A 130000-nucleotide genomic window follows, 5' to 3' on the forward strand; every position below is an offset into this window, starting at 1 on the left:
GAGAGAGAGAGAGAGAGAGAGAGAGAGAGAGAGAGAGAAAGAGAGAGAGAGAGAGAGAGAGAGAGAGAGAGAGAAGTGGCAACTGTATGGAGCACGCTTGAACGATCACCAAGAAGCATTGCCAACGGCTACAGACCACAATTCTCAAATGCAAGACAGCGAAGAGCAATCAGTGAATATTAGAGCAAAATGCTTAAGAAATTATATATAAAGTAGTACAGGAAAATCAGCAGCCATAAATATATACACGCACAAATACCAGTTGAGTAAAAGGTTCAGAAAAAAGTTAGAGCAACGGTGCTTGGCCTCATAAAGTTGCCTGACATGTGCTTGCAAGTGCCCTGCCAGTTGAAGAAGAGAACATTCCCATTAACATCGACCAAGAAATCGATTCTTACGTCCGTATGTCTGACAGCGGCTGGGGAATGCATTTGCTCGAAAATAAACTGTGAGTGAACCGTCGGATGCTTAATTTAAGGTAAATTTTAATAGCTTTACGTCTAATATGAAGCACGCTTTATTCGAGCTGAAAATTGACCTTACAAATTGTAACCCCGTGAATATTTTTGGTTAGTGTTTGAAAAATACAATAGCAATGACGCAATGAATTGCCGTTTAGCAAGACAATTTGTTATGGTGATAATATTGAACGATTGGCAACGTACATAGGACCTATCAACCAGAAGGCTTACCATTAAAAACATCTCGTAGAAGCAGAAATTTTGTGACTTAAATATTGAATTCTGTATCTACGTAGACGAACATTATCTCTGCGAGACCGAAGGAATACCGAGTGATGTCGAGAAGAATGACACTTCATTTACTCGTTGAATAAGCTCTAAGACAAAGAATGTCATTAACTTACAGGAAGTAATTCTTTCTTTGAGAGAATTCGCACGTCCTTTCATGCCATTCATAAGCGGTTAAGAATTGAAAGTCATTGAGTCATGCTGGACTGCAAACGTACGCAGAAGTTGCGGAGAACAATCTCAAAGAGAAAATAGGAGACAAAGAAAAAAAAAAATGTAATATATATATATATATATATATATATATATATATATATATATATATATATATATATTGTTACGTGGGTCATTCGGCAGATGAGTTTAATTATTAATTACTGTGATTTATACAGCCTTGCTTTACCAAAGACCCACTTAACCCTATCAATAAAGGCTAAAAGTTACCCCAAAAGACAGATAACTTAATTAGATTCAGTCACCAGTTGGAACTAGGTTACTGAATATTTTGTTTTATTCTGGAACCAATGAATTAAATAACTCCCATTGATCAACGCCCTAGTCCAACAAAGTAAATTGTTTAAGGTGAGGAAATCTACAGAAGCCAATAACAGCTCCCCAATTCGTCCCCCTTCAGACGCAGCTTCTTGACTCCGCTGCGTTTATTTCACAATAAAAGCACAAAACACTCGAATTCCTCTTACAAAACGAATGAGGCTAATGTGGGAATACAAGTTTTAACTTAATATACCAACAATTCAAGTTACTTTATGTTATGAAGATGGAAAACGAATTTCTTTAATGCTCGTTTTTTCTCCTTTTCTTGCACTGAATTAAACGCTACGAGCATCTGCCATGCTTACTACTGGGCCATTTGGGACACAAAGGAATGGACCCGTTACGTCCTTACTGGCCTGAATTTACGTTAATTGAAAATGCAGGTTATGAAATTAACACCATTATCGTTGCTTTGCAATATTAATGGCAAGGAAGTGCGTGATATGATTCCTCACTGTGGAAAGTAATTTCTTTCGTCACACTCAGTCGGTGGCCGTCTGTGTAGAGATGAATGATTGCTGTTTTGCAAGAAATCCTATGGACTTGTGTAAGTGTGTCCGTCCTGTCCTACGAGAGAAACCCTTGGCACACGTCCTCCCAGTACTGTCATGCAACAGCTAACTAGTTCAGAGATTAATATCATGCATTAATCATTGGCCGGTGACTAGCAGATATTAATTCGACTTGGTAACTTACACTTCCCTACCTATGCTCATTTTTTTTCTATAAAAATGGTATTCTTACTGCTACTTACCTTGGCCTGTATCCTTGTTTGGAAGAATTTAGCATGAAATTAATATGATCTGACTTTTTATCTCTGAAATTAATTGTTGCTAATTTGATTCCCAGTTCTTTATCTCTGTGCATTAATCAGAGATCCTGGCAGGGTCGACCACTGTTACGTGGGTCATTCAGCAGATGAGTTCAATTATTAATTACTGTCATTTATACAGCCTTGCTTTACCTAAGACCCACATAATCCCATCAATTAAGGCTGAAAGTTACCCCCAAAGACAGATAATTAACTTACTCAGATTCGGTCACCAGTTGGAACTAGGTTACTGAATAGTTTGCTTTATTCTGGAACTACTGAATTGAATAACCCCATTGATCACCCACCTAGTCCAACAAAATGAATTCGTTTAAAGTGAGGAAATCTACAGAAGCCAATAACAGCTCCCCAATTCATCCCCCTTCGGGCACAATAATATTTTCCCCACTCTAGGTTATGACACAGCAGCTGATTGCTCTCATAATGCTTTGAGAAGTGATTCCTTAGTACTTTGCAGCTATTCCTCCTCCAAACAAAGGGATGACCAGGTTCCAAGGTGTGCTTGACTGTTATTTAGACGTCCTCTCACTAATTCTTAATTACTCCAAGGGGTGTATCTTAAATCGAGAATATTATATTAACACCATGGAGGATACCTTATGCAATCTCAGTAGGCAACGCCAATTGTATTTCATATACTCGACTTCATAAAGGGGATATGATTTCACCAGGATTCTTTAGTCAGTGACTGAGAAGAGAGAAATTAAACCAGAAATACAGTGGGAGAGATAACAAAAGAATGGCGAATAATTGTCATCCTCAGACTTACCTTTCGCAGCTTGCTTGTGTGCGCTTGCATCTGACGCAAGGGGTCTGAAGATGCGTTTTCGTCGATTCCACTAAGTTAGAAAAAGACAAAGGAAAGGCATCAGGAGCACTAACGCTTGTGCTCTTTTCAGACTGCCTGCAAGCTATGAACGGGTGGTTGTTTACAACAAGCAAAGCCCCTTATGCATATTCGGCCCAGGTCAGAGAGAGCCGAGCAGTTGTTGGAAGCAGCCCCATAGAAAGGAGATTCGTATTTATTTTTTATCTTTAATCTTCTGTAAAAAAAAATTCACAACGAGAATACTAATGTTGCCAGTGATATTCGAGACAGGCTGTTCGCCTACTAGTTACTGATTTTAATTAAATTTACGCAAATTAAATATTGACTGAAGATTTTTCGTATAGAGAGAAAATGAACGAAACTAAGTATAGGAGAATGTGAAAAGATATGGTACAATAATATCAAGAACGCTATTGAAAAATCAAAATGGAAGAGGACGATAGGAATGAATTGTCATCATTTGTAGGATTCATGTTATAAAATTTTCAAACTTGGACTATGTAAAATTTTCCCCTGGAAAATCAGAACTTGAAAATGAGAATCACAACCAGTTATTGGTTTTATGCCTTTCTGTGAACTGTAGAAAAAGATTAAAACACATCGAAACAAAAATCCAGCGAATGGTCTTTATTCTCTGATTCATAAATCATGTTCAGAATTATAACGGAAATTTGTTTAACATTTTCATACTTATCGTTTCGAGCATATACTAGGTAAATAAAAAATGAAGAACTCATCGCTATGGGATGTTTCGATAAAATGTTCTCATTAGAATGAAAGAGTTGTGCAAGCAAAACAGAGCTCGATTAAATGTCAACAGCAATCTACTGGAGTAGGAAAATTTCATGTTCATGTTTTACTCTCTCCAACAAAGCGAATTTGAGAGGCTCATCAGTAAACATTTCACGCGTAGAATTTTCCAAACGTTTTATTCTTTCAACAAAAGATCTTTCGTGTCCAGATAGACCCTAGAAAAAAATTATATTGGGAGAAGTGGGCATCCCCTTCTGTAGTCTTTTGGCATTATTTGGAAACTTAGGAAGCTGAAGGTAAGTTTTTAATTGTAATCGAAGTAACTTGAAGCTGTGGTTTCTATGTAAAGAAATTGGTACTCTTCTTATCTGTTTATTGACGCAGTAGAAATGATGGACAGACCAAGCAATTTAATGTGAATATCTGTCTCCCAGAGCAAATTTTTATTGTTGCAGTACCTGTCAAAGATTTCCTAAAATGAAATGTTCTCCGAATAGCTATTCTCTGAGGACGAATTTAATTTTTAGCTCGCAGAGCCAGAGATCTAATAGGCCAGAAATTGATATGTGCAAGCAAAAAATTCGTTACCGCAGCCTGGCTGTCTTGATGGCAAAATGTATGTAGTCTGCCGCAGACATATAAGATGGTGGAGAAACCCTCGTCTTTCCGGGAACCCCATTTAGGGCACCACCTAAATTGACGCATTTTAGACGAGGTTTGAGTGAACGAAACAGAGAGCAAAATTCCAATGCTCTTGGTACGAATGAGTTGGAATTTTTCACAACGTTTCGTTCGCTCAACTCGCTGTTTCTTCAAGTTTTTTCAGTATTTTTGTTATGTGGAAAGTTTTCTTGTTTGGCTGCTCAGAGGATGGGATGTAATTATTGCTGCTGCTGGATGTGGTGGTCGAGTGACAAATGTGAAAAATGAGTAGAGAGATGAGGAGAAGTGAATGGGGACGGAGAATGCAAATAAAGAATAGGAAGGAGATATGGAGAGACATAATGCACCTTTTTGCATCACTGAAAATTTGTGCCATTTAAATGCATGTTTCAGTATATGGAGAGAGATGAGAAACTTTACTGCAACAATTGTCAAATGAGAGAGAGAGAGAGAGAGAGAGAGAGAGAGAGAGAGAGAGAGAGAGAGAGAGAGAGAGAGAGATGTGTTTGTGGCAAAGGAATGAAACAAAACTGAGATAGAATGAATTGGTTTGCGACAGCACACGTGTGGGAGGAGAAAAAACAACAACATATCCTGTTATGAAATGAGAATGCTAAACAGTATTTTCTGTCGCATGTTGTCTACTGAACTCTGCATTTACATGCTATTTACAGTAGCACTCAAATTGTGTGACTAACTTACGACAGAATATGGTTCATGGTCCTTTCGTAAGCCACGTTATATCAAATTACGTAAACCTGAAGATTCATAAAAGGATTATTTTAAGCCCTTTTGTTTACAGGTATTTAAACTGTGGAAATAATCTTCTCCCAGACCTAAATATATGTATTGTTCCTTCTTGACACCACACACTACTGTAGATTCCATAGAAATATCTTTTGAAACGTTTAAAATGGTCAGATGTACTGTACATTATTTTAACTTTAATCTCAACCCAATTTTGTTCAGATGGTCACCTCAGAAATTGCGGAGGCAGTTCAAACTAATATTTAGGCCACAAAACTAGGAAAGTTTTCATATGACGTGAGACTTGAATCATCAGAATCCCCGTTGGTGGATTTTTCCTCCAAATAATTTGATCCTGTATTAAGAGCCACTTGGCTTTGCCATCTCATCGTTTGTTTTTGATGTTCACCTTTCCTGAATTTTCAGGGGTTGATCATGATGTTATGAAAAAGATCAGATATAGTAAAACTATAATTTACATATCAAATGACTTGATACATGTACATGTTTTGACCTTAATTTATATAATTAATAAAAAGTCAATATTGCTGTGTATACTTTGTTTTTCAGATTATAATATACTAACCAAACTAACGTCTGTAATATTTATTTTTTCACGTGTCCTCGCATGCATTCAGTAATATTTGTACTCGTTAAAATTCATGGCCAGAAAAGGCTGATATTCACCAATATCGTTTTTGTAAAAGTAATATTTCTCTCTTCGTTAATACGTGAAATCTAACGAAAAATGCCGGTTCCTTTTTTTTTTTTTTTTACAGATATGAGTCAACCGATAGAGGAGAGCTGTAAAGATAGCTTGACAGTGTTTGAAGGAAGCAAACAGCTGTTGAACCGCTGCGGAGAAATCAATCAGCCCCTGACCATTGTATCGGAGGGATCTTCACTAAACATTACATTAAATGCCAGTACGAAACTCTTCCCCAAGCGGGGCTATTTGGCACATTTCCAAGGTAAGAGAGAGAGAGATTATATGTGTATATATATATATATATATATATATATATATATATATATATATATATACATACATATATATATATATATATATATATATATATATATATATATATATATATATATATATATATATATATATATATAATGTGTGTGTGTAAGATGAAGGAGCAAGGAATGGATAATGTTTGTAGTGTCAGGAAAACCAAGGATATGTGGAGGAAAGCAGAATTGTTTGTTTGAGAAACTTAAGGGTAAAATTATGTGTGGGCGATGTGAGGGAGAATGTTTATGATACAGTCAAATTTTGCACCAGGTTATGATCTATGTTTCCAATGCAGTGGTGGGTGGCAGAGAAAGTTATGGGATCCTTGGTAGGTACGGAGTTTCTAGACTGAATGACAATGGCTAGTGTCATGCGCAAATGTGTTTGGTTTCAAAAGAAAGTCCAACGTTGGAAATGCATGGCCTACGAAAAAGAATATTTGTGAGTATTCTTGGGAAAGAGGGAGTGATGAGGAAAAGTGGCTCTTAGGTTTGCGTTAATACAGATTGGATGCAAGAGCAAACTGACAGTTGTAATGGTGAGAAGAGGCAGGTGGTGTTTCATGTCCTTGTGTGATTGAATGAAAAGTTAGAGTAGTTAGAAGGGTAAGATGGATAGGAAGGGATAAAGAATTTGCTGTAAATGTGATTAAGACGGGAAGTTTGACAAGAAATTAGAAAAATAGTTAAAAATGGGCTAGGTTTAAAGACGTGGAAGTAGTAGGAATATGTGAGGTTTACGGAAAGCTAGGATGGGGTCACAAATCAGCAGTGGCTGCTTGTGGGTATCGTAGGATAGGATGATGGATAAAAGCTATAATTGGTGGTATAAGGAGAGATTTAGTGAAGAAAAAGAATGGGAGATTATTTGATGTGTTGATTCATGACAAAAGGTAAGATCATATGTTATTATTAAAAAATTGGAGAGGACAGTTAGAAGAAAGAAAAAAATTTGGATCGATCTAGGAAGAACAGTGTGCTTGTAGACAAGAGGGTGCATAGATTAAGTATGTTATGAAGCATTTATGTAAGAAATTTGGGAGTAAAGGGAAAAGGTATTTCACGGCATACAAGGGCCTAGAAAAAGTTGATGTAATGCCAAGTCTTATTTTTGGGGAGCTATTTATGTCTTTTGCTTAATCTTGACTTCATCCTCATCCTTTCAATCATACCATGCAGATGTGATGTGCGAGGCTCATTAACAGTTATGTTTAACATGAATGATAAGTTTATGTCTATACTGGAAATCTACTATTTCGAAGCCCTTGTGAAATTTTCACTCTGAGTACTCCTTGAACGTACATTTCTTTAGAAACAACCTAGATTTCAATTCAGGCTAATTATGACTGACGAGATTGTATAACACAAAACTAGTTTTTTTTATAAAAAGATGTAAATCAGTGTGATTTCCCTGTCATTCTCATAACTGCTTTGCATGTAGGTTACACGATTCACGAACTATGAAAAGGGTGGTTGATTTATACCTGAGGTTTCAGGTGGTGCTCGAACTTTATTTTTGTTTTCAGCTCTTGGATGTGAATCTCCAGAAATGCCACAAGATGGATACCGAGCTTTTAGAAATGCCACATATGCTGAATACTGGTGCTGCATTCATCATGTGTTTCCTGACACCCTGTTACGACGACGAGTTTTAAAATGTAATCGAGCACATTCGTGGAACGACACTCTTCCTGACTGTGTTGGTATGTTTCTGTTCTCTATGAGTACCGTCAGTTTCGTTTCTGTATTGACTCAAGTTCTGTCATTATGTCAGATGGCTGAAAAACTCAACAGTAGTACTGTAATTTGTTCGAATGTGTCTAGTCTGTTATTTAGTGGATCATAATACTTTGAAAATGTATTTTATTTGAAATACTTGTAAGTGACACAAAAATATTTTATTCCTCATTTTGTAGATCTTGAAGAATTGCTCAACACTGGCAACATAACAGAGACTCAGTATCTCAGTCTCTCAAATGGAACTACTAGCACAGCTCATGCGGAGATGTTTCAGCAAGCCCACTTTGTCTATGGTATGTAATCTGTAAAGAGTATATATTATATAAAGTGTATATGTATTTGGAGACCTTACAGTGATTGTTTGTTGGTATATTTAATCTAACATCTCTCCTGTATTAGAAAATTTTCATTTTTCACAATGACCCCAAGTCAACAAACGTTCTGTATCCCTGCTGTTATAAATAGCTGCCAAGTAGACATCAGTCAGAGCTTTTGAAAAAACATTACAAAATTTTTCCATTATTAATATTATCTAAAATATAATCAGTTAATGGTAACAGTTATGATAGTGTTGTAAGTTAAGTACAGTGCCACATCTATTGTTGTGACTACAGCAGTGTAAAATATAGTATTATATAAAAATTATTATACCAGTGAGTATATACAAATAAAGGGATGAATCATGGTTACAGATAACCAAGTTCTCCTTCAGTGTCAGGTAAAGATGTAAGATAATACTCTGCAAAGAAAACTGCCATGTGCTTAGTGGCCAAACTGACAGCTGTGCACACTTGCCATGGCTCAACAGTTTTCTTAAATAATAAGACATTTTGCATAGGGGCAAGTTTGCTCAAATGAAGACTTTATTGCCTCTACAGATCTGATCGTGCCAACCGTAATTATGACTGTACTTGTTCTTGGTAACGTAGCCATTGTAATTCTGATCATCTACTGCCGCAGGTACATTTATGCCTTTTATGTTTTTTGTGAAATATACTATATAAAGAAATATCTCCTCCAAATTTAGGAAGAGAAGCATTTTACATATCATTGCATACAAAAATGCATTAGAAATGAAATGAAGCCTGTAGTAATACTAATTCAGAATTCAATATGATGTACTGTACAGTATTAAGATCTTTTTCTGTGTTTCAGAGGAATTATCGAGGACAATGCCCACAGTGAAGAACTTGAGTCTATTAAAGCCAATCCTGAACCAACTGATGTCTTGGATACTGCTCCTTGCAGTGTATAAAGAACACTCTTAATAGGCTAGAGCAGCTTTTATAAATTTGTGGCCTTGTACCAAGGCTAATCGAGAGAAGAATGACTCATAAGGCATTCAGCTGAAAGGAAAGAAAAAGAAAGCATTGAAAATTTCTTCCACGAGTCAGATGGAAATTGTGCTTGTATGTGGAAATGTCTTACTTCAGGTTGCTTTAGTTCTTGATGTTATAAAAGTTATTTATTCTTTGCTGTGCAAACTGCCAGTGCTTGTCAAATGACTATGAGTTTACATAAAAAGATGTACATGATAGCCTTTGTTGCATTAAGAAGTACTGAAATATTCTTCAAAGGGATAAAACATTTGATTTCAGAAAATAATCATAAGCAATGACCTATTGTACATTTTCCAACTGGAAATCACTCATGAATGCAGTAAATGCAATAGATATTGTTTTTTAATCAGAAAAACAGTGAATTTTTCAAATACTCAGGCTACCATCTCACCAAAAACTGGAATCTAATCAGTATTTGCATATCAGGAACTCCATGCAAGACTCTTAAAAAATGTCTTAGAGAAAACTTGAAACAGCTAACGTCACCTCACTCTCAGCCTACAGTGTCCCCCAAGCTCTTGTGTTAGTAAAATTTTAACCAGCGATCATAGTAGGAGTTTCATGGACAGTGACACCATGTGGTACTAAAATTTTGAATTACCAGATGTATGCTAGGGTCAAAATTACTTTTCATAGAATTTTTAGTTTACAATCAGTAAATTCTTACAGAATAGGCTATGCAAAACATATAACATAATCAGACCAGCAATATATTTCCAGTTTCTTCTATCCATACTGAAGCAGACTTCATTCCCTTTGGTTCTAGAATGGATTATATTGTTCACTACCCAATATGAATACATCAGGCTGGATGAAACCCATCCCACAACCACCCTGTTTATATTCTGTGAATGCAGTCTGGAAGCTTTTAACGAAGGAATTGTATGTCTTGCAGACTTTCTGAGTTGGACAGCATCATATGAGTATAAAAAAACAAAAAACAAAATGACAACAACAGATTCAGTACGTACCCTTGTTGTCTACCTGGAAGAAACAGTAACACCAAAATGTTACTACAAATATTTGCATTTGTAAAAGAAAAAATATATGAAAAATATATATATATATATATATATATATATATATATATATATATATATATATATATATATATATATATATAAGTTGTCCAAAGTTTTTTAAGTACTTAATATGAATTCTTTCTACTTACACTTGCATGCATAAATAGATGTATTTATGAAAAAAAACAAGCTTCAGTATTTATACAACATTCAATTCACCATGTTCAACTCTATTCCCTGAAGTCTTTAGCATACACTGAGAACTCCATTTCTTAAATCTAACACAACAAAACTTATCTGCAGTCACCCTTTCATGCTGACCTTCTTTAAAATTAGACTTGACAAATGTGTAACCCAATACAGGATCACACTTCTGACACCCAGAACCAGACCCACCTGTGTTAAAGCATATAGGTATTCAAGACAAACTATTGATTTGCCTAAATCCCTTCAGAACTTACCACTATGATAAGGAAATCTCAGTACCCTGGCCTCCGTGTAGATCATACATTACAAAAACCCTGCGTCCTCCTCCAACATACTCAGCCAGTCTATGTGTTCTCTTGTTGTTATTGGGCATAGAAAAGACTACATAAAGTCAGACCTTATTTCCAGAATTCTAGATTAAGTCTTTTTCTGTTAGCAGTAGGTGTAATAACCAGCAGAAATCATTGAATACTTTATGGAAAATTATCCAGGATTTTACAAGGCAAGAACATTCCAGAACCATCAGCTTCAGTACTTAGGCACATCAAACCACAACCTAAATGGAGCTTTGCCTCTGAAAATATGCATAGTTATTGTAAAATCATGTGGTTTTTGTGTTCCTGACTAAGAGGATAGGGCTTAAGCTTCATATACTTTATTGATGACTGAGATACAGGGAAGACTGTGTATAGGATAAATTGTCACTTGTGACAAAAGAATATATCAATAAAACACGGGGCTTTGCATTTCCCACCCAGTATTAGGTAGCTAATTTAAGTGTTAGACAACGGAAAAAAGTTAGTTTTTCCTTGATTTATTAAACTTTAATTGGAAAGTTAATGCATTCCCAATAAGACCTACAGTTTTTGGAATGAATGGAGTCTCTTGTTCTGTCTTTTGTTTTTGACCTAGTCACTTGAGCCTTTCAAGAATATATTATCAGAGACTTCAGTGTAAAATATTGTATAGTATCTCTATATAAATGATAAGTGCTGTGTCAAGTTATGAAGATTAATAGTGCCTACTACCTGTATATTGTACAACACAGTTTCTCAAAGTTTTATTTTATGATATGTACAGTGCATTAATTAAAAGCATCTTCTATAACTGTAGGTCTACAGTTTGAGAGACTTAGACATTTTATACTTGATATACTTTCGTGTCATTTTGGTATGATATGGTACTGTGCTTCTTTGTAAAATACATGTCTTTAAGTTTCTGGTAGACAGTGAAATACATACCAGTAATTTTCTTTATAGCATTACTATATTCTTCTGTCTATTCAAATTATGTATGAGAGGTGTACATAGAAATGAAAGGTATGTTCATAAAAAATAAATCACAGTTTTACATGTCTATCTGGTACTAACTAAGAATGAGGCTGACAGTGAAGCACTGTCATTCAAAGAAGAGTGCAGTAGCTAGCTGGAGGTGTAGCTTTCATCAGGTAAAGAGCACGTAAGAATTGAGCAGGAAAATGTGCAACTTGTTATTAGTTAGCTGGACACTGCCCAAAGGTTGCTTGTTTATCTTTATCACCAGTGTTTCACAATTTTGATGACAAGAGACAGAATATAATTGGCTTGCTTCACTTCATCATTTTCCAGTTTTCACTCTTTTCCATTTGTCATTATACATATTTAAAATCATTGTTTGCACTTTTACATGTCAAATCTTCTTCTTCTTCGTTTAACGTGCTTTTACCCATTTTTTATTTGGGGTAAGCACGATGCCTTCTTTTGAAGGACTTTGATTTGGCGTTGGGGTAGACCGTAGCCTCGATCGGCTGCCCTGCCTGACATCGTTTAGACCCCGGTAGCGTATGTGTACATGTATCATACCAAATCCCCAGCTCCTTTCCTCCCAGCGGTGAGGAGAGCTGAGCGGTTAAGTCGACAGTTCGAGACGTGTGAGGTGTCTGTTATGTTTTTAGAAGATGTTGGAGTGGCTTTGTTTGTGTGTGTATTAGTCTGTAACACCCATTTGCTTTCAGCAAACCTATCCGTTGATTACATACATAATCCCGGGGTGTCTACACGGATAGCAAAGTGTCCGCCTCTCTGACTGGTCGGCTGCGGATTTGAACCCGCGCCACAGACCTCTATGAAGTCCGAGGCTGCTGCTCTACCGACCTAGCCATCGAGGCTGTACTTTTACATGTCAGATAATATACAATTAAAAAAAATGTAGTTTGACAGCAGAATGCTCATCTCCCCATTACTTAATTACCTCTGAAACAGGTTTTCACAAAGCTAGCCTCATTATCTTTTAGTATCAGGAATAGGCATCAAATACTGTACAACTGTGGTTTACATACCTTATTGTATTGTTTTAAATAGTTATATTTTCTTTTATGTTTAGATAAAATTAAGTTATATGATAAATTTATAAGTTTGTAAATTGTATTTATTTAATTTTAATATCTTTTGAATAATCTCAAATAAAATGTAAATGCTAGATATCCATTAGATATCCCCATACTCAGATTTTGATAACTGTTGTACTGTACTGTGCAAGGCTTTTGTGCATAGTTCATCAGTGTGAAGAAAGTTTCGTAGCATATACTTTGTTACGACATCATTTGTTAAAAAGCATCTTACCCTTGATCTTCTTTTGTTAGGAGCAAATACTTTTGAATTCATACTTTTTTAGCAGGGACAAACCACGTGAAATTTTATATTATATTTCAGGGTCCTAATTTTTATGGCTTTTTAATGATCAGAATGATCAGGAAGCACTGTAGGTTAAACATTTCTTTACAGTACTTGGGGTAATCTTTTGCCTAAAAACCTCTGTAATACAATGGTAAAGTTCAGGACTAAACACAAGAAAAAAGTTTGTACACTTAATCCGTGAATTATGTATCCTAGTTATGATTTTCACGGTGCTGTACTGTGCTGTATTGGTTTAAAAGTCATCAATTACAGGGTATCTGACAAACAGGACTGTTACATCAACATATTAAGAAGAGTAGTCATCTTAGCCTTTAGCAAAAATTACAGTCTAATTGTTTAAGTGCATCATAATGTGTTTTTGAAAATAGAACAGTATAATGGTAATCCAAGGTCAAATCAGGTATTTTTTAATATATCCGTTACTGACAGGAAGGAGGTAGTTGTACATGAAAAAATCCAAATTGCTGTACTTATTATATCTATGTTTTTTTATAATTAACTTTGAATACTTGATTTCTGTAGCAAGTTACTATATTTATGCAATACTCTCTTGGTGAGTCATGATTTTACTGGCAAGTTGCTTGCATGTTTTGTGATAAATGGGGGTAGGAATTAAACTTCATGCTGTGTATTTATCTTCTAAGTATAACTGCCATTATTTTGCCCCCCTTAGTTTGTTAAGTCCAGGGTGAAATCATTTTGGTACAATCACCTTGTTATTGTGAATAAAATTTTGATAAAGGTTAAAAATCCCATGTCCATGTTATCTCAGTCCCTTTTATCTCTCATAAGTTTTAATGGGAATGTACTGTTTGAAGTCATAAAATGTCTTGTTGAAGAAATTTTAGATGTAATTTTTGAAATTAGTGCAGTACTAATGACAGGGGTCAGAGTTTAGTGAAATCATTAGGTGGCTTTGCATCATATTCAAGAAAAATTCTAGGTTAAAGCTTACAGATTTTTAGAAATTTAGTTTTTTTACATATTTACATGACTTTTTGGAATAAAAAGGAAATTCTTGGCTGTAAGAAATAGTTTTGGCTGTGGAACGAATCAGATGCATAAAAGCAAATGCTGTACTATAAGAACATACAGTTTCATGAATTTAATGGTATCAGCTTCCAAGTAAAAGGAATTACTTAGCACTGCCATTAAATTATGAGGATGATGACACCACATCAGCTGCCAGGCCAACATGCCCCTTGGTACAACTTCATGCAGGTCAGTTGGTCATTAATGTGAAGCTGATACGTTGATTGTATACCTTTGAACTTGCAGTGAAAGACAAATGTATTATTCACCACTGGTGGAATGAAAGGTTCTTCGAGGAAACAGGATGCAAATGTTTTCTGGGACATGTAGAGAGAGAGAGAGAGCTAGCTATTTTTTCCATCCTCTTGATGCCACATCTCTCCACCAATTTGTCATTTATTATACGCCCTTTCTACTATTCTTGGGAAATGTATGATTATATTCTATGGTGATACATTTTCAAAATCTTAGTGTCCCTCTTTCGTGCTCGTGTGTCTACTGCATAGAATTTTGCCCCTTTTGACTCAAAGAGTAAGATAGACATTTGTTGGCTAGTGACTGTGGTGGGTTGCAGCAGAGAAAAGCACTTGAGCTAGTAACCATCCCAGTAAGATTTACAGGGAACCAGACGGTTCACACAGTATAGTTGTTATGTAACTATTGAGAAGCTTAATTCTCTACTAATAGGGCATCTTTAGTTACCAGTAGTTTATATTTATATCTCTATTTCATCTATGCTGTAGTTATTTGCTTACTTCTCTGTCAACTTTTGCTGCACTGCCCAGTGTGTCCCCAAGGTAAGAAATGCTCAACCTTGTGTCTCAACTGCCCTTTCGTCTCTGTTTGCTCTTGCATTTGCAATTTGGGCAATGAAAATTTCTTACTCTTTGGATTTTTTTTTAATCTTGTGCTATTACATTTGGGGCACAGCGCAGAGATCAATCGCACACTCGAGTTAAGTGGCCACTTTCCCGATTATTCTTTTTCCTTTGCTTCCTTTTCAGTTACCATAAGCTTTATTTTGCAAATGCCGATTTTCAGTCTCACAAGTGCCCTCTTCCCCTTTTATAATGTGGCTTGGCAGGAATCCATATGCATCTCCAGATAGGCACTAGAATGAGTGACAGTCAAGATTTGAACATTTTTAGAAACCATGAGTGTTTGCAAATTTATCACCAAGTTTGACCTTCAGTTGGATGAAGTGGAAAACTGCTGGGGAAAAAGAGTTTTTCTATAATAACTGGACCTTCAGTGTAAGGACTTGTGTGGAGGAACAAGGAGGAAAATGTGGTTTTATATATATATATATATATATATATATATATATATATATATATATATATATATATATATATATATATATGCATATACATATATATATATAAAGCCAAAATCCACGAAGAAAGGAAAAAATGGAGTACTGCATGGCCTTTTGCCTTTTGACTTCGTGTCCTTTACTTATCAGTCTGCTAAGTAAAGGACAAGAAGTCGAAAGGCCTTGCAGTACTCCATTATTTCCCTTCCTTCGTGGATTTTGTCTTTATTTATATATTCATCACGTTCCATATTTTCGTGATTCAGTTATGAATTATATATATATATATATATATATATATATATATATATATATATATATATATATATATATATATATATATATATATATATATAAGCTTGTGATTTACGTATAACTTAAAAGCCATGGGGAGATTGTTGGTAATGGATCAGCTTTCATGAACTCTGGAGCTTCAGTCATCTCGAAATTGCATATATTAGCTGAACTACAGTGATAATCTTAATAAACACTAAGTCTGATTACAGGGTGCCCAGACCAGCAAGTAGTCTCTTAGGATCAGAAGATGGATATGATGATGAAGAGAAACAATCCAAATTGATTCCTTTTGGGTAGTATGGGACCAAATATAAGTTGTGATTTTAAGAAGATAAAATAACAAGAAATTATTGATTAACAAGGGAAGGGTGGTTAGATTAAACACGCTAGAGCTGTGTAAATGCCAGGAAAAGGTGATATCTGGAACACACTAAATGCTTATATTGTGAAGAAGTAATTTCTTAGTTATTGCCCAGCATACAACAATATCAAGAACAGAATTAGATTCGTGTAGCAGCCATACCAGGAAGACAGAAGAACTGAGACTAACATCATAATATTTAAAACTAAAGAAAAATAGACAGGTAGGGGGGCGGTTACAAAGATTGCTTTCCCCTATTACTACTACTACTAAATCTACCTGTTCTTTGAATGGTCAACAAGTGCTTTGCTATAATTATCCATTAAACTATCGTTGTTCTTTCAAATTGGCGATTACGATACCCCCAGACATGTCCTGGCAAGGGAAATGCTTGGCTAGACTTCGTCATTCCAGGAGAGAGAAGCCAAGGCTAAGGTAAACTAAATTTACAGAGATAAAAATTCAGTTTTCGTCTTTGGGTCGCTGAGTACCTAGTCTAGTCCAACGAGAAGAGGCGTAGAGGTCAGAGCAGCCAGAGTAATTTAGGAACTAGTATCGCGTTTTGCAGGAGTCTTCACTTTTTAATATTGTGAACTATGACAAGTTAAGCCTAGCCCACAGTTCTGAGCAGCACGCTTTGTCTAGCTAGCATAGGCTTATGATTCCGACAGTCTACCAAGGCTAGGCATTCCTACTTACCTTATTAGTGCTCTGTAGACTTTTCTCCATAAAACTACAGGGTAACTCCGCACGGACTGCCATGTTGTTGTTATGGAATGATTCCGCATAGGGGCAAGTCATTTGGGAGCCGTATGTTCAAGAAGGGATTGGCTAAGGAAACCTATCATAAAAGGAACTATACTAACCTAACGTACCCTTACCTAACCTAACCTTGCAGGCTGTGTTACTTAGTCAGGGCGATCCCCTCCCCCCCCCCGTGAAGAAAACTCCACTTTTTACCAAAACCTCCCCTATAACACTGCGCATGCGCGATAGCATTCCAGGATGGCCAGCATACAAAAACATAAGTTCTGATGTTAATTACAGTCGACCGACAAAAAAATAACGGTAAATTGTTAATAAGCAGCCAAAATACTATAGGAAAAGTTAATTTCCAAGGTAATACCCGATGCGGAGCAACCCCATAGTTCTACCATTTCAGGGACCAAAGTGGGAAAGCAAGGTTTTTGGGTGGGGGGAAACACAAAACATGGGAAATCCAAGGAGCTGTATCTCATTAGTAGGCTAGTTCTCATCCAGATTAAGGTAAGTTGATGGAATGTTGTCAGACTTACTATCACGCACTGGGGTAAGGACTGTACCTTAGGTTAGGTTAATTAGATTGTTTAGGTCATTTGCAAACGATACGAACATCAGAAACGTTCAAAGCACACATTAACCCTTAAGGGATGGGCTAAATGTATATATATATATATTTAAGGTTGGCCAATTGAAGAAAAAACACATCAGTGGAAAGAGGAAGATATGCAAATGCACATGGTGTAAGAAAAAAAATTATAAAAATTTTTCCCTACCTTTCACAGGAAGTTGAAAGTGACTTTGCAACCCTGTGTGGGGCTTCTTTTACAAGACGCTCGTAAAAAATGCTAATTTTACCAACTTATACATGTTTTTTTCTAATAATTTATTTTATTTTATTTTGTAATGTTATAATTACAGCTCACAAAATATCATAAGAGATAAGAACTAAACTCAGTAACAAATTCTGAGGATATTTGTTGTAAAATATTTACGAGATTTACTGAGATGGGGAGATGCAGTAAGTTTTTGTGAGGTATACATGCTTTTTCTAATATTTATTTTTAAAATTACAGTTATAGCTGACATACTATCCTAAAAGATAAGAACTAAAACCAACAGCAATCCCTGGGTATATTTATGAGCCAATAAATAAAAAGGCGTCATGGGATAAAGACGGCCAATACATTCCCCCATCAAGTCTCAAGGCAGACTGATTCCCCTCTGTCCTGTGCTGAGCTACTACAGTTACCATAAAGTCATCTATCGACCATTGAAGTGATATGAACATCCTTCCCGCTAAATTCATCCTAATCGTATAGCGCCTAATATTATACTCTTATGAGTTAGCTTGTCCATCACTCAAAACCTGTTATAGATACTCATATGATGATGGCCGTCCATTAAGGGTTAAAATAGGAAAATATTTTTAAGCCCAAAAGCTTAATGGTTTAAAGTAAAATTTTACCAGAAATAGTGCAGAATAGCCTAGTTATGTATGTGATTCTGCTATACACTGTCACGTTGTGGGGTCCAGGGCAGCCAGAAGAGGGCGCATCACTAAAGTTAGGATGTATTCTTGCTTAAACATTAGACTATTCTGATCTGCCTTGAGCACTTTTATCAAGGATACATTTTTACTACGAGAATTTAAACCTTCATTCTATTATATGAGCATACACTTTGGCCCCTAGCTGATTTGGTCCTGAAGTGTTGTAACAAGGGAGTCGCAAAGGAAACTGAAACAGCCTCTAAAATAAACTAAAATGGTCATGATTAAAGTTAACTTGTATGCAACTTATCATATATGACTATTTTTAGATATTTAGCTTGAATTTTTATGCTACAGTTTGTGAGAAATCTGCTGATTTTTATGACATCATCTTTGATATGATCTTTTGTAGTGTAATTCAGCAACTGTCAGTGGATCAGCGCTTATTAACACACACAAAAGACTCATTTGCAGGGTAAATAAGATTTTGATTTTGACTTGGATGGCATAACGAAAGTTTTGTTTTCCACTGTACTATTTGCTGTTCTAAATTTTTATGTGTATAATGTGAAATTTATCAGATATTGACCATATACTTAGTTTTTTACTGCAAACTTATAATAGGTTTTTGGTCTTATTTATATAATTTATCAAGTCAGATTAGCTACATATTTGGCCATAATACTCATGCCAGCCTGCATGGAAGATTCTTCTTGTCACTGGTTTTCCATGAGGTTATTTAAAACTGGTACCTTTCACAAGTTCTCAGATAAAGTATTGTTGTCATATGTAGAGCTAATCTGATCAGTTAAATAATAAATGTCATACATTATATGTTAAGCCCATAGTCATTATTAACTAGGTATATGTCATCATGTATATTTCATATGATTATACAAACATCTGGAAAAGTAATTGGCATAAGGAAAACAGAACCTTGATTAAGTCATCAATTTTAGCTTCCTGAGTCCAACTGCTTCTCTCCTGTCTGTACTATTGATGCTCCATGGCAAGAATAATATTTGATACCCCTCCCCTCTTCATTTCCCCACACACACACACACGCCCCCCATTTCCCATTACACCCATTCCACTCTTGGTAACCCATTTTCCACACTCACAGACACCTCCCCATTCATCACCATACCTTCATTTCCCACACTTCACCACCTCTTCAAGAACCCTCAGATCAGCATTTCAGTTATGACCCGTAGTGGATATCATTGTTCCTAAAAATCTGAAACCTGACTTCAGTAATGTCACTAAGTACTTTACCACTGGCCTAAAGTTTTTGAATACATCTCAAAATCTCCTAACCATGATCTCTCCTGTTGTCTCAGTTTTTCACTTACAACCATTCTGTTTTATGGATAACCAACTGGGCAGTTCCGTTTCTTTACTTGTTCTGTATAATCTACTCATTTTATACTATCAACACATGCTTTTTACATATTAGGGCTTTATTTTCATTAAATGCTTGCTGAGCAAGTTATTGGCCTGTTTGCTTGTTCCACTTGAGTGTGTATATGGTGCAAATAATTTTTCAAGTTCCTTCTTTCACATTTACAGTATTTATATTTTTAAGTCCTCAGACTTCCTCGTTATAACAGTTAACTTTATAATTTAACGCTGTGTAAGGTTTTTAAAACATTTATATTTTAGAAACAATGTTTTCAAAAGAAATGTATTTTTCCTTGGTATACAAACCAGAGCCTTTATAATTGGAGATATCCTTCAGCATAAGCTGGGATAGTTGTTGAATTTGGTAACAAGGTAGTTAACTGGAGGTAATGGGGGATGAGTCGGGGAACACCCCTCTCTCCCGCTGACACCAGGCACTTTTCCTTCAGGTGCAGAGACCAAGTAGGGTGATTTAGGTGGGTTTAACTATGTAAAAGGCTTTGGTATGTATAACTATGAAAAATACAAATTAGTACTTTTAAAATTTATTAGTTCCTACAAACCAGCACCCTTTATAATAGGAGACATGCCCATTAGTTGGGGGAGAGCCCCTGTTAGTTGAAAGAAGTTCCAAGTGGAAATGCCATGTTCCTGGTTGTGCATGCAATTGGGATGTCACAACTCTGACAGCCACCTCCCTGTTTGGTGAAAATGTCGATCAGAGCTCTAGGGTCCTGAGTCAGACAACCCTGCATTATGAAATGGTGCTCAGGGCAGAAACATGCGAGAACCATGAAATCCCCTGTAAGGAAATTCAAGGCAGAAGGCAGTTACTCCTGGTCAAACCCAAAATTGGTCCAGCTAGTAGCTCTGCTTATGCTCCCTCTCCCTTATTGAAAGGGGAGCAATGGAAGATGCATCTTAGACACTGTGCTAAGGTTGGATGCTTGAAGTGCAGGCACCAGTATCTAGCCCAATCCAGCTTTTACTTCATCAAAGACGATCCAGAATGGAAATGGGGTAAGGTGAGTGAGTCCAGTCACTCTGTATTCACCCTCCAGACTTACACAAAGGTCAAGTACTCAGGTGAGATATTAGTCTGTCCAAGCAGAGCTGGGTGCCCACGCCGCTTGAAAAGTAACCACCTCAGGTCTCAAGAACAAAGTCTAAGGACCTGTGGGCAACATCCCTAAGGTGGAAAGAACAAAATTTAGGGGCCTCTAGGCAACATCCTCTGGTAGAAAGAATAAATCTATGGGCCTGTAGGCAATGTCCCTCTGGTAGAATGAGGAAAGGGATCCGTACGACCCAGACACCTATCTTCATTGGCCAGGATCACTGCAGAGATCATCTGAAAGGGCTAAGGTCTGTCCTATACCTTGACTTCGTGTACCCTTGAATGAGTATAGTGATGTCCTCCTCAGAGGAGTCATAAACTAATCAGATTACCTCACAAGGCCAGAGAAAGAAGGGTATTCCAGAGTACCTCCTCCTATGTTACCTGAGACAAAGAAAACAAACCAATGCTCCAGGCTAAGGGCCAAGGTCCTTTTATGAAGTACCTTACAGCTAACAATGGGAGCAAGAAGGATCTTGTCCAGGATCACAAATTAGTCTTGCAGGAGGGGTCGAAAAAAAAAAAAAATCTTGAAACTCCTGTCTGGAGCTGACTAATCCTGAGACTCTACTTCACACTTAAAGACAGGAAAAGAGAGTGAGTATGTTGGTCAAACAGACTGTCTTGAGAGAGAAGGACTGGTTTATCTCCAATTTTAGAAAATAACCCTATCGATAGAGGAAAGTCTTAAACAACTATTGAATGAGGCTTTGCCCAAAGACTTGTAAGGTGCTTGGGTTAGGTTGCAAAGGATCACTTTACCTCCAGTTTGAGAGAATGAAAGTATAGATAGAGGAAAAGTGATTCTTAAACAATCTGTCAGGTAAGGATAAATCATCAAGTGGGAAAATCCAAGATCTTCGGACTGAAGACCAACTTAGGGCCAAGTGCAAGGTATACAGACTTGTTGACAGGAGACAATCTCAGCAAAGGTAGGCGATTGAGGAAGTGATTGATTTGTTGTTGTGTGTGCGCTTGTTGTGTTCTTTCTCCCCATCATTCAGTTTTCAGAGGGGTTCTTTTGCTATGTGTTGTTTTGTAATAAATTATTGTTAATTTAGTTTGTGGCTTTGTGTATCCTCTCTGAGATTGTGCTCTTTGAGTGTTGGTTTGTCAGGGATCATACCCGTTTTGTGGTACTGATCTGAAATACAGGTCAAAAAGAACCTTAAAAACTTCAGACCATCTTGAAGTTCCTAACAAGAGTGGCCTTCCTAACCTGTTGAGCCGGCACTCTGACCAGAGGGAGACCTCTGTTTATATGACTATCAACCGCAAGGAGTAGCTAGGGTCAATTTGAAAACAAAGGATCAACATTTTCGATCACAAAAAAAAAAAAAGTCAACCAGCAAAATTCATAGAACTGAGATCATTTCCAGAATACTGGAACATAACTTCGATTATTACCTCTGGGGAATAGAAACACAATACTATAAGGTTCCATTCATCATGGAAACTGTGAGATCAAGCATAGGGATAGGAATAAAACCCCAGTATGAACTCGAAAGGCTGCCATTTGAGGGAGAAAGAACTGACCCCAACCACTGGGCTAGCCTGCCAGCCTGATCCCTACTGAAAGACAAGCCCCAACAATGTGGTGAGCTGTCCACCTCTGCATCTGCAAATATGGCCACACAAAGAGAGCAAAGCCTTCCTCTTAGCTCAGTCAGGTGCGCATACAGTTTTGCCGTAACAAAACCTTTCTTGAGTAACCTATCAATTGTTCTTGGAAACCTGCAGGGAAGCAATGCTTCTCACTCTCCTAGAATGCTAGAATGCAGAAGAACCTCCCACGAGCAATTTTGAAAATTACGTCCTAGTCCTCCTCTGAAGCATCCAAAAATTAATGTATTTCAGGAGGGCGAGTTCATAGAACCTTTCTTAAGGGTTCTTGTCCCATCACAGTGCTAGCATGTCTGTGACTTGCATCAGGAGAGAAGGGCGGTAGTGGAGATGCGAAGAGAGAAAGCAAGTCTACCCCTAGGAGACAACAGGTGGCAAATGATAACTCACCAAAGCTGATCTGATTGTTCCTGCCAGGACAGGAATTGGCACCATACCTCCCAGAGTTTGTTGTGTTAGGAGCCTGTCCAGGTAATTGCCCACTAATTGGGAGTGAGATCCAATTTCATACTTTTGCCTTGTTCATTAGAAGGAAGTATGAGGACTCTCTCAGAGCAGAAGCCCAGGTGAAATCCATTGGCCAGGTAACACTGTAGTGTAAACATAGGTGGGAACCTAATAACCACTGCAGTGTTTTCTTTTGTTTGAAACCTTTTGAAATGATAGCCCTGTAGCAGACAAGGATAGGAAAGCCAACCAGTATTTGTAAGTTTCTCAAAACTGAAAACTTGGTATTCCTTTTGATTGACTGCTGCATAACTTATTCCATCAAGAGAGTATGCAGGACATATTCCTTAGGGTTTGGAGACCCATCTCCAGTCCCGGTGGCCTCCCCCCCTTCTCAAGAGAGGTGCCTGTGAAAGCCCGGCCCCCCCTTCTAAAGAGAGGTGCCTGTGAAAGGCCCCCTTCTCAAGAGGTGCCTGTGAAAACTATTGAGACTGGTCCCTCACAAGTTACAGTGCCTATCTCCTTCTTCTCTGTAAACCCTGCCAACACAGCTTGAGATCTTGAAGAATCTGAAGGGGAAGAGGTAGGCATCTGAGAGAAGGAAGGGTGATAGCCTTGACAAGACAACTCTAAAATGTGGCAGCCGAAGTACAATGAGATTTCTGTCATATCAGCCATACCTGGAGGAGGAAGGAAGAGCTGGGAGAGCTTTCCTTTCCTTCCTGAAGAAGGCCTTGGGATACTGGTCTAGCTGCAAATCACTTTGCTGCCATAAGATTGATAATAATAGGTGGTGGATTACATGTGAGATTCCTGCTTTCACTTGCCAACTCCATCTTACCTCTGAAAGAGGTGCTGTGGAGTAAACACCTGTGCAGAAAAAAGAAAAAAAAATTCCAATACACATGCAAAGAAACAAGAGTGACAAGTTACTCATCCAGTCCAACGATCACAAGGAGAGATGTGGATGCACATCTGCACTGTCCAACGGCCAAAAAAACAAGTGGTTAGTTGAGCAGTATTCCTCACTCCCCCTTTACCACTAGTTAACTATCTTGTTACATAGTGCACCAATCATCCCAAACAAGATAGTGCACCAATCATCCCAGCTCATGCTGAAGAATATCTCCTGTTATAAAGAGCAACAGTTTGTATTTCTGATCCACAGAAACCTCCTAAGGATAATAAAAAGGTACGAGGAAGCTCGTCTTTTATTTTAAAATGGTTAAAGCTGATACAGAGTAACATTTTGATGATGATAAAACAAATGTGGTAATGAGATGCGGGGATGACTGCACGACCGTTTCACAGACAGTACTGCCTGCCATAAACGGACTTGTGAATGTCCTGGGTACAGAGCATGAGTTAGAGAATGGGAAGACAGGAGGAGATCAGGGAAAGGGCCAGTTCTGAGATGAGGATAGGAAGGACAAGGAACGGGGAAGGGTTATGACTGAAACCATGAGGGCCCACAGGTCGTCTTCTGGCTTGTCACTGGATTCATCTATCACACACTTGTATCACAATCTACAGCTTCTGACACCTGACTCACATGGAAATGTGACCTCAATAAATGGTTAACAATTGCATAGTGATGAAATACTATTCATAGTGTGGATAAAAATTTTTCTTTCCAATAAGTGTAGCTCAACATTTGCTGCTGGAGAATGCACATATATTTTTTAAGTATAAAATGCCAATGTAAATATAAAACTAATTCCCAAGTTTTAAATATAATAAAATCTAGCAGAAAAATAGTGAAATAAAATATAATAGCATGATCAATTAAAAGCTTATATATAAATGCATTTAAAAAATCTGGAATCACAAAAATTCTATCAAGGCTTTGTGTAAAATACAGGTGGCTTAACATAAAAAAAGGCTTCCAAAAGATTTCTTGATAAAAAATATGCAAATGATATTCAACTACATTGCTTTCAGCCTTTCAAAATATCCTGACAACTAAGGGGTGTACTGTACACAATATGCTGTGTATTCATTTAACACTGAATGGTATCTAAAATGAAAAAAAGAAAAAAGTGTTAAGCTTGATTTGCAGGGCCTGCTCAAGTACATATACAGCAAAGTACACTACATTATTAAATCATCATTTACAAAAATGGTTACAATAGAATATAAAGGAAAACTCCATCAGTTGTAACTTCATACATCACTATTTAAGATACTCAGCAACAGCATCTTGGAGACAAACGCTGGCTGACGTAATAGTAATACTGTGATTTGTATCTGCAGATTATAATACCTGGGTCATAAACTGGTTAAGGAATGGTGACATAATTGAAACATACACAAGATCTACAAGACTTCTTTTTTTCTAAAACTTCCTGGACAAAGAGAATTCATTAAACACATTAATAACAAAACTCAGGCAATGAATGATTGTGATGCAATAAGTCCAACTGGAGGAAAAGTGGTTGGTGCTTCTGAAACTAGTTTGCGATGTCTGACTGGTCGATGTGACAACTTTGCAACTCAGGGTTTCCACTTTTTTATATATATATAGATAAATGTATGTTTCAATTTTATCTTTAAAGGGAGCTGTAGGCTGCATAGGGACATGCCAGCTGGTCAAGTCATAAAAGGACACAGCAATGTGGGGCAATTCTGTTGTCCAAAGACATTCAGTGGAGTATTAGAGTCAACAGAAAGGAAGTTCCATTCTATTTAACCAGCAAATTTCCTTTAAGCAAAAAAAATTTTGTTCATATAAATTTTGAAAACTACCTTGGATACAACACAATATATCAGAAACATCCCAAATAATCAATTTTGAAGACTTTAGATGATTTCATAAGCAAATTCCATTTGTGTTGACACTGATAAGCACTGCAAAGTACCCTGGATACTGATTAAGGGTCACTGTGGGACATCACAGTGTCACTTTGGGAGAACTTTAAAACCCTACAAAGTGCACGTTATATGTTGCCTGCAGTCGAAAAGAGGAAGGCGCCAGAGTTGATGGGGGTCTTGGGTGATGCACATACATATAGCATGTCATCAGTATTGAGGTGTGTGCGTGTAAGCGTTGGCTCACTTGCTGAGCGATGGATCTTTGGCAGGGAACGCACAAGTGATTCTATATTGGCTAGGATCTGCAATACCAAAAAATTGTATCAAAACCTATCAAACTACAGTTGTACTGAAACAATTTTTCTCAATATATCTACAGTACAAACTAACAATGCAAATAGATCTTACCTGTGGGAATAATGGTCTATCATCACGATTGTATTTAATACAATCATCTAGGACACGACGAATTGGCTTGGGCATGTCAGACCTTAAGTAAGTCATATCTGGCCTAAGCAATCCTCGACCTACCATAAAGAGTATCTGCAAAAATTTAAACCATAATAAGTAAAGATCTCATCACTGCATGGAATGACCACATTAAAACTTATTCTTTTGCTGTTAGTCACTTATTTTGGTCAACTGAATGGATTAGTTGTCTTGACTCTCGACAGTAAAATTCATATCTTCTTTATCATCTTAAATTTTTTTTTTGTCAAGTTTTCTCTTTGTAGGGTTAGACTTTTCACAAACTCTGTCCTTCTTGTCAGAATGGAGGTCAAGAGGTTGTTAACTACAATTTGCCTTGCCAAGTTTGCATGACACATAGAGATGATTCTATAAGCTCTTGACAGTATTCTCTGGCTCCCAGCTGCCTTTCTCTTTTTATCAATTCCCTCCAGTCTCTTTCCACCTAGCTGTCCAACTTTGTCTTTACCTTGCTCTTAATTTTACTTCTCATTTAACTCTAAAGACCTTCGAATGAGCAATCTAGAAGTATAACCAATACAGTAATTCTCTACTAGACTTCCACTCTGGTCCAAGTCTGTATCTAAATCCTTTCTCAGTTTTTTTCTGTCTGCTTTGGTTGCCATCATGGCACTTCAATGTCAATAAATTTTCCTAATTTTAAGCCCCTTATTTTAATATTTCTTTATTTGTTTTGATCAACTCTCCTATGACTAGTCCTCTAGCTGCTGTCAAAAAATTGCCTGTTATTCCTGATGGCTCAAAAGCTGTTTTTTATCACTGATTCTTCTAATCTATTCAATGCCATATTCTTTATGGGTCTCCTGTTACTTGCAAATTTTATCAGTTTCTACCCAGGAATACTATTGTTAACAAAATCACAATTACGGACAGCAACTAAAACTCCAACTTGTGGATAATGAGGAATGGTTTAAGTTTACAATGATGTCTAGTCTGAAGGCCTTTCTAAATATACCAATAATTAATATTAATAGACACCTTCTCAAGAATCTTACTTTCTTAAAATGGAAAATTACCTTTTCCAAGAAAAAACAAATCTGAATAGGATAATACCATAAAAGATAAAGAAAACATGGTCTAATGACAGATTAAGAATAATGCATACCTGGTCCTTATTGTTTATATGTGAATATGGGAGACAGCCAGAAAATAATTCATATAAGACTATCCCAAATGCATATACATCACTCTGGAAGGTATAAGGATTTTCATCTTGCATACGAATAACCTCAGGGGCCATCCAAAGAATAGACCCTGAGGGTTGTTGAATCTGTCTTCCTCCTGGGCTCTCTTGGGTCCACCTGCCACCCTGAAAAAAAAAAATTACCATACAATATTAAAACATTCAAATAAATCTATGAAAATCCATATAAAAGTTTTTGGTCGAATACTGTAAAATTACACGGCTTTCCACACTCGCCGAATGAAGTTATGAAAATTATTAGAAGTAATAATAACCTGGAATAAAAACTAAATCATGAGGCTCATTCAGCAACTGTAATAACCTGGAATGAAATCTAAAATCATGTGGCTTCTTAATAAAATATAAAGGCATTACTGATGCTTGTCAGTGTGTCAAGAACTTTAGAATAAAACTATATGGTTGTACAGGAACAAAATTAGGGATTAGTGACCAGGTTTCAAGATGTGGAGTATTTTTTTTTTTATAAAAAAAAAAAAAAAAAAAAAAAAAAAAAAAAAAAGAGGTATTCCACACTTAGTCAGCCAGAGCCAAGAAAAACCCTGGAGCAATACAAAAATACCCATTTTCATATCAACATTGACTATTTTTGTGTAACTAACATTAATACAGCAGTAAGTTTTGAGCTGCAATCTTGCTCAGCACTTGATACCCGCACTTCTTTAAAAAGAAGAAATAAAGAGAAACTGGATGAGATCCAGAAAAGATGGAATATAAATGAAATGTTCAGACTCAAGTCTGCCAATAAATGAGAGGACCAAATTGCTAAAGGGGAAGTAACTGAATGATGTGGTGTTTAGAGGCATAAAAAATACAGATAATTCATGTATGTCCTATAAGGGGGAGAACATCCAATTACAGAACTGGAAGTACTATATCCTGTGGGAAGGTCCAGGTCATAGGCTAGGGCTTAGGTGAAGATTTGGACCAGACAGGAATCCAGGCTAAAAGTGCACAAGAAAAAAGAGAATGGAGAAAATCTTCAGACATGACCCCATCAAGGAAAAACCTGGCAATCATTTTGATGATAAGCTCCTTTCATTATAATGCTGGTTCACTTATGCCGGAGTTGGCTTTAAGGATTGTTCTTGAATAAGAAGTGAAAATAGGAGCAGAGTTGAAAGTTGGACAGAAGACTTGGGAAGCAACCAAACATGAAAAACTAAAAATTACAAAATAACAGGTTTTGACGTAGGAAAAACCTATTTTTGGTAGTCGCTGTTGAGTCCTCAAGGAGTCACCCCCAATAGTGTGCCAGCGCTCCCATGGTGACTAGACTAGTATCAAAGAAATATTTTTCTAGCCTGGTCTTGTAGCCGGGTATTGTGTCGTAACGAAAACACTATGACGTGATAGAGTATGATGGACTCAAAGATAGAGGGCATTTTCCCTTATCTTTAGCGAAGCTGAACCCAGTTTTTCCTACGTCAAAACTGCAAGAAGTGACTATTGCGCATGCGCGTCTGCCATCTTGTTTACGACCGGGCAGGCAAAAAGACCAGCTCCATTGCCCTCTGCTAGCGCAAGTGATACGCTCAACCCGTCAGTGCTCCTTAATGTTTTCATGAGAGTAAAGCAGCAAGTATTATGGAAACATCCGAACACGAAAGTTAAGTGCTTATTTTTAAACTCAAGTTCCAAAGAGAGCAATTATTATTACTAGTATCTCCACAATGTATCACATAAGGCATGCTGCAGATACCACAGCACAACAGCATGGAATTTTCTTTGTTAAAACTAGAGTAAGTACAATACAACACTGATGAAACCTAACAACTCTACACAACATTAGTGTAAAGTGACGTACCTTGACTGTCGCTAAACCGAAGTCACCAATTTTAACAGTATAATCATCATGAAGGAAGATATTATTACTTTTTAAGTCCCTATGAATAATATTCTTCGCATGGAGATAACTGAAAAGAAAAAAGATCATTATTAATCTTGAGCACATATTAAAAATATATGACTGTATACAAATCACTATTACAAAAACAAATTATGTCTTGTATAATCAAATAGCTTACTTGGCAAGTTCATGAATCTCAAAATCTTAACCTCATTCAAGCAGCAGTGTTTGTCAATAACACCTAACTTTTTCTGTCAAACTAGGGATATCCATTACTGTATATTTCAGATTAGTACTTTTGTGGCCTAAATTTCCTATTTACCTTGTAAACTACAGCTAGAATTTCACAAAGGTTTTTACAACTAAGTCTCATTCTGTACAGTCAAGTCACAAAGCTTACTGATTTCTTTCATAAATATCAACCTTGTGTTCTTCATGAAATATGTGCTTTTATCAATTACATCTTTATTCCTTTGGTAAACTACATAACACAGATTTGTAACCAAGTGACAAATACATATCGAATATTTTTCACTGCCTTTTTTATATAATGTCTGAGTTGATTAGGAGAGGGTAAAGTGTATTTAAAGGATACATCCAAAAATGAAATTAGTTCTCACCTACTATACTCTATGCTCTTGAATATCATTAGCCTATATGGGTAGTAAGCAAAAAAATAGTGATCTAGTCAAGTACAAATAAAATACAGTTTAGTTAAAGCTAGAAAATTCTGTGGAATTACTGTTATCTGCAGGATATCCTGAACAAGTGTAGACTATAATACAGGGTCTTCATTATTATCTGTAGCTCAGACCCCTAAACGTTCTGGAAATTAGGCCAAATCTCAAAGATTGACAAGATTTTGAAGTGTAAAGAGAAAGGATGAGACGTTAGTCTGATAAGTAGTAACAAAGGAAGATGTACAATTAAGACCTGTCAGAAGTCTAAGGATCATCATGGAAAGGGGATAGAAGTCCTAGACCTAGTGGGAATCCAGACAGAAGTTTGCTGGACAGAGTAGAGGCTTGAAAATTTGTGTCACCTCTAACACTATAAAAAGACAAGCTGATTTAACATGTATGATCATGAAAAGAAAATACATTATACTTACTCCATGCCTTGAGATGTTTGCCTTGCTATATCAATTATTCTCATTAACTCAAACTTTGTTTCTTGTACGTGCAGGTGTTTATAAAGGCTAGATCCTTCGCACCACTGGGTGACAATTGCTAATTGTTGATATTTAACGCAGCCCATAAATAACAAAATATTAACATGTCTGAAAAGAAAAATTTTTCATTAATGTCGATAAATTGAAAAAGTTACTCATTATGGTACATATACAAAGGATAAGAAATTAACAATATACTTTAAATTAGTAGCTAATGGAAAGGAATATTAAATATTTCCAGATACAGTTAAAACTACTAAAAAGGTTGATTAAAAAGGGCAACATGCATTCTAACTCCAGACACTGTGAAATGAGGATAAACATTAGTTGGCGTATTGGCAGTGGAATTTAAACTCTTACCTAGTCTTCTTTAGGACTGAAACTTCATTTTTAAAGGCAGAGTACTGTGCAGGTGTGGGATCACGAACTTTCAGTGTTTTTACCGCTACAGGCCCATGCCAGTGGCCACGATACACTGTTCCAAAGGACCCAGAACCTATTCGATTGCCAATCAATATTTCGTCAACTGGAATTTCCCACTCTTCTACGGTATCTTTGGATGATTGTCTGACCTGTAAGACGAAGTCTTCACTCAGTAATATAAGAAAACTTATTGATAATACACAAGAAAACTAACTACCAATAATTAATAAAATTACATAAAGCATCAGATTTTGTTAGTGAAGAAACAAAAACTGAAAACTTTGATATCATATTAAGCGAACTACAACCTGAGTCAGTTACTGTAATTACCCATCCTCAAAGTACAAGCACATAATGAATTTACATGTAGTGAAGGAAAGGTAATGATATAAGAAGAAACACATACTGAACTAAATATGCTTTTCATTGTAATTTGTATTACATTTTGGACAGTCGGTTTTAATTTCAACTGTTCTCACATATTTTCTTTCAGCATGTCATCACATCCCATAAGTAAGGTTTCTTATGGAATAAAATCTATAAGATAAGTACTTTTGTGGACTAAATTTCCTATTTACCTTGTAAACTACAGCTAGAATTTCACAAAGGTTTTTATAGCTACCTTTTTTCTCAAGTAATATACAAAGCTTGGGACAGCTTTATACATGTAGTTGATTATTTTTGTCAGTTAAAAGCAATTTTTCAAAACAAGTTCAATTATCAGAAGAAAGTATGAGGGATTCTTGTATTCGCATAAGATCATACATAAGAAAATCTTAATATTTTATATTGCAAAACTTCTACATGAAACACTCCAATGTCTGCTGGCCAGCCTAGCTGATAGTCTAGCTAGGCTACATAGAAATTATTGCCTAACCATGACAACAGGTACATTTTTCTTAAGATCTCCAGAAGACCTATCTAAAAAAGTATGCCTCAGTTATGATTCCAATGTAAGGATTGCAAGATGTTCTACTAAGCTAAGCAGTGACAATGTTCCAATCATGATAAAGTTCTCTTAGATCTATTATAATACATAATATCTCCTTAAGCTTTCCTTGCTCAGACAGTACTGCAATAACAACTGACCCTGGCATCAGGTATACACAGACCTAGATCCTTTACCTATGTTGGACATCAAACTTGTTTCTAAGAAGTAACTTACATAGCATTCACAGACACATACAGAGGCTGCCCACAATAATAATAATGGAGTTAGCCTCAAAGGTAGATTTTCGTTCCATTATTGTTGGGACAAAATAATGGCCAACAGCAGAAAAGTCTACCGACAAGATCACAATACAATGTATCATATTTGGTTCCATTATGAAATCAAAGTACAGTAGACATAGAAAACATTTTTCAAAGGATACAGTGAATTACAGGATAACAAAAGAGTTCTTGCCAGGACAGGCTTTCTTACTATTCAGCACATAATCTGGCATTTTTCTTATTGCTTACATGCACTGCTGACCTAGCTTCCCAGTTAGCATTACACTGGGGTTTACTTATGTTAAAAGTTGGTGTTTCTTGCACTTTGTATCTTTATGTGAATATTACTAAAGCACAGTTTGTAATGATCTATATCAGTGATTCTTAAACTGGGGGGCACCAGAAGCTTCCAAGGGGGCGCAAGCAGAGTTGCCAGATGGTGCCAATTTTTTAATTTGTGATGTTACTTACAAAATTGCCAAAAACTTTATCACTGCTTCCATATATTTTCTAATCATTATCTCAAAACATGCCAAAAATTCAAAATATAAGTCAATTTTCATTTCAAATCTTGTTTATGAATTGTCTTTGTTGTTATGATAAGTATAATAGCATACAAATAGACAACATATTGTTTGTAGATTATAGTTGGCAAAAATTTCAGGGGTGGGGGGGGCGGGGCGTGGGGTCTATACATAATGCAGAGGGGGGCGCAAGGCAAAAAAGTTTAACCACCACTGATCTATATCGAGGCTTTTCAATAATTTTGAGAAGCACTTATAGTGCAAAGTGAGCAGACTGTACTGTGTTAAGGTACTGTACTTATATTTTAATATTTTTCAGTGAACCTTTTAGCTGTCAACAGTAATATTTTTCAGTGAACCTTTTAACTGCTAACAGGCTTAGGGTATGGTACAGCACTGAATGAACTTGCAAGTGCAAAGCAAAAAGTTGTGGAACCTATTGATGAGTACAGTATACTGAAAATCCTGATCCTGGTAACTTTATGTTTGTTAGCTTTGATTTCAGTACTTTTTACACAACTTTACCACACAAAGATTGTATCATGTGTATTGTGCCATTACATAATAAGTAATGTATATCACATTTGGAAATATAGCATACTATAACTATAAAAAGATTATTTGAGGGGCGTATAAAAAGATTATTTTTTTTAGTAAAAAGTACAGCACTATCCTGTACACACACTTTTGTCCCCTTATGTTACTGGCAAAGGTTCGAAAATCGTTTGGCTGGTTTTTCTTTTATAAGCGTTTTCATAGTTGGCAAACTTAAAATCACTTTTTAAAAAAGGCGCTTGGCACCTTATTACACTGTCATTTTTAGTAAAGGTAATAATGTTAAAATTCTGTATTGGTAATAATAAAGTTAAATTCAATAAGATATATCTTCAAATAATAGGTAGCCTATAAGTGCTGATTATATAGTGGCACCCCAATTAATTGGGTTTTGTTACTGATTGGATATGCCAGAGTCCAGCAAAAAAAAAAAAAAAAAAAAAAAAAAAAAAGTAATTTGTAAATAATAATCACATAAAAACATAGCTCACCTTCTTGCCAGATACGGACTCATCGGCTGACCGCGCTCTGGGCCGCACAGTCCTGAGAGTATTAGTAGGGGATGCCTGCGCTGAGTGTGAACCCTGAACTGGCCTGGTGGGACTACTCGTGGGACTCGTTGGTGGAGGCGGGGCTAATACACCTCCTGCTGCATACCCTGGGGAGGGGGCCATAATTTGGTTGCTGTTAGGTATAGTGGGGCTTGATGTACCCCCTCCCCTATCATGCAGGTAGAATGTAGATGAACCAAAGAAGTGGATGTCTGCTGAGCGACACAAGAGCGTGTGGACGTGCAGCAGCGCAAGACATCAGCGCAACAGAGGCAGCACAGGAACCATGTGATAAAGGAGACATGCACATGCACATTAGCACAAACATTAAAGCATATTTATTAAAAAAGATTTTGAGTCCAGGCACTGAGACTACTGGTTGTAAAGGAGAGAGAGAGAGAGAGAGAGAGAGAGAGAGAGAGAGAGAGAGAGAGAGAGAGAGAGAGAGAGAGAGAGAGAGAGAGAGAGTCATTGTCATACAGCAAAAAGAGAGTAAGAGGCTATATACATTTGTAATGTATACATACAATTTAAAAGAAGTACATTAAATACACGTAGGGCTCAGATATAACCACTAAAATATCAATTATAGTGAATGTGACTTTTTCTGCTGAGAGCATTTGGTACAATAAAATATTCAGTGTTCCAAATACAAGTATTTATATACATAATTCCTTATGAGAACTATTGTAATGTTCAACAATGTTCTTTACTAATACAAAGCTCAAGCTGAAATTTACTAAAAGAGGCTCAGTTACAAATAGTAAGCCAGGGTATCACTTTTCTTCAAGTACTCAGCACTTATTATAAATGTCTAGAATGAATTAACCAAAATTAATTTCTGAGCCCCACAATCTTTTTACACAATAATCATACAAATGGAATATGAAAATACTGTGTAACATTTTATAAGCTTACACTTAAACAGCCACATGATGACTAAACACAAAATAATAACAAATCAGTCCTGTAACACTGTAATCAAATATATGAAGTAACATGAATTTACATGTAAAATCTAAACTTCCAAAAAGCCATCCTTTAATGGCTGCCAATATCAAATACTGACACCTAAAAAAAATGTAGGAAACATTCACATACAACACTAATATGGCAGTTGTAATAGCATTTGATTTTATTCTACACCAAGCAGTTACATCAAAGAGAGAGAGAGAGAGAGAAAAAAAGATACCTTCTCAAGATTCAGGTGACTTGACCTAATAAGAATAGTATCAGAACATCTGTAGCACAGTGTTACCAACTATAGGTATTACTTTGACCAGATACAAAATGAGATGTTATAAAGTAAACATAAGCAACTTAAATGTACAATATAAACAAAACCTAAAGCAATAAGCCAGATGATATCCAACTATAAAAAAGTTCTAACCTGCCATTCGCTAATTAACTAGCATTTTCCACAACGTCCGAAACTTACAAAATTGTACAAGGGAGTACAAAAAATGCCAACTTAACATTATAATAGAGGATAAACAGTATCAATACTACTCTTCAAACAAATAAAACCAGTGCTTACATAAATATATTAGCAAACAACCATCCATAACTGGTGAAAAACCATCCACCCAGTTGTATTACTCCTGTCTTCAAAAATTGAGGAAAACTGTGCTAATCACCATATCATATAAAGATCTATCTAAATACAATATTTATAAATTATATACGGGAAATAACTGAAAGGACGCATTCACTTTTCCATAATGAGCATGTCATCAAACCTAGTTAATCTAGGCCATCCTTGCTAGGCACCACCATGTTGAAGGAATGTCTGGGAATAGTTTGACTCAAAACTATGACGTAAATTGGGATTGCCATGCATACGATAAAACAGAAAATTATTGACAGTAAACTGCAAGAAGTATGTTGGCAGAGTAGGCTACCCTCTGCACCTTGATCCCTAATCAGGCAGCAAACCTGGACTACATCTTCATGAATCGCAGTGTTAAAAGAGATTTTTTACTAAATTTATTCGTGAAATCAGTTACCTAAATTTCATAATCAATCAATCAAAACCATCATAGACATTTGTACTTAATACATGGTAAAATAGGTAAAAGTGTGTTCTAGTTCATTATTCATATTCTGCTCTGGAAACTAACCCATTTATAATCACAAGACAAAGAACAAAGAGATGGCCTACTCTTTTCTTCAAGGACTATTACTTAAGTGCAATAAATGATGATAACTGATATTAGATTACTAAAAGTGATGTTTTATTGAAATATTTAAAAAAAAAACACAAGTTGTGAAAAAAAAGTCTAATTTGCTAATTATTAGCAAATCCTTCCAATTCACCATTAGCTTGCTTTGAAGCTGAAATTAGGGCCATTTCATTACTTAGTTATGCACTGCATATGCATTTAATAGTTTATATTAACTAATTACAAGGTATAAATACTAATAAATATTAATACAGCACTAAGTTATGAAGAATTTGTCCCAATGCTCAATATCCCCTTGAAATTTTCTATGAGAAATAGTTTAGTAGTCTAACTTACTCTACCCCCAGACAGCCAACAATCTGAGGTATATGCAATGTACTTAATTACTTTCATTTATTTGTACTGCTTCACACAATGACAGCCTATTAAAGTACTGTAGTTCCTTATTCAAATACAATACCTCTGCAAGTTCCAAGCCATGACTTGTCATCAGCTGTTCATCATGTCATGTGTGCACCATTTGGTATCACAAAACCATTTTGTAGACCTTCCTGTATCATATATTCAGATGGCCTAACAAAAGTAAAACTCGATCTTGCCACAACACAATAGCTTAGGCTATGAAACTACTTGAAGCCTAAGCTATACATTTTGTCCCACAATTCAATAATTAACAAAAATGGAATACAGTACAGCACATATTTATTCATTATTTTTAATGCTTTAGCTCTAATCTGTGTGTGCCATACAAATTACAATGCTAGGCTAAGGTTTTGGGTAACGTAGCAGCTGCCAAGCACAACTATTCCCTTAATGGTATTTTGCAGTTTTCAGTACCCTCTTTGGATTTATTAGTGCAGTTTTAAGGAAGATTGTTAAAAAAAGGTCCCAACAGCAAATATATGAGGACTTCACAACACAGTAAAATACACAACTTATGAAACTTGTAGCTGCCTCAGACCTTGAGATCCTTGAGATCCTCACCCACATGCACAATACTAGCTGACTGCATGTGTGAATGATTTTGCACTTGCTAAGGGGACAATTGTAATAGGTTTGTGTAAAAATACTGTTTTTCATAGAAGTTTCCTATTATGAGGAACCTACAACTAATCTGGTAAATCTTTAAAAATTACCACCAAGCATTAGTGTGTCCCTTCATATTAGAGCTGAACTTGGACTCCATAAAATCCTAACTTCTTTATTTTCACTGAGTGATGATTCAATTAGTTACTTCCATAGGATCCACAGGAATAGAGAGCAAGTGCCACAAAGTAGCTATTATAAAGAAGAAAAAGCTAACCTTAGTGTACCATCAATATACTCATTTACCACAACTCTAGGGACAAAAACTATTAATACAAAATTAACACAAGGAAAGTGGTTTTTCATTGTAAGGTAGAAGAAAGTACCAAACCTTAACCTCAACATTTTACATTAATACCTTTCTTGAATCATTTTTTAACATGTTGCCAGATTTTGAAACAAAATGAAAGGGAAATTGATTGCAATTTTTGATGTAGATATCATAAGGACATGATCCTCAACAGCCTTACCTACCTCAGGCAAAACATCAACAGGAAAAGAAAGTACAGTAAAAAGGAGAGAAAATGAGGCTCATACAAAAATAGTAAACCAGCATCTTGAAGGATGCAAGATTTTAAAGTAATGGAAATGGAAGGACAATTCCACATATAATACTAGAGAAGCAAAAGTCACTAAACCATACCAACCAAAGATTACTGATTTTTGGAGGTTATGAGAAGAGATGACTGAAAAGAAGTTGCAAAGCTATCTGTGAGGAAGTACAATTCTCAGGCAGGGAAGTACAATTCTCTCCTCATGTTCAATGGCATAATAAACAAAATATCGCCTGTAGAACAGGCAGCTGCTACAAAGCAAAAATATGATCAAGAGAAAGTGTAAGGACATGGTTACTTATGCACTTTGCATTTAATTCAATCCTCCCAAGATGTTCAAGGATAAAGCATCTCAAATACCACAGCACTATTATTACTGGTCAAAACAAAACACCTGATTCTCCACAAACATTTTCTGCAACATAGCTAAGTGACCTCGCAAAAGAAGTTTGAAATAACATCTTACGGAACATCAACATACATACATTCTACCAATAAATTCAAATCTTATGGGGGAGGTACATAAGAGTACAAAAAAGGTCCATCAAGCAGAACTTAATTAACATGCAAAAGCCATCATATTTACTCAAGTTCATAATAAAAAATTTTTAAAAATTATGACCAGCTTTTCAATATATTCAGAGAAAGAAGCTTTCATCTAGTATCCATTTTACACAACAGTTCAATAAAACAAACTTTCAAAGCAATTTGTATTTTTCCTAGGTATACAAACCATAAGTTTTCATGAAGCAATCCCCAATGCAAGCTGGAATCGATTGTTGAAACTTGGTAATAAAGTAGTTAACTGGTGGTTAAAGTGGGTTAGAGGGGGGGAAAATGCTCCTGACTCACCTGCCTTCACCAAGTGCTTTTCCACTGGTATCAGGGACAAAGTGGTACTTTACATATTTGTTATTTACTCCTATAGTTATACAAACCAACCCCTTTAATATAAGACTTTGTCCTTATGTGGGATGTTGTCTCTGTTAACTGACTGGAAATTGAAAACCAACCTAGGAATGTCATAATCACGATAACACAAGAAAGCACTGGGCAGCAATGCCTTATGTAGCCTTCTACTTGGTCTGGCACAAGGTTGCCAGAGGGGTAGGGCCCTGAACCTAAGAATAGGTATACAGAGCCTTCCTCAATCAAGGAAATGATTGGAGAACCATGTGCTACCCCTGTATGATTGATGGGAGGGTAGCACTGACTCAAATGGGTGTGTTCCAGATGAAACAGGGGGAGGAGCAGGGAGCAGTTTTTTGTCCAATGCAGGTGAGTAAGAGGTATTCCCCCCACCTCCCTTCACTCAACTTTAACCACCAGTTAACTACCCAGTTACCAAGTTTCAACACACGACTCCAACTTTCACTAAGGAATAATCTTACATAAAAGGGCCTGGTTTGTATTCCCACAGGAACAAATAACTGATTCTCCCTGTATGACATGAGGCTACTTTTCTATGCTAAAATGGACATGAAATCCTGAAAGTCAAGAACATAGCAAGAACACTGAGTGAGTTAACCTCCAAGAAAATAGCAAGAACACTGAATGAGCTAACATCACCGCTAGCTGGATATCTTTCTACATAAATATTCACATTATGTTTAAAAAATGGAAAAAGTTGGCATGCCTAAACATGCTAATAAAACTTACCTTTCAGAACTAAGATCAAGCAAATTTCATTGCACTTTCAAAAGTTACATGCCCAGATACAGAAGTGAGGCCTGAAATGTCTATCACTTCAGATTCCTTTTAAGCTATTTATATAACACAAGTCTTAACATTTATTTGCCACATATGAGAAGCAAAGCAAATATTAGCAATCATGAGTTTGATGCATATAATACTCTGAGGTGAACAAAGTGGAAAAAATTTACTACAAAAATGCTTAACATAAAAACAGAAGCAAAGTAATCCAAACAATAATAGCAACCATCTACTGTACTTCAATAATTAGGCAAGATAATACCAAAGAATAATTTGGGAAGATTAAGGTGCATTTCTATATAGTAGTTATCTTTTACAAATCAGCCAGAAAATAATTCACTGTGCAAAACAGCAGTTAGAAAGATAAGCTTTCTATCCACATTTACTTCAGTCTAATTCTTTAACACTTAAAATTTTAAAGATTGCCATTCCAAAACATCATCTTCTACCAGTTTCACTAGACCATAATGAAGTCATCAATATAAATTCAATATCAAATCTACAATGACATTATCAGAAAAGGAGTGAAAGTAAAATTTTATAAAAACCAAAACCAACATATCAACAGTACACAAACCTGGACTTGTAGGATTATAAGGCCTTCCCATTCTCTGTGCAAACTCCACAAAACATGGTGCATCTGACGGCGTATTTGGATTCACCAAGTTGATGCAGACATTTGGTGCTGAAGACGAGCGATCACGCGGCGCTAAAGGTGCAGGGGCAGGACGAGGTAAGGTAGGGGGAACCTGACCACCAGGACCAACCCCATGATACTGTGCAGCATATCTATAATTTTCCATATAATTACCACCATACTGTCCCCCATATGGACCTATTAATGGATGATGTACTCCCGCAGGACTACCGTAACCCGTTGAGGTCAATATACCTGCAGGGTTATCTTGACAAGATGCTAATAAACTGTTGCAGAGAAAAGTATTTCAATTATTAATAACAGGAAAGTTATCATGAACATTTACAACACAAAAAGTAAAGCACAGCTTTATTTTTAAAAGTCATTAGGGATTCATTTTTAAATTGTACAGCATGTTGCTAACCAACAAACAACTTTAAAGTCCTCAGTATATACAGTTGCTGAGTTGACCCCAAAAAACCTTATTACATAACTTTTGGAATCCACAAGTTATTTTTTTACTGTGAAAGCCCCCAAAAATGTATCTGTCTTGGATGTATCCAGAATCTAAAAATTTACATAAACCCCCTAAAATGACATTTTTATAATAATATAAAGTTTATATATACTTACTGAGTAATTACTTAGCTAAGAGTTTCTAACTCCACAGCAACTTCAATTTTGAAATTCGTGGTAGCGATAGTCTTTTGTTTATGTAGGTGACTAACCCCGCCCACTTTTGGGGTGAGAGAGAGCAACAACTAACCCACGAGCTTCACTTTTGTTTACGCTCTAAAGTCCATGAGAGGGGAGGAGGGCAGGCTCCATTCGTAATTACTGGGTAAGTATATATAAAACTTTGTTTTATTATGAAAATGTCATTTTTATATCAGTAACTTACCCAGTAATTACTTAGCTGAATCCACACTGAAGGAGGGGGGGATTCATGGACATCTTGTACTCTACACATTAACAATGATAATGAAATGAGAACAGAATAGGCTTAGCATTGAAACAACACTTGTTGTTTCTTACCTGGTGAGAGAGCTGCCCACGTAGATACTGCCTCTGATTGGTGCTCATCTCAACCGAGTAGCGGTGTGGCGGTATAGCCAGGGTCGCCTCTACTGAAGTGAGTGACTTCGTAGCGGAGGAGTACTCCAATCACTAACGAAGTATGAAGTAAACTTTGCAACGAAGGAATCTCCAATCATTAACAAAGCCAACAATATGCCCCTGCCCACAACGCAGTACAATTAAAAACAAAACTACAAAAATAGTCACCTACACCACACATAAAAAGCACATATATAAATAAACCACCACCCTACACAGAAAAAATCTCATGGGCACTCTAGGTACCTTGTACCCTCCAGGCTCCCCATGAACTCAACACCTTGTCATGGTGAAGAGAGAGTAAAAACAGAAGTTTTCCTTCCTACATTCCCTTCCTGAACACCATGACAGCAAGAACAACGGTCCGAGTGTACTGCAGTCTTCGTAAGTCGTCTCCATATCTCGCAAATAATGCATAACAAAAACTGATATGTATTTCCAGAATGTAGTCTGTAAGATCAAAGCGAGAGAAAGACTGTGCCTAAAAACAACTGATGTAGCCAGCCACTGCTCTCACGTTGTGTGCTCTAACTTTTAGCACAGGCAGAAACATCTCTCCAATTTGAGCATGCGCTTTGAGAATCAGGCCTCTTACAAAAAAAAGATACGAGCATTTTTATACATAGGCCTGGAAGGGTTCTTAACCAAACACCAAAGATTCCTTGCTGGGCCTCTAACCTTCTCTGTCCTCTTGATGTAATATTTAAGCGCTCTTACTGGGCACAGACTTCTCTCCTCTTCCTCCGGACCCAGGATATTCAATAAACCTTTAATAGCAAAAGAACGAGGCCATGGTTGTGAAGGATTCTCGTTTTTTGCCAAGAAGCCAAGGGTAAGGGCACAGACTGCGTCACCTTGAGAAAAATCTATCCTTCTGTCTATTGCATGAAGTTCACTCACTCTTTTTGCAGTGGCTAGAGCAACCAGAAAAACAGTCTTCTTAGTAAGATCCCTCAATGATGATGAACTCATGGGTTCGAATCGTGAGTCAGACAGCCACTTAAGGACTACGTCTAAGGACCAAGGGCATACCTCCTCCTTGTTAACCTTGGTCGTGTCAAAAGACCTAATAAGATCTGAGAGATCCTGGTTGGAAGAAATGTCTAAACCTTTGTGTATAAAGACTGAGCTAAGCATAGGTCTATATCCTTTTATTGTATACAGAGAAAGGCCCCTGGTGGATCTCAAGTAAAGAAGAAAGTCCACCACTTGAGCTACAGTGGTTTCGGATAAAGAGATCCTATTCTTCTTACACCAAAGTCTAAACACTGCCCACTTTGCCTGGTAGACTTTGTTAGTAGAATGCCATCTACATTTAGAAATAGCTTCTGCTGCAGCTTTTGAAAAGTCTTTTGCTCGCAAGAGTCTGTGGACAGTCGAAACCCTGTCAGGGCTAGAGTGGATGTGTCCTGATAAAACTTCCTGTAATGGGGTTGCTGGAAGAAGGCATGGGAAGTCTACTAGAAGCTCGAGAAGCTCTGGGAACCATTCTTTCCTCAGCCAGAAGGGAGCTATCAATGTCATTCTGGTGCTTTGATGTAATTGGAGCTTCTTCAGTACCTCCCTCACCATCCCAAATGGAGGGAAGGCATACACATCCAGGCCTGACCAATTCTGCATCACTGCATCAGTCACCCAAGCTCGAGGGTCCGGAAAGGGTGAACAGAACAGGGGGAGACAGTGGTTTCTGGGAGTCGCAAACAAATCCACCATCGGTACTCCCCACAACTTCCACAGGTCGGAGCATACCTGACGGTCCAGGGTCCACTCTGTCGGGAGAATTTGCTTCCGACAACTGAGTTCGTCCACCAAGACATTGCACTTCCCCTGAATGAACCGCGTTAAAAGCTGGGTCCGGTTCTGATCTGCCCAAAGTAGGACACTCCTGGCTGCCTCGCAAAGGGAGAATGAGTGAGTCCCCCTGCCCCTCCCGAGAGTCTTATATAAGCTAAGGCTGTTGTGTTGTCTGCATGAAGCATACCTACTTTGTTGTGGACTTCTCTTGCAAAGTGCTAGTATCCCAAATGGACCACTTTTAGTTCCTAGATGTTTATGTGAAGATTTTTCTCCTGTTGAGACCAAGCTCCCAAAACTTCTTTTCCCTCCAAGAGAGTTCCCCAACCTAGATCCAACATATCGGAGAAGAAGTCTAGGTTGGGGTTCACTACGGAATGAGACTTTCCCCCGAAAACCTACTTGTGGAGTTCCACCAACGCAGGTCCTCCTTTATCTCTTGCGTTATTGGGAAAATGCACAAGTCTTGATTTATCTTGCAATCCCAACTGACTCTTAAAAAGAATTGCAGAGGCCTCATATGCAGCCTTCCCAACCTCACAAACTGTTCGATTGATGACAGAGTGCCCAGGAGACCCATCCATTGAGTAGCTGAACACTTCTGCAGGGAGAGAAAAAGGTTAACGTTCTTCAGACAGGCTTCTATTCTTTTGGGGGATGGAGAAGCCTGAAAATTCTGAGAGTCGATCTTCATCCCCAAATAAAGAATCTGTTGAGGAGTCAGTTGGGATTTTTGAAAATTCAACAGCAAACCTAGATCCTGTGTCAAAAGCAAAGTCCTTTGAAGGTCCCCCATGCACCTCTCTCTCATAGGCAAATGAATCAACCAATCATCCAGGTATAGGGAAATATTCACTTCCAGCTGATGAAGCCAATTGGATAATGGGGCGTGAACTCGGGTGAACACCTGTGGTGCTGTTGACAGGCCGAAACACAGCACTCGAAACTGGAATACTTGATTCCCAAAAACGAATCTCAGACACTTCCTTTAATCTTACTGAATGGGAATGAAGTAAGTCTCATACTGAGAGATATCATCAAGTCCCCTTGATGGATGGATGATAACACAGACTGAACTGTTTCCATTTGAAACTTTGTTTTTGTTACGTAAAAGTTCAGCGCGCTCACACTGAGTACTGGTCTCCATTCTCCCGTGGCTTTTAGTACTACAAAAAGCCTGATGTAAAAGCCCTTGGACTCGATATTCTCCACCACTTCTATTGCCTTCTTCTTGAGGAGAGACGACACTTCTTCCGAGAGGGTTAAATACTTTGATGATCAAATGGCGTAAGCCGCCAATTTGACAGGAGAGCTGGATAAGGGAGGCTTCTCTTTGAAGGGGATAGAGTACCCTCCCTTATACTTTGATCACCCATTGATCTGCCCCTTTCATTCTCCAACTTTCCCAAAGAGCTGGAGTCTGGCCCCCACAAGCATATAAAGGACTGAAAACTCACTTGCAGGTTGTAGGTTTGGTGAAGGGTTTCTTGGCCGTATGCGGAGTGAAACATACAGAAGCTCGCGGTCTTGACTGTGATCTCTCCTGCCGCCTCAAAAGGGCTGAAGCTGAAGAGGAGAAGACTTGAAAGGGGCAGTGTTCCACTCTCTCAGACGCCTCATAGATTGAGAGAGAAGGTCCTGTGTTAGCTTCTTATGAAGGTGAGAAAACACTTCTCCTGTTGCTTGCGGGAAAAGATGTGTACTATCCAAAGGCGAGAAGAGAAGAGATGATTTATGCGGAGTGACGCCTTTAGATACAAACGAAATCCAGAGTTCCCTCTTTTTCAAAATCCCCATAGCATAAAGGGAAGATGTCTCTAAAGAACCATCTCTGACCACTTTATTGGTGCAGGAGAGGACACTCCTCCAATCAGCAGCAAAATCCTGAGGAAGATCTGAATCTCTGATCTTCTTTGCCAAGGCCCCTATGGACCAATCCAGAAAACTAAAAACTTCAAACACTTTGAACATGTTCTTGAGTAAGAGAACATAGTCTTTGCCAATGCAAAAGCCGACCTACAGGCTGAATCAATGAGACCAGAGAAGTCACCCTGGGAGGAGGCAGCCACTCCCAAGGCGGGAGCCTCTCCAGTCGCATATGACCTATATCTCCTGGCCAAAAGACAGGAAGGCAGAATACTATGGCATGTCTTGCCCTGGCATCTTTTCTCTAAAAGCCAGTTATCCACTTCTCCCATAGCCTTCTTAGAGATAAAACCACTTTAGGAAGTCTAGACGAATCCCCAGGTAGGTCACTCATCATAAATGAGGAAGCTGGAGAAGAAAGGGCTGCTGGAGCGAAGAAATCTTGAAAATTATCCAGTAAATAATTCAGCAAGGCATCATAAGCTGACGGGGTGGAGTCCTGTCCTAAATCGTCCTCTTCCAATGAGACCAGGGACAGTGAGGGATCTTCAGGTGCTACTGAGGAAGAAGTCTACTTCTTAAGAATACCCAAAATATTGTCTAACTGCTTCTGCAGCGATGCCAAGGAAGGGTCCAAACTGGGAGCTGAAGACGCAGACGTCAAATGAGGAAGTGAAGAAAATGGGCGTTTTGATGAAGTCAGCAAAACAGGAGCAGGCTCCTAGCAATCCAGGCACTCAACCATGGGAGAGTGAGTTGGCACTGAAGGGTTCTTGGTGCCAAGCGGTGTGTGTGCGCACTACTGGGCGCTCAGCTACTAGTGAACACTCAGTTGGTACTGGGCACTCAGCTGTCAACGAGTGCTCGGCAGCCAATGAGCGCTCTGCTGCCAAAAGGGGGGTCCTCGATCCCAGACAGGCACTTGAAAGATGACTGTGAACTATCATGAGAAGGTTCCCAACTGGCTGAAGAACTGGTCCGTTTGCTGGACACTGATGATGGTCTGGGAGCTACTGGCTGAGAAAAAACATTCAGGACTGTCCCACTGCTGCACGATGGCTGTGGACTACTAGATCGTTCCCTGAACCTCTTGCCGTATGACTGAGGGGACTGGTCCCTGAGAGGCACACACCTTTTCAATGGACGAGATTCGTCCAAGAATCTCCACTGGTGCCTGTGAGAAGGGCTAGAATCCAACGAACTAGATGAGAGATGATACACACTAGGCACACCTTTCCAGCAGCTGCCTTTTGTTGACACCTGGGACGACACAGGTGCAACTACCCGTGGAAGACCCCACCAACCTCCCTTGGGCCTCCAGTATGCCTCCTCCCAGGGCTGGGAGAGCATGGCAGTGACCTTTGCCTATGAGCGTCGGTGGGACAGGTAGCCATCTCCTCTGCAAACACATCACTTGAACGCTTTGCACTGAATTTGTCCAAGAGGACACGCATCAAATCACCCAACTGTGCCACTGTATTAGCAAGATAATCAAGCTTTTTATCAAATTTTGATTCGAGGCTGGCATAGCGATCCGAGTCGGGAACAAGAGAACCAGGAGCGGAGACTGGTGGTGCAGGAGGAGGGCTGGAAGTAGGAGGAATCACTTGAGCAGGAAAAGGGAGAGAAGGAATATTAACCTCACCAGATTCCTGAGTCACGTCTAGAGTTGCTAATTTAATCTCAGCTCTAGCTGCTGCTTTCCTCTTACAATCCCTTTCTAACTTGGATAAGTGGTCACAAGTCAAGTCAATTGAACAATTTGTCTTCTGCATGTCATACATAAAGTGTGTGAATCGTAACATGCCTTGGTCATGCAAGTATTGCAGCATCTGCTGCAATACCTAATACTAGATGCGCTAGAGTCTGACATAGTTACTAGCTAACAGAGTCAAAAAATAAGTAAACTTCCTAAGAGAACAACAGTCAAAATCAGGAAAAAATATATGTCAGATAAACAATACAAATCCGAAGGCTACCGAGCCAAAAATACATCACCAAAAGGTCAGGATCTCAAGCCGAAAACCAAAATGGAGCTGCTTTCTTAACACTGTGTTGCTGTTAAGCCGCCAGAAACAAAAGTGAAGCTCTTGGCTTAGTTGTTTCTCTCTCTCACCCAGAAAGTGGGCGGGGTTAGTCACCTACATGAACAAAAGACTATCACTACTGTGAATTTCAAAATTGAAGCTGCCGTGGAGTTAGAAACTCTTAGCTAAGTAATTACTGGGTAAGTTACTTATATAAAAATCAGGTATTCAAAAATTAAAAACTGAAGGATTCAGCAAATATGGAAACATGATACAGTAATTCTGAATTTTGATGTCTAAGGGAAAGAATGCTACCAAATACTGCATTAACCCCTAATGGATGGGCATCATCATATGAGTATCTGTAACAGGTTTTGAGTGATGGACGGGCTAATTCATATGAGTATTAATATTACATGCCTTATGATTTGGATGAATTTAGCGGGAAAGATATTCACAGCACTTCAATGGTTGATAAATGACTTATGGCTACTGTGTAGCTCAGCTCAGGACAGAGGGGAGATTAATGTGCCTTGAGACTTGATGGGGGACTGTATTGCCCCTACCTATCCCATTATGTCTTTTTATTTATTTGCTCTTAAATATACCCAGGGATTGCTGTTGTTTTTTAATTCTTATCTTTTATGATAGTATATCAGGTGTAATTGCAAAGAAATATTAAAAAAACATGTATACCTCACAAAAAGTTACTGCATCTCCCTATCTCAGTAAATCTTATAAATATTTTACAACAAATATACTCAGAATTTGTTACTTATTTTATTTCTTATCTGTTATGACATCGTGTGAGCTGTAATTATAATTTTGCAAAATAAAATATAAAGTAAATTATTAGAAAAACCATGTATAACTTGGTGTAATTAGCATATTTTCATAATTTTTTTTTCTTACACCATGTGCATTTGCATATCTTTCTCTTTCCACTGATGTGTTTTTTCTTAAATTGGCCAACCTTAAATTTGCCTGGTCTGGGGGTGTGTTTAATATATATTTAGCCCATCCCTTAAGGGTAAACCAATTTCTGATATTTACTGCAAATGTTGATTATGGTGACATTACTTTTATTAACACAAAATTATTTTTTTTAGTACAAAGCCATTACCTATTTTTTCACTGCACCGGAACCCCAGAAATCAATTTGTTTCACAAGAAAAAGAATGGCACTAGGGTTTATTCTAAGGTTACAACCCAGGTTTGTTCCATGTATGAACAAAGAAGATTTGGTGGCTTAGTAGGTTGGTATATGCACCTACTTTAGATTTGGATCTCCAGTAGTTAACCAGAGCAGTCTTACGAGTTTAACCCTGCTGCAAGAGGGTTGTGGGGTTAAGGGGACAATAAGATTCAAGTTTTTTCATCACAGACCCATCCCTTCTGCATAGCATACTCAGCAACATCACCAGGAGGCAAGCTGAGCTGCTAATGCTCTGAGGATCTGAGGAGAGAGGGTAGTTCCCACGCAAAGAGGCATCATGAAACTGAATGCCCCAAAAACAGATGGTTAAAAGTTGGACTGGAACCCAGTTAGAAGATGGGGAAAGTACAAACAGTTTCTGAGCAGGAACACTAACCTCTGAATTGAATCCACCGAAGTGCAGGATAACCTAGCAAGCTCTTAGAGAAATGTGGTAATCTTGCAACTGAAATGCTGGCCCAAAGTAAAGTCAGTCAAGTCCCAAGGGGCATGGAAAGTGAAATCATCACGGTCATGACCAGAGAAGCAAAAACAACATGCCTAAGCCAAGGGGAGAAAAATCTTCTGAATGCCTTGGTGATCCTTTGATAAAACAACAACATAGGAGTGTCTCTCTTAAGGGATTATCATTAACAGCTGCCATACTGAAGTAATAGTACAGTATCCATTTGAACTGATCACACTCATCTGACTCGTGGGTTTTTGATGAATATTACACATGACCCAATCCTGAATGTAGAATGACTCTTACAACAAACTTGTCTTTAGTGAATGTCTAACTTTCAACTGATATATATCAAGTAAAGGAGACAAATCCTCGAAACAAATTTTGTCAGGATGTTTAATATTTTCATTTTACCCAATTAGATCTTTAAGAAATTGAATGCCTAGCAGCAACAGTATTAGATAAGATCTAATAAAGCTATTAAAAATAGACATTTAGGACCAGCTCTATGAGTTAATAATTTTAACTCAAGTGATCTAGTTAAACTATTATTAAATGACACTCTACCAAGATCACAGAGTTAAAATTTTTAACTCACTGAGCTAGCCCATTAAGGTCTACTCTTGATAACCACATCATATCTTGTCTAAAATAGTTATCAGAACTTCAATTCCTTGCTGAAACTACCACTATTAGCCTTGTTGTAGACAAAAGGATGAAGTGGCTTGCACTGGCAGCAAAATTAACAGGCTATTAAACTATATACATCCATGTTAGTACTGAATGAAAAAAAAACTGTGACAGGTGATGAAAAATACGATAGTAGGTCCAAATTAACATGCAATCTAGCTGACAAGCCAAGTAACAAAGTATGTACCAATTCACTTTTCTATCACTTATTGAGCATGAAACAGATTAGAGTTGAAGACTGATGACAAAATAAAATATGATCATTAATGAGCAATAGAATGATGATCTCTGGCAAACAAACTGAGGAATGAGCCAAAAAGCTCTCTGTGGTAACACAAGCTCACAAAAAATTGAGGTAACTGGCCAATACATAACCGATGATTCAGAAAGTATACAACAGACAAAAGCCTGAGACTGGCAACTAGCATGACTACAAATAAAGCACATATATGATTAATGGGGTTGCAAAGAAACAAGATTTCTGTCTATTGGTGCCATATCAATTTCTGAAGTCGATCTAGATATGTCAAGTTTTTTTTATTCCACAATTATGAAAATTTGGCTCATTTTGGCATATATATAGGTACAGGCTAACTTTCCAAATCTTTCAATAACCAGGCTTATAATTAAAGACCAAGACATGCACCGAAAGCTATTTCAATGAAAGCAGTTTACTTACTGTTGATAAATATTATTTGTAATACGCTGGTCTTGTTGACATAACGTGGGAACGCCAACAGAACACCTTTGATGAAATCGATAGCCGCATGTGCGACATACAAACCCGTGGAATAGAAGTCTTCGACAGTTATCACAGAATGCTAATGAAAAGAATGTTCTTCTAATCTGAAAGAATAATAATATACAAAACTTATTAATTTTCATCAGTGGGCTCCAGGCTTTAAACATCTGCAACATCTGGTAACAGTGACTTACAGAAATATGGCAAACATTTGCACTGATCAATAATCATGAACTACTAAAATACTACAATACTTAAGAAGCAAAATATTCAACACTTACAAAATTATGAGAGATAGAGGTTGTAACAGGAAACTTCTCCAAAACCTCAACAACAATCTCTTCACCCTCCAAAAGAGCGATGTCTGCATCCCAGGACATACGCACCTGAGCAACGAATAGATAAGTTATAAATTAAATGCAGCCATGCTCACTGGTAAATGCAATACCTTGGTGATCATGAATAAGAAATACAGTGCAAATTACCTTGATTACATTAAGGTCAGTCTACTATAATTTTCTTTAGTGATTCCTGCTTTGATAGCGCAATTCCTATGAACTACTATGTCACTGTGACATGTCTTCCAGAACATTGGCGATTATGAACTCCCAATCTATTTTTGGTTCTTGTCATCTATATCAACTCTACAGCTACTTTCTCCCCTTCAGACACTTTCCTTATTCCTCCATTTATATACTCTTAATCTGTTTCCCTCTCAACCTCCTTCCCTCAATTTTTCCTGCCAGACAATCACATTCCCCAAACATTATTTCTAATTTGTTGTTTGTTATTTGTAATTGCTTTCAACAATTCCCTCTCTGTCTCCACTCTTTCTGAGACTTTCATTTATTATTCTCACCATCAGCAACAAGTCTTCACGATTCTTTTTTTACTTATTGACAAATATAAAATTATTCACAGGAAAAACTCAATTTTTGACTCATGATTTGTATGAGAAACCTGACTACATGTACAGATAGACCTAAATATGCACACTTTCAAAGATGTAAAAGATGGTAGCAAACATTATTATTGTAATGGAGCCAATGTAAACCCATTACAGTACACTTACAATATCATATTTTGCAAAGTGAAATTAGTATATCGTCCACTAAATAATTCTATTTATTACTCGTGTGTTTAATCAATACTGCATGAGACTCCAAACAATCTTCAACAATCCAGGGTTGAAGTGAAGGCTATACATAAAAAATTATGGAATGTCCCCTACAGCCAAAAATTACTATAACCATTACATGAACTTTATTTTTTATCAAGACCAGCAAAGATATTCAGAAGGATTTCCTTTAGTTTTAACTTTTATATATAGATCTCAAAATAAATTAAGTCATGAAATTTTCTTTCAGATTTAAACTAGCTTATTAAAAAATAAAAGTCCATTTCTACTTACCTTTGGATTTGTTTTCCTATACACAATGCATACATCAGGTGACAACTTGCGAAAGCTAAGAGCTTTGGCCAAGGCATCCCTTAGAGTTCGCCCAGGCTGTACCTGAACCGTTGTTCTTTGTTTGTTTGGTAAATGTGCTCTAACAACAGACCTTAATGGAGACTGTGGAGTTGATCTAGTCACCTCTTCCCAAGCACCATTACTGCCTGAAAATATATTTAATATATTATTAAGTTTCTGGATTGTCAGCACTTTTGGGGCCCAAGAAAGTAAAATAAATCTTAACCATGTTTACTGTTTCACTAGTGAACGTTACTATTTCTATATCTTTTTGTAAAAGAAGGAAAAAAATAGCATCAATTCCTACAAACATGCAACATAATGTACAACAAAATATTGTAGCTAACTATAAAGCAAAACCTACTAGGCATTTGGGAAGAAACTTGAAAGTTTGCTTCACCATCCTCAGATGAGACAGGCTGGGTAGCCTCGGAAAGATCTTCATGGCAACCATTTGTTTGAGGTGCATTTTCAGAATTTGCCCGCTGTTGATGAAGTCGTTCAAGAATTTCTTGTTCTTTTGCCTCAAACCTGTGCAATTTTCCAGTCAACTCATTATATTCCTGAAAAATAGAAAACAATTCATATGACTGCTATGACCCCTAACATTATGTATAATTTAGCATGGAACAATGGAACATCTACAGTACTTACTGGAGGAAGAAAACCTCTGTAAGGCATAAAGTACTGTAGACCAAGAAAATATCAGCATGTTTCCTAGGTTAAGGGCAGCATTTCATCATCATCATCACCATCAAAAAATGGAAAATGACAAAGTTTCCTTCAATTAATAACAACAGATCCTCAGTCATACGCTCACAGGCTCAGCTCACATTCACTAATATTAAATCAACTATTATTTTCTTCAAAACACACTGACATATCTCAGGCAAAACATTTCAAATGAAAAAATGCTGGTTGATGATTAACAATCAATGAAAAAACTTTAACCAACTTAAGGCAGATATCTTTATCCAAACTGCAGGTTTTTAATCACTTACTGTTCATTCTGTCACTGTACTGTAGCTAGAATGTAATCAGTACTGGTTAGATGATTACCAATTATTCATTTGCTTGATTTTTAAGTTATTATCCACACAGTAAATACATGTACACAGATTAATCTTCCTTTCTCTCCAACATCCTTAAGTAAAATTTATCCATTTCCCTATTTTATCCAACAGTTCCACTCATTGAAGTGACTTTGACTAATTTAGGCTGGCATAATTGCCTGAAATCTGAGCAGCCCAGACATTTATTTCTTATTCTGTATGAGAATGTCTTTAATTATTTCTATTCATTACAATTTCCTTAACTTTTATTTCACTTATCAAATAACAACTCTGTAAAGTATTTATTTTAATTCTAACTCTCTAAAACTGTGTTACTATACATAGTGGACTTTCTTTGCAGTATTGTAACAATTCCCACATGATAGACTACAAGTTTTGGACAAAATTTTTGTTCTGCAAAGTATACAGTTGGGTTCTTTAACATCATTCTAATAAGCAAGGCACTTTCACTCCATAGAGAGAGAGAGTACTGATGCTAAGTGGTCTTACCGTTAGGTACAGAGAAGGAGGATGCTGAAATCCGGCAAACCTGGAGTTAAGGTCATCTATGTACTCCTTGGTAAGATGGATAATGTTCTGTATATTCTGTAACTGTAAAATAAAATATATGCTTGTTAGGACATTAAATGTAATCATGCAACAGAAGACATCAAAATCATCAGTATTTACAAACAGAACAAGTGTGCTGAGAAGGTCAACACTGTACCTGTTTATAAACTTATTATTTGATCTGCAATATGAGGAATTGAAACAATATTTATAATAATGCATAAATTTTGTGTATAGTGCATTTTGTCATCAAGGTCAACAATTACAAATGACAATAAATTCCCAAGTAAATATAAGCTAAAACTCTACTACTGTATATGAGATAATAACTGCAGTTTTACATGTTCTGGAAAGCAAAAAAATTTTAAACAAAAATACAATGCACATGCACATACTACCTTGACCAATGTATACAAAATCCTTCTTTCCACCTACAGTATTTCAAATAATTAAGTTCAATAAATTCACATTCACAGTCACAGCAGCAAACGAAGTACTGTACTGCATAACTCAAGAATACTGACAATAGGAGGATATAAACCCCCCTATGAAAAAGTAAATACTACTAATCTCTAGTATGATCCCTGGTCGCTAAGCTGGTCTATCCAATTCCTCCGACATGGAATGTATCTGGTTAATGGTACAACATGCTGCAAGCCTTCCATTTGTGCATCTGCTTCATAAACAATAATGGTCCAGCACCATGCACATATCAAACAAGAGGTTAAGAGTGACTCCACACCATGAGCTTCAGGAGAAGGATGAGTTTTGTATGCCTGTTTGCGTGCCTGCAGGAATCGATCACTACCACTAACACTGGTTGAATACACACCCATGGATAACATGGATGAAATGGATTTCAGACCTAGTCATCTGCCCCAAAGCATGCCCTATATTTAGTGAAAACCAAGCTCATCAAGCCCACTCAAGTGGATATACCACCATAATGTAAAGGCAACTCTGGGTCTATGGCAATCTACTGGTATAACAAAGTGCAACACAATTGTATACAAACCAATCATAAGCAATGGAAGAATAGGCCTGCATAAACCCCAACTGTATGTGCATAGTCTGGGGACCATACAAACCCCAAATGAGAAGGCAGCACTGACTAAACCACACATGCTTCCAGAGAAGCATGGGTGAAGAGCCATCACACTCAGCATACACTAGGAAAACAGGGTGAGCAATCTTGTCTGTGAAGACATGAAAAGGCTCTAGGTTCTTGCTCACAGTACAGAATCAGCTACACACCAGGGGTGAACATGTTGAGCCCTCCTGTGCAGAAAGACATGGAGGGCCTGGGATGCTAGCACACTGTAGGGGGGCAACCATGTAAGGGTTGCAGTTCACACTTACTATAATGTACAGCTTGCAACATGAGTGCAGAATAACACTGGCTCTACCATGTGTGTTTCTGGTGAAACAGGGATGTACAGGATTCCTCATAACTGATTAGTGCAGGCTGACTGGGTACAAGCTACTTGGTGAGATGCATGTCTGCTATACCTTTGGTGAATGTCACGCTAGAGGTGGAAGGATACAGTCACCTACGTGTCTTATTTTCCTCTGAAGGAAGGAGGATAGTGGTGTACAAGGGGGAGGAATAGGGAGGTGTTCAGAAGCGAGGAGGAAGTGGTAAGTTAACTCTTCTAGTCTACTTCCTCTACCAAAACTTTCCAAAAACAATAGCAAATTTAACCCTAAAATGGAGTAGCATATGGTGGGGATATTTAAAGTGGAGGGCATTAAGGTTAACTACAATCGCTAACACCCTTCACACCCCATGACACTGAAGTATTTCCATGAAAACTGAACTTCAAAACAACACAAGTTCTAACTTATTAGTGAACAGGCATGCATAATATGTCTTCACTTGATGGAAGCCGAAGAAAAAGTGCTTGGTGATGGCAGGTGTGTGAGGGGTGTTCCCTCACTCACCTCATTTAGCCAGTTTACAACTTTTCAAGCTACAAAAACCGATTCCAGCTCACACTGAGGGATATGCCTACGTAAAAGGCAATAGTTTGTATTTCCACATAAATGGATTATTACCTGGCTCTCACTTTTCCTTCAGCAAACAGGGACAAATGCCGGAATGACTGCAAGTCAGATTGTGTTAAAGACATCAGGTTTGCACATTGATAATAAGAGTACTGTTAATTCTCAACTTGTGAAATGGCGCTCCTGATCGATTTTATGATTCTGACAAATATTGTATGATATTCATTACCATATAAAAGGACTGGTTAACCCATTACAACCCTTGCCATTTTATGAAGATAGAGTACCTCAGAGGGAAGCCAGTACCTCAAGGTCATACTAAGTCTAGTAGAACCCAATGTCCAGAGTTACTTGCTGTACTGCAAATATATTGCAAAAAACGACAAATCTGCTTTCATACTGGAGATTAACTGCCCAACTCTATATATTTAGGAGACTGGCTCAGATTTGATACTTCCTAGGCTAAGACTGAATGAAGAAAAATTAGTTATCAAGGGGGCTTTATATGGCAATAATTTTGCGGTGCAGGTTACTGTATGTCAACATTTTTACTCATTTTTAATCCTTCCCAACCCAAAAACCCAGTTTCCCATGCAGGTCACCATTACTGTTAGAGGAGGTTGCTGTTCGTTAACCAACCATTTCTATAGAAAATCAAACAAAATTCATCAGAATCAAATAAAAAAAAACTATCACAAAAACTGTATTCTGCCAGTTTTAGAATGAATGGTTAGAATGAAAGTTAAATATTAACTCAGAGATCTACATATTTAATTGAATTACACTTCCAGAGCCCTTCTAAATAACAAGGCAACATAAGTAAACAATAAAGAGTCATCATTTCTGCAAAATACCTACAGATAATAGCCCATTTCCACTATATCCTCTTAGACCTAAATCCCAGGGTTTAACAGTGACCAATCGGTTAGGACAGGCCTACATATTAGCATATTCATCCAACTTATATCTACTCAAGAAAGCAACATGCTACTCAATTTGTCTTTCACAATTAACTTGGGGGATTTTGACTTATGGAAATTCATAACAGCCATGTGGGCATGGGCATTTAGACAGGCAACAGCCTAGCTTTGGCTATGATATGCATACTTTTACCATGAAATTTGGACAGGCCTACATTGTCATCCTATTATGTTAACAGTTAATTGTCTATTTAACATCTGCTCTTAAGTCATTCTTCATTATTGTATTGCATTAGCTTAATCCAGGCAAGCTTTGCTGCAAAGACAACTAAAGCTAAGCATATGGATGGCATCACCCTCGCCTAAATGGATGAATGAGCTGTCGTCCCGCTACACCTCATGAAATGGCATCCCTACAAAATAAAATAAGGTAGCCTGATACCTAATAAGAGATGTAGCATCAGGCTATCATAGCCTAGCCATTACAAGGAAGCAAAATATAAAGGCTAAGCATAACTAGCCTAAATTAGCCTACTGTGTCTGGTCTATGTGGAATTCGGTCGAGTAATAATGGAGCCTGAGGTCCTAATAATAAAAAATAAGAATAATTATGCCAGCCACAGAACTTTAATAATCCCCTGTACATGAGCATAACTTGCCTGAATTAGTCTACTATACCTGGTCCATGTCATATTCACCAGAGTAATAATGGAGCCTAGGTCCTAATAATGAAAAATAATATGAATAATTACAGTAGACATAGGACTTTAATAATTCCCTATAAATGCACATAACTGGTATGAATTAGCTTACCCCACCTAGTCAAGTAAAAACAGAGCCTGAGGTCCTAATGATAAAAAATAATAAGAATAATTATGGCTGTCACAGAATTTTAATAATTCCAAGTATATGAGCGTAACTAATCTGAATTTGCCTACTGTACCTAGTCCGTGTTGAATTCAGCCAAGTAATAATGGAACCTGAGGACCAAATAATTAAAAATAATAAGAATATTTACAGCCATCTTAGAATTTTAATAATTCCTGGTAAATTAGAATAACTAGTCTGAATTAGTCTACTGTATCTAGTCTGTGTTAATTTCGGCCAAGTAATAACGGGCCATGCTGTCCTATTAAGATAAAATAATACAAATAATTCCGGCATTAACAGAATTTTAATAATTCCAAGTAAATAAGAGGAACTAGCCCAAATTAGCCTACCATACCTAATCCGTGTTGAATTCAGCCACAAAATAAAGGAGCCTCTGGGACTAATAATGAACAATAATACAAATAGTTACGGCAGTCACAAAATTTTAATCATTCCCAGCACACTGGACATGAGCGTAACTAGCTTGAGTTAGCCTTCCATACCTAATCCGTGTTGAATTCAGCCAAGAATAATGGAGCCTGAGGTCCTGATAATAAAAAATACCCTACTACATAATGGCGGCATTTATAGAATTTTAATAAATCCCAGTACCTAAATGAGAGTAACTAGCCTGAATTAGCCTACCATACCTAAGCCCTGTTGAATTTAGCCATGCAGCCTAATAACAGAGTCTGAGGTCCCAGCCTAATGATAAAAAATATAAATAATTACGTCCGTCACAGAATTTTAATAATTCCCAGAAAATGAGAGTAACTAGCCTGAATTAGCCAACCGTACTTGGTCCATGTTGTATTCGGCCGAGTAATAACGGAGCCTACGGTCCTGAGAATAGAAAATAACAACAATAATTACGGCTGTCTAAGAAATTTGACAAATCCCAGTAAAAGAGCGTAACTGGCCTGAATTAGCCTACCGTACCTTGCCCCTGTCGAATTCGCCCGAGTAACAAAATAGCCCGAGGCCCTAACAATAAAAAAGAATAAGCTTAATTACGGCAGTCATCGAAATTGGATGAACCCAAGTAAATGAGGGCGGCTTCGGCACCAAATAACGGAAGCAAGAAAGAATCAAAATGTCAACAAAGCCACCAGTGGCCTGTCTGCAGAACCAAAACAACACCAGCATTTGTGGCGTTGTTGTTCTCCCTTTTGCTCCCTCGCTCGCGCCTTCCAGACGATCTTCCTTACCTCCTCTTCTAAAGTCGGTTTGAGGACGTCCCCTCCTCCTTCATTTTCCTCAGGTGTATGGACAGGTGAAGAAGGTGAGCTCATTTCAGCCTCCCTCACTTCCCCAATACCCGCCATCTTGCACCTGTTTACTTTAACATCCGCTAAATTTAATGGACATATGTTTCATTTAGCACTTATACCACAGATTGTATCCGCCAATGGTACTCCCATTTACTTAACACTGTGATTGTGACTGATTGATTACTGCATCGAATTTTTTGGGAAAACTGTTGTCTCGTTGCCGTTAAACGTGAAATTAAAACAGCGTTAAAATTCACTCTATGTGTAAAGATCAGGATTGCCAAACCGTCCTTGGTGTTTCCCGCCCAGTAGACTTTGATAACCAACCAGATACGTCGCTAGTTTCTGACTACTCTAGCGAGCATTTGTGATTTTGACACTAACTCGCCTTTTATTAAAGATTTATTTTTCCCGTTATCTTTTCTTACGGCGTGAATCTCTACTGCAAATGAAATAATTTTTAGAAGAATGACAATAGCTATTGTCTAATATACTAAGAGTATACATATTCCGAGGAATTTGGGATACCTGCAAAGCTTACAAGAAAAATAGCCTAAACCTTGAACCCACTTCCGTAGCTGACTCCATTTTAATTTCTGTTTGTATTTTTAATCTGTTGAATACCTGAGATGAGTGATTAAATTATTCTAAAGAGCATGGAATTTTATAAATTTCCTCGTTGATATTACTTAGTAAGGTTATAATAAATGATTTGGTCCCTTGCTTCCGTTTCTCAGGGAGACTACGATGTTGCAAACAGATATAATACCACCCTTCCTGGAAATTCGATTACTATAATTTACGTTTAATTTTCAATGTCTTCATAACAGTACATAATCAGTATTTATTTCATTTTTCATCCAATACTTAGTGCGGGAATTTTTAACTTTTATATTCCTATATTAAATAATTATAAATCAACTTTAGTATTTTCGGTTTACTGGATACACCAATCTCTTTTTTATTAGTGTTTATGACGTCATAACTTTATATATTATAAATATTTTGTATAAAATAGATGTCTAACAAACTAGTAGCAGATCTAGACACGTAAGCTACGTATACGACTCGCTATATTTGGCGAGAAATGAATACACTTGCAACTCTCCTTAGTAATAGACGTCAGAATGCTGCAATGGTCTGACACTTTTAGATACAAATTCAAATCCCTTATAAGAGTATTGAGTACTTCATATTTCTTACAATATGTGAATATGATAGATGAAAGGAAACTTTGAGATATTGTGAAGCAAGATAAGAATTGTAAGATAAATAAACAGTATGAATTTTTTATTTCGGACTCATGCATGATCTCAGAACTGAGAAACTACCCCGTTCAGATTCGGTTTGAATTAGCAGGAGGCTTTAAGTATAACCCCATGAAAAACATTAAAACTTCCATCTCGAGGAAATAAATTCATCGTGCAAGGTTGCAGTGCAGCTTATCAAGTCCAAGCTGATAATCCTTTACAGTAGCGTACTATTTTTAAACTAAATATGTTAGTGAAGTTCGAGATGAATAACTACAATGACTCTTGATTATCTGTGGTGGCTGAATAACTGAAAACCAATTGTGAGACTGGGAACATTGGGAAAACAAAAGCAGCTAGTGTTAGGTTTCAAAAATACACTCGAACGACGGAAATAGCCAATAAGACACGATTCAAAGTCAACATAACAATTAATATAGAAAGAAAATAACAACAGGACTTTTATATAAGATGCTACACCTCAGCTTTCAGAGACAGGAGGTTGCAAACGCGAAAACATAGTAAGCATCCTTAGATAAAACGTCCATTCCCACATTTACTTGCTTTAAAAATGTAATCTATGTCTTTTTAGTAACACAGACAACGATGACGATCTTTGCTGCACTCGACAAAAAATATGCTTGACCCTGAGCCATCCTTTGCACAGCTAAGGAATGCTGTTACTACTCTTATTGTCTCTATCTGATAAAGAAGACCTATATATTTCCATTATTGTGCTAATTTAATACTCTTATTGTCTGTACATGATAAAGAAGACCTATATATTTCCATTATTGTGCTACAATGACGGACATGACACTTGATTAATATATAGGCAGCACCGGTAAAAAAAAAAAAAAAGTAAGTGCGGTATCGAGTCAGCAGTAATCACGCATATCTAAAGATGTCTAAAATTAATTCACCAGCATAAATAAACTGAATGAGATTCGTAAAAAAATTAAGTTCCTTCCCTTCAGAGTAAAACTATAAAAAAAATCGAGACCAACAAAAGTTTACAGATTTGCTGAGGGTTTTTGTAATAATTTGAAAATAAAACTACCATTCCCACTTAATGACGTGGAGCTGTGAATTAACTTTAAGGGCAAAACAAAGTAAGTCACTGGGATATTTAAAGTCACGTAGTCTGCAGAGAACTTGAATCTCCTTTCCCTGAGGACCATCATCCTAAGGTATTTCTAAAAAAATTTTGACTGTTGCGAAAGGATGTTTAAATAAGGCCCTGCGTAATTTAAAAAGTTTGGACGAAAAAGACGAGCACAGATATGATCTTATATGTCTGTTAAAAAGGGGCATAACACTGTCATTGCCATAAATATAATGATTACATGCCATACTCTATCCCTCGAGAGTTCTAAAGTAAATTATGTGCATGGCAGTAAAAATCCAAATTCATGACGCCTTCAAGTCTACTGTCGTCTCAGAGAAGAAGAGATATTTCATTGAAGAAATTTTGACACCCATCAACTTGGAATTTTTTTATGAAGAGCACATTAACTTAACCAAAATACATCAAAGATGAAGCATGAGAGGGAGGAAAAATATCAGTGACAGGAATTGCTTCAGATCGTGGGATTAAAGAGACCTTTAGGAGAAACAAAGCACGCATCACGAGAGGTATAAACTCCTATTCAAAGGCGCTAAGTTAAATACTACCAAGAAAATTAGAACTTCCACAGTTGCCACGTACAAAGTGGAACAGCGGAAGCTTCGGACGGCGAATAAGACATGCATAAGGGATGAAAATCCTAGCCGAAATGAGGGCAGATGTGGCCCAAGAACTAATGTAACACCCTCGATGACTGGTAGACCTGTAAAACCGAGAAAGATCAGTCCTAAATGCTTATGAGTAAAAAGATTCACAAAAACTTCATCCTAGCTAGGACACACCCATCTGCTTTCTCTGAATTGGTCGCTTATCGCTTAGATGTAAGTTTCTGGTGATGGTGCTGAACCACTATTTTTAGACTTCCTGATTGAGTATTACACTACAGAGAAACTTGAACCACTGAGTGTTTGAATGTTACATGTGTCAAGAAGGTCTGAGAGCAAATTCATTTTAGGCTGTAAATGTTCAAAACTCCACACCTAATGCTCACTATACCGCACCTACTATTAGTCTCTTCATGGCAAGACTTAACTATTGCACCTTGTAAGTTTTCATAGTGCCTTGCAAGTTAAATCCCAGATTTATTGTACAAAAGGCATAAACATGTATACGTCGAAGTAAATGGTGTTGTTAAACAGAGCTAATTTTATCAAGAGAAATTTCCATGTTAAATGATTTTTTTGAAATACCATTCTTCAAGAATTACAGAAACGATACATAGGTTATGGCTATGAGACTTGTCCCTTAACCCCAATGTGTTGGTAGTTTTTTTTTCTTTTTTTTAGTTGATGGTAACTGTAGCCTAAGCAACGAATAACATCTTACCCTTTCGTGAGCGCTGAACAACATTCACTATTGGTTTCAAGGGTAACGCGTGCAGACATACAACTGTCTGGTCCCAGAATCAAACCATAGTTAAGTTTACTCGAACTGAGCAGCTCATGCTGAAGTACCACATTACATAACGTACGCATCATGAGGCTCTAATACGTCAAGTCATCGGCTATGAAATAACGCCATGCTCTTATCGTACAAAATTAATGCTCTGTCAGTGTGACGTATCGGTAATTTTTCGAATGTGCTACTTATACATTCAACAAAGAAAGTATTTTTCGGAAATTATTAGTAAATTAGGAAGTTTTGTTATTTAATTCGGCTAAGAACGACCTCCAGAGCAGCTGATGACGACTGACGATTAGGTGCAGTTGTCGTAGTATTAATAATTTTTAAAACTTGCTGCTTATAAATTCAGGAAACAAAGTATTTTCGGAAATTAATTACAAAATAGCAAGTTTTGTCATTCAATTCGCCTAAGAACGACCTCCGGAGCAGCTGATGACGACTGACGATGAAGTGCGGTGGTCGTAGTGAACGTCTCCATCTGGTGTGTTTACTATCTGTCTCAGCTGTCTGTCATTATCTCTTCAGTGGATAACTGGTCACGAACATTATCCTCTACCTTCTTGAGTGTCATCTTGGATTTGCGCGAGTCATTTAAGCCAGAAGATGTCCTTCGTCTGTATTCCTTCATCTTGCCTGTAATTTGCTCTTAGTGAAGGAAAATTTTCGCTGGCTTTGGCAGGTAGGCTAAACTGCCTGTAGGCATTGACGAGACCTTGATACTTCTAGCTTAGGCTTGCCTGTTACTGCTGTGTTACAGTACTGTAGCTGTAGATCAGACTAGGTCATGATTTAGCATTGATCTGTTGAATATAATGTAACTAAAGGCGTGTCAGTGTGCAGTTTAATCTGTGTTCAACTAGAAGCAGATGACAACTTTTGGTATTATAGCAGGCCCTACTGTAGTTCCTAGTCAGCACTAGATTTATTTTCATAAATGGTCGAATAATGGTAATTTTAGGGTGCTTTGCATGGGGTACAATGGGGGGGAATGGAATAACACCTAAGTTAAGCATTTCCAGAAAAAATGAAGGCTTTCAGCATTTTCAGAGTTCAGTGTTATTTTCTTGGACTCTGGGAAGTGACAGGCATTTGAAGTCCATTATCTCTCAAGGAAGACATATGGGAACTTGTTGTTATGTTACATAGCCTAATAAATTACATATCTTTTTCAACCAATGAAAACTTTATAAATTTTTGTTTTGGAAATTTTTCCTTTTAGTTTCTTCAGTTTAACAATGGCTGCCTTGATTGTAAGAAATATTGATGGAGATCATAAGTGCTATATTTTAATTTAGAGAAGATGTAAATCAATTTTATCTGGAACCAAGGTGTTCTAATCATTTTCACTGATGCAACACAAGGTAAAAGTGAAGACTACTAACACAGCCTGGTTCTCTCCAATTGCTGACCGAAATATTTACCGCCTTTTGTTTATTCTTTTATGTTTATGTCTTTTGTTTATGTGGAAATTATTTACCGTCTTATATTCATCCCCATGCGGTTGGTACTAAATATGGTGCCCATTTTACCTGTAACTGGTAATTACTGAACCAGAGGGGTATGGTAGTAGTCTTCAGTTTTACCCAATACAAATCTTAGCTGAAAGAGCCAATTACTGAAATGGGAATGGTACAAGAGATGTGTGCACACTAGCGTGCACACTAGCCGATTACCTTCCAAGGAATATGGTATGGGTGGGCCCAGTGGTTTGTGGAAATAAGGATTACAGTATTTCCATTGCCAGTTAGGTGAGATTGAGATGAATTCTATATTAACTTATGATATATGGTGTTCTAGGTTAGATTAGTTGGTGGGGCCTAGGCAGCTTTTTTCACCCAGCCAGATAAGAATGTGGTGCCTAAGGCTGAATTAGGATGCATCCGTGTATTTTACTCTGACTTTTCTGGTGCTGTAGGTTAGGATAGGTTTGGAGTCTCAAGGAGGGCAGCCTCCCACCCTAATGATGCCAGGTAAAGAGTCAGTCTCCTAGGTTAAGTTAGGAAGGTTAGGTCATGATGCATCCAAGTAACTGTCCTTGCTATATTTTCATGCCTAATAAATTTTCCGGCACTATCATTAATATGCATAAATTATGTATTTTTTCTGTTTATTATATTGTAATTTAAGTATTTCCTACCTTTCTGATTGGGGCATTGTGCTTGTATTTTGTTTTTGTCTTCTTAAAATCCCTGGATTCCCACTGGGGTCTCCAATATTTGATGTACAGTATAGGGAAGGGAGAGGACAACAATAATGGGTGGTTTGCAACAACAGAAATTATTAGAAATGTGCAAAACACGAGTCAGCCAGTCAGAAAAATTCATGGTTCAAATGTTTTGCAGGGAAACAAATTATCATAATATTGCCCAACTTTTTCTTAACATCATATGTTGGCTTTATGTATTGTAGGAGTTAGGCATGCTACTATCCTTGATTCTCCATCAATGGTAGAGGTTACTCTGGTAATATAATGATACTTCAATTTTGTGTCACATAGCTTACATAAACTATATGGTTTTCCACTGCTTATGTGTTGTATGTATTTGACAGGACTTAATATATGTGTTTATTTCATTCAAAATATTTACTGTAAACTTTTGATTCCTTGTTTTCATGTATTATTTTTTGACAACATATGCCATCACAGGTCTGTGAGACTGTGGTGGGTGGAAAATTACCTGTGTTCCATGGGAACTTCAGTAAAATATAATTCAAAATTTTACAAACTTTTACAGATTAGGACTTACCTAGCACTGGTAGGGTGACTTCAAGTAGTAGCATCTGCAATGGAGACCTTAAGGTATGTGCAATGCACTAAGAATTCATTAAAAAATTTCATCAAATTGTTGTTCAATCTCAGAATTTCAAAATACTGTAGTACTTCAAATTTTGTTTTTTATATATAGAGCATCATTAATTTTGTTTAACAAAAAACCCATTAGTCAGAACTCAAAGAGATCCACCATAGAAGGAAGATGAAGGAGAACCTTCTCTTGGCTGGCCTTGCATGAGGGACACCCAGCACCTGGAGTGTTGTTAAGTTGTTTAGCTGTGTATTTTTAACTAGAATGCAGCTGCTGTTGCTTCTCCCATTTTTTTTAATACTGTGCATTTTCACTCTTGTGACTTTGTGCTTAATTTTTCATGCTGGAATGTAAACTATCACCTACTATGTAGGAGCATTCCTTAGTCTGAGCTGGAAATGGTAATTGAAATATGGTAACAAAATAGTATATAGCAGGTCACATTATTAGACTGCTTAGAGCACCATTAATGTAAAATTATGACATATTTACTAACATCTAGTATTTATTATATATGATACTATAGATAACATGCACAATTCTAAAAATTAAAATTATGACATATTTACTAACATCTAGTATTTATTATATATGATACTATAGATAACATGCACAATTCTAAAAATTAACCTGTGTTCTTTCTGTCTGAACTCCTATTAACTCCTTTTTATTCCATGATGTGGTCTTGGATATGAGAGCAGTGATACCTGAAGCTGAGTCTTGACAGTCAGATGACTCATTGTAATGCAGATTGTATCATTACTGAGATCTAAACATACTGAACGTCTAATCTATTCTCGCAACAGTACACCTAAGCTCAGGAAATATACTTGAAAAAGTATGGAAGTATATCAACCATGATGATAGAATAAAAAAAAAGTGGTGGTAATGAGGATAATGACACTTGTGATTATATTGAAGGTAACCATAACCAGTATGTAATACTGGTCATATAGAACTTTTCAGTATATAGTCAGATCTTCTAAATAAGTTTACATGCAACTGGGAGAACAGCTGATATGTAGAAATTATAACAAAATGTTATTAATGTTGAAAACAATAAAAAATACATCAGAAAAGTGAAACAAGGGTACTGAACTTGACACCATACAACTTCCTCTTGACATGAACTGGCATGAAGTGTATTAACTTTCACTTAACATTAGACTTTGCTCACTGCCAAAAAGATTGAAGCTAAAGATATTCCAAAGTGAATCATAATTCAGGAAAAGATTAAGCTGATACAGTACTTGCTCACACTGAATAATTGGCAGTGAAGTAAACCTGTAGTTTAAAGGTAAACAGGCTCACAGGATTTACAATTGCCAGCCAGCAAGGCAGCAATAAGGCACTTATATAGCGTACAGAGCCCGTGAAGGAAAACATTTACTAAGATTATTAAAAGAATTTGAAGATATTATTCCAAGACATCATTGGTACAGTAAGCATGATTGACTAGATAAAATACAATATGACTAATGTGTGAAGAAGAGCACAAAAAAATTCTGGTTGCTAAAACTGCAGGTCTTGCCTGCTTGTTAGACAAACGGAATGACTCGCCACTTTTAGAGGCACTATGCTTACTAGCCAACTGGTGGGTATTTTTTTTTTTTTTGGCAATGTGTACATAAGCTGCTGACTGCATGATTAGACAATAGCATATTGACAGGGTTGTTTTAAAACAACTGGAAATTCAGGTCTTCTGTTGCATTCCAGCTGACTCAAGGGTTCTATTTGAGATGACAGTCTTCCTTTCAAGTGCTTGAGAAAGCCAGGTTCCCAATAATATAGGTCTCTTTTTGTGCATAGATACAGAGCACATCAAAATTCCTTAGGCTTACTATAGTCTACCCAGCATACTTGGTCAAAGGAGGGTCTGGGAGGGTGAAAGAGCGATGCCAAATGTACTTTCCTCATTATGCAAATAAGGCTATTGAAGACTCCCTTTCGATTCTTTAAAAAAAGGCTTTATTTAAGAAACACATCTCATTATAACTGAGGGCAGTTTTATGATAATAATATTGTCACAAATAGAATATGAAAATATTAAGACAATGTGACAACGCTTTAGGTGCTGCCATATCTGTGTTTACCCTAAGGTGATGGTGAGGAAGAAACAATTATAGTTTTGGGTCAGTAGCATTGGATTAACCCATTCCATTAAAGGATTAAACCTGGGTCAACACAAGGAACAATGGATATCTCCCCAAAATGAAGCATCAGCCCTCAAACAAATGAATAATAAATTAATGAGCCCTTTTTTCCCTAAAGGTTGGCCAGTGTAACTTCAAATAATAAAATAATAAAGCATAGCAAAACCATGGCATAAAATAATGAAAATGAATAAATACTATACTTACATTTAAAAATACATGAGATCTATGAGAGAGAGAGAGAGAGAGAGAGAGAGAGAGAGAGAGAGAGAGAGAGAGAGAGAGAGAGAGAGAGAGAGAGAGAGAGAGAGAGAGAGAGAGAGAGAGAGAGAGAGAGAGAGAGAGAGAGAGAGAGAGAGAGAGAGAGAGAGAGAGAGAGAGAGAGAGAGAGAGAGAGAGAGAGAGAGAGAGAGAGAGAGAGAGAGTTTCACACAGAGATTATTTTTCAAATGATATTTGTGCAACAGTGAAACAACCTCCACAATACTTAAAATGCAAGGAAAAACCAGAGAAACGAAAGAAAAACTTGACTTATTAAAAGAAGACAAACGAGCCTAATAATTACTGGAAGTAATGTGAAAAAACACAGCAGTCCAAAATTATGAATTGACATTTAAAGGAGGGAGAGAATTGCCTGGTGGTAGTTAATATTTAAATATCATTTAATTTAAGCTCACATATCTTCATTTATGATAAAGTTTTTAAAAGAAGTTAGAGCTAAACTCAGTTGTTTACAGGAGAAACAAAACCAGGAAATACCAAAGAGAATTATAACAGGTCAAGGTCTTAGGAAGGAAAGGGTATCCACAAGTAACTTAGAAACGGAGATATGTCAGCGCTGTAAAGCAATTGGGGGGCCTGTTTTTGACCAAGTATGCTAGGGAGACTATAATTTATTACTGTACCTATGAGTACTTTCTTGTGGCCCCGATGTGCCTTTGAAACAGGAAAATTCCTTTAATATTTGAGTGACTTTGGTCTTCACCACTTTCACAAATCTCAAAATTGTCCAGTAAAAATGATTTATAATTATTCCAAGTCATAAAATTCGAATATTCATTTTTTATCAGTTGCATTTCTCAGTGTATTTTTTTGTGGAAGAAAGTCCCTTGTGATAGATAACATGTCATGTGCTACAGCATGTTGTTTTTATAGCAGTTGCATTTTTTTTATAGCAATAAAGATTTTTTTTTTTACTTATTATGGCACTGTTGCACTATTGCTGAGTGTGTTGGTATAGTGCTGTGTTCAGTTATAATCGTATGTTAATTTTGCAGTATATTTTGTATCACCTGGAATGTGCAAACTGGTTGGCCAGAGCAAGGCCTCCACAGCCTCCTTGGCATTCCCAATGATCCTGTGATAAAGAGAACCACGGATGACCTTCTGCCAGATATATATATAATTGGGTAAGTTGATAAATTTTTTCTCATGAAATTAGTACCTTTCATTATATTATTAGTATATGTAAACTTATTGTAGTTGCAGTGTTTTTATCAATCTTTTTAAGCTAATTTTCCTGTTGAAGAGCAATAGAATGCATTTAAAATCTTACATGACTTTTTTTATAATGACTGTATTAATAATAATCTTGAAAGTCATCTTTGTTTATTAGATGCTTTTGTTGTTGCTCAAACAAAAGTCCTAGTTTTAAAAAAAGCACACAATCATGCTCAAAAACAGATGATCATTATTTTGTTGAAAAGACATTAAGAATCTTCTGTTCAACCTTGATGCTTATACAAGTGTAGACCCAAATGGTATTGATTCTATTTATCAAAATTACTGAAATCATGTTCATATTTACTTGTGAGTTTCTCCAGTCCTAATTGTTGTCAAACTATTTCATTAGCCTCTGTAGTGATTCTTAAGAGTAATCATTAGCCACTCCAACCCCATTCATGGCACCATAACTTTTTACCTATGGTATAACTCATATCCTTTTCTGCCTTCTTACAAATCTGTCTTTCTATCTCTTTATGTATCTGTCTGTCTGTGGATCTTAACCTTTTTAACACCTGGATATTCATATTGAACATTATTAACTCTTTATTATCAGTTATATTAGTACATTTTACTTTTGCTTCTACAGGTTGCAAGAAGTTAAATCACAGCCACAAAATGTAGTCATGGACACCCTCTTTGAAGAGCCATGGACGAGTGCCTTGCGGGAAACCATTGGGCCTCATGATTATGTGAGGATTGTTGGAGAACGCTTACAGGGTATTGTAACAAATGTTTTTATAAAACGACAACATCTCCATCATGTTCGAGACATCCACACTACAGTTACAAGAACAGGGTTTGGAGGGCTCTGGGTACGTTTGTCTGAATTTTAAATTACCGTTTAAAGTATTTACTTTTTTTAGGAAAATATTGTGATTGATCTGGTGTTACAGACAATGCAGGAAAGAAATGGTATTCATATCAGCTTTCTTCCAAGACTGTGATACCTTAATATTTTATCATAGGGAATTTCCTAATATCTTCTCTTTTTTTTTCATTCAGGGAAACAAAGGTGCAGCTTCTGTTAGATTTTCTATATATGGCTGCTCTGTTTGTGTGGTCAATTGCCATCTGGCAGCTCATGATTCTGGCTACAAAGAACGAATAGAAAACTTCAACACAATAATTGATTACACAAGATTCCCAATTCCAGAGACGAGTAATATCCTTTTCCATGAGTAAGTCCTTGCAAAACAGTTTTGATTACAGTAAAATACCTCTACAGGACAGGGATAGGTACAGAAGTATGAGTTGTAATTTATTTGAGCATTTGGCTATGCAACTTCACTTTTGAATTAGAATACAGTACATGCTCCTGAGGTTTTTAGTTCAGTCCAAGAAGATTTAATAGCATTAAGTACTACATTGAACTCATCAGTATATTATGAGGTTATGGGAAAACAGATTATGTTGTGGAAGTTTTACTGTACAAGGTTGCTTTTTCTTAGGAGCCACCTCCTGTTAGAGCAAATATTTTAAATTTGCATAAAAAACTAATTATTATTATTATTATTATTATTATTATTATTATTATTATTATTATTATTATTATTATTATTATTATTATTATTGTAGTGATGTCTCTTTATTGAGCATTGGGAAGGTTTGTGGTCTTTGATATAAGGGAGAGGGTTTTATCTGTGGTATATTCATTAGTTGGTTATGAATTATATATGATGTAGATATAATGGCATTTGTGTGAGCAAGAAATATAAAAGAGGCCTAGTTTGCACAGATAAAAACTTATGATTGTATTCATTTCATATGCTGATATTATGGCTGTTCTTAATTGTTTTGTTCTCCCTATATTCAGAAATGATGACTAGTGTTGCTCTTGATGTTTAACCTTGTTCTGACATTTATGTCTGTTATTATTATTAGAGTATTCAGAAGATGAACCTTATTCATATGGAACAAGGCCGCTGGGGGGCCATTGGCTTGAAATTCAAGCCTCCAAAGAATATGGTGTTCACTTGAAAGAAGTCACAGAAGGTAACAGAAAATACCAAAAGAAGAGATCAGTAACATGGGTATTTAAAAAAAAAAAAAATAAATAAATTAACACATTAGCAGATAAATAGATAAAAATATAAGTAAATTACTAAAATACAAGGACAGTTGTTTTAGAGAGATAGAGAGAAAAAAAACAGTTGCTTAAACCTGCAACAGAAATTAAGTTAGTAATGAGAGCAGTGAGACACACTGAAGTAGAGAAGCTGTAGGAATGAGTTTTTTATCAAGTCAGACTTGCTATGTCACTTCTGCATAGTAAAAAATCAAGAAAAGAAAACAGTAACAAATGTTTACACAAACAAAGTAGAGGTTAAAAATGTTCTTTTTAACTATGTTGGTCTTTCTTTTCAGTACACTTAATTTCATAAGATACAGGAAAAAGAAAATTGAAAGATCACACGAGCTACATACGGGGCGCAGTAGAAAAACACCTGCAAATTGTACTAGTTTTCTCTATGAAATTTTGAAGACTACTGTATTTGATAAGCATTACTGAGGCTCTATTTTATAATTTTAGGATCATTTGCAATTTGCATGTAAATCTAAAAATTCAATTTAAAACAAACTTATACTTAAAGAAAAGTCATTCTGTACTTGAGAATTGAGCAGTTGGGGTCTGTTATTGAGCCAGGTCTGTTATTTTGGAGTATGGTTACTGTACTGAGGTACTACTGGAACTTCACTGTTGCACTATTCCATTATATTAAGTTACATAAAGCTTGGAATTTTTCAAATCTGTCGAGCTGTTGGGTACTCGAACTTCTGCAAGCGCTGAATTGGAATTGGGACTGTATAAAGACACTTTTCCAGGATAGGCTAGAGTGAGTCTTAATGTAACATGTTGGTTTGGGTCTCCCCTGAAAAGGGAGGAGTTTATATGGTAACTTCCTTCTTAGGTTAACTTGCATGTGTTTGAATCCCACCAAGAAAGGCAAGAGTTTTTCATGTGTTTACAGAAGGAAACGTATCCAAAAATTGTTGTAGGAAATGAAGAAGTTAAGAGGTTTTTGTATCATAATATCATGTTCATATACTGTTGAATGTGAATAATAGATACATACAACTACGGTATTAGTATTAGTATTAATAGTTGAACCAGAACAGTGTCTAAAAAAATCTTAATTGTGTTAGATATGCTTACTCAGTGGAGATTTGCTAGTATTAATTGTGAGATGTACCTCATTAATAAAAATACTGTTGTATCTTTATTGCTTTTGTTTTCATAACATTTGTTTTCTTTTTCAGCTACGTGTTTTGGGTTGGAGACTTGAACTTCAGACTTGATAACACTTTAACTAGTGAAATCATTTCTAAGCGAGTAACAGATGGTGACTTGGAGAAGCTTTATGAAATGGATGAGTTGCACAAGGCTCAGAAAAATGGAGAAGCATTCTCTATGCTGAAAGAAGGGGCCATAACTTTCCCTCCAACATACAAATATCAGGAAGGGTGCTCAACATATGATTTATCGTAAGTGAAAAGTACTTTTAAAGTATGATGTTTTTCTTCTGTTGTATTACTTAATTATGTAGTAATACAACATGACGGTAACATGCGTAAAGAAACGAATAATTTTCTCTGCTACCAGTATCCTTGTGTCCTTGCAGCAAATAAAGCTTTTATTTTTTGCCGGTTGTGTGAATATTAGTTACACATCAAAAATATGAAAAACAGTGGTTAATTTCTGGGTTGGATCTCCTCTTAAAAGAGTTCAAAATTTACTTCATTGGTTTTACTAAAATATTTTACACCATTAGTTTCTTGAAGCACACTGGTTTGTTAAGAGACCTGTGTTTTATGGGCCAGGCATAACTTTTTGTAGAAATATTAGCAGTAGTGCTATTCTGGCTGATCCATTTGTCAGTTGATATAATGAAATGATCTGATATTTATTTCCTTTATATTAACTTTTGTAAAGCCATGCTGAAAGATTGACACTTAGAAAAAACAACATTCATTTGGAATATGTGAAGTTATGTAAATTAAGAATGTTACTGTGCAGAAAGCCAAGTATCCTAGGGTGAATGTTCATGTTCCCCTTGAGAAAAACACTGTCTGTTATGCTTTCTTTTATATTTCCAGACGTAGACCGGCATGGACTGATAGAATTCTCTATCAGGTTCATGTTGATGCTTATGAAAATGTCAAGTTAGGAGTGAAGCAAGCATCATACTCGTCAGTAGATACATACACACAATCTGATCATAAGCCTGTGTTTTCCAATTACTTTATTAAGGTATGTCTCTGTCTGAAATTTAACGAATTCAATTAATTGACATTGGTTAGTTTTGGCTCTTCAAAGCCTTTATGAAGCTATTTGAAGTAGCATTGTGATTCTTAAATAGTTCAGCTTATTATAGTGTATATGGTGTCCTAACCTTTGCTCCATGTAACTGCCTCTTTTGATTCCCATTGTTGTTATCAGCACTATGATTTATTTCATCACAACCCTATCAATCATATATATGCCTACAGTTGTGATCTGTGAATGTCAGACAGAAAGATTTAGTGTATCAGATAGAAGGTTGGCAGTCTCATAGAGGTGCATTTGTCACTGGACCCTTTTAGGTATTCTTCTGAATTGTAGCACTGCTTACATCTCTGTAATTCCCAGCTTGTTTCCCTTTTACTGGATTGTCATTTTTCATTACTATCCTAACATTTATCAGTATTCAGTATCCAGTTCAAATTTCTTTTTGTACCTTTCTCTTCTTTTTTTTTAATTAATGATTGAGGTGTGATTACGTCTTAGCGGATACTTCTAAGGTGCCAGGGTCTACCTTTGGATTGCAGCTTTATGGTGTGGTTTCTATGAGTAGTTTTGAGTTTCACATTTGCAAATCGGGAGAAATATGCTTCTTTACAAAGTTTTTGAATGTTTTTCAAAACTTTGCATATACTGCTGTATTTTTCAATGGTTTTGGTGATGATTCCCAAGAGTACATTCTACTAAATAGCTAATGAGTAGTTAACTAGTTATTGCTCAGAAAGTGAGGCAGATGACTGTTCATTACCCAAGGGTCCAATCTGCAAGTGCAGTGCCAATACTGAATTTTTCATCATTTAGACAAAAGAGAAATTGTCTTGGTGTTATTCAAAATACTGCAAATTAGGACATTCCTTATGGTTGAGTATGTATAGAAAAGGTAATTTTGTTTTAGAAAAGATTGTTATATTGCTTACATGTGCATAACTCATAAAACTAACTATTACATCGTGCTTTTATCATATCTAAGTATTGTTTTACAATTTAGGTCCTTTATTTTTATATGAATACAGTACAGTAGCCCCTTAACTCATTAGGTATTTTGGGTTCTAGCCTTCTGAAAAGCAGTAAAATCTGGTAAGTAACAAAATCATATATTATAACCAACACTTGAGTATTCAAGATATCCTACAGCTACAGTCCTTACATGTATGGTAATTACTAAACCCAAGCAAAACTTACACTTATCATTCAGTTGTAGAAATTTATCCATGAAATTCATTACTGTACTTCTAAAAAGGTAGCCTAGCATAAAGTATTCTAAAGATGTAGCTAATGAATAGAGTCTGGTAAGATAAGGGGTTGCTGTGTTGTAACAGGTAAGTTGTTTTTTAAATGATAGCAGTATAGTTACAAGTGACATTTAATATAAAAGATACTATTTTGACATGACCATTTTTTATCATAGGTGTTTGCCAACCATGAAGACCGTTGTGTCAGGTTCCAGCCCATAGGCACTTGGTATATAGGAGAGGGTGGCAATGTAAAATTTACACTTGATTCAGATGTTGTGGCATCGCCGTGGGATTATATTGCATTGTACAAGGTACAGAACTTATTTGCTTGCTTATTGTTTATAAGATTTTATCTGTGGAATTAAGCATTCCTTCATCATTATGTTGTTTAGGTAAGTAATATAATTGAGTTCACCTTTCTTTTAAGAGACTGGGTAAATGTTGATTTGTTAGACATTTCTAAATGTAAGTCATTGTGAGTATTATGTTTTGAGTCTTAATTTTTTATTTTGATATATTTGTCAAATTTAACCTTAGTATTTTTATCAATGTTGTATTAATAACTTAATGACCTTTTACATGGAAGATATTCCTTTTGATATTATCTTGAGAATATTTTCATAGATTTTCAAACGTTTTAAGCACAAATTACATTCCCATTCAGTGATATATTACAATATTTATAATACTCACAGTTTTAAAGTATACTGTAGCCACATTTCCTTCCAAATGTAGTTACAAAATTTCACATAAACTCATTACTTTTAACATAGCTTTCTTCTGTGTTACCACACACAATATGAGACATTTCTTCCTTGGTAGAAGAAAAAATAAGATTACAGATTATGGTAGGTTGTCACATGCACGTGTGGCTCCCCCACACCCCCAATGGCTGACTGTCATGTTTTGTCTATTCTGAACAGCTACAAAAGAACAGGGATGTTGGGAGGAGCATTTTGGGTTAAAGTAATGGGTGTGCATGAAACACTTTAGGCTTAGAAAAATCACAATTATTTCAAAATAACCCTTGCAACATAGCCAGATTAGCAACTTAAGTGGGAGTGCACTGAACTCCTGACATCATAGTGCAGATAGAGGAATGAACAATAGCAGCTTTTGAGACAGAATAATGTTAGGTTTCTGAAGCTCTGAGGTATAAATGATGGTCAAGGGATAAACGGACCATGTTAGTGAAAATGAGATTTGTAGTATATGCTCCCTAGAACAACATAGTAATATATGCTCTACCCATACTGTATGGCACAGTGGCTAGTGACCCTGGAAATTTTATATCTAGCTGGAAGGCATAATGAAATTGTTAAGGAGATGATGATATTGATTCCCCTCAGCCCAAATCACCTAATTAAATATTGGGCTGAAGGAATTAGGAGTCCGGTACGTACTTTTATTTAACATCTCTTGGTTAACAGGTAGCAATTTTTGTTTGGCACTGCCAAGAATGTTGAGAATTCTTTGAAAACATTGTCATAAGCCTTTACAGTGATGTGCATGTGGCAAAAGCAAGTCATAGTTAAATATAAGCTGTGAATAAAAACACCCCAAGACAACCTCTTGACCTCACACTGCACAGAAAATTGCGTAACTACAAAGAAATGAATGATAAAAGAATGAAGATGAAATGAAATACAGCATTGAAGACCAAGTCCAGAAATTTTGGGGAAGACTATGAGCTGTGAACAAGAAGTAGACAGATATTGGGAACCTATGGGATACATATGCACATGTACCAACCTGTCAGGAGCTATTGATCTACAGTAGTTTCTCAACAACTTGGGATGGAGATGTCTGGAATTTCTTGTAAGACACAAAAAGGATATGTTAAAGTCACAGGATTGTTGTGAAGTATAAAGATATTGATTTACTTTTTCTTTTACCTTTTCAGTCTGATTTTACATCCATGCACCAGTATACAACTTACATGTACATTCCACAGTCAGGAACAACATCTCAGCGCAATATACAGGTATGTTGATGTCAATTAGTTTAACTTATCCTTTTTGCAAGAATAAGACTGCTTTGCTGTTCTGGTTATAAATAAATGTCTTTGTAATTTGTTTTCAGTTATGCATTTTTGGTGTTATGGTGATTTTTGGTAAAGATTAAAGGGAAAATTAAGAATAATATAATTCGGTTTCATCGCTCGTATGTCAATCAGCCATAATTTTTAAAATGCTTTAAAAAACAAATTTAAAAAAGCCACAGCACATAAATGTTAAAATATATAAAATAATATACAATAATGAAATGTAAAGACAAAAATCACTTAATAAAAAATGTTAAAAATACTACCTAATTTACACAATGTCTAGCTGTTTAGTTTTTACAGTACAGTTATATTCACATAGTTCCAGTGTTCAGCCATCAGCCATAAAATTACAAATATCCATAGAAAAGTTCCAGATAAAAAATTGTTAAAATATGCAAAATAATATACCTAGACAGTAATATGTACAGAATAAAACTATTTCAAAGCTTAAGAATATAAAAAATATTGTTGTAATACATGCCTTTCCAGCTCCCGTTCAGTTGTGTGTCACCATGAGTTCTTGGTAGCAAATTCAAGTATATTTGTTGTGTCTTATTTGCACTGAATTTGTGTTGAATGATTATTGTCTTTGCTTTGAATAAAATTTCTAATACTGGTGGAAGAGCATGATGCTTTTCCATTTGACAGTCAGGTGGCTATGCTGAATCATGTTCATTTCATGGTTTAGAACCAGCAAATAAGTACGCTATAAATATCCTTACTATAATGACTGTAATTTCAAGGTAAAATAAATGAAATCCACTAGAGAAAGGTTTGGTTTATTTATTGGCTTGCTGATTTATCTTATGTAGTTGATGCTACAGTTTTATGTAATTCAGTTTATTCAGTTTATTTTTTATTTGTATTCACAGTACTGAAGTAATAGTTATTATAATAAGAGAAATGATTTTACAGCTAAATATCTGTAGTTATGTATTGTCTGACAATAGAAATAATTTTCAGCTTGTTTTCAACGATGAGCTTCTTCAGCAGCCAGGTATGTATCGACTTGCATATTATTCAGGCAAATACAGTAGTTATTTGGGTCTCAGTGACCCATTCCCTGTTATGGTGCGCCCTGAGTAAGGTGGTGGGCATTTGGTCAATTGGTACAGGAGACGATGAGAGCATTGTGTATATTAATTTCTCTTATCACATCTTTATTTTAATTAAAAATATTAATATTCCCAGAATACTGGGTTGAGTTTGAGCAGGACTTATAATATAATTTAATATTGGGTGAATTTATTCATTGTGCTGTTTGTATATTGAAGTACTGTATTTGTATGTACTGCATTTTATTTACTTTTGATTGCATACTGTACATGATATTAATTTTTCACTGTACAAAAATATTATAGTATCTCTACCTCACCCTTTTTATTTTGTCACTCTTACCAGAAGTACTTAGTGTGAGTGAATATATTAAAATTTTTGTTTTTGTATGTGACAAATTTAGTATTTTGGTTTTGTATATGTGTATAACTAAATTAGTATTTTATGTGCTACATTATTTTACTGATATTTCATGATAAACCAATATTAGCAATATGAATTCATTGTAGATTGTGAATACAATGTGTATTTTAATTGTCATTGCCATATTGAAGCTAATTGATTGTACAGTAGTGTGAATATCACAAAGCCATATTGTGAATAGCAAAACATCCCATGAGTAGTACAGTAATCACTTTCATTAGCTGGTGCTATGGAAGCCACGGTTTTAGCAAAGTCTACAAAGCCCCTTGCTTCCTGTTTGAGACTAAAGTGTGCCTTTGTATTATTTTGTTATGAAATCATGATCTAGGAGTTTGAATTGTAATCCATAAGTTTGAAGTATAGTCCATTAATTTTGAAAAGCTTCACTAACCTAGAAAACCTTTACCCTTGTAGTTGTTCATGGGGTGATTTTTTACAGTAAAGATGTCTGTGATTTAATCACTACTGTACAGACCATGACCTTTTATAGCATGTAAATTATGGTACTGTATGAAACTTTTGTTACAAGACGAGCATTTCAAATATTTGGAATTTTTCATCAAATGCTGTAATACAAATGCAAAAATCTTCCATTGAAGTCAGAACAATTTAATAACGCTGAGAGGCTATGAGATAATTATTATAGATCTGTAGCTTCCATTTACTTTTCATTGCTACCACTGTGATCATAAGTCATGTGAGGAGCTTAGTTCAAATATACTTCCTACAGTTGTATATGTTTTATAGATAGGAATAATTTTCATGAATGATGGTGATGACTTCAGTAATTCTATTTTTGTCTTCGAAATTTGTACAAGTTATCCCTTGAACACTTGGTTCCAGAGTCTGCTGTGGATTTACCGTACTTTCATTATTTATATAGTTATGGGTCATCTCATTTGCCCAGTTGTCCTATATTTTTGCAATTTTCAGTGTATAATAGCTTGATAGGTTAAAAGATTTAAAGTGCATTATGTGGGTCTCCAGTGAGTGCTGCTTTAATATTCTAATTTTCATGTCTATGATGCGGTAGGTACCATTTGTGCCAATGTTGACGTACTTTTCTTCATGATAGAGATGACACTTTCAAAAGCTTAATTTGATAATTGTTTATTTCCTGCCTGATGAAGTCTTACTGATAAAGATGTGTTAATGGAATTTTGAGAATTATGGGATCTCATTGTTCAGTTTAGTATACAGTGATCACAGTGTGCTGCACTGATGGAGTACCTGTTTAATATCTATCATCCAATATTAGAATAACCAACACTCCCAATTTAATGTAAATGCAACTGCCTCTTTGGGATTTCAGCCACAACCTGTTCATTACTTGGGTAATAACTTAAATCTAATGAGGTGACACAACTCGGAAATAACTTGGATGGAATTTTCATATCAGATAAAGAGCATATATCATTCTTTTACCAACACAGTCTTACGTATAGTAGGTAAAAGAATTTAATGCAGTATTAGTATAGTACAGTATTAGGGTTGCTTCCATATCCAGTTTTATGCAAAGCAGTGCTTCGGTACTGTAGGCATGAATTCAAATGTTCTCTTGTTATTTTAAATAAGCCAGATAGCAGTTTGAATCATGTCTGAACTATACAACTTTTCCCTCAAGAATGTTTCAGCCTTATGTTTCTCAGCAGTCACAGTGAAATAAAATCAATGGTCTCATTCCCTATGTATGTAATTATTGTATATATTAATCAAATTCTAAAGCCCCATACTCAGTTGATTACTTTTTCAGTTTCAGCAGTTGTTATCACTGCACTTTGGATTTCAAAGCCAAGGCATTTATGGTTCCATCTAGTTAACAGTAACCTTATTTGCTTGATCCTGTACAGTTCGTAATTCTTTGTTTGCAACAACGAATATTAAGTTAGAAAATATACTGTATATGCTCTGGATTTGATATGATGTTTACCACTTATCTTTCCTTATGAACTCTGGTAGTTCAGTGTATCAGAACAGAAGATTATCCATGTAAGGTAAAGGCTGTGAATTCTTGTATAATATATATAATAGATGAAAATTGTTGTTCTTGGTTGGTTGTTTTAATAAACACTATATAGATCTTTTCAGTTTTACTGTATACTGTATTTGAAATATTTGCACAATTTGTATTTACCTTTGTAAGATTTCTCTACTTTCACTTACTAGTAGTAGATGATGTCATTCAGAAGGATGATACAAAATAATTGTTCTAATGTTTGGAAAGTAAATGTTGATAATTTATGAATACATTGTGTTTTCTAGAATACATTTTCTTTAAAGATTTTATTTCATTTCCAAATAATTATCCAAGATTAATGGAATAAGAAAACATTTAAAAATGCCATGACATGAAAATTTGTCTAATTTTTATTCAGGGTTTATATGCTCTTTACCTTTCAAGTCTTTCAAGATAATTTTTGTATTATGAAATGGAAATTGCCTCATTTGTTATTTTTTATGACTCATGACATTCTTCTTAGTGGGATGAGTGAAAGCTGCTAGTGCTTTAAAAATAGCCATGGGCAGAATGATTGCAGTTACAGGGTTATATTGTATATCACAATGAGATGATGGTAGATCATCTTAGAACTTGAAGAAGTAGGAATCCAGCATTGCTTCTTAGGCAAGACTCACTGAGAATTAAGTGCTTGTGATAACATTAGTCAGCCTAGAATCATGCGGAAGTTAGGAATGCTATTGCTATGTTCGCCTCTGTGTTAAATAGTTAGCTCTATACACAGTCACTGGAAGAAACTTTAGCAAGATCAGTAGATATTGTGGATGTACATTTTTTGCGAAGCAGTACTATGGAATCATTTATTTGATTTTAACAAAGTTTATTTGTTTTTACAAGAGTTTCGTAACTGTTAGATTTTGGTTCAATTTTCATCTTGGAATTCTGGGAGAGAATGGCTATGAGTGAATTTTATGAGGACAGTTTATATAAGATGATGTTCCAATTCCACATTAATTAATAGCCTACATAGGTGAGTGACATGCTATTTGAGGCACATAAAAGCCTAATGCAAAGAATTTATAGATCAGATACTTTTATATTTTATGTTTTAGGGAAGGTTCTTGAAATATATATGTATTGAGCAGCTTTTGACCCTTGCTTTTGCTAGGGTACTTTTAGTGTTAAGATTGGACATAAAAATAATGTCAGTGATATTTGTTAGTAGCAAATTTGGCTGGAATAGTGTTAAAAATTTGGGATATTTTTAGATATTAATTGAGGTCAAAATCATGTGAATATCAATTCTGTAACTCTAAATGGGGATTTTAAATATCCTGTATATTTACCCTAAATAACTAGACTAACTAACTCTGGGAGAGTTAATACAATTTAAAAGTGACACTTCCAGTTAACCTGAACTTAAAAGTTATTACAATAATCAGGGACCAACGATTCCAAACATCTTTGTATGACAGAGCCTTCTTGCCTTGATATAAAAGATTTCAGTGATCATAATGATTGCTTTGTCAAAACAAATCTAGGATTTCAATATGTGCAGGTGGAATGGTCGCAGTGTAATTGCATAAAGTGCAAACAATTTGAGTTCCACATTGATGGGCTCCTTAAATAAAAATATAATTATAATTATATATATATATTATTATATATATATATATATATATATATATATATATAAATATATATATATATATATATATATATATATATATATATATATATTATATATATATATATATATATATATATATATATATATATATATATATATATATATATATATATATATATATATATATACACTATAATAAAATATTGTACTGTACAAAAACATAAAAAGGTGTAGCATTAAGATTGGTGAGAAAAGCACTTCTATATTGTACCTTGTGCATAAATGTTTCAGACTTAAATAATCTAGTCATCTCTCTAATAATTCTTAAGTTACCAGAAAAATGTTTGAAATGTAAAATATTTCAGCAAATGTTTGATTTTGTCCTCAAAGGATATGTTGTTGAAGTATGTTGTAACATTTAAAGTCTTGTGAATACTCTAGTTATTGTCCCTGTAATACTTGATTTTGCTTGAGATAAAGTCGTTGATATTAGACAGAAGAGTACCTTGTGTATATAAAGTTGAAGTAAGGAAATGTCTTATAAAGGATAAATTTTTGCCACATTTTCAAAATGATTTAATGTGTGTGATTGGTGATGTGTGTGAAAGACACAATTTCCTACTAGATAGGAAATTAAGTTTAATAATGAGTGCTTTCCTGTGAAATATGATGTTTAATAATATATATATATATATATATATATATATATATATATATATATATATATATATATATATATATATATATATATATATATATATATATATATATATATATATATATATATATATATATATATATATATATATATATATATATATATATATATATATATATATATATATATATATATATTATACAGTATATAAAAATGTATTTATAGTACAGTATATCATTCTAAGTGCACTCATAGAAATAAATTATAGTCTACTTATGTAATGCTATCATACATTTTTAAAGAGATTCCACATGTAAACTTAATTTTCCTTTCATTAGGTATTCCTTCTAGATAAAGTTTGCTGTTATCTTCCGGGAGCATTTTATTGTTAATTAAAATGACTTCAGACTATATTGATTTACTAACCTCCTACTTTTATTTTTAGTTAGTGTGTTGCTCGTTGGTGTTGCTGTTGGATGACATTCAGCTGTATTTTAGCATAAGTCACGTATCATTTATTAACAAATAAACCTGTATAGTGAATCCAAAAGTATCACATTTCTATGTGTATCTAAATTGCAAGAGTTGTAGCCTTTTACAAGTTACTGTTTGATAATAGATAAAACAAAAAGATTTTTTTTATTTACTTTTCCAATGTTTTACCATCAAAGTAATACACTTGCTTACAAATGGAAGATGCCCCCTGTAAATGTGCTTTGCTTGTTCGCATACATAAAATACTTGTGAATTGGAGTCTGGCTGATTACTTGATAAATGTCAATATTGTAGCTGTAGGATAATTAGTGTGCTGGGTTTCAAGTTTTGATAAGGTAATCTCATGTAGTAACTAGCATAATTCATTCATTTCACACCTTTGAAGTATTTCAGAGTAATCTTGGTTCTCATTTAGTAATTTGCCTAATTTTGAAGGTCTGTGTTTGCATTTTCAGTTTTTACTCTGTCTGTTCTTTTGTGTCATTTTTAATGTCATGTCATATTCCTGTTTTGGTAGACACTTTTGTCCACTTATTCATTTTGTCAGTCTTTAATTTTTTTCATTCTGTTATTGTGTTCCTGGATTTTTTTGTTTTGCGTTCCCTAGAAACGGCATTTTAAGAAATCTAGTGACCCAGCAGTTATCCTAAATATTTGCTAAATCTGCATTAATGTTTTTGTATGACAGTAATAGAGTGCAATATGGAAAAATCTCAGATGGTTTTGAAAATCCTCAACATTAGGTCTGTGACTTCTTTCCTTGGCTTGTTGTTTTGACAACAGAATTTTAACATCTTCCAATTCAGTTTGCCATGATCATTAACCTGTGCTGAAACAAGATATTCCTGTCTGAGATTGAAAAATGATATGGTGAGCAGACTTTGGTGTGCCTTGAAGAAATATATTTAGTTGTATCAAGTCTAAAAGATTGTCAGATATGTTAAGTATGTTTTGTTGATTTTTTGTGAAACTGAAGTTACTTGCAGTATAGAAAGGTGTAGCGTAGCAACAAATGCCCCTTGATTTCTTAGGTGAGACTTGAAGGCCTTTTTCCCAGACTCTTTTATGTTTCTTTAGATGCCGTAAAGTTGCCAACTCAAATACAGTAGTGGCAATCACTATTGTAGCAAATTATAGATTAGGTATCAAGTTTATGTATGTATGTGCCCATAGTATTTCACATCTTTACTTGGATTTAAAGCAAGTAATTTGTACTGCATGTTGCTCCAAACACTTCAGAAAATGCTTATTAGAAAGCATTGTATTACAAGCATTAGTTGTGAGATGATAAGGTGTTGGATGCCATTATTTTGTATTATAGCTTCAATACTAAGAGCACACATCACACATTCCTTGGAGTCTCTTTTGGCAGTATGCACCTTTTCTAAATTTCCGTGAATTGTGTACAAGTTACAGTCATGTTAATCTTATTTTACTCAGCCAAGTAGTATACACTGCTGTCCAATGCAAATCTTGATGGTGGCCACAGTGGCAGTCTTGTTGGTAATCAATCTAGATAGGTACCAGTCAAGTAAAGTGATACTGTATAAATTTTTTATTATTCTCAGTTACTGTTCTCAGTAAGTTAGGTCCCTGTTTGTCCCGTGGATATATGATAAATAGCCAGCATGAACTAATCCTGGAGTGTTGAGTGTGTATTTCAGTGCATACAATCAAACATATTAAGTGATTCTCCAATTTCAAACCAACAATGTTTATCTAGTATAGGAAACATCTTAGAAAAAAATTTTGTCATAATCTTCAACATTTTCAGTTATCAAGTCCTTAAATATTTAGTAGTTGCAGTATATAGAATAAGATTCAGTATATTTCACCAAGAGTAAATCCTTCATACCAGCCATATGAGGGTCAAGAATAGCAACTCAGTTTTCTGGTTAAACTTTTGAATAGTGGTAATAATACTATTTTGAAACCCTGTCATCTTTAGTAGATGACAAGCATTCTGGAATAATGAATCTGGCTATAAAAAATGTAGACAAATTAAACGATGTGTTTACTTGTGCTGTTCATTCCAATAAGAATGCCACATGGAAGTCAGTAATGTTGTACTGTTTTCAGACTGGTACTCTTTTGACCCATGGATATTTGATGAATACCCCACATTAACCAATCCTGAATGCAGGGAATGTAGAAAATCACTTTCAGTCAAACTTATACTGTATATATATATATATATATATTTATAGTAATTGCTCAACTTTCAACCAACAAAATACACAGTGTATCAGGTAGCGGAAACAAATTTTTGAAAAGAAATTTGTTAGAATCATCAGCATATTCAGTTTTTCATATTGTAATTTTAGGGAGTTGCAACGATAACCTCTTATGTCAGGGAGGTATCAAATGAGGATTGCTAGTTTTGCAGTGTTGTAGTGCAGTACCTTTGTAGTAGTGTTTGGGAATCTGCATGTGAGAACTCATATCCCACTATGGTTTATGAATTAAATATGCAGGATATGGTTTCTATGGCAAGAGCAGGACATGGAGTGGTAACACTTGTTTCTTAGAGGTTTGTGTACACAATCAGTAATCCAGGCACTTCTCATTTTGGCTCAGACTGAGGAATATTCTTACATAAAAGGTTCTGGTTTGCATACCTATAAAAATACAAATTGCTTTACAAATTTGTTATTCCTATAATTTCTATTGCTGGTAAGATATACCTTTACAGCCATGGGAAACAACAATTTGCTTCCCAGTTACTGTATGGGTAAATGACGCTTTCAAACTGATTAAACTCACATTGACAGGCAGTCAGAGATATCTTTACTATATGTAATTTATATGTTCTGTATATTGGATTGTTATCTGTTGTTTTAATTTTGCAATATAGAAAAAATTAGAAAAAATAATGTTCAGAAGGACTCAATAAATTAGCTGTGGATATATTTGAGTAATGCTGGCAAAGAGACTGTGGACAAAGCCAAAATCCTCGTTTCAGCTGTCTTCAAGTTCACCACCCGCTATGGTAAGTGCAAAAAATGTTAAAGATTTTTTATATCTTATACATGTGGATGTCATCTTTTAAACCTGTTGAAGATATGGTACAGCAGTAAAGTGCTGTACAGGTGTTGTTACTTGACATCACAGCATCTTGGGTGTTTATCTTATAATATATAGCCCTTGTCTTGTTGGCCAAATAAATCTAATACAGGGTATACAGTATTCATTACTAATAAATCATTTGGGGCAGCCTTATGAAAGTTGAAAATGTAAACTCACTAGTTTGGTTAAGTTATTTTTAAATAATATCAACAGATATTTTTAATTTTCAGTCATAAAAATTGGAGTAATTTTATGTCATACTTGAATTTGTCACACTCATTTGACCCCTGTATAACTGAGAAGTACCCACTGTGATTCAGTTTCTGTATGCGTAGAGTGTATGTCTAGATTAATATTTAAAGATATTTTTTGTGAACCAACAGCTAATGTCAAGTTTTCTAAATAAATCAGTTAAGGAAATTTTGACAGAATAATTTTTAATGTATCCAGTTAATCTGCAGGTTATTAGATATAATTAAAATTTTTTTTTTGTTGAAACCATACCTTCTGGCCAACCCTATGAAAGTTAAGTATTTTAACCTGGTGGTTTGGTTAAGCTGCATTAGAGTAGTTAATAATAATAATAATAATAATAATAATAATAATAATAATAATAATAATAATAATAAAAAATCCGAGAGGATCTTTCTTTCTTGTTTGTTTGCCCTGGGTGGGGGTGGGGTAGGTAGGGGATTGGGAGGGTAGGGGAGACATGACACATCCACCCTCCTCCTGCAAACCTGTTTGCTTGCCCCGGTTGAGGGCGGGGAGGTAGGGGATTGGCAGTGCCGGGTTCCAGCGCAGTGTAGTGTGCGCCATCAAGCTCATAATAATGATAATAATATGATGATGATGATAATAATCATCATCATCATCATACTGTTCAGTTGTAAGAAAGTATTAGCCAAGGTCTTTTATTCAAACAAATGTTCAGTTGTAAGGCTCATATGTATTATTTATCAAACAAGCAACCAGCTTATATAGTTGTGACCATAATTATACCCTGATGCTGTACTGTATTTGATTTATTGGCACAACTTGAAGTAGGAGTATCAGTGATTTACAGGATAGACTTTTTATATTAGGCTAACAGATATTTGGTTTGATACACATGCAAGTTCAAGTAACCTAACATGTTTTGTGTGGTATAGATGTTTGGTTTGGTACACTTGCAAAATTAAGTAGCCTGACATGTTGTATGTGGTGCAGTAATACAGTAGCATAAATTATTGTATACCATGCCACATAAATAACAATACTGTATAGAATTCTATTTGGTATGAGGCTTGAAAATAGCCTATAGTAGGTAGGGTAGTGAAGGACATGAAAAGGAGGTTTAAGTTTTTTATTTTTTGTAGATAATGTTATTCATAATTTGGGTACAAGTTCTTTTATTATTTTTTAGAATATGTTACTGAAAAGTTGAGTTCATCTTTTATGCCAATGCACTTTCTATGCAGGCAAGTCTGAGATTTGAATGAGATCTGTTAGAAGATTGGTACAAGATTTAATAGTACTGTACTTGTTTTTCTGTCATTGTGTACAATGTTTGTTTTATGAATTTATATTATACAATCCCCAAGACTCCTAACACCTTCTCACCTGGTGAGACTACAGATGTCAGCTACTCAGAATCAGTTCATAGCTTGGCCTTAATTGCATTATCTTGACTCATTTTTGATTGCTCAGATTTGGCAACTATAGAATTTTTCCTTGTATTAAACATGCATTGCCTCTGTTGGCTGTTTTATTTGTTAACTGATTTTGAAAAATATATTAAATGTCACTTTAGAACTACTCCGATTCATGAAATAGTGGTTCTGATTCATTGTGCAATTTAGGATTGAGCTGTATTAAATAAACTACTCTTCCAAAAGCATCTTCAAATTTAAGGTAATTGACAAGCAATGAGTTATTACATATCTGTAGTTTCATTTTTATTCCAGTATGTATATCTGCAATTCTGTGTCTTTCTTAGCTAAGATAGCCTAGGCTAGGGAACCCCTTATATAGACAGGGCTAAAGGACAGTAGTGTTTTCATTTGTTGTTACGGGCAAGTGAAGATAGAGGAACATTATCACTATACAGCAATGTGGTTAGTAGTTAAGTTAAGATCTGTTGAAGAAAATATAGTGAAATTTGTCAGGTACATAAAGTGTATTTTTCTTAGTCCACTTTATTCATTAAACACCATTATAGTTATAGTATGGTACAGAATTATTTGTTTGGATGTGGAAGTAGTTGTTATTAAAGAATAATGGTCACTACCAATAGAGTATAAATCATTTGCAATGTGCTGCTTAAATGTATACCACAGGTATAGAAAATAAGAAGTTAGCTAATTATGTAGTAATATTAATGTTGGAAAAGTGGTGTTGGTCATTGTATTCATTTTCAAGTTCAGTACTATTTCTATGTAGGCCTCAAACCTATTAGCAGTTTACGTCCTATAAGAGTTTTTTGTATTAAAGTGGCTTTGGCTTCAGGCTAACAGTGCCTTTGTTTTACCGAATACCTATATACAAATTAAGGGTTGGCTGGTTAAATAGTTACAGAGTTGTGGCTACTGCCAGGAAGATAAAATGTCAGGGTAGATATTAGAATGTGGGACTCTGGGTTACTGTTTTATCGTGCAATTTTATTATAGGTGTAAATTGCTGTTCTAAGTTCATTATTAACTTTCATGGATTGATTGGTTAACTTGTTGTATTTAATTTGCTTTATTATATAGCCAAGTGTGTTCAGGACGATAATACATGGTTAAATCCTAATGATAACCGTAGTTTTCCTGAATGGATTTTGTTTTGAAGTTCATTACCTGTTTTGACCCGTATTAATACTTTTGACTGCTTTGTTGGGTATTTTACCTTAGATTCTGTAGGTTCCATATTATTTGTTGTAGCAATTTGTTTATTACTCTAACATTTCTTTGGTTTTAATTTGAGACTTTATATTTTTTAGTTCCTAATTTATCCAATATATGTGATATTCTGTTGTTAATAAATTTAGTAACTACAATATTTGTTCCTACAAGGATCCAAACCCACGTCTTTATATGGATATACTTCTTGCGCAGCCATGACCACTTGAAGCTTGGAAGCAAAGTTTCAGAATTGGTGTGTAGTGCCAGTTTCTCTTTGAATGGCACTTTGTGCAGATGTATTACTCAGTGTCTCATTATGGCTGTGATTTCTAGTGATTTCTTACTTGCATGACTTGTTTGTGGGCTTTTCTGCCCTTTGTGTTTGTGGTAGGCATGATAGTGACTGAGAATTCTGTGGTGCTTCATGGGGATGAGGAACACATGACCTGGATGTGATAGATTGATTGCATGTTTCGTCTGCGTGTGCCTTTGACCCTCACTCAAAATTTTGAGTGTAGTGTGAAGATGGCAAGTGATCAATGTCTGACTTGTTTGGTGTGTACTTCTTGGTCTCCTTCCCAGTGATGGAGATATAATTTTAGAAGGATACATGTTTCCATGCAGCTCCAGTCTCTAACCTTCCACTGGTGGTAGTCTTTCCCTGAGAGGACCAAGTTGAGTGTTTGATGTGTTCGGAGGTAGGGGGTTTCCCTATCTCCCACCTGGTTCTTGCTTCTACCCCCCGGTGCCTTCTTCCCTGATACTAACAGCAGGAGCATCCTGGGCATCCCATGTGAACCTTCCCCGTTGACCTGTATTGAACATCTGATGAAAGCAAAGCCACTGAACCTGGCAAATGCTAACCAAGACCCAATTGCTATGGTGTCTGTTTTGCCCTGGGGAGACGTGATGGAAGATGGTGGTTTTAAATCCTCTGCTTCATTGGTTACTGTCACAGAGCCTTCAGGGATGTCTGCCTTGTCAATGGACATTGGAAAAGTGTTTATGTACGTCACGATCATACAAGAGAGGCATAAGAAGTGCATAAGAGCTCCATCATTTTCCTCTTCCTTGCTCTCCTTCCCAGACTGTATGAGGAGAAAAGATCCAGACTCTTCCCTCCTAAAGAAGCAGAGGAGTCTTCTTGCAGCCATCTTTATTTTATTAGGAAAGGAGGTCAAACCAGTAACAGTACATGGGAGCTAGTAATCACAGTCGAAAGGGGTGATGCAAGGAGTCTGCACATGTACATTCTCCAACGTTGGTTTGATCTCTCTCTTCCTGAGAGAAGACATCCAATCTTGACCCTTTCTTTGCTTGCTTCTCTTCTAAGGCAGGGAGCGAAGAGTCTGCACTTCCTAGGACAGAGGCCTGTAGCAGCCCACCCTGGTCATAATGCCAAGCCCCAGAACATCCCCAAAACCAGTTGCTGGGCAGTTGGGTTTATGGTCATGGTCCCAAGGATAGCATAGTCCAGCTTTACTCAATGGACTCAGTTTATGCTTGGCACTGTGCTTCCCTGGCCAGGTCACTGCCTAGTGCTGCACTGGTTTGCTCACTGCCCAGTGCTACGTTGACCCATGCACAACCAAGCGTGGGTTAATTCAGAATTGAGTGTATGCTCCTGCTTGCCATGCTCAAGTAGGGTTAGCCTAACAGGTTGTGCTCGCTCAGTGTAACATGAGGAAAGCTGAGGTGATTGTATGTGGTCAACTTTTTTGCATTTTGATTGCAACTTGGCATTGGGAACTCTGCCCTTCATAGGTTGTGTTCACCAGGGCAGAAATGTCAGAATACTGTCACTCTTCCACTTCAGCAGAGATGTCAGACCAACCCGCCACAGACTCCAGCAGTTTGGACAGTGGTTGCTGGTGAAACTTGTACAAGCAGTGCTCAGCAGACACTTTGTCATATTATAACTGATTCATGAGAGGAATGGGCTCAGGAGGTCTCTTAAGTGGTCACCTGACCCTTTGTTTCATTTCTGGAAGAAGCTCTGTGGGCGAGACTGGATGTTGCCCGATCCTACAGCTTCCCTTGATCTGCTTGATCAGAACCTGAACTGTGCCCCAGAGAACTCCCTAGCACCCAGTAAGTCTGCTAAGGTGCTGCTCTTTCCACTGACTCTGCAGAGGAAGTACTACCTCCTGGCCCTTACAGGTTGACCTGTCTGTCTGGGTAGCAACCTTGGAGTGACTGCAGGTGGGAGGGCCATCCCTTTCCACATTGGAAGTAAGTGCAAAGGAGTCTGCAGTCATGGGTTCCATCTAAGCAACATCATGGCTAGACTTATGGCTGAGTATTAGGACGAACTTTGCTGTCAGGAGCATCTTCAGAGGAAGAAGTGTAGTATTTATTAGGTGGTTGTTATCAGGAGGGGAGACTGTTTCACTTTCACCAGACCACTAACCTGTGGGCCAACCTGGTATAGGAACCTTTTAGCACGACTCCTGGAGAACTCATTGGTCAAGGGACTTACTTTTTCTGAAGAGTAAGGTCCAGTGCAGTGGAGAGGACTTACACTCAGGACTATTATGCACTGTGCAGTGTTTTTGGGAACTGTGAAGTGCATGGCAGCTGCCTTCAGGGGCAGCTGGTCTCATTTTGAGCTTTGGCAAAGGACAGTCCTCTAGTAGAGCCAGGTTAGGCCCCTGGCAGCTCTTTCAAGGAAGGGGTCAGAATTTTTCATTTTTAACTTCATTTGGAAATTGAAGGCCACAGGGAAGAGGAAGAGGAAGGGGGAGGATGGTACAGAGCAAAATCAGTCGAGTTGAGGTTGCCTGTCACCACTGGGCAACATGGCAGCAACAAGGGGCAGGGCCTTGGGTTGTCTAGGTCCTTTGGGAAGGATACAAGCACCTTTTAAGGAGTTGGAACATCTTCCCATGACTCGAGCAGTTTCATTTTGTTTACCTTTGATATTGGTTGCTTAATTGGTTTTGTTAGTAATTTTTTGTTCCTCTGTATTTTAGGTTTAAGTGGTTGTGGCTTCAATAAATTAGCTTATAAAGATAAGGCTTCAAAGAAACGAACAGTTACAAAAAAAGACGTTTATTACCATCGTGGTTTAACAAAATTTCAACTTCCAAGAAGTATACAGTACATGGGAATGAGAATTAGCCACAAAGCTTTTTAAGCCGGCAAATTAACTGGGTCATTGAAAAAATTCCTTGCTATGATGTGTAACAAATTCCTACTCTTAACAACTTTGATTTTTAGATCTGTATGTAGTGCAATAGCTAGAAAATATTTTCATGTGCCTACCTTTACAACTGGCTCTTTGTTCACAATATTAATGCTACAGAACATGAAGCATCTTTGTGACAACTGTTTTTAGCAAATGTTAATCTTCTTAGTGGGTTTTACTGCATTAAAATTTGCTCCACAACAATCTCAAAATATGTCAACTTAAATGAACAGTTTCAATTATATTTTGTAAAATTTCTAATTTTGTTAAATTCTGGTGCTGGATCAAAAGTACAAAGACATTGCTTAAATAAATATGCTGCTTGACTAATATAAAGAAATTAATAAAATTATGATTAAGTATGCTCCATAAATTATTTAAAAATGTTGACGTATAAATTTTGATTATAATATGCAATTAAGTTGATAAAATTTGTAAATCTTAACAATGCAATTACTTACACATACTATAGAATTCTATCATTTACAATGTTCAACCAAAAATATATTTTACTGAAGAAGCAACTATCCAATTCCACAATACATCAGCTTGAGAGATGACTAGAATGAAGGGTGTTCTAACATTCTGCAACTGCAAACATTTATGTAATATTTTCCTTGGATTAGAACAAACCAAAGTTAAATAAAAATAATTTTTGTAAAGATGTTCATATTAAATAGCAATAACCATAATCATAATTTTTTAGACAAAAAATGCATACTGTATACTGAAAGATATAACTGTTCAAGGGGGCTTTGTACCATCAAATCCCTTCAAATTAGCACTTCCTAACTGATATAGGATAGAACATGCTAAATGAAACTAATAATGTTTGGTGACAATTAAAAATACTTATGAGATATGCCTACTGTAATATTTAGTAATTCAGGAACCAAAATAAGTTTAATGAACATGGACAGCAAATCACAGACAAATGAAGTAAAAACTTTTAAATATGTTAATGAGGCATAGGATTTTAAATGGCACAAAAGAAGAGGAACAAGTCAGGACTTTTGATTTCTCAAAAATGCCAGTTTTGCAGTTTCGTGATTAAATTTCTCAGTACCAGTATAGTAGGTTTCCCACATTTGTATATATGGCAATTGTATTATGACTAGACAAAAATTGTTTAAGCTCAGAGCTTAAAATACGTCTCTAACCAATCTGTTCACACAACTAGGCAACACTGCAGAAAAATAAGTATGCCATACCAGAAAATTAAATTGGTCTAAACATTAAAACAGTGTTCTGGAATGTAGCAAGGAACACTACTCAAACAAGATTCAGTTTTGAGTTTTCTATTGTTAACAAAGGTTAGAGTACTTAATTTGTTGATTAAACAAAAGTTATCTGTAAAATAGTGGCACACAAAGGTTAAATTAGATATAGGAAAATGTGCCTCCATGACAATGGCACATTGGAGTCTGATTTTTACAAATGAGTCAATTTGAAGACATTAATTTTGACTGAAGTACCAGAAACAGCACATCAGAAAATCAGTAGTTTTTAATGATGGGTTAATTTAATTTATTTTTAAACAGTGACCTTGTTACTGGGTAGCGGATCAAAGTACGGAACTACAAATATGGATAGGGAGGTAGGGAACCTGTAGTCCTAAACAATAGGTCACATTTGGGTGCTGAATTATATTGCTTTGGCAGAAATAAACTTCTTTGGAAATTTTTCAAATATTTGTCCTGTACAACCACAAGGGGAAGTTGCAACTTATATTTTGTCTTGCACAAAGCCAGAGTTAACCAATATGACTTACACAAACCATAATAGGCATTTCTGACTTGAAGTGTAAATCATTACTAAAGTACACTTATATTTTAATGAATTTCTGAAATATGCTCAAATGTTGTAGACAAGAAAAATAAATTCACTTTGAAAACTGCAAAGACAATCATAAGTTTTATAGAATCAACTTGCAATATTTCTTTCAATAATTAAATATACAATATGGTCACGTTTTGTACAATCCTTGTATGGATTAAGTACTCAATCTGCACTATTGTTTTACCTCTACAACACATACCAAGTAAACTTCCACTTTTTCCAAAATCTCTGTAACAAAAGACACTTAAAAACACTTATCAAATGCGTTGAGCAAAAATTCTTGGTTCCTTTGACTTAGCAAACTAATAACAGAATATTTTCACTTTTAATGAAAAAGTCATTAAATGCAATTGAATGCCACATATGTAAAAGGCACAAAATACAAGCACTATGTCAAGCACTCCAAATTCCAAGCACATGTGGCTTTACAATAAATGGCAAGACCTTTATATACATACTAAATTGGTTTGTGCCTTTCTTTATATCCTGTCTATTCATGTATCCAAACAGTAACATGTAACACTATACATGATGTACTTGTACACTTATGTACAAAATCAAGAGATTTGGCTTCTTTCTGTAGTTATCACTTCACAAAACATGCATTTTACAACTTGTGACTGATCACTCCAGAGGAAATATATTTTGTATATTTTGAATCACATTGTTTCACTTAGTATTATCCACTGATAACTACTGTACCCATTTTCCTCTTAGGGATATGATTGTACTTGTTAGGGTGATGGTGACACGTCAAAATTTCATAAATGCCAACTTTCAGATGGCAGCAGTGCTCAAATATTGTCTACTACAATGCAGTCTGCAATTAATAAAATGTTGCATACATTTTCATTATAAAGTAGGACGGACTATGCTTTTAAAACAAACATTTGGCACTGTTCCACCTTCTTTTCCAGTGGTGAGGGCATGACAAGTTTGCTTTTGTAAGACTTAAACAGTTGGTGACACTTTTCAGTTGCTATTTATACATACAAATATATACATTACACTACTACAATATAAAGGCAAAATCATATAAAAAAATTGATTTCTTTGACTTCTTAATTATGTGAATTTAAAAGTTGCTCAAATATGCACTATTTTTACTACATTTTCTCCCAATTAACTTGCACAAAGATGTGGTGTTTATGGAAAAAATTTAGGAGAGAATTTCCTAGAAATGCCACAGAAACTAAAAACACACCTCTTTACATAGAAATAGTTTAACTTCTATACCATATGACTGCCAAATATCAGCATACAAAATACAGTAATTACAAAATTCTTGTCACAATATGGACCATCATGAGATAAGCCCCTCCAATAAATGGATACATGGCAAGCACATCCCTACACATGAAGAAGCAAAGCTACAATTGGTGGTAACAGGCATTGTAGTTCATTAGGATGAGTATGAATACAGTACATATCACAGTGTGTCCACATTTGTTCAATAGGAGCACAGTTGCTGCAAATCATCTGTTCACAGTTCGCACTAGAGAAATGTTCTCTTTTTACTTTCACCAGAGATGCAGTCTGTTTGCTGTGCTATTACTCACATTAAATTTTCAATATATGATAATTGCATTCACATGACAGTTACTCTGGTATTAACTGGTTCCGCCACACCCCACCAACGTAGCTTATAAGACCCAGTGCGCCAAGTTATGACTGGGTTCCAGATGGCATGTAGGAAAATGAATATTGCGCTGACTTCCCTGAAGCACCAACTTATAACAAATTCAAACTTGCTGAAGGGAGGTGGCCCATTCTGAAAAGAGTAATGCACCTTTGAATAATAATTCCTTTGTTAAATAATTAGTAATAAGTTTAGTTAACTTAATGGTTACCATGACAACTCTCCAATAGCAATATGAATACAGTTCATTTCCAAATACACTAACCATGCATTTTTATGCCAAGACCAAATGAACAGGGAGAGAAAAAAGTAGTCAGGAAAGCTATGCATGAAGTGAAAGGGCAAAGGCCAGTAGGAAAGCTCAGAAAATCTTGGAATCTTAATACTGTATGTAGTTTAGCCAAACCACAAAGCTTAAAATCTTGCTCTTACAGAGTTGGCCCGAAGGGTCTGTTCTAATTTATTTATAATTCTAGTAAAGGAAATAGTTAACTAAACAGATGCAAATGGGGAGATCTCTTCATTTCTAAACCTGCAGAAGGAAAATCCAACAGAAGTGAATGCTTTTGATAAAAAGAAATGAATGGACAAGTGGTTAATGATGAAAAAAAAAAAAAAAAAAAAAAAAAAAAAAACGAAGAGGAGTTATTCTGAAGGAAATGAAAAGGAAACTAAGTTGTTATAGCTCTTCTCCACACTAAACTACTATGTGGTGGCCTTATAAATGTTGTGCCCAATTTTTGAGGATGGTTTTTTTTGTTTAAATTGCATAGCCCAAGTAGACTAACATGTTGCAACTACTCTTTGAAGTGTTTTCTATTTAATAAACTGCAGTTTTTTATAATTTAGTAGCTGGATAATCCTAAATGTTGTAGAGTCTGACAAATTTCCTTAATTGACTTCTTTTCAAAAGTTGGCACTGTATTTGCTATTGGTTAAAGTTCACACTAATAAAAGTTAATTCCAACTGTTTGTCTCAATGCATTCTCTACATACAGGGACTGGGCTTTGTGAACTATTTACGAACATGCATAATGTGAGTGTGACCATTTCGAAGACAAGATAAAATGATTTCAACATGGCACTACTTTCTGGTATGTAGAATTCCAGTCCGATGTAGTTTGATTAGGCTATGAAGTCAGAATATTTACCTCTCATAGACTGGTCCATAGGCTTTGCCTTAAATAAAATTTAAATTTACTCAACTAGTTATATTTCCAAAATGTGACATTCACTGTTGGTCAAGTTTGGACATTGAAGTATATGTTGTAACTGTTGGTGTTAATATACATTCTCTAAACACATGGATTGGATTGGGTGTTATTCATAAAGCAAGAATGAAATCATTTAGGTGCGGCACTCTTTCTGGTTTGAGGAATGCTTATAATCCAACAATAGGTCTGATCTCTCTTAAATTATTGATATCAGATTTATTATACCATGAAGTCTTTCATTTAATAAAGACGGTGTGTTATGTAGCTGTTAATTAAATAATCACTAACATGAATGACTACTTTTGATCTTGCCCTATATGTTATAGCTTTGGCTGTTTTATTACCTTCATTTTACTTAATGCCAACATTAGCATGGATCCCTCATAATTCAGCATTGACATCAGTTCATGTAATGTGTGGAAAGGAAATATTTTGCTGTACCAGAATATGGCAGAAGAAAAGCTAGATTATTACTTTAGTGTTAAACAGCTTGGCCAGAAACACTGATTGAACATTCTTAACTCTCATAGGGCTGGTCAGAACATGTTCTTAGTAAAGACAGATCAAATTTAACAAAAGACATTAAATCATATTTAATAAAATTACAAATGAAAAATTTAGCAATCTGATAAATAGAAAACATTAAAGATTCTAAAGAAGTTTTTTTCCATGGATTTCTTTCCAAAACTGATACATTTTGTTTGTAAACTGGACAATTAAAATAAAGTCCGATTGTAGTGTTTTTCTACATGCTGGGATTGGGTTGTGAGGATTATTCAACAAATACCCATGGATCAAATGAAAGTGACAAGAAGACAAAAGACATTATTGTACTCTAATGTGGTGCTTTTTTGGAGTGAAGAAACCACAATCCACCACTGGTTGTGATCAGACTCACTATTCCACAGTGGCTGGCATTAACCAAAGATGATGGTTTTTAAGATAGTACAAAAAGCACTTACAGGAATAGGTATCTGATAAAAGTACTCATAGCATTGGCAAATTTAATAACTTCCTTCCTCTAATGCCTACATGAGCAGGTATCATAATTTGTGGAATAAAAACTTTGAGCTGGACAAAAGGATTTTTAGGACAACACTACAAAGCTTCTATAACATGCCTAGTGTTACTGAAAATTAGGCTTTAATTAGAGGAATATGATGTGTTGTAGGCTGCTCTGCGATGTCCAAAGGCCTGTTACCAAGTCCAGTAGGTGTGTACATCAAAACCTCTGGTGTAGTGAAGACTAGAGAAATGCCTGCTAGAAGATCATGGCTTCCACTACTATAGTGTAAATAGTATAGTGGAGTGAGAGTACTTAATACGATGTAAAAATATTGGATGTGTGGGGGAAGAATATACAAAGGTGAACTCAATACACTGTACTACTCCAAATTTAACACAAGGTGTCACAAGAGAGGCTCAATACTGAAGTACTCAGCATGGATTACAAGAATTTTGATATTGTAAGGATGTAAGAAGAGCAAATGGTTGATGGAAGCAAAAAGGATTATGTCAGAATAGTGAATAAAAATCACGACTCATGTAAGGAAGAGCTTGGATTCAGTTAAAATCAAGTGCAGTTTTTTTATTGCTGCATCAGGAACCCCAATCTATTCACTCCCCCAGAAGTTGACTGATAATTTGTACCAAAAATTTTTTCCATGGAATCTTACATAACTCATTCATAATAGTTAATAGTAACATTTTTAATTCAGAAGTATTTGGCTGCTTTGCTTACCTGAACAATGTTGAGCATAATCCAATCAGCAAGTGACCAAGTAAGGGTGTGAAACAGGAAAAATGTAAGGTAATCTGCATGAAACAAGACTGTAGCTGCCCATGAAGCCACCAGTCCGAGTATCATGCATTCACTGAAGGGCTCCAAAACGATGGTATGAGGAACCATTGCTACACGTAATTTACACCATCTGCAAACAAAATATTTTTAGAAAAATATTCTTGTTACTGAAAGAAGGAAATACTTGTCACTTAGGTACAGAGCTACACACTTCTACTAAGTTAACTCTATATCCAAAGTGAAATATAAAGTTAATCAAAAGGCACATAAAATTTAACTAAAAAGTCTGCTATAAGCTGTCCCCATATAAAAATGGAACTGGTTCCACATCCCCTCATGTAAGCTCCAGATAACATATGATAGCAAACACTATGTAACTTGATACAGTAAAATATACATTTTTAAAATATAAACATTAGGAATGGGTAAAAATAACATTAGACTGCCAATATACAGTACTGTATCACAGTATGGGTACTTGTATAACTAGGAAAACATCCATGATGGCTTACACAAACTCTATATAAAACAATTTGATATGGTCCATTCATATTACAAAATCAACTTGAAAAAAGTCACAGTAAAGTTACTGTTCTTAACGCTCTAGTTCTCTGTTCCATAGCAACTTGGACAGCAAAAAATGTTTGGTCTTTTTTTAAAAAATTTTGTATGGTGTTCGTATAATCTGACACCCTTATCCCATGTATGAATTGCAATCTTTTACCATACATCACACTCAACATTACAGATATGAATGCAAAGCATAGCATATGTCAGATGCTATGAAAGACTATGTTTATCTATCTTTTAATGTTTCTAAATATGCACACCTGTAATTATTTTGGTGTAAATTCCTATTCAACTTCAGTCCACAAAGTCATGGAAATAAATGGGTAATTTAAGTGAAAATAACTTCATTTCACTACATCTGCAATCAGATGCCACCTTACCTTGTTAGCCTGGATAAAAAACTCTTGACTCGCGAGATTCCAGCATTCTGCCAAGCAGGTTGCGAAGAAATGCGAATTCCCCAGCCTCGATCCTGGATGTACTTAGCAAAAAAGTAATCCTCAGCTAAGTAAATGCCAAATGCACTTATGCCTGCAAATGAAAAATTTTATGTGACGGATGAAAAAGAAAAGATGAACAAGCCTTGTGCCAAGGAATGTGTCACTGCCATATGCATGTCTATATAATGACTAACAAAAGAATGACTGAATCATTCTCCTAATGCCTCAGCAATCCTCTATGAACATGATCTGAATTTAGTTTTCAGATGAACTCGTTCTCATTCACTCTTGAGGAGGCACTGCAAAATACTGTATTACCATGGATTCAGCATAGGAATGAAAATACTATTTCAAAATCTATATACAGTAGGGTTTTACATTTCCAAATTGGTGTGATAATCTTCAACACAGGTATAGTAATTCTTGTGCTATTAACATTAGGGACATTAAAAGAATCACAGTAATATATATATATATATATATATATATATATATATATATATATATATATATATAGTATGTTTCTATACAAATAACAACTAACAAGAATTGCTGACTACTGTAAGAAACAAGAAACTTTCTATTCCTCTCAAAAATAAACTTCACAGAAATTTATACCAGTGAAATAAAAAAAGTTCACCCGCTTTATTACTTGTAACAACGTGCTTATTCAATTTTCTCCACTTATTACCCAACTATATAGCATCCCATTTATATATATATATATATATATATATATATATATATATATATATATATATATATACCTCCAGCTTCATCCAAGACCTTCTTCCTCATTAGACAGGACATGCCGGTACAGCAATTGACACCGAAGCCAAGGGCGTCCAGCAGTCCCAAGAACAGATACATTCGGGCATGACTTGTGCCGAAGAAAACCTGTTGTAAGAAACAGAAGAATTAATCGGCGTTTTTCAACTACGTATATTTATCATAGTATCAAACCCAAAATGCATAGGTTCCAATCCGTACCTGGTCACATGCTTTTATCATTACTTTTGTATCTACTTCTGGGTGTAAGTTATTCCCAAACAAAGTGAATGAGATATGATGGGGCAGTGTATAAATGTCATCTACTGTCCACTGGTAACACACTATTATTAAACAAGTTAAAAAGTCATATGCCCAGTCTATCCCAAGCACGGAACGTTAATAAACAGCCTCTGCTACAAGTATAAATACTTGTTAAATTCAAATGAAGTAATGGAATTAATTAAAAATTTTACTTCAGATTCCTTTCCCCCTTCTCTCTTTCATGTTTTACCAACTAGTCTCATTAAAATAAAGATGAGATTTAAATAAATTACGATAATACTTAAACAGACATTAACATATAAATACGCCGAATTGCACTGATTTAACACCTTAGAACATAGTGAACATAAAAGGAACAGGATTGAATAATTCACTGCCTTTAAAGTTTGCACCTCACAAATCGAAAGATCGAGAGACGAAACGAAGAGAAGAAGCCAACATTTCTTCTTAACCCTGCAAAAGGCGGCGAGACTGGGAACTGAATTCCCTTAACTCTTCAACACTCGAGGGTAAAAATAAGCACGTCGAGAGTTTGAACTACTTTGAGGAGATATGTCAGTCTTTTAAAAGGCGTGAATGCAGTAATAATGAAAACTGAAGCATTAGGAAGATTTTCTAAGTAGAAGGTAAATGTTCACCGAAACGAATAAATAGGAGATTGTTGATCTCCACGGTAAACTTTGGGCGCGGTCGCGTCGCGGATGTGACGTGACCCTCCCTGAGAAGGGAGGAACTCGGACAGAGTACATGGTAAGGGAATTAAGGCTCATACAACCACATCGAGTCTAGCCCACTGATTCTACCGTATCCAATGGCGGCAACTTACTTAACTGTAAGTTAATTTTATCTGACTGGTTCACGTCGTGATTTTAAGTAGCAACAGCAGATAAAAATTCAACGTGGAGTCTATACCACTTCAAATCAAAGTGAGTAAGGGCACAACACAAAAGTAACTGCCCGTTTAAATACGTATAAATACTGTTACCAAAACGGACGTACACAAATGAAACATTCAAATACATAAAAGTCTATGTAAGTACATTTAGAAAGTCATTACACAACTGCAATTCATACACTTCAGGAGTTTCCGAATTAAACTCGGCAATTAGATATAAGTAAAAGTTGACGCGGAATAAAACAAAACAAAAGGGGGGAGAGGACGCAGTGAATAAAACCGACCTCACGATATAGTCCCCCAAACTATGATTGCATCTTCAACAGAGTAGACACACGTACAGACAGAAAGAATGAAAACAAATACGAAGGAAAGAACCTGGCGCCAAAGGGAAAGAAAAAAGGGGAGAAAGAAAACGATGGGCTCAATGCCAACCGACAATCGGATCGCTTTACCCACCTACTTCTCTGACCACCTTCGAATTCTTTTGCTTGTTGCTTGGTTGCTTGCTACTAAAAGTTTACTCGACTCGCAACCATCTTGGTAAGTGGTTTTGCTTCATGGAGAACAATAGAAAGTTAATTTTTATGTATCATACACATATGATTAAGGCTCCCATGCCATCTGCTCATTGCGGTAAGTGGCGTCTGGCCCTCAATTGGATGAGAGTACTAACGGATTGGAGAAAACCGATACTAGAGAACGCTGCCTCAAAATCTGAATTTCACGGTGTCTGATTACTGAACAACAAGTTACATCGGCGTTAACAACTGATTAATGTTGAACAGATCACATTTTTGATAGGATCAGTCATGATCTTAGATCCTCCAAAGGAGTTGCCTTTTGAACTTAAGTCGGCTCGCCCTTTATTCAACCCCGTATTGGCACAACCACTTTGGGGCCGTCCTTGAGAAGAAAGTCTCCGCCTATGCCTAAAAGCTTGGCTATTCGGTCCCACCACCATTTTATTTTAGTCTCACAACCTTGCCTACTGCAGTACAACAAACGGGACATTAAACTAAACCCTCCCCACTAACCCAGGAGGCGACAGACCTACTCTTTTCTCTTTCATTTAGGCCTGGTCAAGTTAAAACTGTTCACTTGCACCGTCCACTGTCGGTAAGCAAGCGCATGCGCGCAGAAGTTTTCTCGGACTTGATACTAACATCGAAAACCCTCGAATTAACACATCGAGGCCCATAACTGGGCGTCATTTACATTATGTTCACTGACCCTCCGAGAGGTTTGTAAACTCAAAAGCGTAAATTTCCTCAGAAGCCTAGAATATGGCGAATCCTCTGGAATATTCCTTTAAATTAGGTCTACGAATACTAATAATCTTCAGGCCTTGCTTTTAACCACATTCCAACGAAGTACTTCACATGTGCCTCTTTCAGATATGAGCATCTCATTACAAGAAAACTTCGTATTACTGAAAGATACACTACTGGTTCCACTTGAATGTGTACACATCTGGATATTATCAATAACAAATAGACATGAACAACCTTAAGTGAAAAATTACAGTGAAGACGAAGCTCAGACCGATAATATCTTACGATCCTAAATATTAAAAATATATGACAAAAAATAAAAAGTTTCATAACTGAGCTAAAAATTTTCCCCGTCATTAACATTAGTCTATCGCTTCCTTCGCGTTAGATCTAGAATTTCATCGTTACTTTGTTTTTCCTTTCAAACTACGCCTAAATAATGGCACCAAGTTCCCTTGTCGTCGGCCTTCGTACAATAAATGCACATAACGACAGATCTGTAATATGTAGATACTCGTTCCGGAGGAAAAACAAAAATATACATAACTCTCAATTTAAATTTCAAGGCTGAAATCGAACTTCGAGATATGGCCATAAATTTCGAGAACATCAAACGTGCCACTGACAGCGGCTCGACAGTCGGGATCGACGTTATATGATTTATAAAAAATTGTCTCTAGAACGTTGCCAAGAATATATGGGTCAGGCAGATTGAGAGGGTTAAATATTACCGAATCTATCGCCCTTAAATAAGTCGTGAACAGGAGGCAGTCTTATGGAGTCGAACTCTACAATACTTTTCTCTGAGACTGTAATAATAATAATAATAATAATAATACAATACTGTAATTTAATTTTACTTCGTGTTTAAATGGTCTCATATTTTCTTGTTACTATTCCTTTAAAATGTTGTTTATGCTATTTTTTAATCACTTTTACTTTTGCTTTAGACTTTTTCGTACTTTTCCTACTATTAACATTCCACCTGCATCAATATTTACAGTTCCAAAATACTGAAAAATTCATAAACTGAACCACCAATGATTATCCATGCCATCAGTCTTGTTTTATAAGTTTGACATAACTGATGCGTTCTGCAGGAGGCATTCGCCATAATAAATCGGGATACCCGAAATGTTAAAAGTAAAATAAATTATTTGTTATTAACTCAATAAACATTTATGTGAATAATAAGACCGATGATAATTTGTCAACTGAAAATTATAAAAAACATTAAAAGTTTGGTAAAAAAAAAAAAAAAACTTACGTTAACGAAAACAGCTGTTTACTTACGTCTTGGAAATGTGTCTTGGGTTTGGGCAAGACCCAGTAAGTGGGTCCTGCGTTCAGGATACCCCAAATACCAAAATACCAACACCCGGTAACGAGTACTCTTAAAGAGCGGGAGCATTACAGCTGTGAGAACTTACTTGAAATGGGGTCATGTCATTTTATGTAGCTAGATACAATTAAATTAAAATACAACTTTCAGTCATTCAAATAATGACCGAGTAGCAAATAGGAGGGTGTCAAGCTCTCTCCTTACACACACACACACACACACACACACACACACACACACACACACACACATATATATATATATATATATTTTATATATTATATATATACTATATATGTTATATATGTATATATATATATATATATATATATATATATATATATATATATATATATATATATATATATATATATATATATATATGTGTGTGTGTGTGTGTGTGTGTGTTTATATGTAAACACGTACATGTAATTCATATTCGAACAATGAACATACTCCAATCTGAATGCACAGAATGTGAACAATTATATAATTTGGCTTATCACTCAAGATGCCCTGCTCTACTGTTGAACATGGATATATGTTTCCTAACGCGACGGTTTCTTTTGTTAACTATACTTCAACTGTGGGAAAATGCTCGTGTAAAAAGAAATATTACATTACTCGTCAATCATAATTTCTTCCAAAACAACGATACCTGAATACCCATCAAACGATCCAGTTTAAAAAAATATTTTCTCCCTGCGTAACATTTCGAGGCACAACTAAACGGAAAACCTATCCTCCAGATGCACGGAACACCAGAACAAGACATGGAATATCAACTGCAGCACGACGAGCTTCCTGTCATGACACCCAGACAGACAGACAGACAGACATACAGACCTCAAGTCTTATTTCCCTCCCTCTTCGCCTTCACTCGTCGGTGTAGGCATCTTAGCGAGTCGCGACATCCACACTAGGCCTAGCGAAATATACCTCCCACGAGAGAGAGAGAGAGAGATCCTGGCGGCCTTACCTTTTCGAGGATGGCTGGCCACCCCTTTCTGTCGCATGTGAAGGGCATCTGGTGGACGATGCCGACGTCGGCGGTCATGTGATCGACCATGTCGGTCAGCGTGTCTTCCTTCATCATAAGACCCGAGTCGGATATGAGGATCAACTCGTGTTTGGCAGCCAAGTATCCTGGCTGCATATTATTGATCTTTGGGTTGACGCCTACTTCTAGACCACCTGCGAATAAAGGCGGGATGACATTCACAAAAACGTCACGATTAATGTTTTCTTCGGCGGTGTCCATAAGCAGATCAAAATGATGTTTGTCTTCTGGGGATTTTACGCTTTTTACTAATTGCCAATCCAGATGAACAACCTCCCACTTAAGTTGAAGCCCAAAAGAATAAAATGATTTATCTACATTTCACTGAACAATTCTCTACTCCTTAGTATTTACAGAAAAGCAATAGCGCTCCCTTATTTATTATCAGGTAATTACCAGAATGATTAAAAATACCCAATATTTTCTTTTGTATCTAAAATCATAGTGCTGGGATCTTTCTAAAGCCTGCTAGCTACCTTCAATATCATTTTAACTTGAATTCTTTGTATTATGCTACAACGAAACAATTAATTCTTTGTATTATGCTACAATGAAACAATTGCAGATTCTGTTCTTTGAAAAAATGTTTATACGAACACCCTAGCCACATCACTAATAAGAGAACGACGGAAATACACTGATAAATGTTTGGCCATTTCATAACTTCTGACTCTCTCCAAAGTAAACACGAAAGAGGTCAAAGGAAAACTGGGGAGTGACGTCCCGCCCGCCACTCACCTGTAAAACAGGAGGCGTCCACATGAGGGTGTTTCTTCATCAGTTGCTTGACAAGCATTATGCTTGGGTCGCCTTCCTCCTGCACGCAGAAGAGCAGCTCGTACTGTGGGAAATGAGAGAGAGAGAGAATCTTTAATCATTCATAAAGGAAAAAATAGAGAGAGAACAATTTTGAATTTTCTCGTACTGTGATTAGTGAGGAAAACAATTTTAATTAATCATGAATAAAAAATGAAGACAGACATTTTAAATTTTCATCCCTTTTACGAAGAAAAATTTACCAGAATAAAAATTCTTGAGGGGAATCCTATCGACTGATCTGAGTTAATCCGCTCGGGACAAGCAACAGCCAAGTTGGTCAGCCAAATTTCAAGAGCCTCTTGCTGCTGCTATGCAGCAGGCTTTACATAACTCCTTCGCCCTCTTCCTCCTTCTCTTCTCCCTACACCTCCTCGATCACCAAAAAGTGGTGCCTCTGTCCACGTGAACAGCGTTCGCTTACCACGTGCAGGAGGTCGGTCTATTACCTTGGTCTCCACTGTCGACTGCTAATCTCGCGCGGGAGACTACTCGAACCAAAATACTACGGGAACAACAACCGAGGAAGTGTTTCACTCTCCAAAAATAATTCCGACTCGACGAGGATTCGGGCACTGGGACTATACAGGGAGCCCGTTGGCAATTTAATGTTTATCAGTACCTCTTAACTCTGCTCCCAATGAATAAATGCTGGTTTATGTGCATTGAAAGAAGGAGCCTTTCAATATCATACATCTCTCTCTCTCTCTCTCTCTCTCTCTCTCACATGCACACACAATAATCTGTGCTCTATAACCTCACCTTCAGACAAGAGACAATTATCTCTCTCAATTATTCTGCGAACGTCCTAATTAACAAAGCAGCTTACACAACTCTAGCCAGTCACCCAGCTACTCACAGTACCGAAAATGATCTCAGAATAAATAACATGTCAACAGTATATCACGTTTCCCATCTTTCACTGGACTTTTTGATATCGTTAAAAGTCACCCCATAACCAATCTCAAATTTACAGTGCAACTCATTGACTTCCACACCACCGACCTCAAAAAAAAAAAAGGGATTTTTTTTTTATCTACAGTTAGTAGTCTTACAATACTCATCCCATCAACACAAGACTGCATTCTCTTCAGATAGCATCTCACTAATTGCATACTTTAGACCTATAGACCCCTCAACATCACTGCATTTGATCGTAACTAAGCGATTTCCTATCTCAAAATCTCGTTCGTTTTCTCCAGATATTTCACTGGCTCTTCAACATCATCTCTCTCCTTTTCTCCTTAGAATTTAATTTCCTTTATTATATATATTTTCCGGCAGTCTACATTCAACGATACAACTATACTTCATCTTTAATCCAAGCAGAGCCTTCACTCTCTTTCCCAAATTCTTTTGTCTTCATATTCGTGGCCACATCTGGCACCTTTCCCCTTGCATGAAAAATCCTTTATTTTAATTATCAATTACATTTACTTCTATTCATTAATCATCGTTACGCCCATCGACTTTTCTTTGCATTCCGCTCTTGATCTAACACCTATTTTCCCTTCCCCTTGTCTTAAACCAATACAATTTGGAGCTTTCTTCTGATTTGGAGTATGGTAAAAAATCAAGATTTTGTTTTCATTGACACCAAGTACTTCAAACTCACTAATTTCGTCATACCTTCTCATATATATCTATTTTTGTTTCAGATCACCAAGGGGAACTATCCTTTCCTCATCCCCACGCATTCAAAACCCCTACACTTAAATGCCAGAAGCTTCCACAGTTGTAAAAAAAAATGGCAAAAGGAATGGGGCTGCACAACCTCACAACATGTTGTTTTAACGTACAAGAGAAAGTTACCGCCGTTAGCTGACAATGGAGAGGACACTCAGGCATTTAGGGATTTCTAACCCCAAATATTCTAAAACCCTTTCGATACTGTGGGTACTTTTTGGCGCTGAAACACGGCGTTATAAGTTTCCAAAACTATCACTATTACTTACAAGCAGCAAAGCCAAACTGCTACCCTTTAATAAGGCTCCGGTAGCATCCAGTATATTAGACATACATACATACACACATACATACATTCATTCATTCATAATTCATAAATTATATATATATATATATATATATATATATATATATATATATATATATATATATATATATATATAAACAAAATTCAAGATCACGAGCTTGCCCTCAATACTGGAAAGAAGGGATGAAGTTAGATTAAAAAAAAAGTGATTTAAGCTAATGATAACAAAAATACGGAACGATTTGAGGCTTACCAGATAAACTGCCACTCGTAATTCACTGATTCCCATTAAACATTATATTGTTCCTTGAAAAAATACCGAACTCTTCAACTTTGTAACTTAAAGAAATATCAGCTTGGCGGTTGTCTCTCACTTCCATCAAAAAAATTCAGAAATTCAACACAACTAATAATATTTCCATTTTCCCCAAAACGCTCTCACAACGTCCGAATAATTTTATAGTGTCCTGGAAAAATCTCGCTACACGTAAAAAAAAAAACAAGAGAGGAAAGGACCAGAATTCCGGCAACGAAAATATTCCATTTTATGCGGACTTCGGCGGGCACCATAATCCACATCTTTGGAGGAGATCCAAAATAGCCTCGGGCCAGGTAAGCTTTGAGGTCTGTATGTATAAAGAAGATTCGACGAATTCCCTAACCCCGCCCCCTCTTTTTTTTTCTCCTGTGCCTAAAACCTTTAGGATGTATGTTAGATCACGAGCAAGAACCCACCCCCACATACATCACATACACCCATTATACCTTGTATGTGTGTGTGTGTGTGTATATATATATATATATATATATATATATTTATATATATATATATATATATATATATATATATATATATATATATATATATATATATATATATATATTTATATATATAATTGTATGTGTATATGTACATATACATACATACTCAGTATACGTTAAGTTTTCTTCGCTGTAAATATAAAATGTGTGCCAAAGTAGTTGCTTACGACATAAAAAGCACATTAACTCGGTACATTTCCAAAAATTAGCCCTGATAGATTTCAACATGAAATTTTGTCATTTTTAAAATTTTAAATGTGATGAAAACAATTTTGACAAATAGCGATACACTTCCGATCCCCAACTACAAAAAGTCAAACGTATCATACAACAAATCCCTGTGCAAATACGAACGAAAAAAAACTAAGGTAATTAAATGAACGTATATCATAATAACCTACAATAATAACCTTCCTAAGGACCCAACGTCATGCCTAAATCTGGGAGTGGGGTCACTGTGGTCGCCCCACCCCAAGAACAATAATAACACTCCATCTTACCTAAGACTTACGCCAGTAATACTTATACAACACAGTAACCTTATAACGTGTTTACGTCTGCCCTACAAAGGATGAATAAATACATACCATGCATTTAGGGAACTGTCACAACAAAAGGACTTCTGCAACAGCCGAGATGATAAATGAGGCAAATAAAGAAATGCTCTTGACGTAGGTAATTATGGTGACTTACCAAACGATGCTAGCAATGAGTATGTATGTCTGTATTAGGTAATGAATCTGTTCCAAGGCGTAGGGGATTTCCTAAATAAGACGCATAAATCAATATTTATTTCCTACCATACTGAATAATTTTCGAAGTCTTCAAAAGCATACGGCACTTTTTCATCCAATCAGAACTCTTAAGAATAATCTCTGTTTGTGCTGTTTTCTCTATCAAAAATAAGATCATATTTTTTTCGCCGCACAATTTTGATGCCAGAGGAACAAGAATTCAAGTGTTTTTCATTTCGAGAAGTGTTCTCGAATGATATTCCAGCAATAAAGCGCTGTAGAAAAATAAATTATTAAATTCCATGAGACCTTAATTTTGCAGTGCTCCACCAAGTCTCATATCACTGTATCAGATATCATTTCGGTTATGCCTCGCATGACTATCAAGTGGAAAACTTTCACTAAAGATAGCAAGTATAATAAAAATTTAATACCATCCACTGGGTAATAGGCCTATTTGAAGGCTTTCTTTTCCTAAGTCGGAAGAATATTTCACCTCGTCAGACACTAAACCGGAATCATCATCTACTGAAATGGTACCAATGACAAAATCGTCCACAGAGTTCGCTAAGTTCATGGAAATTATTATGATGAAAATTACACATGATCTTCCATATATTGATCCTCTCCTTTATTTTCGTCAAACTTGCCTACAGACCAAGATTATTTTTAAGAACTTTCATTTTCAGCATACTGCATGTAATGTACGTACCATTTTCACAGACTCCTCTTTTACAATAAGCGCTGGGCATATGCAGATTTTTCTCGACACGGAAATTCTCTCTCTCTCTCTCTCTCTCTCTCTCTCTCTCTCTCTCTCTCTCTCTCTCTCTCTCTCTCTAACAACACATACACCTTCAATTTCACAACTTTTATTTTCACTTTTACCTCAAGGATATTTATTTGCTGTCAGTTGGTGGCCTCCCGTACAATCACGACGTCCCAAGATTCCCCCAAAACACATCAGCGCGAACGAGTGGTCCAATATAAACCCATCCAGATTTCTTTCTCGCGTTTTCTCTCTTAACACATACATCGTTAATCTCACAGTTTTTCTCTTTCCTTTTAACCTTACGTTGTTTGTTTTGATTCAACTGATGACCTCTCTCTTCGCCAAGACTTTTTTTTTCTTTTAGATTCCCCGAAACATGCGAGTGCTACGATGGTCGTAACTAAACAACCCCCTTTCTCTCTCTCTCTCTCTCTCTCTCTCTCTCTCTCTCTCTCTCTCTCTCTCTCTCTCTCAATACTTTCTGAATTCTGTTTTCCAGCAACGACATGAAACTCGTAAATTAAAAATTACGTTAAATGCGGTAATTAAATGTATTTTAAGCATAGGCTGAAAACAAACTTATCACAACCCTCACAGGCACACGTTGAATACAACCTTATTACAACCCTCACAAGCATACGATTGGGAACCTTCTTACAACCCTCACAAGCATACGATGAACACAACCTTTTTACAACCCTCATAAGCATGCGATGGAGACAATCGTTTTGCAATCCTCACAAGCATGCGATGAACACAAACTTTTTACAACCCTCACAAGCATACGATGAACACAACCTTTTTGCAACCCTCACAAGCATACGATGAACACAACCTTATCACAACCCTAACCATAAGCCACAAGATTACAACAACCCAATATGAAAATAGTCTCAAATACAAACCAGACACAAAGCAAGAACACTTTCACGCATACATAAATATGGAGAGAGAGAGAGAGAGAGAGAGAGAGAGAGAGAGAGAGAGAGAGAGAGAGAGAGAGAGAGAGAGAGCAAAACATACACTCCGGCAACATTACGGACTCCTAGGGGGCCCGGTATAAAACGTTTCCCCCTAAAAGGTCAGAGGAGGTTTTCTTCCTTTGTAAATTTAATTCCAGAAAACGAGGGAAGGTCCCGAACATAGATTAATAGTCGTTCAGACTTTATTTCTGTATTTTGAGATTTTATTTCTTTCCTCGCCGCGGGAAAAGAGCGTTTTCCGAGGTCTTCCCGAGGCCAACTTGTAAAATAGGAGTAGAAATGGCTTCTATTCCAATCTCTTTCTTATTAGTAAAAAAGGTGGTTTCAATGTTTTACTCAAACCTATGATAAAATGATTTGGAATGAACTTAGTTCAAATCTAATTAAAATAGGTAGGGGTTATGTTCCGTTCATAAATTTCAAAATGGGGTTCCCTTCAACTCAAACAATTTCCATTTAAGCAAAAAGGTAGATTTAGTGTTTTAGTTAAACCTGAGATGAAATGATTTTGAATTAACTTAGTTCAAATCTAATTAAAATAGCGGGGGTATATTAAATTTATAAATTTCGAAATGGGGTTCTCTTCAACTCAAATATCCTCCATTTAAGCAAAAAGGTGGATTTAGTGTTTTAGCCAAACCTATGATAAAACCATTTAGAATTAACTTAGCTAAAATCCAATTAAAACAGCGTGGGCTATATTCAGTTTATAAATTTCAAAATGGGGTCTAGAGAAAAGCCTTTAGATAAAAATGGAAGATTAAGTCTTATGAGAGAAGGCTTTTCACGGAGAATGGAACCGGGGCCAAGCGGCCCCATAACTTGCTAATTTATTACACGGAGAACGGAGAGGGAAAAAAAAAGGACTAACCTTAAAATACAGAGAAAGACTGGAAATTATTCACTGCCCTTATAACACTAGCGCTCTCTCTCTCGCTGAATCCATAGGGGTATCCATATAGCAAGGAAGTGAACCTTTCATTTATCCACTGACCTTATAACACTGACTCTCTCTCTCTCTCTCTCGCGATGAATCCATAGGGGTATCCATACATCAGGGGACTATCCATACATCAGAGAGAGAGACCCTTTCTTAGAGAGAGAGAGAGAGAGAGAGAGCGAGCTGGTTTATTTCTTAATAAGGAGAGCAATGGCCATCAACGACGGTATGTGTTATTTGCTATACTTTTTATTCAAGTATTTAACTTTTTTTAAACTTCAAAAGAAATCTTTATTTCCACATGAAGTAATGTTCCCTTCAGGTCCTTTAGTAATCCTGCATATACATCTAATAAAAAAAAAAAGGTTTCTTTATCCTCTACCGAAGTCTTGAGCCCATCCCTAGCTCAGCTAGCAAACGGAGCTGGTATAAGCTATTCTACCAACGATTATTATAGGAATCCTATCCATCTTTTTCAATCTTTCTTTGGGGCTACATTCCATTCTAGAACAACATTTATATACTTGTCTCGTTAAAAGTCCTACGCTACGTGGCATATGCATGATTAAAACAACCCCTAGGCCTTACTTTCGACACAGGAAATGGAGGTTTCACAATCATTTGAAAGTTCCAAAAGCAGAGGCGTCAATAATGATGACCCAACTGCACTGACCTAGCTAAACATAAACCTTTGGGTCTATATTTTTAATGAGACTGCCATGGAAATGTTACTTCGAAAGTGGCAAAATTTACGGCGAACTTGCCATACGAACCAAACGGGAAGCGGAAGCAACAAGCGAGAGTCTCTCCTAAGCATCTGGATACATTTCCCCTGCAGCCGGTAACAGCTTCTAAACCGGTTTGGGCGAGGTTCTGCGGACGGGCCATCTTGCACAACCATTCAATGTCTTACAAAGACCAGTCTTGATCAGACTCACCTTCTATACTATACCCTCCTTCTATACTATACCCTTTTGGGCGTGGGCCAGAAAGGGAAATCAGTCGGAGTTACTTGCCACAGCTAGAACAGTTGGTCTCATTACCGCAGTATTTCAGTAATGGTGCTTTAGAGGAAAGGGATTCGTTATGAAACGTAAAATTCCACTGCATAAAAGAGTAAAATGAAGCCTGTGTATATTTCATAACTCATAACCAACTATATTTTTTTTGTGTTATCAAAATAAAGTGTAGTTGTATATTCTACCACTGACGTCGACGAACTCCACGATTCTTTAATACGCAGTTTTCTACAAAATTAAAAACTGATGTAACCTACAAAATGAGAAATTAACAGGAACCGGTTTTACTGTCTGAAGAAAAACCTTGCTACTGCGTGGTTTCTGTACAAATCAAACTACTGTATCCACAACTGATATTTCTTTTGTATGAAGTTATGGATTCAAGAAAATAACTGAATGAATAAAAACAAGGAAAAATTGACCTCAAGTCAATAACATATTTTTGCATGCCATAATATCGATTGAATTAAGTCATACCTGAGGGGTATATCACCAGCAGCAGTTCAAACTTCATGAGTTTTCAATAAAAAAATATCAGTACGAATATTGAATTTATACGGGATATAAAAAGGATCACTTATTTTATTTTTCAGTTAGTTTTCAAAATCAGAAACCGTTTGGTGTTCCACAATCAAGTTTCGTTTTTAGGACCAAATCCGTCCCTCTTCTAACCATGAAACTATTTGCTTCCTAAAAATAAGAGCCTCCTCTCTTAAAATAAACATACGACTTCCTTTTCCAACAGTAAAACCTCTGGTTTAACTCACAAGTCACAACGAATCCTTTCATAGGTATTCATGTCGTTATCTTGAAATACGCTTCACAAATAAGGGGTTTAAATTGCCGTTTCGTTCTAATGACAGTTTCCAATTTAAACAACAAGCGTCTGATACCACGAAATGTATGTATAAGTTTCAGATCTATGAAAATACGGCAACACTTTCAACCAGTGTCAAGGATCTCCATAACAATTGAGCCTTGAGTGGATCTGTACTGCCTATACGTGGTTACATCTCCCTCCCTTGCCACTGGGATAGGCGTTTCACCTGTCTCACTGTCGGCCAACTGGTTATATTCATTCTCACTCGAGTTCAAGGTTCTGCACCCCTTCTTACCTGAGTTCAAGGTTCTCAATTCCTTCTTAAGAGAGTTCAAGGTTCTCAATTCCTTCTTAAGAGAGTTCAAGGTTCTCAATTCCTTCTTACGAGAGTTCACGGTTCTCAATTCCTTCTTGGGAGAGTTCAAGGTTCTACATTCCTTCTTAGTCGAGTTCAAAGTTCTCAATTCCTTCTTAGTCGGGTTCAAGGTTCTCAATCCCTTCTCATTCGAGTTCTAGGTTCTCAATTCCTTCTTACGAGAGTTCACGGTTCTCAATTCCTTCTTGAGTTCGAGGTTCTAAATTCCTTCTTACTCGAGTTCAAGGTTCTATTCCTTCTTAGTCGAGTTCAAGGTTCTCAATTCCTTCTTAGTCAGGTTCAAGGTTCTCAATTCCTTCTCATTCGAGTTCAAGGTTCTCAATTCCTTCTTGGTTGACTTCAAGGTTCTCAATTCCTTCTTGGTTGACTTCAAGGTTCTAAATTCCTCCTTACTCGAGTGCAAAGTTCTAAATTCCTTCTTACTAGAGTACAAGGTTCTAAATTACTTCTCAGTCGACTTCAAGGTTCTAATTTCCTCCTCACTCAAGTTCAAGGTTATAAATTCCTTCTTACTCGTATACAAGGTTCTAAATTTCTTCTTTGTCAAGTTCAAGGTTCTTAGGTGACATGCTTAGACGATTAAGAACACGTGATTTGATTTTCTACAAAGGTTAGCAACAGAAAAGGTCCATTCAGAGTATGGTCTAACAGCAGACTGACTCACTCCCTCGTGTAGCCTGACACTGGACCCTTTCTCAGTTCTATCCAGACCACAAGCTCTAGTGATAATACCTACCCCATTTACAGGAAGGAAGACACTCTGAGGCGACCAGTGTTTCTAAGACTTAAAAAAATTAAGAGAGAGAGAGAGAGAGAGAGAGAGAGAGAGAGAGAGAGAGAGAGAGAGAGAGAGAGAGAGAGAGAGAGAAAATTTCTATACTTTTCAAAAATAAATTGTAGAGAGAATTTCTATACTTTTTCAAACATAATTGGAGAGAGAGAGAGAGAGAGAGAGAGAGAGAGAGAAATTTCTATACTTTTTCAAAAATAATTGGAGAGACAGAGAGAACTTCTATACTTTTTTCAATAATAAATTGAAGAGAGAGAGAGAGAGAGAGAGAGAGAGAGAGAGAGAGAGAGAGAGAGAGAGAGAGAGAGAGAGAGAGAGAGAGAGAGAATTTCTATACCTTTTCAAAAATAAACTGGAGAGAGAATTTCTTTACTTTTCAAAAATAATTGAGAGAGAGAGAGAGAGAGAGAGAGAGAGAGAGAGAGAGAGAGAGAGAGAGAGAGAGAGAGAGAGAGAGAGAGAATTTCTAAACTTTTTCAAAAATAATTGGAGAGGAGAGAATTTCTATACTTTTTCAAAAATAATTGGAGAGAGAGAGAGAGAGAGAGAGAGAATTTCTATACTTTTTCAAAAATAAATTGAAGAGAGAGAGAATTTCTATACTTTTTCAAAAAATGGAGAGGGGGAGAGAGACAGAGAGAGAGGAGAATATGTATCATGCTACGCTACGTCGAAGTCGTTACCTGGTTCCTTAAGCACTCAAGGTCAGTTGCTCGTTCTCCATAAGGAATCCTAAATAATATACCTTATCAGAGCTGAACGCATAGACATCAAATCAAGGTCGCAGACTCACATTCTGCGCAATCCGTTGATACCATAGCATATTCTCTCTCTCTCTCTCTCTCCATTTTTTGAAAAGTATACTCTCTCTCTTTCTCTTCATTTTTTCTGAAAATGTATAGAAACCCCTCTCTCTTAATTTTTTGAAAAAGTGTAAAAACTTTCTCTTCAATTTTTTTTTGAAAAAGTATAGAAATTTCTCTCTCTCTCTCTCGCTCTCTCTCTCTTTCCCTTCAATTTTTTTAAAAGCATAGACTCTTCTCTCTCTCGTTTTTTTAAGCATAGACTCTTCTCTCTCTCTCTCAAATTTTTTTAAACAGCATAGAAACTCACTCTCTCTCTCTCTCTCTCGGAAGCAAGCAAGCAAGCAAGCAAGCAATTCCCCTTATTTGAAAGCGATCACTCGGTGTCTCACAGATCTCACAGAAACCCGCTGGTCGGCACAATGGCGACGGGAAGCATCCAGAGAAAATATTGGCATATTATCAGTGATGTGTGAAATGGGTGTTGGGGGCCATTTGGAAACTTGTCAATACCGTCCCACTAAATTGTACCGAGGGAAATTCCTGCATGTCTGTTGCGCTTGTACTGTATTATATATGAATGTTTGTATATTTTTTAAAATTAAAAACGTTTTCCTAAATACAAGTAGCTACTGGTTAAAGAATTAGCCATTGTCAAATTCATACTTTAACTGCTGCGTGGTGGATGAACTCCCAAAGCAGATTATATATATATAGTATATATATATATATATATATATATATATATATATATATATATATATATATATATATATATATATATATATATATATATATATATATATATATATATATATATATATATATATATATATACACACACACAAACATAAACCATTTTATAAATCTAACTTATACGCAAACATATACTGTACATCCTGTATTTTAAGGCCTTAGCTTTTCAATGCATCTTACACCCCATTTATCTAACTTTACCTACATGTAGGTCTTCCTCTCCTCCTCACTTTCAACCTATGATCTCCCATCCATTCTACATAACCAGACCATCTAAAAAGACGCGGATCAATCCTTTCACCTACACGACCCCTTTAAGCTTTTAAGTATCTTCCTTTAAATTCTTTTTTAAGTATCTTCCTTTAAATTCTTTTTTATATACCTTCCTTTAATTTCTTCTTAAACCACATATAATAAGCAAACAGTTCATCCCAACAACTTCAGCCTCCCTTTTTTCATTTGTATTCAATATCCACACTTTACTTACACACACACACACACACACACACACACACACACACACACACATATATATATATATATATATATATATATATATATATATATATATATATATATATAATGTAAGTATATATGTTACCCATATATTCATATTCACTGGCCCTGTACAATTCTTGGTGAACGCACAATCGTTTTAGATGTAACTGAAACCAGGGAGACTTCAAAATCATCTTGGACGAGATCAAGGTCAAGATGACCAGGATTCATTTTCAGAATGAAACGGGGTTCAATTGAAATAATCTGATGATTACGTGGAGATCAATCGAAGGATGATTACACCGTTTCATAAATCGAAAGATTTTTATATAAAGGTTTGTTTCAGGCATTTATTACATTCTGGAAGTTCTTGAACGTTTGGAAAATAATTCGACACTGATATTATCTGAAGATCCCAATACAAGGGAGGATTCTTCGTAAATCACGATATAATTTGAAGAGCGAGAGACCACTGGATAATTTTTCCCAGATACTCTGAAGATCATCGTATACGAAAATAATTTTACGATGAACAAAGGCTTGGATAAGACAAAGATAATTGTTGTGAGACCAAATCTTATGATAATCGGAAAATGAATTATGATGACCGAAGTAATGATAAGATTAACCTCCCGATAATCTTTAGATAAATTACGGTGACCTCGAGATAATCAAAAGATCAGCATCATGTTAACTTGAAGATGAATAAAGACGATTGTGAGACCATTACAAATCCACCAAATCTCATGATAATCTTTCAGATGAATTCTGACGACAAAGATCCTACGACCTTGAAAATTGCCTCACACGAGAATGCTCTCACGATAATCCAGAGACCCTTTAAACAAGACCTCTCTCTCTCTCTCTTTCTCAATGACGTTCGTTTTATGTAATCCCCCAAAAGTTTCCAGACACCCCGTGCAAGCAGGGCCCACAATGGAGACTTCTGGTGCTCTCTCTGAAACCAGGGAATTCATGGAGAAGTATCCAGCCCTCTTTAGTTGGTAATCATTTATTGAATCGTGAAAAATTTTTTTAATCATTTATTGAATTGTGAAACTTGCTTATCATTTTCTGAACTGAGAAATTTGTACTAAATTCTCTATCGATTTTTTTGGCTGTGCTCTCCTATGTATTAGAACGTAGCCATTGTGAATAATAGTGTAACCCTGATGACGACTATGGTGTCGATTTGAGAATGAACAAATACAACAGCAGAGCTATTTTTTTTTTCCTTCAAGATCTCGACCTTGAAGACTGGATGCTTAACTGGTGCAAGCATGCAAGCAAGCATATATATATATATATATATATATATATATATATATATATATATATATATATATATATATATATATATATATATATATACATATATACATATATAATTTATATATATGAAAGATACAATGAATGACAAACCATGGCAAACAGGATCAATAACAAACAAAAGGCTGACGCAGTAGTTGAACAATTACATTATTACAATCTTGTCCGTATAAATTTAGCTTTGCACGAGAAAACAGCAGCTGAAGTACGTGAGCCTATCTTATATCACAAAAGGTAATTTAATTTTCCATCCCAAGGCTAACTTGGGAAATATTCTATTGCCCTACGATGCATAAGAGAGTTAATAGTACAAACATTTGCAGCACTGCAACTAACTAGAAAAAAAATATATTTCTTTCCTTGATACGATATGCCAAATGAATATATAAACTTCAAAAATGGCAACATATTAACATATTAAGTAGTTTCTTGACTGACATTTATTATCCGTAACTCACTCCTTCACAATAAGATCGAAATAACAAACGCTATAGAAATTACGTCACTAAAACCAAGAAGGCTTACAGCTTCTATATATATATATAAATATATATACATACTGTATATATAGATATATGTATAAAGATATATATAGATATATATGTATATAAAGATATATATATATATATATATATATATATATATATATATATATATATATACATATATATATATATATATATATATATATATATATATATATATATATATATATATATATATATATATATATATATACCCAAAGTCATATAGCCTATATAAGAAAACACACACTCACCGTCACACTTATTCTATTGAGAAAAACCTACTCAAATCATCTTCTTCTTGTTCTCTCTTCTTACCTTAGGATAATTGAGAGTGAAAAATGTCTCGAGGTTCGTCATGAGGTTGGGATCCATAGGGGAACCCACCAGGGGTTTTAGGATGCTCACCCCCAGCACCCCTGGTTCACCCCCGTCCACGGCCTGTGTCCCCCGGCGGTGAAGTTTGCGATACCTGCGGGGGAGAGGAAGAGAGGGCGGGTCATCAGCTGGACGGAGGAGAATCGGTCTTAATATCGAGAGAGAGAGAGAGAGAGAGAGAGAGAGAGAGAGAGAGAGAGAGAGAGAGAGAGAGAGAAAATATATATATATATCTGTGTCCTTAAGCACTCTAAATACAGCTAACAATTTACAGAAAATCATAAATAAAATTATGCAATTTCTACTGAAGTCAATGGCACTGTTCGCAGATATCTTCTTATCAAGACTGGATCAGTCTGTACTTCTTCTGTTTCTCTTCTGGCAAGCTTGACAGAAGAGAATAAGAAGAATAATAGACTGATTCAAAGTCTTGATAAGAACACAGTATCCGCGAACAATGCCATTGATTTCAACAGAAGTTGCATACGAGAGAAAATATGCACAAAAAACTGTTCAACAATGGAAGAGGGTAGTTATATTAGCATCAAATCAAAGAAGAAATAACTGGATGTTAAAAAAAAAGTAACTGTAAACTTAGTTATATACCAATCAAAACCAATGACCAAATTCACTTCAATAATAAAAATAAACCTTTTGTCAAGTATCAAAGAAAAAATACAAAATGAATAACAAAAAACCTTGGATCAAATCCCAAAAAATTACAACATTCTTTTCTCAAATTAAGAAAAGCACCTCCTGTCAAATGAAAAAAAATAACCAAATTTAACTTAAAAAAAAAAACTCAGCACATCCCCCCCAAAATAACAATGACCACAATTCATTTATAACATAATATAAACACATCATTTCAAATACATCTCTTCTCGAAAATGAAAGTGTAAGACTCTATTCATAAGTTAAATAAATGCCATAACAAAAGATATAAAAGTCACAGTACAATGAAGGCAAAGTGGCGTCCTTAAGAGGATGAAAACATGGTGCGGGTCGAAGATATGTAAGTGTTCAAAGACGTGCAAGTGTTCTAGATATTTAAGTGTTCCGAAATGTGTAAGTGTACAAAGATACTTGTGTGTTCCAAGATATGTCAGTGTTCAAAGATATATGTAGGTGCTCCAGATATTCAAGTGTTCTAAGATGTAATAGTGTTCGAAGACATGTTAAGTGTTCAAAGATGTGTAAAGTGTCCAAAGATTATATAAGTGCTCTAAGCGCATACGCTTAGCGCTACCTTTAACGCTAAATTACAACTGGTAATATATTCTAGACGAAATATATTTCCTTTGGACAAATAAAGTTGACATTCTAACAAAATGCATTCACCATAATTTTAGAAAACTGTTCCCCTAGGAGAAATATAATACAGTTCATTTACACAACTTAAACACCTAGAAAAAGACTTGACATATTCGGGAAATTATGAAATGTTCTCGTAACAAGACCCCATTTATCATAAGACTTATCTCTTTCCCACAGTAAAATATAGGAGTCTGTCACATCTTTTTGCGAAATGAAATACAAATATAATCTTCATCGGTCCAACGAATTGCTGAACTGCTGAATTCTCATGCGAGAGAGAGAGAGAGAGAGAGAGAGAGAGAGAGAGAGAGAGAGAGAGAGAGAGAGAGAGAGAGAGAGAGAGTTTAATGAAATCGCTCTTTCAAAAAAATTCCTCTCGTTTTTCTATAAAAAGTTCTTATTAAGGTTATGAATCTTCTCGTTTCGCCCCATACGATCACCGACTGTCTAATTTTGGGGGACATATTTTGAGCATAAATTATCATATTCAAGTTTAATGGACAATTTCAAGTCTTCCCAAAGGAGGGCATAAATATAAGCTTTATCCTTCTCATCATCAGTCACAAATTTAGTCGCAGACTAAATTATCCCTGAAGAGTACAAGAATTCAGAAAGCTGTCGCAACAGAACATCCCCCTGTGTGACTCCAGTCTAAAATAAACTCTTAAGAATGTTGTTTGTGGGTATGTAGGCCCAATCCAAAGACTGGTTAAAACCACCTCCGTCCGTCTATTCACAACGAATGAATAGGACCAAGGATTCACATCCTTATCTGGTGGGCATACGACTTTACTGAGGCCAAGCAGAGAAGACGACGCTTAGTCTGCCTTCCTTGAACTCTATGGCCTTATGGGTCGCTCCGATGACGTAAGGTTTCAGTTGCTTATTATTTCTGGAATGCAGCAATTCTTGTCTGTTATTTAAGAAAGGAGGATTGAACAGTACGAAAATGTCATAAATTGTCGATAGAGACCAGTATCAACAATACGAAAAATTCAAATGTCTGATGAAGACCAATCCTTCATGACAACAGTAGCAAAGAATTGTGAGGTATAACAGGAATTCAAGGACAATCAAGGCGTTATATAGGAAAACAAGCAAAAAAAAAAAAAAGAAAATTGAGATTATTTATGAAAATTTTAATTTAAAGAAGTCCTTCCAAGAAAAAAAAGGTAGGGAATAACTGATTTAAAAACAAGGTTATAACAAACGTAACACTAAGAAAGCAAAAATTTGAACGAAGGCATTCAAAAAATTGGCTCCTTTCCCGCGTAAACGAAAAAGGCGGAAAAAGAGAGAGCCCAAGAAGGAATGAGAGAAAATTACTGACTGTCTCATAAAAGAAATAAAGGAAGAAAACAATGAACGCCTTGTAAAGGAAACAGGCAGTGAGTAAGCCACGAAGCAAAAATTACAAGAACGACAAATGCAGAAAATATTAGGTGTTCCAACGAAGAAAAATATTATTGCAGTACAACACTGATTAATCCACAAAGGAAAAGAAGCACAAAAGCATGAATTTGCCCATAAAGGAAAAAGGAAATTATTTGATACTGACATTAAGATATGGAGACAGGAAACCCCTTATTAGGATCAACCTTTGCATATCTGCTCACAGCGCGGGGAATCAAGACCACGTACCTTTTAGCGCAAGTGACAAACGATCGGTTTTATTTACTCTTTTATGTCAGGAAAAATGTGACAAATGAGTCTTGTAGTGAACAAATTTAGGATCTTATTCGTGAATTGTGTAGTTCTGAAGTTTTAATTAACCTCTTTTTTATAGCATTTGTTATGAAAGAGACTTGGAAAATTAATGTTATATGCACAGTGCACATAATACAATTCACAGGTTACGATGCCCCTCAAATGATTAACAATCTAATTTCCTTAATTTGGCACATATCAAGAAAATGAGAGAGAGAGAGAGAGAGAGAGAGAGAGAGAGAGAGAGAGAGAGAGAGAGAGAGAGAGAGAGAATATCCTTCCGCCAGGTGCTACTAGTGCCGGGAATGGAGGTGGAACGCGACGCCCACAGCAGGTGTGGGTTGTCTGAAATATCATTTCTGGATTGCTAATGATTCATTAGTCAGCCAGCTACAACTCACTCACACGTGCGACTTCTTCTCTCTCTCTCTCTCTCTCTCTCTCTCTCTCTCTCTCTCTCTCTCTCAACTTTTATTTATGCTCCTCTCCTTCATTGCATAACAAAATCTAACATAAACTTCCCTAAGAACATTCTGACTTATGTTACGTGAAGACAATTTATGGTTGCAGAACAAAATCAAATGTACACAAGTAAACACTAAAAAACTGAAGTGGTTCTGACAGCACTAAGGCGAGGGAAAAGAAGGCTTCTGCCACCTTTCGCCCGATAACCAAATGATGCAATGTTGACACATTTATGTTCTTTAAAATGTTTGATAACTCCGACATGATTTCTCTGGTAATAAGTCTTCGGTCATCCATGCCCTGATTTCATCTTGCCCCAGGTCTGTGCAGTCTAGAAATAAACAAGTTGTGTTTTGGCACACAAACTGACAGGGAAACAGACTGACAGTTAGAAGGAAAGGTTTTTTTTTTAGGCATCTATTTATGAATGGTTAATCTATTTTTGTACCAAATTTGACTGAAATCCCTTTGACCATGTAGGACCTGTTATGAAAAGACGTGTGAGAAATACACTGACATACACACTTCCGCTTGGCATACACATGCATGATTTGTCTACCTTTGCATAAAGTTTGACCGGAATGACAAATGCACTGACGAGCAGATATACAGACGTACGATTGGAAGAAAAAACTATCAGCCCTCGACTTGACTGGGAGGAGAATTATAAAAGGTACCTAACTCTTCTGTCCGAGATACACCAATATTCTGTACCGAAATCTACGGGTATCCTGGCGTCAGCTCCACCCTCAACTACAAGATATACGGGCGTGACCAGATCCCTAAATATTCTGCAGAGAGATCTACAAGTATGATGAATACAAGGTACGGGTGTGACCAGATCTCTGAATCCTCACCCCGCAAGTCAACTGGAATAGACAAGAAACCGTACTTTGTTTATCGTAACGGAAATAATGAAATAATATTCCGAAACGGTTGATGTTAATGCTATTTCCTTCTCAAGTATCCAGATGTGTGGCCCTTGTAACTGTGAAATCAGACAGTAATCTTATGCATTCACAATAAAACATAAATTGGACTGCCCACTAATGCTATGCACCCATCAAATGCTCTTATTTCACCTTCTTTGTACCAGTGATGTCATAGAACAACTAGCTACATTCCATCCCAGCTAGATGTTACCTCAACCTATATCTATCTATTAGATAGATTAAATGTTGCACAAAACAGTGCACGTTTCCACATTAGTGCAAGAGACATCCACGTGGTATCCACTAGAAATATTGAAAGCCAATTGAAAATAGCAAAAACCTACTAATCTCATATTCACGAGAGTCCATCTGGTGGTCGCACGCACGTGAACCCGTCTAAAGGAAGTAAGTGGTTCGACTATTAATATCGTGACACAAATCACCGGCATAAAACATGCAAATTTTTAGAGGATACTGCAAAATGAATAAATGTTGGAAATGAACAACTAGAGATCAAGTGAATAATAAACAACTATGGGAAATATAGCTAACAAATAGCTGATATACGAGCAAAAATAAAAGACAATTGAAACCAACAGCATCAAGATTCTCAGGAATATATATACAAAAGGACGACCATGTACCCATCTCTCTTGCATGGATATTACAGTGTATATATATATATATATATATTATATTATATATATATATACATATATATTATACACACACCTAATATATATATATATATATATATATATATATATATATATATATATATATATATATATATATATATATATATATATGTATATACACACAGGCAGAAACCACACCTTTAGTATTACCCTGAATCGGCCCACAAGACTAAGACACTGTTACAAGTTCCCGAGGAATGTCACCAACACCCAGCCAGTTATTCTCATTCCATTCTATCTCATCTCTCGCGACACATACCATCTACATAACTTTCGCTGATGCAACACCCCCTTCCCTCCTCTCCCCATCCCCACCACCCTCCAACTCTCCCACATTCCCCCATCCAGACCCCTATTAAGCACTCTTCCCCAACAGCAAACACCAGCAACACCAACACCAACTCTACACCAACCCGCAATTTCGTTGCATCGATCCTTCGGCGCCGATAGTGTTCGCTGATGATGTCGTGATGGCATCGTAAGCAACACGGCATATCTCTCCTCTTCTTCCTCCTCATCCTCCTCCTCCTCCTCCACCTCCTCCTCGCCCGGAAAGCCAAAGCAATTGCGTCATGTTTTGGGTTACGTGATGCGAGTCAAAATTTTTCTTCTGTTTGGCTTTAGGCAAATCCATCGAGACCGTTCATCATTCATATGCTTGGTTTGTGTATGAATGCTTGCGTGTATGGTATGTTTTGGGAACAAAATCCTTACGTATTAGTGTATCAGTGTATGTGATTTCTATACGAAGCATATAGTCTTAAACTTATTATAGGATATCCCTTCCAAAAGTATGCGGACGCCCAGAACAATATTCATAAAACTCAACGACAAGAAAAAAGAAATTGTGGGATAAACAGAAACCACTAAAAAAAAAAAAAAAACACCATTTTCAAGGGGATTTCATAAATCACGACCTACCACTGGACGAAAACCAGCACAAGGAAGCTGTATCTGTCCCCTACATAAAAAGATAAAATACCGGCTGAGTTTATCTTGGCTGATGTAGCGCAGAAGAAGAAGTACAAAGCAAAAACGAAACAATCCATCAATAAGACCCGGGGAAACCCTTTCCCCCTTTTAGCCCAATTTCTCCCTTCCCGCGGGCCACTACTGCCCTCCTCCTCCATCCCACTATACTTCCTCTAATCCCCCCACCCCTATCTACCCAGCAACACCCTCTGGCAATTCATCAACGACAAAAAATTCCAACTGTTACAGAAACGCGAGTCAATTTGGAACTAGGCCACCATATCCAATCAATACTTGCCCTTGCTTTGTAACACAAGAACCTATTTTGCTGCCACACTGGAGGAGGAGGAGGAGGAGGAGGAGGAGGAGGAGGAGGAGGAGGAGGAGGAGGAGGAGGAGGAGGAGCAGGAGGAGGAGGAGAGGAGGAGGAGGAGGAGGAGGAGGAGGGAAATAACAAGGGGGAGAGAGCCACGAGTAATATGAGAAAGCACAGGGGCGTGGAATAGCTCCTAATAATTATTGGCACCGCACTTGTGGGTGTGGTGGTCAAGGCATTCTATAAATTATGCTCATTCATTGGCAATATCACTCGCACCCCTCCTCTCTCTCTCTCTCTCTCTCTCTCTCTCTCTCTCTCTCTCTCTCTCTCTCTCTCTCTCTCATTACGAGGCACTGGTAATAATGCACTGACAGGGAAGGTCGAAGCCTGGCGTAGACCGTCCCCTAACTGGGTGGGTGGCGTGGAATATGAAACGAGAACTGAACTATTCAGTAGGGGTTCATGCCACTCTAGCTACCTACGGAGGATAAACTCCACGCCTGTGTCCAGTGGCAGCCATGAATGAAAGGTGGAATTATTCAGTTCTCGCCCAGGCCTCAGTCCAGACCTACAACACAATACAGTGTTGAGAAAAGACTCGTTCGTCTCTGGTTTTGATGGTATTTCGAGAGAGCGAGTGTTATGAATAAGTACGGCAGTATTGGTTTTGTTGTCAATTCTGGTATTCCTTATATAGCATGAGAGAGAGAGAGAGAGAGAGAGAGAGAGAGAGAGAGAGAGAGAGAGAGAGAGAGAGAGAGAGAGAGAGAGAGCGCATTCTTCATACTATGTATATATATATAATAAATATATATATATTATATATATATATATATATATATATATATATATATATATATATATATATATATATATATATATATATATAGATAGAGAGAGAGAGAGAGAGAGAGAGAGAGAGAGAGAGAGAGAGAGAGAGAGAGAGAGAGAGCCGCATTCTTCATACTATGTATATATATATAATAAATATATATATATTATATATATATATATATATATATATATATATATATATATATATATATATATATATATATAGAGAGAGAGAGAGAGAGAGAGAGAGAGAGAGAGAGAGAGAGAGAGAGAGAGAGAGAGAGAGAGAGAGCCTGACTGCCTCCATCACCATAAAATCCTATTTGAAGATGACGCTCTCCCATAAACCTGAGCATAAATGGCCGTGTCAACAGCGCTGATTGGACAGAAGGGTCAGCATAACGAGAAAAGTATTTCACTGACCCAACTCGCTGACAAACACACGAACACGAACACACACACACACACACACAAACACAAAGCCGATAGTAGGGCAGGGTCTAGGAATGCGCATGCATGCCTATAGAGTGCATGTGCATGCGAAAAGGCACCCGAGTTTGCAAAATACAGATGCACTATTTTCAGCAGACGCAACACGGCGACGGCTTTCTTTGCCCACTGCAAATAAAGGCAGTATCGCTTCCAGCATACCTAAGCTGCTGCAACTTCACTGTATCACAGGTTTTAGTATTTTTGGCTCGCATGGGAGATAAAAAATGGATCGTTACATCACGGCCTGGCAGCACATATATATACCTGCAGTGTGTTGCCACCTTTGGTCTTGTAATATGTACGGGATTCCCAATGCATTCCTGAAAAGGCCTTTTTTTTTTATTATACTAGGGTCCGTCTAGCTCGAGTTTTTTAATGCCCTCTACTATCATTCAAACAAAATTTTCAATAAACTATACGACAGAATTTAAATTTTCATAAACATTCTCTCTCTCTCTCTCTCTCTCTCTCTCTCTCTCTCTCTCTCTCTCTCTTCTTCTCTTCTTTTTCTCAACGGAAGTGATATAAATTGTTTGTCTCGAAACACACGTATGCTTTCCATACAAAATCCACACTGCGATTTTAGCATAGTGATACTGATATTTGTTCTACATCTCTGTGTTGCTGAATTAGTGAGCAATGCCCCTGCTGTACAGAGGAATTTTATTTTAGAAAATAATGGTTAATAAATGCCATACCCAAAGGGCTGATTTCACCAATGCCTATTTTTTTTATTTTTCATCTACAGGGAGCGAACAATGTTAGCTGCGGAATACAACAGAGCAGAAATTTCCGATACAGACAGCAGTACTGTAACTGCAAGCCTTTAAAACAAAAGTGTTATTTATGATTTTAAATGATCATTATTAATTATCATTCAGATGATGACCCCTAATCACATGGAAACAAGCCCACAGGGACCACTGACTTGAAATTCAAGCTTCCGAAGAATATGGTGTTCATTAGGAAGGAGTAAGAGATGGCAAAGGAAAATAGAGAGAGAGAGAGAGATCTCACTTATTAAAAAAATATAAAAAAATAACAGCTAAAAATGTATTAAAATACAACGAGCATGCGACAAATAAAAGTGTCAACACAGTAAAAATATTTCGTAAAACCTGATTAATGTAGAAACATTACAACTGAAAAGGATACGACCAACAGAAGCTGGAAGGTTGTAAAACACGACTCAAAATCCACCTAGACATTACGTGACATTTTGAGACATTAGAAAGAAATGGTACCAACGTGTCTTGAGAAAGGGGTGCAAGGAGGGGGTGGTGAAGGGGAAGGAGGAGGAGAGAGGAGGGTGGAATAGGGGGTAAAAGCCCCATTAGAAAGGATAATGGGGCAATTAGAGGGGAGGAGAGTTCAACGGAAGGCACCCATCAAGGAGTAACAAGGCCATAATAAGGCTCCTTCGGGGCAGCCTCTTCCAAGAACATAAGAGGCTGAAGGTGCCACAAATGACACCGAATAAGACACACCACAAAAAAAAAAAAAAAAAAAAAAAAAAAAAAAAAAGATTCAGACTCTGGTACAAGGCAGGCCAAACCATCTCTGTCTTTAAAGCTATCTGTACTCAACAAAAATTGTTACCAACTAATAACAAGTAAAATAAAATAACAAGTAAAATATGCGTCGAGCTTTCTTCGATGCCATCGAGTTGTCTGTACAGCGTAGCCTATAATCAAGGCTACCGAAAATAGATCTATCTTTACGTGGTCTCGGTATAATGTTGTATGAGCCGCGGCCCATGAAACTAACCACGGCACGGTGGTGCCCTGTCCTATATCGTTGCCAGACGTACGATTACGGCTAACTTTAACTTTACGCAAAATAAAAACTACTGAGGCTAGAGGGCTGCAATTTGGTATGTCTGATGATTTGATGATCAACACACCAATTTGCAGCCCTCTAGTCTTAGTAGTTTTTAAGATCTGAGGGCGGACAGAAAAAACGTGCGGACGGACAGACACCCCGCAACAATAGTTTTCTTTTCAGAAAACTAAAAGGGCTACTATAAATAAATAAATATTAGAGTGACAGAGACAACAGTGTCAACAAAACCACATCGATGACACCACGATATTATTTACACCGAAAAAAACAATGATGCAATAAAAATAAAATGCAGAAAATAAGGAATTCATTCAAAAAATCAGCTTCAGAGAGGGATACAAAGAGCGAGAGGTTAAAAATTTCCAATTCATTCACAAATACCTTGAAGACGAGAAAACAAACAGAACGTCTCGTAAATTAGCACAAATGCTGATTATTTAATACACCCACCAGTCATAACTTGCACACATTTTTCACAATTCCTTAACTTTAGCTCGGGTGGGATAGAACAGAACCAGATGCCCATAAGAGAAAGAGATGACTTCAGAATATAAATGAAGCATTGCAGAAATAAATAACTGCACACATTGTCAATTCGTTTCCTAGGACGCATACCACAACAGTAAGGATAAAGGAGGTGTTTTGTGTGTGTGTGTGTGTGTGTGTGTAAATGCACGCACGCGCGCACCAAGCGAGATCGGGGTCTAGAATAACCGTGTAGCATTTGCTCTAATTTAGCCCCTTGTTGTAATCGGACCCTCTCAAATATTATTCCAAAAACGACATAACAATAAAGCTGAGAGACACAACCCAGCAGAATTCCAACAATGCTTTCTAAGCTTCCTTGTCTGTGTCTGAGAGAGAGAGAGAGAGAGAGAGAGAGAGAGAGAGAGAGAGAGAGAGAGAGAGAGAGAGAGAGATACAGCAATGCTTCCTAAGGTTCCTTGTCTGTGTATATGTGAAGAGAGAGAGAGAGAGAGAGAGAGAGAGAGAGAGAGAGAGAGAGAGAGAGAGAGAGAATCCAGCAATGCTTTCTAAGCTTCCTTGTCTGTGTATATGAGAGAGAGAGAGAGAGAGAGAGAGAGAGAGAGAGAGAGAGAGAGAGAGAGAGAGAGAGAGAGAGAGAATCCAGCAATGCTTTCTAAGGTTCCTTGTGTGTGTATGAGAGAGAGAGAGAGAGAGAGAGAGAGAGAGAGAGAGAGAATCCAGCAATGCTTCCTAAGGTTCCTTGTCTGTGTATATGCGTGTAGAGAGAGAGAGAGAGAGAGAGAGAGAGAGAGAGAGAGAGAGAGAGAGAGAGAGAGAGAGAGTCAGTTTAATCACAAACGACCAATATACCCCGGGAACAGTAGCAAGGGATTTAATCAAATGCTGGGAACTTACCAAGACACCAGCCACCAGTGACACCCAGGAATCTCAATACAGAGGAAACAGGAGATCCCTTACAATTGCAACGCCAGAGCGAGGGATTCAGGTTGCACTGCATTTGAGAATTGCTGTTGCAATATGCTATTAAATAACAATTAGTACTACAGTTACGGTAGACCACCTTCATCATATTCAGTGGTGTCATGTAGCCTAAAGGTCCATTTTGGTTATCGAGTGTTCCTAAAATTTGTACAATTGTTTATCGATTTTAAACACCTTAGTTCCAGACCACTGAGCTAAACATTGTATAATTGTTTAGTTTAGTGATAATTATTGTGTTATAGCGAAAATGAATTTCTACCACCAGAAATAAATTCCTACAATTCTTCATTGGCCGGTCGGAGATTCGAACGCGGGCCAGCAGAGTTAGCTGAGAATTACCCAT

General features: G+C 36.3%; 4 protein-coding genes across 11 annotated transcripts in view; 2 read left to right on the forward strand and 2 right to left on the reverse strand.

The window, feature by feature from the left end:
- Positions 1-10174, forward strand: part of LOC136853520 (uncharacterized) — a 29111-nt gene extending 18937 nt beyond the window's left edge. Inside the window, exons 5-9 of the mRNA XM_067129188.1 lie at positions 5908-6099; positions 7675-7851; positions 8065-8181; positions 8767-8848; positions 9044-10174. Coding sequence (XP_066985289.1) covers positions 5908-6099; positions 7675-7851; positions 8065-8181; positions 8767-8848; positions 9044-9143 — 668 coding nt within the window. The 3' untranslated portion in view covers positions 9144-10174. The remainder of the gene's footprint in view (positions 1-5907; positions 6100-7674; positions 7852-8064; positions 8182-8766; positions 8849-9043) is intronic.
- Positions 10175-24175: 14001 nt separating this feature from the next.
- Raf (Raf oncogene) lies at positions 24176-58345 on the reverse strand. Of its 6 annotated transcripts, none has more exons than XM_067129191.1 (14): positions 57927-58345; positions 52865-52966; positions 51667-51865; positions 51243-51448; positions 50113-50217; positions 49769-49935; positions 39876-40222; positions 33703-33974; positions 30858-31069; positions 30438-30605; positions 29285-29393; positions 27382-27585; positions 26196-26330; positions 24176-26089 (listed from the first exon to the last, which is right to left on the reverse strand). In XM_067129191.1, exons 1-14 carry the CDS (start codon positions 58041-58043, stop codon positions 25913-25915), a joined length of 2520 nt encoding a protein of 839 aa, XP_066985292.1. In that variant the 5' UTR covers positions 58044-58345; the 3' UTR covers positions 24176-25912. The 6 variants fall into 6 exon arrangements, with proteins under 6 accessions (XP_066985292.1, XP_066985291.1, XP_066985294.1 ...); XM_067129190.1 differs by having other exon boundaries at positions 33703-33977; positions 57927-58340; XM_067129193.1 differs by having other exon boundaries at positions 33703-33869; positions 57927-58304.
- A 3344-nt stretch (positions 58346-61689) lies between these two features.
- LOC136853522 (phosphatidylinositol 4,5-bisphosphate 5-phosphatase A-like) lies at positions 61690-79582 on the forward strand. Of its 2 annotated transcripts, none has more exons than XM_067129196.1 (10): positions 61690-62448; positions 64505-64569; positions 68004-68135; positions 68819-69044; positions 69235-69410; positions 71491-71715; positions 72328-72481; positions 73920-74057; positions 75650-75730; positions 76757-79582. In XM_067129196.1, the coding sequence occupies exons 2-10, from the start codon at positions 64556-64558 to the stop codon at positions 76877-76879; spliced, it is 1269 nt and encodes a 422-aa protein (XP_066985297.1). In that variant the 5' UTR covers positions 61690-62448; positions 64505-64555; the 3' UTR covers positions 76880-79582. The 2 variants fall into 2 exon arrangements, with proteins under 2 accessions (XP_066985297.1, XP_066985298.1); XM_067129197.1 differs by having other exon boundaries at positions 62189-62250.
- An 11395-nt stretch (positions 79583-90977) lies between these two features.
- GlcT (ceramide glucosyltransferase) overlaps positions 90978-130000 on the reverse strand; it is a 154812-nt gene continuing 115789 nt past the window's right edge. For both annotated transcript variants that reach the window (XM_067129198.1, XM_067129199.1), the window contains exons 3-9: positions 118550-118703; positions 104995-105097; positions 104176-104390; positions 99400-99529; positions 98573-98723; positions 97563-97752; positions 90978-94739 (exon numbers count right to left, since the gene is read on the reverse strand). In XM_067129198.1, the coding sequence (XP_066985299.1) occupies positions 94557-94739; positions 97563-97752; positions 98573-98723; positions 99400-99529; positions 104176-104390; positions 104995-105097; positions 118550-118703 (1126 nt within the window). In that variant the 3' untranslated portion in view covers positions 90978-94556. The remainder of the gene's footprint in view (positions 94740-97562; positions 97753-98572; positions 98724-99399; positions 99530-104175; positions 104391-104994; positions 105098-118549; positions 118704-130000) is intronic.

The sequence above is a fragment of the Macrobrachium rosenbergii genome, chromosome 27 (assembly GCF_040412425.1).
Source record: "Macrobrachium rosenbergii isolate ZJJX-2024 chromosome 27, ASM4041242v1, whole genome shotgun sequence".
In the NCBI taxonomy this organism is placed as follows: domain Eukaryota; kingdom Metazoa; phylum Arthropoda; class Malacostraca; order Decapoda; family Palaemonidae; genus Macrobrachium; species Macrobrachium rosenbergii.

Excerpts from the sequence above, each read along its gene's own strand:
- Raf (XM_067129195.1), bottom strand. The coding sequence starts at position 57,864 with ATGCTGGTGTTGTTTTGGTTCTGCAGACAGGCCACTGGTGGCTTTGTT. Across the intron at positions 31,070-33,702 it reads AGTCCGTATCTGGCAAGAAG|GTCAGACAATCATCCAAAGA; the intron begins GTGAGCTATGTT and ends TTCGTCTTACAG. Across the intron at positions 26,090-26,195 it reads ATAGACCATTATTCCCACAG|ATCCTAGCCAATATAGAATC; the intron begins GTAAGATCTATT and ends TTGGTATTGCAG.
- LOC136853522 (XM_067129196.1), top strand. Across the intron at positions 69,045-69,234 it reads CAGGGTTTGGAGGGCTCTGG|GGAAACAAAGGTGCAGCTTC; the intron begins GTACGTTTGTCT and ends TTTTTCATTCAG. Across the intron at positions 75,731-76,756 it reads CATCTCAGCGCAATATACAG|CTTGTTTTCAACGATGAGCT; the intron begins GTATGTTGATGT and ends AATAATTTTCAG.